The sequence below is a fragment of the Ovis aries genome, chromosome 1 (assembly GCF_016772045.2).
Source record: "Ovis aries strain OAR_USU_Benz2616 breed Rambouillet chromosome 1, ARS-UI_Ramb_v3.0, whole genome shotgun sequence".
Taxonomy (NCBI): domain Eukaryota; kingdom Metazoa; phylum Chordata; class Mammalia; order Artiodactyla; family Bovidae; genus Ovis; species Ovis aries.
In genome coordinates, this window is record NC_056054.1 from 133261208 (window position 1) to 133405386 (window position 144179).

Sequence of the window (144179 nt, forward strand, 5' to 3'; positions counted from 1 at the left end):
AGTTTAGTTGCTCAGTTGTGTCTGACTCTTTGCAACCCCATGGACTGCAACATGCCAGGTCTCCCTGTCCATCATCAACTCCCAGAATTGATTCAAACTCTTGTCCATTGAGTCAGTGATGCCATTCAACCATCTTGAACTCACCATGCTATTTATCCTGAATATTCATTGGAAGGACTGATGCTGAAGCTGAAACTCTAATACTTGGCAACCTGATGTGAAGAATTGACTCATTGGAAAAGACCCTGATGCTGGGAAAGATTGAAGGTGGGAGGAGAAGGGGACGACAGAGGATGAGACAGTTGGATGATATCACCGACTCAATAGACATGAGTTTGAGTAAGTGCCAGACGTTGGTGATGGACAGGGAAGGCTGGTGTGCGGCAGTCCATGGAGTCGCCAAGAGCTGGTGAACTGAACTGATACAGATCTACCAAATAATAAATAAATAAATTGCTCTCTTTTCAGCTTTCCCCCTCATTTACCCACGTCTCTCTATTAGTAACAAAATTTTCATTCAACTCCGACATTCCAATTATTTTGTTTCTCTGCACTGTTTTGACATGGACCCACATTATGAAAACACTTTCCTTCATTGGCTTCAAGATGTTGCTTTTCTACTTAAGTAAATAAATTGTAAATACTTCTTAATTAAATATATATTTTTAAAACCTCATTTAAAGAGGTAAAATTTGACTTCAGTAAATTTTCCTAATCTCTGCCTTCAGTGTTTTCCTGATTTCTACCAGTAAACATTCATTAAACCATGTAGGATGGCCCTAATCAGTTCTTACAATGGGCTGATATTAAAGTAGGCACATCATTATTTATTTCTGCTACAATGATAACTGCTTTAGTAGGTATTATATGCTGTTCAAATTGTTTCAAGTCTGCAGTTTCAGTTTTCTTTAAATGCTTAATTTTATCTGTTTCATAAGTCTTTAAAATTAAGCATTTAAAGAAGCACTGAGAGATTTCTTTTTAAAGAACTCTTAGTCATTTAACTCTCTCTTAGTCGTTTTGTTTTAAAAGTCTAATATTTAGGTTTAAAATATTAGGTTCAATTTTCTTCTTAAAGTTTAAATTTTGTTTGATGTTCTCAGAGTTTTCTCCGGAGGCAATGTTCTCCTTCATAAAAGACGTTGACTCGCTGAACTTTTCCTCCTTCAGGTAGCAGGAAAAAAAAAAAAAAAAAAACTAATTCAGAAGATAGGAATGAGTCTTGCCGTTTCTCTCTCAATTCTCTGACTGCAAAATTTATTTTTCCCTCTCTTTGCAAGGGAGGATTTAAAAAGACCCTACTACTTGGAAGTATAAAGTCTTAAAATCCAAGTTTCTTTCCATTATCAAAGTTTCACCTGCATCATATTATCTTTGTATCTTTGCTCAATTTTTCCTTTTCAAGAAGCCACGTTTTTGTATCTAGAGTATTTGATTGGAAATTGCTTCCCATTTTAAAATGATCTCTTAGCCAACTTTGCATGCCCTTGGCAACATCCAGGGCAACATCAGATAAAAACTGCCTGGCCCGTTCTTCAGAATCTTACAAACCTCATTCAAAAGCACAAAATACAGAAGTGAAACAATTTAAACAGCAAGCAATACCTATTTAACCAGTTATCATTGTAGCAGAAATAAATACTGATGTGCTGACTTTAATATCAGTCCAGTGTAAGAACTGATTAGGGCCATCTTGCATGGTTGCACGCACATTTACTGGTAGAAATTAGGAAAATACAATGCATAAGTTCTATATTCAAACTTGAAATATGTATATAGGGAGGTAGTAAGCTACTTGCAAGTCAGTTCAAACAGGCTTAAATATGGAAGGAGGAGATATAGCTGACACGCAGTGGTGTTGAGGACAAATGTTCCGTTTAACATGTCGTGTTTTAACAAAGCCACAGAGTTTAGAAAGGAATGAGCTATGATAAGAGTTTTTCATAGTATTGTTGACAATGAACAACAAGTGCCTAAGTTCTTACAGAAATCTAGAGTATGATAAATATACATAATGGTATAGACTTAATGGAAGCAGAAGATATTAAGAAGAGGTGGCAAGAATGCACAGAAGAACTGTACAAAAAAGATTTTCAAGACCAAGAAAATCACAATGGTGTGATCACTCACCTAGAGCCAGACATCCTGGAATGTGAAGTTAAGTGGGCCTTAGAAAGCATCACTATGAACAAAGCTAGTGGAGGTTATGGAATTCCATTTGAACTATTTCAAATCCTGGAAGATGATGCTGTGAAAGTGCTGCTCTCAATATGCCAGCAAATTTGGAAAACTAAGCAGTGGCCACAGGACTGGAAAAGGTCAGTTTTCATTCCAATCCCAAAGAAAGGCACTGCCAAAGAATTCTCAAACTACCGCACAATTGCACTCATTTCACATGCTAGTAAAGTAATGCTCAAAATTCTCCAAGCCTGGCTTCAGCAATACGTAAACCATGAACTTCCAGATGTTCAAGCTGGTTTTAGAAAAGACAGAGGAACCAAGGATAACATTACCAACATCTGCTGGATCATGGAAAAAGCAAGAAAGTTCCACAAAAAAAAAAACCCATCTATTTCTGCTTTATGGACTATGCCAAAGCCTTTGACTGTGTGGATCACAAGAAACTGTGGAAAATTCTGAAAGAGATGGGAATACAGACCACCTGACCTGCCTCGTGAGAAACCTATATGCAGGTCAGGAAGCAACAGTTAGAAGCGGACATGGAACAACAGACTGGTTCCAAATAGGAAAAGGAGTACATCAAGGCTGCATATTGTCACCCTTTTTATTTAACTTGTACGCAGAATACATCATGAGAAACGTTGGGCTGGAAGAAGGACAAATGGAATCAAAATTTCCAGGAGAAATATTAATAACCTCAGAGATGCAGATGATGCCACCCTTATGGCAGAAAGTGAAGAGGAACTAAAAGCCTCTTGATGAAAGTGAAAGAGGAAAGTGAAAAAGTTGGCTTCAAGCTCAACATTCAGAAAACGAAGATCATGGCATCTGGCCCTATCACTTCATGGGAAATAGATGGGGAAACAATGGAAACAGTGTCAGAATTTATTTTTGGGGGGCTCCCAAATCACTGCAGATGATGATTGCAGCCATGGAATTAAAAGACGCTTACTCCTTGGAAGAAAAGTTATGACCAACCTAGACAGCATATTGAAAAGCAGAGACATTACTTTGCCGACAAAGTTCCATCTACTCAAGGCTATGGTTTTTCCAGTGGTCATATATGGATGTGAGATTTGGACTGTGAAGAAAGCTGAACACTGAAGAATTGATGCTTTTTAACTGTGGTGTTGGAGAAGACTCTTGAGTGTCCCTTGGACTGCAAGGAGTTCCAACCAGTCCATCCTAAAGCAGATCAACCCTGGGTGTTCTTTGGAAGGAATGATGCTAAAGCTGAAATTCTAGTACTTTGGCCACTTCATGCAAAGAGTTGACTCACTGGAAAAGACTCTGATGTTGGGAGGGATTGGGGGCAGGAGGACAAGAGGACGACAGAGGATGAGATGGCTGAATGGCATCACCAACTCGATGGACGTGAGTTTGAGTGAACTCCAGGAGATGGTGATGGATGGGGAGGCCTGGCGTGCTGTGATTCATGGGGTCTCAAAGAGTCAGACACGACTGAGCAACCGAAATGAACTGAACTGAACTGAACTGAACTGATACATACATGTGTGTGTGTGTATGTGTGTGTGTGTGTGTGTGTGTGTATAGAGAGAAATATTTTATGTACATGATGGTTCCCAGGTGGCTCAGTGGAAAAGAACCTGTCAGTGCAGGAGATTCAAGAGACACAAGTTTGATCCCAGTCTGGAAGATCCTCAGGAGAAGGAAATGTTAACCCGCTCTAGTATTCTTGCCTGGAAAATCTCATGGATAGAGGAACCTGGCAGGCTACGGTTCATGAGGTTTCAAAGAGTCAGGCACAACTGAACAACTGAGTGCACACTCAAGCATTGCATTCACTGTGTGAGTGTATGTACTTACATAAAAGTGTATACTACTAATAATATTTCCATAGTTACACATGCATTTACACACGTATTATATGCACACATGAGAAACAGGCACTTTTAAGATCAAGGTTATTGCACTATATATGAATCATTCACAAATTACTGGTAAATACACTAAAATGCATCTTTGAGAAGGAACTAAAAATGCCAAAGTTTTGTGTTTTCTTCTGATGAGAAAAAGGAAACCAAATAGTGTGGACACACAGAAGCAGGGGAAATAAAGAATGATAAAATAGTTGTCACTAAAGAAATTACAAAATTTATGTTTGTATTCTTTTTATACAGTCATAAAAATGTAAAAAAAAAAAGTGCCACACTGGACACAGTAAATGTCTGATACATGATTAACCCTGCATATACGAAAATGAAAACCAAGTCTGGGACTGAAGGAGGAAGCCTTGGAAATTTTAATGTATTTAAACTGGAGTGTGTATATCATCAGCAAAGTTTCCAGTTCTGGAAATTACTTTTGGAGGCAGGAGCTTGTCAAAGCAGGCTTTAGAGGTCAAGTAATGCACTTCTTCCCCTCATACAAAGCCTTGCTCTAGGGTTTGATGAAAAAATATTCATCTTACATTCTGGACACCCAGCCCCAGTCAATGCATTACAGGACCCTAGTTAAAAAATATAGCACGGGTGATGGATTTGTAACAGATGGAAGCATTGCAAGACCCCTAAAGCTTTGCTCGTCTCTATGTTAACAGATGAGAGTGAAGGAACAGATGCCAGTAACAACCAAACAGTTTTCAGGGTAGGAAAATAAACACTGAAGGAAAACTGTAGCTTGCCAGAACAGATGATCAAGAAATTAAAACATCTGACAATGAAAGCTATGTCCAGATGGCATTTATCTCTGAGTTCTCAAGAAAAAAGAATAATGATTGGCGGAAAAAATATATGTATATATATAATTCCTAGAGATAATCTGATTCCCTATGAAGTCATGAGAAGTAGACATTACAGAAAAATAGAAACAAAAATGCTTAGATTAGGAAATCATATAAAAATCTTAGGAATGATAGAATATTGTAGCATAAATTGTGCACATATTTATTTTGGATTTCTAACAGATGGGGTAACAGCCAAAGTTTAATCATCTCCCAAAGTTACAGAACAAGTAAAACCTAGGGTTTAAATGCCTGTTTGATTCCAAAGCTTTGTTTTTCTTAGGCTACCATTGTTTTCATCACTGAGAACCACTGCAGTGGTTCCCAAACTGAAATGTGCATCAGAATCCCCTGAAAGCTGATGAAATAAAAATCTGGGGCCTGTGTCTCTAGGTTTCTTACTCAGAAGAACTGGTATGAAGCCTGAGTATTTTTAATTCTAACAGGTTTCTGGAAATATATTTGTCAGAGAGCTCTACTTTGAGATCTCCCATTCTAGTGAATGAAGATATAAACATCAGGACTTCCCAGGTGGCTCAATGGTAAGGAATCCACCTACCAATACAGAAGACGCCAGTTCTATCCGCAGGTTGGGAAGATCCCCTGGAGGAGGAAATGACAACCCACTCATTCTTGCCTGGGAAATCCTGTGGACAGAGGAGCCTGGCAGGCTACATGGGATAGCAAAGAGAATGAATAAACACACTGAAAAAACTCATTACACAAGTAATGCAAACTTACTCTTATTATAAGACATACTTAAGTATCAGAAAAAATAAACAAATAATAGATTTACTTCAGTATCTCAGACAGAATACAACATCCCAACAATTTATTTGAAGGAGTTGGGAGAAATTATGAGGAAAGTCAGAACAGGAACTTTTCTGTGGTGTCTATAGAGATTAGGAAAGGGAAAAAAAAAAAAAAGGAGAGAATGTCAAAAATGAGGAACTGAAAAACAAAGTTAAAAGATTAGCAGTTTAAACATGTACTACTTCTTGCTTATATTTGTCTTTCTTCCTAGCATTGTATATAATTTTCAGTGTCACATTTGAAAAGTATTAAAATTCAAATCAGTGAATAAATGTAGAAGCAAATAGTGCTCCTTTAAGTCTTTAAGTTTTAAAACATTTGTGCCCTTTATTTACTTAATTATTTATTTAATAAATATTTCTTGAGTGCCAACTGAGCACCAGATACTCTTTTCAATGATAGAAGAAAGGAGAAAACAGAGCATATAAATGTTCTTCACTCACATAGAAAGTTAGAGGAGTCTTTCATTTTCATCATGTTCTTTTTAAAAACTTCCTTTCACGTTAATTTTAGCCTCTTGTACTTCATGACTTCGTCACAATTTAACTAAACTAATTTTTTTTTCTCATCAAAGATCCAATTGCTACTTTCTGTTTCAGTCTAGGTTCTCCAGAGAAATAGAATCAATAAATAACATGATCTATCTATCTAGATAAATACCTAAACATCTAGTGATCTATCTATCTATCTAGAGAGAAAGACAGAGAGAGGGAGACATGTAGAAGAGGAGATTTGCTCTAGGAATTAGCTCGGATAGTTATGGAGGTTGAGAAATCCCATGATCTACTCTGTTCAAGCAGTGAATCATAAAGCCTATAGTATAATTCAGTCCAAGTCCAAAGAACCAATGGTAAAGACTGGGAATGCAAAGACACATGAGCCAGAAGCTCTGAAATCCAAGGCAGGAGAGACGGATGTCCCAGCTTAAGAAGAGAGAGCAAATAGTCACATTTCTTCTGCCATTTTTGTTCTATTTGGGTCCCTAGTGTATTGGATGATGCTTCCCTGATGGCTTCAGTCCAATTCAGTCGCTCAGTCATGTCCGACTCTTTGCGACCCCACGGACTGCAGCATGCTGGATTTCCCTGTCCGTCACCAACTCCCGGAGCCTACTGAAACTCATGTCGATTGATTTGGTGATGCCATCCAACCATCTCGTCCTCTGTTGTCTCCTTCTCCTCCCGCTTTCAATGTTTCCCAGCATCAGGGTCTTTTCCAAAGTGTCAATTATTTACATGAGGTGGTCAAACTATTGGAGTTTCAGCTTTAGCATCAGTCCTCCCGATGTATATTCAGGACTCATTTCCTTTATGATTGACAGGTTGGATCTCCTTACAGTCCAAGGGACTCTAAAGATTCTTCTCCAATGCCACTGTGAAAAAAGATCAATTCTTCAGTGCTTTGCTTTCTTTATAGTCCAATTCTCACAACCATACATGATTATTGGAAAAACCACAGCTTTGACTAGACCGGCTTTTGTCTGCAAAGTAGCGTCTCTGCTTTTTAATATGTTGTCTAGGTTTGTCACGGAGAAGGCAATGGCAACCCACTCCAGTACTCTTGCCTGGAAAATCCCATGGATGGAGGAGCCTATAGGCTGCAGTCCATGGGGTTGCAAAGAGTCGGACACGACTGAGCGACTTCACTTTCACTTTTCACTTTCATGCATTGGAGAAGGAAATGGCAACCCACTTCAGTGTTCTTGCCTGGAGAATCCCAGGAACAGAGGAGCCTAGTGGGCTGCCATCTATGGGGGTCACACAGAATTGGACACGACTGAAGTAACTTAGCAGCAGTAGCAGCTAGATTTGTCATAGCTTTTCTTGAAAGGAGAAAGTGTCTTTTAATTTCATGACTGCAGTCACCATCTGCAGTGATTTTGGAGCCCACGAAAATAAAGTCTGTCACTGTTTCCATTATTTCCCCATCTATTTGCCATGAACTGATGGGACTGATGCCATGATCTTCATTTTTTGAATGCTGAGTTTCAAGTCAGTTTTTCACTCTCCTCTTTCACTTTCATCAACAGACTCTTCAATTCTTCTTCACCTTCTGCCATAAGAATGGTGTCATCTGTGTATCTGAGGTTATTGATATTTCTCCCGGCAATCTTGATTTCAGCTTGTGCTTCATCCAGCCTGACATTTCACATGATGTACTCTGCATACAAGTTAAATAAGCAGGGTGACAATATACAGCCTTGACATATTCCTTCCCCAATTTGGAACCAGTCCATTTTTCTATATCTGGTTCTAATTGTTGCTTCTTGATCTGTATTCAGATTTCTCAGGAGGCGGTGAAGTGGTCTGGTATTCCCATCTCTTGAAGAATTTTCTACAGTTTGCTGTGATGCACACAGTCAAAGGCTTTGTGTAGTCAATATAGTAGAAGTAGATGTTTTTCTGGAACTCTCTTGCTTTTTTGATCATCCAATGGATGTTGGCAATTTGATCTCAGGTTCCTCTGCCTTTTCTAAATCCAGCTTAAACATCTGGAAGTTCTTATTTCATGTACTGCTGAAGCCTTGGTTGAAAATTTTGAGCATTACTTTACTAGCATGTGAGATGAGTGCAATTGTAGCTGGTGGCTTAGATGGTAAAGAATCTGCCTGTGGCATTCTCTGGTTCAGTTCCTGGGTTGGTAAGAGCCCCTGGAGAAGTGAATGACAACCCAGTCCATATTCTCACCTGGAAAATCCCATGGACAGAGGAGACGGGAGGGCTACAGTCCATGGGCTACAAAGAGTAGGACACAACCGAGTGACTAAGCACAGCACGTTACAACTTTACTGAGAGTAATCTTTGCTCAGTCTACTGATTCAAATGCCAAATTCTTCTGAAATCACCCTCACAGAAACACCCGGATATATTTTACAAATTATCTGGACATCCATTAGCCTAGCCAAACTAATACAGAGTAACAATGACAGTTTCCATCATTAACACGATTATTTCTGTCTTTGACCTTGTTTCTTTTTACACTGTTTTTCATCTAATTTTTATTTTTTAAGTGCTTAGTGCTTATCTCACCTTCCATTTATGTCTTCTACTTGTAATAGAAGTAACGCAATCTATCACTTACATTAAGTTGTAGCATGCACATATTGATGATATATAGTGATTTTGTTTTTATTATATATATATAATTTTATGTATAAATTTATTATATATATTTTATTATATTTATTATTTATTATATTTATTATTATAATAAGTGCTTAGTGCTTATCTCACCTTCCATTTATGTCTTCTTGTAATAGAAGTAATGCAATCAATTACTCACATTAAGTTGTAGCATGCACATATTGATGATATATAATGACTGTTTTTATTATATATAATAATTATATATATTTATTATATATAATAAATTTTATTATATTTATTATTTATTATTTTATTATATATATTTATAAATATATATATATAATAAAGACAAAATCACTATATATCATCAATGGGCTTCGCTGGTGGCTCAGAGGTTAAGGCGTTTGCCTGCAAGGCTGGAGATCCGGGTTCAATCCCTGGGTCAGGAAGATCCCCTGGAGAAGGAAATGGCAACCCACTCCAGTATTCTTGCCTGAAAAATCCCATGGATGGAGGAGCCTGGTAGGTTACAGTCCACGGGGTCGCAAAGAGTCGGACAAGACTGAGCAACTTCACTCACTCATATATATATATATACATATATATACATGTATATATATATATATATATACACATATACATGTATATATATATATATATATTTGTACAGGGAAGTTGTTCTCTCTACAAATATATTTATCTAAAAAGGGCAGTTGTACTTCTTCTTGAAAAATGTGAGAAGCCCATAGGAAATTTCCTTTCAGTTGCAGATAAATATGGAATAGTGGGTTTGGCTATTTACCTAGAGTACTTTGCATACATTATTCTAAATTTTGTTTTTCTAATGGGAAAACTTTCAAAACAAAATTCCTACAGGACAGGACTTTGTCACACTACTAACCTCACAGGCTAATACCCATTGTCTTATTCACTGAGTTTTGGCCCACATGACTACCCTATGGGACCTGGAACATTCATGTTTATTTTTCATAATCTTTTCTTTTTAAAAAAAAATAAATTTATTTATTTTAATTGGAGGTTAATTGCTTTACATTATTTTATTGGTTTTGCCATACATCAAACAGTATACTAACACATATATATGTAATTTTCAGAATCTTTTCACTGGCAGTTCCCATTTCTTGGAATGTTCTTGAACCTTAATTCCTTGCTTAAATGTTGCTATTCAATCAGGCCCACTATTCTTTAAATTTCAATCTCCCCTTGACAATCTCTGTCAGCCTCTCTATCTCGCATTATCATCATCCCTTTAACATATCATATCATTTTTTAAAAATATATTTTGTTAATTATACTATGCAAGTTCTTTAACTTCAGGAATTTTTTGTTGCCATTATTATTGCAGAATATAAGTCCTTTACTTGAAGACTTATTTTCTTTTTTTCTTTCTGTTGAGCTGGTAAGAATCCAGTTCTTGTTTTTAAGAATCATTAGCTCTTACTAAGCTTCAGAAAATGAAAAAAAGAAAAGAAAGAACAGATGTACACAGACAAAGGTCAAGGTATAGTGACACAATAAGGCTGCTCCATCAGCTACTCTCCCTCCTTTGCTCATGGAATTTGCCAAAGAATGGAAAACTTTCAAAAGGAAAATTATTTTTCTCAAAATAATTTTCTTTCCCCTTTCTTGGAAATCCCTGTGGGCAATAGCATCAAAACAGGACACCAAAGGAAGTTCTATGTGTCGCTGTAATAACTGACTTAGACTGCTGTTAAAGAATGATCTGTTTTTCATGCTTTTCTCTCTGCAGTGACACATAAGCCTGCTGAAATAATGTGAAGCTTTGTGAAAGTTTTATCTCCAAGGCCTTTCCTTATTATAGAAGACTTCATGACTTACATTGTGTGTCATCAGTAAACATCCTGTGCCTACTGCTGAGAGACTCAGTTTCTCAAAAACAGGTCAAATATTATATGGAGAGATGCTAGTATAATAATTCAAACTGAACTAGGGTAAATTCTTTCCTGTTTTTCCAGAAATCATATGAAGGTTTGGTTTTGTTCTTGAAGACAGTCTATAAAACTATAGAGATAGTAGATTAATTTGGGACAGTTGGATTAGGTGTTTTCTGAAAAGATGAAGGTATAGTAACCAAATTTTATTTTAAAAATTTCTGGAAAGTACTTCCTTAGAGTCCAAGTTAATTTTTCAGGTTATAAACTTGGCATTACAATGATATCATATTATGTTATTTCAAAACAATGATGTAGACTACTCTTATTTTTCTTTCTAATAACATAGAAAGATAATAATAATATTATTAATAACATCTGTGCTTCAAAGGTATTATTTCATAACATAATATTTATTTCAAAGACTTTGTAGCCCATATATTTATAAATGCATTGCCAAGGGACACATTTTTCAAATTATAATCTCAGGTAATGTGATATGACCTTAGATTTAAATTTTAATAAATTAATAATACTTATATTAATCAAAGATAGCTAAAAGGGCAAAATCTGTGATTCAGCATAGTCAGACTCCTTTTTGTTCATATCTTAGGAAAGTGTACACTTTCCTCAGGAAATAATTTTGAGTTAAAACTTTCACATGTGAAATGCATTTGCTTTTGTATTTTTAAGAATGTGAAACTTCAAATATATGAGATTGGTGATGCATAGATATATTGTTTTTAATAGAAACTAATGATGATATGTAAGGTAGTGGCCCCTTTGCAAAAACAGAAAAGCTAAACTAATGCACATGGTAAAGAATCCGCCTGCAAAGCAGGAAACCCAGGTTCCATCTCTGGGTCAAGAGAATCCCCTGGAATAGGAAATGGCAACCCACTCCTGGGAAATCCCTTGGACAGAGGAGCCTGGAGGGCTATAGTCCATGGGGTTGCAAAGAGTCATATACAACTGAGTGACTTTCAACTCATCTTATGCCTAGGTCAAAGACAAGAGAAATATGTGGCCTATTTTATCATTAATCGGTGGACTGATTAACTGCTCAATATTTATTGATAATTTTGGTTTTGGAGGATTTTAAAATGAACAAAGCAAAAAATCTAAGAGCTCAGGCAACATCTGTTTGAGTAGTAAAGGATGATAAATGCTTTTAAAATGTATGTGGTTTGCTCAGTTTATTATGCTCTTGTAAACATTGGTATCAAGTTCACTTTTCTGAAGACATGGAACAGGCATGACAAACTATCCTCAGAAAACCTTCTGTTTTGGTATAGTTGTATGTGTGTGTGTTAGTTGCTTATTCATGTCCGACTCTTTGCAACCCCATAGACTAGCCCACCAAGCCCCTCTGTCCATGGGATTGTCCAGGTAAGAACACTGGAGTGGGCTGCCATTTCCTTCTTCAACAGGAAGTATAGAAAGGAAAAAGGTGAAGTCTCTCATACATATCTGACTCTTTGCGAACCCGTGGACTGCAGCCTATCAGGCTCCTCCATTCACGGAATTTTCCAGGCAAGAGTACTGGAGTGGGTTGCCATTTCCTTCTCCCTTGGTATAGCTTATGACCCAAGAATAATTTTTACATTTGTAACTGATTCAATTTCAAATGTTTAAGTATCCACATACTAGATTTTACCTCTTGTCTCACAAAGCCTAAAATATTTATTATAATGCCCTGGAAGAACAAGTTTGCCAACCCTGATATAGAATATAAACCTGTATTTGATTCTCTTGATTCTTCCTCTATAGATGATGATATCTGGCTTTATACTTATACATAATTACACATACAAATATGCATATATGTATATTATATATATAATATATATATATATATTATATAAATGTACATGCATGTCTGTGTGTGTGTGTATAGCTACCTTTCTTTCTCTCTCTCTCTCTCTCTGAGAGAGAAATGTAGGAAATATTCTCTGCTGGCTCAGTGGTAAAGAACCTGCCTGCAATGCAGTAGCTGCAGGAGATGGAGTTCAATCCCTGAGTCAGGAAGATAGATTTCCTGGAGGAGAGTACAGCAAAACACTCCAGCAGTCTTGCCTGGAGAATCCCATGTATAAAGGAGCCTGGTGGGCTACAGTCCATAGGGTCTCAAAGAGTCTACACCACTGAAGCAATTTAGCACACAAAGGAGATTACCCTAGATTACATTGAGAAGCCTGAGTTAATCAGTAGATGGCTTTAATAGCAGAATTAAGGCTTCAGTGAAGAAATTCTGCTGTGGATTGCTGATCTCTGAGGACAGGGCACCACCTGAGTCATGCAGATGACTGAGAGATACCTGACAGATTCCCATGAGTCTGTGACTCCGTCTTCTCAGGAGGATAGGGCCAGCTGGGGCATTCCTTCTCAAGAGGTGAATATGGGTCTGGAGTAGAAAAAATATCAGCAAAACTGCTGTTTTGGGAACCAATAGCTCTTGCCCCAGCAAGGAACTCTTGATGGAATAATGTGGTCAGGAGAATGAGACAACAGGAAACTCCATCTCTAGTTATCTTGCCTACTGACAAAGCTCCACAAGGACTGGCTGGAAAAAGAAATGAACTTTGCAGAGTCCTAGCTTGGGAATCATGGTTCATTTCAGTTCAGTCCCTCAGTCATGTCTAACTCTTTGTGACCTCATGGAATACAGCACGCCAGGTCTCCCTGTCCATCACCAACTCCCAGAGCTTGCTCAAACTCATGTTCAAGGAGTCAGTGAAGCCATCCAGGTGTCTCATCCTCTATTGTACCCTTCCCCTCCAGCCTTTAATCTTTCCTAACATCAGGGTCTTTTTTAATGAGGCAACTCTTTGCATCAGGTGGCCAAAGTATTGGAGTTTCAGTTTCAGCATCAGTCCTTCCAATGAGTATTCAGGACTGACTTCAATTAGGATTGACTGGTTTGATCTCCTCTCTGTCCAAGGGACTCTCAAAAGTCTTCTCTAATATCACAGTTCAAAAGCATTGATTCTTCAGTGGTCAGCTTTCTTTATGGTCCAACTCTCACATCAACACATGACTACTGGTCCATTGGAAGCTGAGATTCAGTATCTAATTACAAACACACTGGTCATTGTTTCACAGTGAGTGTACAAAAGGGGGTATAAATTGGACTCATGAAAAATAAAGCTGCCTTCAGAAAATATTTATATTTATCTCCCAAGTTTGGCTGTTCCAAATACTATTTATTTATTAACATGTATCTCATCATAGATAACTTGTAACTTCAGTTCAACTTACCAAATATGTATTTATCATAACTGTGAAGCAGGTTAGATATATTGATATGACCTTGTTAGTAGAGGGACTGTCATTTTAGGGCCCTTCATCCAGCTTTATTTTCCACTTGCTAAAAAGAAAATCCTAATGCTTGAGACTATGTCATGTATGGTTTTCCAACTACTAGTTTCCTGTGGATGAGAATAGAAATTTATGCTTCTCCTATAAAATCTGTATAGTATCAAATATAGCTGAAAATTTGAGGAGAAAAGACAAATTTTATGATTTCTATGTGAGAATAAATTAAAAATTATACTAAATCCTTGACCATTTAATATTATTTGGAAGCTGAAATAGTGTAAAGGTTTTGCAAAAATCACTTTGAATCAACATGAAAGACTATGGATGTAACTTCGTGAGAATATAATGAGTGTTCAATGTTGGTTAATTTTAAGAAACTCCATATTTGATTTAAGAGATAGAAAAGAAATTATAACTTCAAAAGTATAAACCAAAGGGCATGTGTCTTGAGACATGTTTCAGGTGAATCTGAAAGTTCTTCAGCAGATTCAGTGGAAACAAAAACAGAGAGAAACGGTTTCTGAGATATATTTATATCAGATGTAATACTCAAGTCTCACTTATAGAAGAGAAAGCTGGTTATAATGATATGTAATAAATATTTCATTTTGAAATAACAATATGGAAGTCTCACAACATCAGAGTTCTGTTCAGGAAATACATGGCCAGAGAGACATTGTCAAACATAAAGCAGCTCTATGGAACATTCCTTGTCATTACTACTGTCCAGGTGATAGTTGGAAGCTAAAGAGGAGAACAAACTGATGACTGTCCGTTTCTCTTGCAGGAACTTTTGCTTTATGAGAGTATTTACCTACTAATTGTGCTGAGTTCCAAATACTCTTCTTTCCCAAAATATGGTTTTGTCATTTGCCCTATCAGACAGGAAACACTTCTAATCCAAATTTTTTGATTGAATATGCATATTTAATGATGCATTTAGGATAATGGCATATAACTCTATAACATGGAAATAAATATCTTGAGTTTAAAATATTCTTTTAATCAGGAAAAGTTTCTTGTATCTACCCAATTAGCTTTTATCATGGTCTTTGTAGAAGCATTATATCTAGATGTAACAAGAAATTGATTAATAACCTACATATCGAGTAAATCAATTAACACATCGACTTCAATTTTTAAATAATGCTCAGAAACTGTAAAAGATGGGAAAATCATTGTCCTTCTTCCACTATTTTTGTTACTTGGACTTCCCAGGTGGTGATAAGTGGTAAAGAACCCACATGCCAATTCAGAAGATTTAAGAGATGCATCTTCAATACCTGGGTCAGAATGATCTCATGGAGAAGGAAGTTGCAACCCACTCCAGTATTCTTGGGTTTCCCCAAGAATGGGTGGGGAATGGTGGCTTAGTTGGTAAGGAATTTGCCTGCAATGCAGGAGACCTGAGTTTGATCCCTGGGTTGGGAAGATCTCCTGGAGAAGGGAAAGGCTACCCATTCTAGGATTCTGGCCTGGAGAATTCCATGGACTCTATAGTCCATGGGGTCTCAAAGAGGTGGACACAACTGAGTGACTTTAACCTCACCAGTATTCTAACCAGGAGAATCCCATGGACAGAGGAGCCTGGAGGGCTAAGGTCTATAGGGTCACAAAGAGTCAGGTGTGACATATGCATTTGTAATATCACTGTATCATTGCCAACATTGAGGGTATTGTATCTTCTAACCAGGAAAAAGTGAAACTGTTAAAAAGCTTGCAAATTAAGCCGTCATTTCTTCTTCTCCTTCTTTTTTTTTTTCTTGTAGAAAACATTGCTTCCCTTTAAATTCCACCTCTGAAGAAATTTGCAAGTGGGGGGGGCGGTCCTAAGATGGTGGGGGAATAGGACGGGGAGACCACTTTCTCCCTCACAAATTCCTCAAAAGAACATTTCAACATTGAGTAAATTCCACAAAACAACTTCTGAATGCTGGCAGAGGACATCAGGCACCCAGCAAAGCAGACCATTGGCTTAAAAAACAGGTAGGAAAAAAATATAAAAGATGAAAAAAGGGACAAAGGAGGTAGGGAGGGAGTGAGTCCCATCCAGGGAAGAGACTCTTAAAAAGAGAGGTTTCCAAACACCAGGAAACATTCTTGCAGCTGAGTCTGTGGCGAGCCTTGAAAGCACAGAGGGCAACATAACAGGAAGGAAAAATAAATAAATAATTAAAACCAACAGATTACGAGCCCAACAGTAACTCCCCCAGCGGAAATGTAGCACACACGCCTGCATCCACCACTAGCAAGTGGGGGCTGGGCAGGGAGGGGCAGGAGGCACAGGCAGCAGTGCTTTTTAAGAATCAGGCCGCAGGAGGCGCGGGCTGCAGTGCTTTTTTGAGAATGGGGCTGGAACGCCCTGCGCATGGCCAGAGCAAACTAACTTGGGCTCGCAAACCAGACTGTGGGATAGCTACCACATGAAATGTTCAAACATAAGACACCACCAGGACCACGCACAGAACAAAGGATGGAATGGAAATAGCCAGCTGCAGACCATCCCTCTCCAGTGACCACCCCTCTTAAGGGCTGGAAGGAGGCAATCGCAGCTCAAGAGAGACATTACCTACCAAAATGCAAGCAGGCTTCTTTGCTAACTAAGACTTCTTGGGGTTCTGGACAGTCATAATCCGCCTAAGAAGGAACGCCAGCGGTACTCACAGAAAACTGAGCAGCAGGGAAAGGCCATAAGTTGCAGCGATTGTGCTCACCAAACTCCTGAGTTACTCAGGCCTGGGAAGGGCACAAAATGCAGGCCCAACGAAATCTGCACTTCTGAGGGCTTCCTGAGCACCCAGCCTGAGCGGCTTAGACAGGGGAGGGGCATGAAGCCTAGGGCTGTCCTCAGATGGTTCCCCAGCAGAGCAACATAGAGCCTGAGCGGTGTGTGCTGCGAGCAGGGGCAAGCTCAGTGTGGATGAGATACTGCAAGCACACCCCAGTAATATTAGCTTGCAGCATCCCTCCCCCACAAGCGTGACTGAACAGCGAGCCTAAAAAAAAAAAAAAATAGTCCACCATTGCCCTCCCTGTGTCAAGATGGAAATCAGACACTGAAGAGACCAGCAAACAGAGGAAGTTAAACAGAGGGAACTACCTTGGAAGTGACCCCACACAGCCCACAACACCAGAGAAAGGGCCAGATATACCTTTACTACTTTTACGATGTTTTTTTTTTTTTTGGTTGATGTGGTTGCGTGATTGTTTTTTCTTCTTTTCTTTTTCTTCTCCTTTTCTTTAACTTTCTTAAATTTTTAAGTCCTCTATTTCTCTAATTATTATTTTTATAACCTATTATTACTTTTCAAAAAAAAAGCATATCCTATTTTAAAGCAAATGCCATATGTAGTCTTTTTGTGATTGATGCTGTTGTTTTTTAATAATTCTTGCGGGTTTTTTTTTTTTTTTTTTTGCAGTTTTTTTTTTTTGTTTTTTTTTGTTGTTCTTCTTCTTTTCTTTAGTATTGTATTTTTGAAAATCCAGTCTCTACTCCAGATTTTTAATCTTTGCTTTTTGGTATTTGTTGTCAATTTTGTACATTTAAAAACCCAATCTTTAGTACCCAATTTTACCTGAGAGTGAGATTATTGGCTTGACCACTCTCTCCTCCTTTGGACTCTCCTTTTTCTCCCCCAGGTGGCCTGTCTCCTTCCTCCCCCTTCTCTTCTCTACCCAACTCTGTGAATCTGTGTGCTCCAGACGTGGAGAACACTCAGGGAACTGGTTACTGGCCAGATCTGTCTCTCTCCTTTTCATTTCCCTCTTTTATCCTCCTGGCCACCTCTGTCTACTTCCTCCCTCTCCTCTTCCCTGTATAACTCCGTGAACACCTCTGAGTGGTCCAGACTGTGGAGCACACAAAAGGAAGTGATTACTGGCTAGCTTGCTCTCTCCTCTTTTGATCCCACCTCATCTTATTCCAGTCACCTCTAACTACCCCCTCCCTCTTCTCTTCTCCATGTAACTCAGTGAACCTCTATGGGTGACCCTCAATGTGGAGAAACCTTTCATCTTTAACCTAGATGTTTTATCATCAGTGCTGTATAGATGGAGAAGTCTTGAGGCTATTGTAAAAATAAAACTGAAAACCAGAAACAGGAGGCTTTAATCCAAATGCTAAGAACATCAGAGAAATCCTGAATCCAGGGAACATTATTCAATAGAAGCCCATCAAACACCTCCATACCTACACTGAAACCAAACACCACCCAAGGGCCACCAAGTTTCAGAGCAAGACATACCATGCAAATTCTCCAGCAATGCAGGAACACATCCCTGAGCTTCAATATACAGGCAGCTCAAAACTACTCCAAAACCATTAACGTCTTGTAACCCATTACTGGTCACTTCATAGCACTCCAGAGAGAAGAAATCCAGCTCTACCCACCAGAGCTCCAACACAAGCCTCCCTAACCAAGAAAACTTGACAAGCCACTGATACAACCCCACCCAAAGTGAGGAAACTCCATAATAAAGAGAACTCCACAAATTCCCAGAATATAGAAAGGCCACCCCAAACCCAGGAATATAACCAAAATGAAGAGACAGAGGAATACCCAGCAGGTAAAGGAACAGGAGAAACGTCCACCAAACCAAACAAAAGAGTAAGAGGTAGGGAATCTACCTGAGAAAGAATTCCAAATATTGATAGTGAAAATGATGCAAGATCTTGAAATCAAAATGGAATCACAGATAAATAGCCTGGAGACAAGGACTGAGAAGATGCAAGAAAGGTTTAACAGGGACCTAGAAGAAATAAAAAAGAGTCAATATATAATGAATAATGCAATAAATGAGATCAGAAACACTCTGGAGGCAACAAATAGTAGAATAACGGAGGCAGAAGATAGGATTAGTGAAATAGAAGATAGAATGGTAGAAATAAATGAATCAGAGAGGAAAAAAGAAAAACGAATTAAAAGAAATGAGGACAACCTCAGAGACCTCCAGGACAATATGAAATGCTCCAACATTCGAATTATAAGAGTCCCAGAAGAAGAAGACAAAAAGAAAGACCATGAGAAAATCCTTGAGGAGATAATAGTTAAAAACTTCCCTAAAATGGAGAAGCAAATAATAATCCAAGTCCAAGAAACCCAGAGAGTTCCAAACAGGATAAACCCAAGGCAAAACACCCCAAGACATACATTAATCAAATTAACAAAGATCAAACACAAAGAACAAATATTAAAAGCAGCAAGGGAAAAACAACAAATAACACACAAAGGGGTTCCCATAAGGATAACAGCTGATCTTTCAATAGAAACTCTTCAGGCCAGGAGGGAATGGCAAGACATACTTAAAGTGATGAAAGAAAATAACCTACAGACAAGATTACTGTACCCAGCAAGGACCTCGTTCAAATATGAAGGAGAAATCAAAAGCTTTACAGACAAGTAAAAGCTGAGAGAATTCAGCACCACCAAACCAGCTCTACAACAAATGCTAAAGGATATTCTTTAGACAGGAAACACAAAAAGGGTGTATAAACCTGAATCCAAAACAATAAAGTAAATGGAAACGGGATCATACTTATCAATAATTACCTTAAACATAAATGGGTTGAATGCCCCAACCAAAAAGCAAAGACTGGCCGAATGGATACAAAAACAAGATCCCTATATATGCTGCCTACAAGAGACGGACCTCAAAACAAGGGACACATACAGACTGAAAGTGAAGGGCTGGAAAAAAGATATTCCACACAAATAGAGACCAAAAGAAAGCAGGAGTAGCAATACTCTTATCCAATAAAATAGAGTTTAAAACAAAGGCTGTGAAAAGAGACAAAGAAGGCCACTACATAATGATCAAAGGATAAACCCAAGAAGAAGATATAACAATTATAAATATATATGCACCCAACATAGGAGCACTGCAATATGTAAGACAAATGCTAACAAGTATGAAAGGGGAAATTAACAGTAACACAGTAATAGTGGGAGACTTTAATACCCCACTCACACCTATGGACAGATCGACTAAACAGAAAATTAACAAAGAAATGCAAACTTTAAATGATACAATAGACCAGTTAGACCTAATTGATATCTATAGGACATTTCACCCCAAAACAATGAATTTCACCTTTTTCTCAAGTGCTTATGGAACCTTCTCCAGGATAGATCACATCCTGGGCCATAAATCTAACCTTGATAAATTCAAAAAATTGAAATCATTCCAATCATCTTTTCTGACCATAATGCATTAAGATTAGATCTCAATTACAGGAGAAAAACTATTAAAAATTCCAACATATGCAGGCTAAACAACATGCTTCTGAATAACCAACAAATCACAGAAGAAATTAAAAAGGAAATCAAAATATGCATAGGAACAAATGAAAATGAAAACACAACAACCCAAAATCTGTGGAACACTATAAAAGCAGTGCTAAGAGGAAAGTTCATAGCAATACAGGCATACCTCAAGAAACCAGAAAAAAAAAAAAAAAAACCAAATAAAAAACCTAACTCTATACCTAAAGCAACTGAAAAGGAAGAAATGGAGAACCCCAAAATTAGTAGAAGGAAAGAAATCTTGAAAATTAGGGCAGAAATAAATGCAAAAGAAACAAAAGAGACCATAGCAAAAATCAACAAAGCCAAAAGCTGGTTCTTTGAAAGGATAAATAAAATTGACAAACCATTAGCCAGACTTATCAAGAAACAAAGAGAGAAAAATCAAATCAATAAAATTACAAATGAAAATAGAGAGATCACAACAGAAAACATAGAAATACAAAGGATCATAAGAGACTACTATTAGCAATTATATGCCAATAAAATGGACAACGTGGAAGAAATGGACAAATTCTTAGAAAACTACAACTTTCCAAAACTGAACCAGGAAGAAATAGAAAATCTTAACAGACCCATCACAAGCACAGAAATTGAAACGGTAATCAGAAGTCTTCCAGCAAACAAAAGCCCAAGTCCAGACGGCTTCACAGCTGAATTCTACCAAAAATTTCGAGAAGAGCTAACACCTATCCTCCTCAAACTCTTCCAGAAAATTGCAGAGGAAGATAAACTTCCAAACTCCTTCTATGAGGCCACCATCACCCTAAGACCAAAACCTGACAAAGATACCACAAAAAAGAAAACTACAGGCCAATATCACTGATGAACATAGATGCAAAAATCCTCAACTAAATTCTAGCAATCAGAATCCAACAACACATTAAAAAGATCATACGCCATGACCAAGTGGGCTTTATCCCAGGGATGCAAGGATTCTTCAATATCTGCAAATCTATCATTGTAATTCACCACATTAACAAATTGAAAAATAAAAGCCATATGATTATCTCAACAGATGCAGAGAAGGCCTTTGACAAAATTCAACATCCATTTATGATAAAAACTCTGCAGAAAGCAGGAATAGAAGGAACATACCTCAACATAATAAAAGCTATCTATGACAAACCCACAGCAAACATCCTCAATAGTGAAAAATTGAAAGCATTTCCCCTAAAGTCAGGAACAAGACAAGGGTGTCCACTTTCACCACTACTCTTCAACATAGTTCTGGAAGTTTTGGCCACAGCAATCAGAGCAGAAAAAGAAATAAAAGGAATCCAAATTGGAAAAGAAGAAGTAAAACTCTCTCTGTTTGCAGATGACATGATCCTCTACATAGAAAACCCTAAAGACTCCACCAGAAAATTACTAGAGCTAATCAATGAATATAGTAAAGTTGCAGGATATAAAATCAACACACAGAAATCCCTTGCATTCCTATACACTAATAATGAGAAAGTAGAAAAAGAAATTAAGGAAACAATTCCATTCACCATTGCAACGAAAAGAATGAAATACTTAGGAACATACCTACCTAAAGAAACTAAAGACCTATATATAGAAAACTATAAAACACTGATGAAAGAAATCAAAGAGGACACTAATAGATGGAGAAATATACCATGTTCATGGATCAGAAGAATCAATATAGTGAACATCAGTATACTACCCAAAGCAATCTACAGATTCAATGCAATCCCTATCAAGCTACCAGCCATATTTTTCACAGAACTAGAACAAATAATTTCAAGATTTGTATGGAAAAAACAAAAAAATCTCAAATAGCCAAAGCAATCTTGAGAAAGAAGAATGGAACTGGAGGAATCAACCTGCCTGACTTCAGGCTCTACTACAAAGCCACAGTCATCAAGACAGTATGGTACTGGCACAAAGACAGAAATATAGATCAATGGAACAAAATAGAAAGCCCAGAGATAAATTCAAACACCTATGGACACCTTATCTTTGACAAAAGAGGCAAGAATATACAATAGAATAAAGACAATCTCTTTAATAAGTGGTGCTAGGGAAACTGGTCAACTACTTGTAAAAGAATGAAACTTGATCACTTTATAATACCACACACAAAAATAAACTCAAAATGGATTAAAGATCTAAATGTAAGACCAGAAACTATAAAACTCCTAGAGGAGAACACATGCAAAACACTCTCTGACATAAATCACAGCAGTATCCTCTATGATCCACCTCCCAGAATACTGGAAATAAAAGCAAAAATAAACAAATGGGATCTAATTAAAATTTAAAGCTTCTGCACAACAAAGGAAACTATAAGTAAGGTGAAAACACCGCCTTCTGAGTGGGAGAAAGCAATAACCAATGAAGCAACTGACCAACAACTAATCTCAAAAATATACAAGCAACTTATGCAGCTCAATTCCAGAAAAATAAATGACCCAATGAAAAAATGGGCCAAAGAACTAAATAGGCATTTCTCCAAAGAAGACATATGGATGGCTAATAAACACATGAAAAGATGCTCAACATCACTCATTATCAGAGAAATGCAAATCAAGACCACAATGAGGTACCATTTCACACCAGTCAGAATGACTGTGATCCAAAAGTCTACAAGCAATGAGTGCTGGAGAAGGTGTGGAGAAAAGGGAACCCTCTTACTCTGTTGGTGGGAATGCAAACTAGTACAGCCACTATGGAAAACAGTGTGGAGATTCCTTAAAAAATTGCAAATAGAACTGCCTTATGACCCAGCAATACCACTGCTGGGCATACACACCGAGGAAACCAGAATTGAAAGAGACACATGTACCCCAATGTTCATCGCAGCACTGTTTCAAATAGCCAGGACATGGAAACAACCTAGATGTCCATCAGCAGATGAATGGATAAGAAAACAGTGGTACATATACACAATGGAGTATTACTTAGCCATTGAAAAGAATACATTTGAATCAGCTCTAATGAGATGGATGAAACTGGAGCTGATTATACAGAGTGAAGTAAGCCAGAAAGAAAAACACCAATACAGTATACTAACACATATATATGGAATTTAGAAAGATGGTAATGATGACCCTGTATGCGAGACAGCAAAAGAGACACAGATGTATAGAATGGATTTTTAGACTGTGAGGGAGAGGGAGAGGGTGGGATGATTTGGGAGACTGGCATTGAAACATGTATATTATCATGTAAGAAACAAAGTGCCAGTCTATGTTCGACACAAGATACAGGATGCTTGGGGCTGGTGCATGGAGATGATCCAGAGAGATGATATGGGGTGGGAGGTGGGAAGGGCATTCAGGATTGGGAACTCATGTACTCCCATGGCGGATTCATGTCAATATATGGCAAAACCAATACAGTATTGTAAAGTAAAATAAAGTAAAAATAAAATTAATAAAAGAAGATATTTGCAAGTGAGTAGTAGGAAAGGCTGAAACACAAATTAAAAAATTTGGTTCAGTTCTATCATAAACAGTATTTTTTTTTGAGAGTAAGTGGAATTTATATCAAAAAGAAGTTCGGGATTAATAGGAAGGTGATAAAGGCTCTGGAAGAATAATAAAAAATAAAGGCAGCAAATTCAAATTAACCTGTTAAAAAGAAACTATCCTTTCTTTTTCTCCCAAAGCATTTAGCTTCTGATAACACTACCTTTTTGAATTGTGGTGTTGGAGAAGCCTCTTGAGAGTCCCTTGAACTTCAAGATCAAATCAGTCAATCCAAAAGGAAATCAAGATTTCTGAGAGAAATATCAATAACCTCAGATATGCAGATGACACCACCCTTATGGCAGAAAGTGAAGAACTAAAGAGCTTCTTGATGAAAGTCAAAGAAGAGAGTGAAAAATTTCACTTACACCTCAACATTCAGAAAACTAAGATCATGGCATCTGGTCCCATCACTTCATGGCAAATAAATGGGGAAACAATGAAAACAGTGACTGACTTTATTTTTCTGGACTCCAAAATCACTGCAGATGGTGACTGAAGTCAAGAAATTAAAAGACGCTTACTCCTTGGAAGGAAAGTTATGACCAACCTAGATAGCATATTCAAAAGCAGAGACATTACTTTGTCAACAAAGTTCCATCTAGTCAAGGCTATGGTGTTTCCAGTGGTCATGTATGGATGTGACAGTTGGACTGTGAAGAAAGCTGAGATCCAAGGAATTGATGCTTTTGAACTGTGGTGTTGGAGAAGACTCTTGAGGGTCCCTTGGACTGCAAGGAGATCCAACCAGTCCATTCTGAAGGAGATCAGCCCTGGGATTTCTTTGGAAGGAATGATGCTAAAGCTGAAACTCCAGTACTTTGGCCACCTCATGCGAAGAGTTGACTCATTGGAAAAGACTCTGATGCTGGGAGGGAATGGGGGCAGGAGGAGAAGGGGACGACAGAGAATAAGATGGCAGGATGGCATCACTGACTCGATGGACATGAGTTTGGATGGACTCCCGGAGTTGGTGATGGACAGGGAGTCCTGGTATGCTGCTCTTCATGGGGTCTCAAACAGTTGAACACGACTGAGCATCTGAACTGAACTGAATGGAAATCAATCCTGAATATTCATTGGAAGGACTGATGCTGAAGCTGAAGCTCCAATACTTTGGCCAACTGATATGAAGAACCAACACACTGGAAATGACCCTGATGCTGGGAAAGTTTGAAGACAAAGAAGAAGGGGGTCGCAGAGGATTAGATAGGTAGCATCACTGAATCAATGGACATGAATTTGTGCAAACTCTGGGAGATAGTGGACGACAGGGAAGCTTGGCATGCTACATCCCATGAGGTTGCAAACAGTTGAACAAGACTTAGGAACTGCACAACAACAAACACTAGCCTAAACAAAATCTCAGAGCTTCTCTTTTCTTATCTGTAAGAAATAGGGATAATAACAAATCAAATACAGTCATTTTGAGAATTAAGTGAGCTAGCACATGTGAGCTTCCCTATTATAATATGTCAAAAATTAAACGTTCTAAATTTCAAAAACTTCAACTGGATAAATATATTCTGAACGTACTGCTCTCAACTTGTTTACCTTCACTTAAGAAATAAAAATAAAGAGATAAAGAAATAGAACAAGGGATTTCCCTGGGAGACCAGTGTCTAAATCTTTGCCTTCCAATGCAGGAAGTGAAGATTCAATCCCTGGTCAGAGAGCTAAAATCCAACATGCCTTGTGCCCAAAAAATTAAAACATAAAACAGAAGCAATATGGTAACAAATTAAATAATGACTCTAAAATTGGTTCCCATTAAAAAATCTTAAAAAAAAAAAAGAAAACGAAGAAGAAGAAATGGAGGGAAGGAAGGAATGAGAGATGGATAAAAGGAGGGAAGCAGGTTGGTGGACCACAGGAATCTTTCACCCCTTTATCTCTATACTCTGAACAATCATATTTGGCCATACCCATACCCTCTATCAGAAAGTCAAGTCAGGAGTTGGGTTTATTTTTAATTATTCATCTCCCTCATTTGAGCTTATTATGATCTATTTTATCTTTAAAAACTCTGAAAAAGGTCAAGTTTATTTCATAAAATATAGAAGCTAATGATGTTCAGTTTCTTCTCAACCAGCTAATTTTTTTTTTCTTCATTTTCAAAGCTCGTAAAAGAGCATCAAAATAAAGCAGTGGAGTGAACACAGAGACTTGCAGGCATATCCTGTCATGAGTGCTCCTAATTGATCTCATTTCATCCTATACTTTCTGATTTGTGTCCTTTGGGCAAGTTGGGTCTGTGCTACTGGAGAAAGATTAAATTATCCTTTGCATTCTACAAAGAATATAACACTCAAGATAATACCCGTTTATCACCACCCCCCACAAGGTATAGGCAAGCAGCAGTTTCTCTCTACCTATTATTTAATTCAGGTATGTAAATGGGGGAAAAGTAGTTCAGTAAAGAAAAGACATAGGATTGATTAGTTTTCTGTCTGAGAAGCATCACATAAAAATATATGAATATCTGAATTAGAAATTGGCTTAAGCTGAAGTCATTGCTCTCAGCATCCAAGAAGCCAGGTAGTTAAAGAGCTTGATGTACTTAACTGTAGCCATGCCTAGGCATTCAGGTTTGCCAATTTCCAAACCACACAAGCGACTCTTGTACTATAATGAAAAAAATGCAGGTGTGTCTTTGCATGTGCCTAAATTCAATCCCAGTTTGAGCTTTAGATGCCCAAAAAAGCATCTGTGAAAAACTGATTTTATTTTTCTATTTTCATTCACCATACTTAGAAACAGAACACTGGCATCCATGTATTTTATATAGAGATTTTGAAAAAGGAAGCATCAAAATTTGTTATAATTCCATGCCATCTAATAAGTTGCTCATGCAGGTACAAATAATAAAATATGATTAAATATTTTATTTATGTTAAACTAAAATCTCCTTTTAAAGTTTATTTTGAAAGCTATTGAAAACTGAAATGAAATATTCCATGGTTCACTGAAATAAAAATATTAGAGTGCTGGTGCTGCCACCGCTAAGTCACTTCAGTCCTGTCCGACTCTGTGCAACCCCATAGACGGCAGCCCACCAGGCTCCCCCGTCCCTTTGATTCTCCAGGCAAGAACATTGGAGTGGGTTGTCATTTCCTTCTCCAATGCATGAAAGTGAAAAGTGAAAGTGAAGTCGTGTCTGACATAAGTTTATTTAAAATATTGGTTCTGTTTAGACTGAATATTTTGCCTTTCCCTTAAAAGTCAATTTAAAAAGTATAAGATAACGTGGCTGTATTTCATTTTGATTACCCAAAGATGTTATTTACCCTACATAGAGCAATGATTCAGAAACTGACTCAGGAATTAGATACCCACCCTCCTGACACATGAGACATGAGTTCAATCCCTGGGTCAGGAAGATCCCCTGGAGAAGGGCATGGCAACCCACACCAGTACTCTTGCTTATAAAATCCTATGGACAGAGGAACCTGGCACGTGACAGTCCATAGGGTTGCAAAGAGTTGGACACGACTCAAGAGACTTAGCATAGCACACGCACAATCCACTGTCAGTCCCTATAGCCTGGATGGGGCTCCATCCCAATCTCCAGGGCACTGCCAATGAAAATTCAAGCCAAAGTCATTTTGGATATGGGCTGAGCACATAAATGAACTAAGCATGGATCACACATCATATGTGGAAGCTACCAGAAAATAAGAATCTTGCTTATGTTCTTGCACATAAATTGGGGAGAATCTATCTTGTAGCCATGAAGAAAGGATCTGTTTGACAGTGCAGAGCAGACATAAGCTGTTGAGCAAACCAATCATCAGCAAATCAGTTAATAATACATTTTGGTCATTATTTTATAAACTATACTGTTGATCTTTAACGTTGGAGAACCACATTATCTCTGAAGTATTTTAGACACAGAAATTTTCAGTTTTGAAACATCTGTCTACTTATGCCTATCCTCTATTTCTCTCATTTTATCAATTAGAATGAGTTATCGTGTTCAAAATAGTATATGAAGGTACAACTTTCATTAATCTGATATATCTAAAGATCTACAAAGAGCAAGGATGGTGGTACTGGGATAAATATTTCTTAAAAATAGGGCTGTGCTGAGTGATGATTTAGGGCAATCTGAGAGAGATGAAGGCAAAGACATATTTGTAAAAAAATAGGAGTTCAGTTGTGCAATATGATAAAAATTTCTGTTCTGTACCTATAATTATTGAGCTATTGGGAGGAATTGCATCTGAATCTATCTCTATACTTATGTTTATTTACCATTACATGCGTCTATCCATGTGCATCTCTACCTAAAAACTCAAGGTAACATTAAAATGTCTTCCTTCTTCCTTCCTTCCTTTATATTTTCTTTTAATGTATCCATGGAACAATGCTCCTTCTATTCTACTTTTTCATCTGAATATGCTAATTTTTATTATTGTAACTCATTTAAATTTCCTTAGAAAAATTTTGAGTTTAAAGTCTAAGAAATTATTGAAAACATGAAGGGAATTTAAGATTAATTGCTTTAAGGCAATTAATGAAAATTTTTCAAACTGATAAATTAATGAGATAATTCACATTGAAACTTATAAACCAATTTAAGGAAAGAATAGGTTTAGAATAAGATTTAGTTTAAAGATCTTAAATCTTTAGATAATTTCAACTTTCTTGGATAATTTCAACTTCTTAGATAATTTTGTTTCTATTATTTTTTAATTTATATCATTGGCATATAATATTGTGAAAGTTTAAGGTATTCAGTGTGTTGATTTGATAAATATATACATTGCAATACGATTACCACTATAGTGTTAACTAATACCTTTGTTAGGTCACATAGCAATCATTTCTTTTTCATGATGAGAACATGTAAGATCTAGTCTCAGCAACTTTGAAGCATATAATACAATATTGTTGACTAATCACAATGCTGTGCATTAGATCTGCAGAACTTATTCATCTTCTAATTGCAAATTTGCCCTTTAACCCACTTTTCTCAATTCAACTTTAATAAATGGAAACTGATTTATTCTATTTGACATAGCCAGAATTTCAAAAGATAAATAGAACCCATTGCAAGATAAGAAAATTGTGTTCGTTAATTATGGTAAGAAAACTATCCTCATCTGTTTGCTCAATGACCTTACAGTCCTTTAATGGGAACAATAATTAAAGCATTTAAAATTTGAATTTTAATCAAAATTAACAATTTCTTGCTCACCACCAAGCATATGATCATTTTTAAAAGGACCAATTCTGCATGACATGACAAGAAATAGTTGTTCTTATAGAATAGTGAATTTGCTTTTACCCTACCTTTAGGTTGGTAAAGTAAGTGAAAAAAAAATCAGCATTTATTTCTTGTATTAATGCACAAGTGAGGCAAAAGTTCACTAGAGCTGTTGACTTATCTGCATATAAAATGTTGAGTGCTATCCAGGAGAGAGTGCTAAATGTTTCACAGTCTTGCAAATTTGCATAATGAAGAAGAGAGTGCACTTAATTTACCATTAACTTGTTAAACCTCTCTGTAATACTTTCTCTCAGTAATTTATTTTTATATGCATTACAAGGTAATTGAAACCAAAACTGCAATAGGTTAATGTAGTAAAAGGAAACAAAAAAGGAAACTATGAACTAGATTTGCCCTTAGAATATTATATTAAAGAGCCAGGATATTAGAATCTATAAGTGTGGAAGGCTATTCATTGAAGTTTGATATTGCACTTCCAGATGGTAAGTAAAGCACTTTTAATCAATTTTTATTTACACCTTCTGTAGAGATTGTGCATTAGCAAGCAAAAAGTATAATGCACTATGGAGTACTAACTTACATTTTTTGTGATGCCTATAATAACTGAAAATTCTGAAAAGAAAGATAGGTGAACTAGACAAATTGGAAATAAGCTTGTGGGCAATTGTTTTCCATCCTCAGTACTCCTTCTAGGTTGATTTAAAAATATTAAGAAAGCATGTGTTTGGTAAGTATGGAGATGACTCAGAAATACCAGAGTGATAATAAAAAGCATAAGTGATATGTTTTAACATAATCTTCATTATAAACATCAGTCAGTCAGTTCAGTCACTGTCGTGACTGACTCTTTGCGACCCCATGAATTGCAGCACACCAGGCCTCCCTGTCCATCAACAACTCCCAGAGGTCACTCAAACTCATGTCCATCGAGTTGGTGATGCCATCCAGCCATCTCATCCTCTGTTGTCCCCTTCTCCTCCTGCCCCCAATCAAAGTTCTCGTCAAATCCATTCCTGTAAATGAGAATAGATATAATACATTTTTTTTACACTCTGTCTATGACATAAAACATCATCTTTAAAGATAGACTTTTCAGAAAATGCCTTTGAACAATAGCTCAACAGAGATCAGACATACACTCATTCCTTTACATTTAAAGGACGATACTTTTAGTATTTCCAAATGTTATCTGAAAACATACATATTTTAATGTATTATTACATAAATATATTTTTTACTGGTAATTAAGCCAACCTGAACTAACAAGGTAAACACTGTAGTGCAGGTTCCTTAAATCCAGGAGCATCCCTTTTGCCAAATACTCCCAAGTATAATTTATCCTGTGCCTAAAACAGCATTTATTAACTAAAACTACCTTGTAAGCTTATTAGAATGTCATAATTTTAGGAGACATGTCTTTTCCATTTCATCCAATTGTCCCTCAGCCTCTTCTTCATCTGATTAGTCCTTCATTTATCTCTCAGCAACATTTTATTTTTTAAATTGGAATATAATTGCTTTACTTGGTGGCTCAAATGGTAAAGAATCACCTGCAATGTGGGAGATCTGGGTTCCATCCCTGGGTTGGGAAGATCGCCTAGAGAAGGGCGTAGCAATCCACTCCAGTATACTTGCCTGGAGAATCCCCATGGACAGAGGGGCCTGGAGGGCTACAGTCCATGGGGTCACAAGAGTTGGACATGACTGAGCAGCTAAGCACAGCACATAATTACTTTACAATGTTGTTTCAGTTTCTGCTGTACAATGAAGTGAATCAGCTATATGTATCCATATATCCTCTCTTGAACCTTCCTCTCACCCCACCCCCACCTGTAAAGATATGGATGGACCTAAAGTCTGTCATACAGAGTGAAGTAAATAAGAAAGAGGAAAACTAATATTGTATATTAAAACATACATGTGGAATTTCCCATTGATATTTATCCAGTGAATTTCAGCCCCCCAAAGCAAATTAGATATTCATGTATGAAAAGGCTTCCTAAATTCTGGAAACATTTTTATATAATTTGTTTGAAAAATGGCATGTTAATTTAAAGAACTCACTTATGCACAAAACCTCCTTTAGTCCAAAGCATGTCTTTGTACAAATTATCAACAGCTGCTCCCATTCACCTCCCCAGGTAAAGTACAGAAAACCTGTGATTGCACAGATGGATACTGACTGGCTAATGTGGCAAAGTGAACAATGTGTAGAGCTTCGTTCTATTTGGTAATATACAGCACATTTTAAAAATAACATTTATGTTTTTAAATATAGTAAACACAATGTCATCTTCTTTAACATAGTAAACCATAAAATCATCATAGAACTGAAAAACAGAAAAAAAGGATGAAGAAAAGAAGGGACCTGTCTATTCCTAGAGTTAGCAATTGTTGAAATGTTATTTTGTGCTCTTTCTTTTTTCACTTAAGTTTAAATAATGAACATTTATTATGCCATTCAAAATTTAATAAATTATAATTATTATTTTAATGATCACCTTAATTTGCTAATCATTATCCTATGTTTAAAGTAAAATAAAACATTTTTTCAATATTTAAATAATTAATTATATGTTTGTACTGAAATAATTTTTCCCAACACCAAAAAGATAATAATATGAGGGAACTAACTTTCAGATGTTCAAGCTGGGTTTAGAATAGACAGAGGGACCAGAGATCACATTGCCAACATCTGTTGGACTATCAAAAAAAGTGAGAGAGTTCCAGAAAAAAAGTGAGAGAGATCCAGCCTTTGACTGTGTGGATCACAACAAACTGTGGAAAGTCGTAAAGAGTTGGGAATACCAGTCCACCTGACCTGCCTCTTGAGAAATCTGTATGCAGGTCAGGAAGCAACAATTATAACTGGCCATGTGACAGTAGACTGGTTCCAAATCAGGAACGGAGTATGTCAAGGCTGTATATTTTCACCCTGCTGATTTAACATATAAGCAGAGTACATCATGAGAAATGCTGGGCTGGATGAAGCACAAGCTGGAATCAAGATTGCCAGGAGAACTATTAATAACCTCAGATAATGCAGAAGATACCACTCTTATGGCAGAAAGAAAATAATAACTAAAAAGCCTCTGATGAAAGTGAAAGAGGAAAGTGAAAATGTTGGCTTAAATTTCATTCAGAAAACTAAGATCATGGCATCTGGTCCCATCTTTTCATGGAAAATTGATGGGAAAACAGTGACAGACTTTATTTTGGGGGGCTCCAAAATCACTGCAGGTATTGACTGCAGCCACAAAATTAAAAGATGTTTGCTCCTTGAAAGAAAAGCTATGACAACCTAGACAGCATATTAAAAAGCAGAGACATTACTTAGCCAAGAAAAAGTCTGACTAGTCAAAGCTACTGGTTTTTCCAGTAGTCATGTATGTATAAGAGATGGACTATAAAGAAAGCTGAATGCCAAAGAATTGATGTTTTTGAACTGTGGTGTTGGAAAAGACTCTTGAGAGTCCCTTGGACTGCGAGGAGATCCAACCAGTCAATCCTAAAGGAAATCAGTCTTGGGTATTCATTGGAAGGACTGATGCTCAAGCTGAAACTCCAATACTTTGGCCACCTGATGTGAAGAACTGACTCATTTGAAAAAAAAAAAAAAATCCTGATGCTGGGAAAGATTGAAGGCAGGAGGAGAAGGGAAAGACAGAGGGTGAGATAGTTGGATGGCATCACTGACTCAATGGACATGAATTTGAGTAAACTCCAGGAGTTGGTGATGGACAAGTAGGCCTGGCATACTGCAGTTCATGGGGTCAAAGAGTTGGACATGACTAAGCAACTGAATTGACTGACTTCGTTAGGTAAGTGATGCTTTATTGTTATCATCTTTAATATGCCACATTGCTACGGGGGACTGACATTTTATTATGAAACTTAGTGTCTAATCTCAAGCAAGGATTTTTCTATGTTCCCATAGCAAAACCAAATGCTAAAATATATCAAGGTTGTGCTTACTATTCTAAGAAATCAAACATATATAAACAAAGATTTTATAATTGAAACAAAGAACTATAAACAAAGATTTTATAATTGAAAATAACTAGAAGATATACTATATTATCTAATCTCAAAAGAATTTACTTTAATGACTGTTAAAACGAGGTCATAAAAACATTTTGTGTGTGTGTGTGTGTGTGTGTGTAGGGGTGCTCAGTCACTCAGTCGTGCCAGACACTTTGCAACTTTGTGGACTGTAGCCCTCCAAGCTCCTCTTTCCTGGGAATTTTCCAGGCAATTATACTGGAACAAGTTGCCATTTCCTACTCGAGGGTATCTTCCTTACCCAGCAATCCAACCCGTGCCTTTTGTTTCCTGCCGTAGCAAGCAGATTCTTTACCACTGCACCACCTGGGAAGTCCTCGTAGAAATATTACTTGATCGAAAATATTCCTATGCAGAAATTTGTAAAAGCAAAACATTATTGCCAATACTATTTTAATTATAGCATCTCCTTGTTTGTAAAGGACTCCTTTCTAAAAGAGTTATTTGTAACATTGATTTTGTATTCACAGCATATGCAAAAACCATGAGCCATTTCATCAAAGAAAAATAAATCAAATCCATTTCCTGCTTACTAGTCAATACTGTGTTTGCAAGAACAATGTAAAACCTTTAGAGATAGTTGTTTGTTTGTTTGTTTGTTTGTTTGTTTTAACAAGAGGTCCTATCTGTTGACTTTCTAAAGTCCTTCTGGGTTTCGCAGGTGTCGCTAGTGGTAAAGAACCCACCAGCCAATACCAGTAAAAATAACAGATGTGGGTTCAATCCCTGGGTTGGGAAGATTCCCTAGAGAAGGGCAACCCATTCCAGTATTCTTGAATAGAGAATCCCATGGGCAGAGAAACCTAGTTGCTACAGTCCATAGGCTCACAAAGAGTTAGATATGACTGAAGCGACCACACTCAAGTTTCTTCTACCCAAATTCAAGTTCAGCCACTATTTTCAAGGAAAATTATCCAGAGAGCATTACAATTATCCAACAGAAAGTCTCTAATTGATAACCACAAGTGAGTTGACATGTTTCCACAAAATTAGGAACAGAGTGACAGAGGGAGCTCAATTTTCTCACAATCCTCAAAAGCTGCTGCTGTTGCTGCTCCTGCTAAGTTGCTGCAGTCATGCCTGATTCTGTGCAACCACATAGACAGTAGCCCACCAGTCTCCTCTGTCCATGGGATTTTCCAGGCAAGAGTACTGGAGTGGGGTGCCATCGCCTTCAGACCAATACATGCCATTGACAATTTTACTGGTTACTTTTGTTGTAGCCATGTGTTCTGGGAAGCAAACTCACTCAGAAGAACAATGCGGATAGTGGAGATCAGTTTATTACACTGGTGGGCCCAAGGCAGAGTCTCCTCTTAGCCAAGGACCCAGGCAAGTTTTTGTGAAAACCTTATATACCCTAAGTGTATGTGCCCAAACCCATCTCCCCAAATTCCCTGAAAATAGCCTGAAGAAAGGAAAAGAAAGATATAATCAAAGTTAACCAGTGATTCATATGCCTTAAGCCTAGATAGTTAACAGTGGGCCATTATCAATAGGCCTGTGGTCATACCCCAATGAGCATAATAGAACTTATGATTCCATTTGGTTATACAGATAATTAAGGTATTCTTTTAGGCTACAGAGAGTCTTGATACAAGCCCTGGGGCTTTTCCATCCAGGGGGTCTGGTTTTCCAGTTGGTATGTCCTTTTCATAGATACTGGGCATATAGCTCAAGATGGAGTCCTGCTTTCAAATGTAGCCTGTTCTGTCTGTTTCCTCCTTCATTTTGACCAATGTTATGGTGACTAATTCCACCAAGAGTATAGTGTCATTAAATAAAGTGCTTTAAACCCTGAGTTATTATATCTCTCACTGCAAATAATGTACACTGTGAAATTGACTCATTATTTTCTGTACTGTAATGGCAGGAACAGTCAGATAAATACTATATTCATCTTACTGCTTTCCTTAGCTAAGTAATCATTGTATCACTGCTTACTTCTCTTCAACTATCTTTTATTTTATGGGTTTGATTCAACTTCAACTCTTTGAGCCCTACTCTTTGAGTTCCCATGGACTGCAGCACATCAGGCTCTCCTTCACTGTCTCATGGAGTGTGTTCAAACTCATGTCCATTGAGTCAGTGATGCCATCCAACTATCTCATCCTCTGTTGTCCTCTTCTCTTCCTGCCTTCAATCTTTCCCAGCATCAGGCTCTTTTCCAATGAGTCAGTTCTTCCCATCAGGTGTCAAAATATTGGAGTTTCAGCTTCCACATGAGTCCTTCCTATGAATATTCAGGGTTGATTACCTTTAGATTTGTGAGTATAGATGTTGTTTATCTGTGTTTTCATTGTAGGCTAATCAAAGTCTATTTGCAAAGTATGTGTTTCCTTCTACAATCCTTCCTCTATCTTTGTATTTACAATTAAAAGTGGTGCAAAGAGTAAACACATGGGCTTCCCAGGTGCTCAGTGGTAAAAAGTATGCCCTCCAATGCAGGAAACACAGGAGACCTGTGTTTAGTCACTGGGTGGGGAAGATTCCCTGAGGGAGGAAATGGTGACCCACTCCACTATTCTTGCCTGGAGAATCCCATGGACTGAGGAACCTAGTAGGCTATAGTCCTTAGAGTTGACAAGAGTCAGACAGGACTAAGTGACTGAATATACACACACAAAGAATAAACACATATATTAACTGTTTTCCCTTTGACACAATAAAATATCAATATTATCTTTATATGGAAGAAATGTATTATATGAAACACAGTGAAATACTTTAAAATTGCTGTAATACTCAATTTCAGAAAACTCCTTTTTGTTTTATTGTAGCAATACTGCCTGAGTCAGCTAGAATATCCACTAAGAGTAAGACCTTTGGAAATTTCTGTCTTCTCTGGGATAAAATGATGACATTAGACTTCATGATTTGTCATTAGCATTATGAGAAGATTTTTTTTTTTTTATTTCTGTAAGAAAACTGTCTTTGCCAATGGACAACATGCAGTGTGGGAGCTTTCAGCATTCTGGGACTTGTCTCCCATAGTGCTCTCAGACCACATCATGTAAAACAAGGGGATTCACTATCCAAATGTAGTTAATCCAGAACTTCAGTATCAGAAGAGAAAAAAGAGAACAATGATGTGCAAACAAAATATATTTAAGAATGAATGGCCATATCAAAACTCTTCAATTATTAGAATCAAAACATACGGATGAATAAAATCAATAATTAGCATTGACTAAAAAAATTTAATGGAGGTTTCAAAATAAGAGCAAATCATGAAAGCAAACTAACAAGCAGGTTTATAATTATTCATTTTGGAGCAAATGCACACAGGAATGTACACACACAGTTTTTTCCTTACAGGTTTGAAAAACTGTCTAAGACTTAATTGAAACAAAATTCATATTTCAAGGTATTGCATAATCTGAAGATGAAAACAGGCAAATCAGCTATACTCTTGAAAAAATATGATGGTAAAATATTAGCTGGAGTGAAAGCAACTTGAGGAAATGTTATTGGGATAAATGGACTTGAGAATGTTTGTGATCTGATTGTTACTGAAATGGCGGATACTAAGATCACTAACGAGAATGTATATGTAGAAGAAATGTCAAACGGGGGAAGTATGGCCAAGGAATATATAAGGAAAATGTAGAATAAATGTTAATTTATTTTTATTCTTGTGAGGAGATACTAAAGAGTATAGTGAAAGAAGCAATCAAACCAAATGACATGAGAAACTATGGAATATGTTGTTTGTGGGTAGAGTAGAGATATGGAGTACTTTGAAAGTGGGATAATAGGGTTCCAGAAGTGGTACTTAGTATGCCTGGGGTAGGTATAGGAGACAGGACTCTGGATGATGATATGACCTGGCAACCAGATGACAGTACTGATTAGATTGAAATATGTGGTCAAAATGTCATCTCTCATCAAATGTGTTCATATGTGCATATTCAGTCATGTCTGACTCTTTGGGACCACATGGACTGTAGCCCACCAAGTTTCTCTGTCCATGGGTTTCCCAGGCAAGAATACTAGAGTGTGTTGCCATTTCCTTCTCCAGGAAATCTTACCAACATAGGTATTGAACCTGTGTCCCCTGCATTGGCAGGTGGTTTTCTTATCACTATGCCACTGGAAAGCCCCTCGTCGAATGGCTTGGGTTTTATTAGAAAATTGGTATAACATGATGAAGTCTGAATACCTTTGTCACGTATTGCCACTAGTAGGGTGGATAGGCTATATAATGGCTGTTCCACACACATTGTGGATTTTTAGAAAACTTGGAGCATTTTTTAATCTGGATTGGGGCTTCGTGTGAGGACTGACATATGAATATGTTTGGTAAACAATCTTGAAAAGGATTATTTGTCACATACAGATGCTAGTGAGGGAAGGGAGACCTTAGGGACAAAAAGAAACCCACAGAGTCAATCCAGAAGTGACCCATTTACTTTAGCTTCGGTGTGATTTTAACTCTACCTTGAGACATGTTCTCTGAGCATCCAGAAAAAAATAAAAAAGAAAGAGGCTGCATGCTAAAACAAACAAAAAAAAAAAAGTGGGGCAATATATTCCAGAGAGGGAAAAGATAAAGTAAGAAGACTTAGAAAGGAAACAGAGCAAGTATTTTAATATTGCTTCTGCTACAAACTCAGTGGGCTGCTTTGTTCAACATCTCTGGACCTCTATTTTTTATCTTCCCAAATAAAAGGTTGAGAATCATAATATATTGAGCCTCTTTCAAATCAAATTTTAAGGTTTCAAAAGGAATTTAACAATATTTTAATTTAATAATATCTGAATTTGGAGATTATTTTGCATGTGCAAGGCATTTCCATTTCCATATCTGGAAATGATACTTTTGAGAAACAAGAAGTTTCATAAAGGGTCAAATGTCCCCATCTAGCTCTGATTTCGGGCAAGCTGTTGTTGAGTCACTCATTCATCTCAAACTCTTTGTGACCCCATGAACTGCAGCATGCCAGGCTTCACCTGTCTTTCACTATCACCCAGAATTTGCTCAAAGTCATGTCCATTGAGTCAGTGATGCCATCTAATCATCTCATCCTTCGTTGCCCCCTTCTCCTCCTACCCTCAATCTTGCCTAGCATGAGGGCCTTTTCCAATGAGTCAGCTCCTTGCATCTGGTGGCAAGTAGTGACTCAACCTATTTAAATCTCTTTTTCACTTGATGAGTAATGATAATAGTGTGCACCTCAAAATCTTTTAGAATATCAACTGTGAAATTAAATGCTTATATATTTTCCATACATTTTGCTCTATCCAAGGTTCAGAGGCAAAAAAGAGGCGATCTCAACTAGTCAGAGGTTCCAGAGAAGCAATCGTCTGTAAAATAAGCAATTACAAAATATAAGGTTATGATAGCTCAGGACAGTCTGTGTCTTTATTGAAGAGCCAGAGAGGTTTGGACTTGCCAGCTGGGGAGCTAGTTGCCAAGGGGTATTCAAAAGTCAGTGCCTCTCAACAGGCCAAGTGAAGATCCAGATGGATCATTTTCTCATTTGTTAGGATGCAAAATCCAGATTTTGGCAGCCAGAGAGTTTTTCATAATCAATATAGAACATGTGCCATCTCAAAAATCTAAAATCATTGGGTGCAAGGCCAAACTGTGAATTTAGGTTGGATCTGAGGCAAGGGCCATGCCATGACCTTTGTGGATAAGTATAACTGGATTCTTTTTTTAGTGTTAACCTTTGGCTCTTTTACATCAGACATCACTCTCCAGCACTAGCCCTTCACTAGCCTGCTTTCAGAATGGTGACAGAGAACAAAGAGGCTTGCAGGTTTAAGAGGAAGTAGCTCAGATTTTGAAACCATTCCTGTAGTTTGGGATGGATAAAAAGCAGATTCTCAAATTTTCAGTTACAAAGTAAATGAGCCACATAAATGAAAATATACAGATGGGAATAGAGTCAATAATAATGTAATAACTGTGTATGGTGACAGAGGTGGCCAAAAGTTACAGACTTCTAGTTATAAGATAAATGCATTGTTGTTGCTATTCAGTAGCTAAGCCTTGTCCCACTCTTTGCATCCCCCAAGGACTACAGCATGCCAGGTTCCTCTTTTCTACACTATCTTACAGTTTGCTCAAATTCATGTCCACTGAGTCAGTGATGCTAACCAACTCATCCTCTGTTGCCTTCTTCTTCTTTTGCCTTCAATCTTTCCCAGCCTCAAGGTCTTTTCCAATGAGTCAGCTCTTCACATCAGGTGGCCAGAGTATTGGAGCTATGTCAGGGTATGTTCAACTTTAAGGGATCCAATATGTTCTTCTTTTGTGTGCTGTTTTTCAAGGACACTCTATTCCTTATCAATTCCTGGAAAACAGGAGTGGGCAGAGCTGCATGCAGTTCTCAGGACTGAGATCATGGGAAGGGGCACCTGCTTGAATTCCTTTCAGTGACTCCCTTCAGAGACCTTTTACTTAAAGGTAATCTATTTAGATATGCCCCCTCTTACTCAAGATATGGAATGCTTTCTGGCCCTTTAAAAATTGTTATTTGCTTGGCTTTGTTTTTGCTCAATTTTTTTACTGTCTAAAGCTTCCTTGTATGAAGATAAATAATTGTGCATTTCTGCAAATAAAGCACGCTTGTTTCACTTGAGATTTGGGTCCCCTACTTCCTTCTTCTCATCGACTCTAGTCCCCAGGTCCCGGTCTACGAAGACCATGACAGAGCTTCAACTTCAGCATCAGTAATTCCAAAGAATATTTAGGGTTGATTTCCTTTAGGATTGACTAGTCTGATCTCCTTACAGTCTAAGGGACTCTCAAGAGTCTTTTTCCAGAACTGCAATTCGAAGGTATCAACTCTTCAGTACTCAGTCTTCTTTACAGTCGAACTCTCAAATCCAAACATGACTACTGGAAAAACCATAGTTTTCACTACACATAGATAAGTACTAAGGAGAATGTATAATATGATTAATTTGATGAAAACTACTGCATGCTATATACTATATGAAAGCTGTTGAGAGTAAATCTTGAGAGTTCTCATTACAATTAAAAGGTATTTTCTTCTGTTGTTTTTATTTTGCATCTATCTGAGATGATGGATGCTCACTAAATTTATTGTGATGATGATTTCATGAGCTATATAAGTCAAATCTTTATGCTGTATACCTTAAATTTGTACAATGCTGTTATAAGAAAAAAATGCAGTTCTAAGAAAAAAATAGAACAAAAGGAAGTTCTATAATGGGAAATATACAGAGGGAAATTTACCAAAATATTAAGTGGAAGAGGTACGCTTAGAATGGTGTATTTAATTTTTTGATTGTACAGGATCTTTTCTAACAGAGCCAGTGTTTCTAGTTGACCAACTAATGGTGTAAGAAGATCAACATCAATGCCATGAAGACACTTGTGTGTTCAGAGAGAACCTGGAACAATCTCTGAAATATCAGGAGCAGTTCAAAGCCCAATAGAAATGACTTCAGGCTGAAGAAAGGCCTTCTTTTTTTTTCTTTATTTTTCCAAATTGATGTGTTATTGATGTATAGCATTACATTAGTTTTAGGTATACAGCATAATGATTCATATTTTTATATATTATGAAATAACCATCATGATACCTCTAGCTGACATTTATCACCACATAAAATTTTCTAAATTTTAATTTTAATTGTTTTTCCTGTGATAACTTTTAGATCTAATTTCTTAACCACTTTAAAAAATATAATAAAGTATTTCTAACTATAGCCACCATGCTGTACATTACACCTCTGGGCTTACTCATTTTATAACTGAAAGTTTGTATCTATTAGCAACAGACACACCAAGCATTCAGATTTAGGTTTCTAATATTGTTTTCTAGTAAAAGGAAACTGGGCTTCTTGAGGAAAAACTAGTCCTAGGACTGGACCATAACATGCCCAACATTACTCTGGAGTATTTGCAGTTTGAACAAATAAGAAAGTGCTAAAATAACACACATACAAAATGAAAAACTCACACATATTGATAGGAGTATGTGAGAGGAACGCAGGGACCATTGCTTAACTCTTTTGAGACGTCATGTCTATAAACTAAAAAATATTTTGGAAATTAGCCATAGCAATCCCTGGGTGCTAGGCATTGGAAAGGATCAGAATAAATGACAATTATTATTTTGCTCACTTGAATTAGCATCAAAATATTCTACCAACAGGGGATGACAAAGATTTTCTTTCTTTCTTTTTTTTTTTTTTTTTTTCCTTTCTTTAATGTTATCTTCCTGCAGAAGTGATGCTGGGACTTCCATTCTGGGCTAGATGCTCTTTTACTTGTTTCTCCTCATCTGGAAGGGCTTCCCAGGTGGCGCTGTTGGTAAAGAATTTGCCTGCCAATGCAGGATACACAAGAGACATGGATTTAACCCCTGTGTTGGGAAGATGCCCTGGAGAAGGAAATGGCAGCCCATGCCAGTTTTCTTGCCTGGGAAATCCCATGCCCATAGAAGCCTGGCAAGCTGCGGTCCATGTGGTCCCAAAAGAGTAAGACACTAAGAGTAGGACTTAGTATCTCAACAACAAAACAACCCCATCAGGAACGTAAGCTCCTTCAAGAAGTAAATAAATAATCACTTAGTCCAGTGATTCTCAAACTTAAGTGTTTCTCAGATTCCATTTTAGGGACAGTTGAAACACACACACTTCTAATTCCACCTTCAGTAGGTCTAGGCTGGGGTCAGAAAGTCAGCATCTCTCGTTAAGTTCCCAGATGACACTGAGGATATGGGTTGTTAGATAATAATAAAGTCATTTTTGTGGATAACAGAAGATCTCTAATGAGTATCAACCCTTACTGTTACAGGCTGAAGTAATAAATGTAATTTAAATAATTTTACTAACTACCACATATTTTATCTTTTCTTGAAAAAGGACTTATGTGATAATTGTTACATAAATACTCTTTTTGTGATGAATCTAGTTTTTTGGTATAATATCAGAATTTTTAGATCCAAGGAAAACTTGTTGAGGGACAGTGTTTCTTTAAGTATATTAATTATTTTTTGCAGATTTGGCCCTTTGATATTATGTAATCCTCTGTCCTGGCAATGGACAGGCTATTTAGAAAGATGGCTGTCCACTTCTTATAAACATTTGTAATTTACAAATAACTAATAATTAGGTGGCTTTATAATAGCGACAAGCTTCCCCGGTGGCTCAGATGGTAAAGAGTCTGCCTACAATCTGGGAGACCCAGGTTCGATCCCTGGGTTGGGAAGATCTCCTGGATAAGGAAATGGCAACCCATTCCAGTATTCTTGCTTGGAGAATCCCACAGGACAGAGGAGCATGGTAGGCTACAGCCCATGGGGTCGCAAAGAGTTGGACATGACTGAGTGACTTCACTTATAATAGCAACAGACACAGCAAGCCCTTTGTTGATTGCAATTAGTCTTTTAAAAGATCTTGGGGATTGAAATAATTATCATTAACAGTTAACAAAGGGGGAGAAGTTGAATAAGTCAGCATGCTTCCTCCACAAAATTCAATCCAAGTCACAGTTTGAAATAAATTTCATTTTTCTATATGGAGCTACAAAATATAGAGATGCAACATTTTTAATTTAAGGGACCAGAAATGCTTCATCACTTACTTTACTACCTTTTGATTATTTACAACAGCAAGACATTTGCTACCTGTTAGGAGTGATAATGATTGTCAAGATCATTTGAGGTCATAGGCTAATAGGCATGCAAACAGTAGAAAGGGCTTTGCATATGCGTTGGTTTCTCTGCTTTTCCTTGAATGACTATGCTATTCTTTGCTGTTTAAATCAAAGTAAAATTAAAAAAAAAAAAAACTTATTGGATACATTATAGGCTTCCCTCCTAGCTCAGTCGGTAAAGAGTCTGCCTGCAATACAGGAGATCTGGATTCAATTTCTGGATCAGGAAGATCCCCTGGAGATGGAAATGGCGACCCACTCTAGTATTCTTGCCTGGAGAATTCCATGGTCAGGAGACCAGGAAAGTACAGTCCATGGACTCGCAAGAGTTGGACACGGCTTAGAGACCAAACCACCAGATATATTATAAGAACGTGTAGAATGTGCATTCACACAGTAGATTTAAATTCCTTTCAATATTTTGTGTATTATAGCATTTAATTAATACAAAGGTAATATCTGGGGTAACATTAGATAACTGTCATAGACAGGAATGAATGAGCTGTGTGCACATGTATGACTCTGTGCCCTTAAGTGACATCTCTTAGACACATGCTTTACCCTCTGCAATTTCTTTCTAAATTGTGATTTGGAAACAAAATGCCTTGGTAATCAGAGATTTATTAATATTCAACCAGTTAATCAAAGTTCCCTAAATAATGACATTAATTGTTGTCCTATTTTATTTCCCATTGAAACTCCTGTTTGTTCATGCAGGCTATTTTATTAAATTATTGCCTTTGTCATGTAATAGCTACAAAAACAATACACTGGCACAGTATCAGAACTTATAGTTTACTAAGCACTCAGATTCAAAATCAGTGTGTAAAACATCACATTATCCGAACATAAAATCATAACTAACTACATTTTCATAGAAGGAAAATCCTATCTATAGAAAAATCCATAAAGGTTTTAGGAAATGTAATATTAACTATATGCATTTCATATTAAGAGATTGGAAAAAAAATAGTGAAAGACAACAATAGAGTGAGTTTTGGGGGTGAAAGATGTTATGGTTAATTTTATGTGTCAACTTGACTGGGTTAAAGGGTGCCCAGATAGCTGGTAAAACATTATTCTTGGGTGTGTCTTTGAAAGTGTTTTGGGAAGAAATTAGTAGGTTGATTCAGTTTGCTGACTGAGGAAAAATCATTCCTTACCAATGTGAACAAGCATCAGCCAATCAGTGGAGCGAATGAATGCAACAGAAAGGTAGAGGCAGGGCAGATTCCCTCTCTCTCTTCTGGACCTGGAGTGCTCATTTTATGGGCTCTGGGAGAAGAGAACTCCTGATTTTTTCACCTTAGGACTCTGGGTCTTCAAGCAGGGGCTCCCTGGTTTTCAGGTCTTTAATCCTAGATTGAATTATACCACTTTCCTGCATCTCAAGCTTGCAGGTGGCAGACTGGGACTTCTTGGCCTTTATAACTGTGTGAGCCAAATCCTACAATTAACACACATACACACAGAGAGAGATAGAGAGATAGAGAAATAGAAATAGATATTAATATATGTAGACACCTGTGTGTGTGTGTGTGTGTGTGTGTGTGTGTGTATATATATATATATATATATACATATATATATATAATTCATTGTTTCTCTCAAAAATCAGGAATAATACAAGAGATATGTCATGTACATGGACAAGGCAATGACACCCCACTCCAGTACTCTTGCCTGGAAAATCCCATGGACGGAGGAGCTTGGTAGGCTGCAGTTCACGGGTCGCTAAGAGTCGGACACAACTCAGCGACTTCACTTTCACTTTTCACTTTCATGTATTGGAGAAGGAAATGGCAACCCACTCCAGTGTTCTTGCCTGGAGAATCCCAGGGATGGGGGAACCTGGTGGGCTGCCATCTATGGGGTCGCATAGTCAGACATGACTGAAGAGACTTAGCAGCAGCAGCAGCCATGAACATGGCTAGAAGTACTTTAAATTGTGAGCAAATCAATCTTCTTCCTATTAAACTAAATGTTCAAATAAATCATACCCAAAATCCCAACTGAAATCTAATAGATCTTGTTACAATACTGTAAGGAGAAGAAATACTGTAAGGAGAAGAAAACTGGCAAAAATTATCAAGATTACATTTTTATTGATATATAATTGACATATAAAATTGTTGATAGCTAAGGTGTGAGAATTCCTTTGAGAAAGAAATTACTGAGAATGTCCTTGTTCAGATAAGACAGCATAATACAAACCACAGTTACTAAACAAATTGATATGAATTAATCAATGTAGAAAATTAGTACTTTAGAGTTGTGAGCTATTCAGTGTATATATTATTGGTAATTGGCTATTCTTTCAAATACAAGCAGCATCTTTTCCATATAGTACACAAAAATAAACTTCAGATGGTTGATATATAATTGCATACATATACAAAAATTAGGACAAGTAAGATATTATATAAAAAAGCATATACTATCTGCATCTTCAAAAAGAGACAGGAGAGAATATAAAGAAAAATCACTTGAAGGAATGATATAGCAATTTAAGCTTGAGATGGATTTCTAAATAAAATATTGATTTAATAGACATAGAAAATGTTAATTATATAAAATTAAAAACATAACAGGATTCTGCAACAGGTTTAACTTAAAGAGGAAAGTTGCAACATGTTTACATTTAGAAGACTTGAAATTTGAAGATGGACACTGCTAGGGGAAAAAAGCATCACTTGCTAACTAGAAGTATAAGACAGGTTCAAAAGTGACTCAGTATTATAAGAATATCCTAGTTTATTGTTTTGATATCACATTTTTTGACAGTTATAGGATAAATATTTATGAACTTACTGACTAAAACTTGCTTTGTACTTCTGCCTTCATAGACTGTTTTGTGTCTAACTGCCCCTAAAAATGTAGCTTAATCAGAATCCAATCCTCATTCTCCATGACTACCATGGCCTTCTCCTTGATAAACTCCTATATAAGCAGCAAGGCTAGCTAAACATTCAGAACACAAAGATCTGAAGCATCTGGAACTTGGCTTTATTGAAAATTTATAGCAGGTTCCTGGCCAGTTCAGTTTAGTTCAGTCACTCAGTCGTGTCCGACTCTTTGCGACACCATGACTTACAGCACACCAGGCCTCCCTGTCCATCACCAACTCCCGGAGTTCACTCAAACTCATGTCCATCGATTCAGTGATGCCATCCAGCCATCTCATCCTCTGTCGTCCCCTTCTCCTCCTGCCCGCAATCCCTCCCAGCATCAGAGTCTTTTCCAATGAGTCAACTCTTCGCATGAGGTGGCCAAAGTACGGGAGTTTCAGCTTTAGCATCATTCCTTCCAAATACCCAGGGTTGATCTCTTTCAGAATGGACTGCTTGGATCTCCTTGCAGTCCAAGGGACTCTCAAGAGTGTTCTCCAACACCACAGTTCAAAAGCATTAATTCTTTGGTGCTCAACTTTCTTCAGTCCAACTCTCACATTCATATATGACCACTGGAAAAACCATAGTCTTGACCAAATGGACCTTTGTTGGCAAAGTAATGTCTCTGCTTTTCAGTATGCTATCAAGGTTGGTCATACTTTTTCTTCCAAGGAGTAAGCATCTTTTAATTTCACGGCTGCAATCACCATCTGCAGTGATTTTGGAGCACCAAAAAATAAAGTCTGACACTGTTTCCCCATCTGTTTCCCATGAAGTGATGGAACCAGATGCCATGATCTTAGTTTTCTGAATGTTGAGCTTTAAGCCAACCTTTTCACTCTCCTCTTTCACTTTCATCAAGAGGCTTTTTAGCTCCTCTTCACTTTCTGCCATAAGGGTGGTGTCATCTGCATATCTGAGGTTACTGATATTTCTCCCAGCAATCTTGATTCCAGCTTGTACTTCTTCCAGGCCAGCGTTTCTCATGATGTACTCTGCATATAAGTTAAATAAGCAGGGTGACAATATACAGCCTTGATGTACTCCTTTTCCTATTTGGAACCAGTCTGTTGTTCCATGTCCAGTTCTAACTGTTGCTTCCTGACCTGCATATAGGTTTCTCAGGAGGCAGGTCAGGTGGTCTGGTATTTCCATCTCTTTCAGAATTTTCCACAATTTCTTGTGATCCACACAGTCAAAGGCTTTGGCATAGTCAATTAAGTAGAAATAGATGTTTTTCTAGAACTCTTTTGCTTTTTTCATGATCCAACGGATGTTGGCAATGTGATTTCTGGTTCCTCTGCCTTTTCTAACACCAGCTTGAACATCTGGAAGTTCGCAGTTCATGTATTGCTGAAGCCTGGCTTGGAGAATTTTGAGCATTACTTTACTAGTGTGTGAGATGAGTTCCTGGCCAGAAAAAAAAAAAAAAATCTAATCAAGAGCAAGAAATATAAATATTTCATGACATTACAATCAGGTCGTTGGGCTTAGAAATTTTGTCTAAGTCCATAAAAGAAGAAAATGTTTGAAGATATAGCATCACCTGAATCAGGGGACAGATGTAATAGAGTTAGCCTCAGGACTCTCATTTTAGTACATCTTATTTTATCTCTATGTTTTGACATTTGAAGAGCAGAATGACAGTGAACTGTAATCAATGTGGTATTTTTGTTAATTGACAAAACTCTCAGAATACACAGAGTAATGCATTAGGAAGGTCTATGAGAAGGAGGGAAGGGAAATACACTATATGGGAGATGTACCCGAGAATGTGGTTTACAATAGAACTGCTAACTTTGCAAATGAATGCCTCTCCAACTTTCTGCACTTTGGGAAATTTGTCTTTCCTTTGATACCCTGGAGAAAGCTTTTAGAAGGCAATTACTTTAAACTCTGTTTAGTGAACCCTGAATAGTCATTGGAAGGACTAATGATGAAGCTAAAGCTGAAGCTGAAGCTCCATTACATTGGCCAGCATTAAGAGCCGACTCAATGGAAAAGACCCTGATGCTGGGAAAGTTGAGGGCAGTGGAGAAGGGAATGACAGAGGATGAGATGTTTGAATGGCATCATTGACTCAATTCATGTTAATTTGAGCAAACTTCAGGAGATGGTGAAGGACAGGGAAACCTGGCATCCTGTAGTCCATGGGGTGGTAAAGAGTCAGACACTACTTAGCTACTGAACAACAGTCTCAGATTTCCTTTCCAGTCTGATAACTGCCAGCTCAAGTGCATAGGACTCTGAAGATTATCTCTGACATTCTTTGCCTGATCTTTAAGCTTTACCTGCTGTTTAAAATTTGTTTTATTTTTAACTTTTATATGATGTTTATCTGGATTGTAATCTTTTTTAATATCATGAAATTATTTCTTTTACACAATTATGGGTAATGTGAACAGCAGAACATCATCTGACAGTTTTAAAGCATAGACTCCAAAATAGAGTAATAGACTCTAATATTACTATTATTATTGCTATTAACTATTATTATCATTGATATTATTAGTCATCTAAATCATTTAAAATAAATTCAGACAGCAAAATTTCTGTCATATTTCTTTTGTCTTCCTATTTCTTACTTCCACTTTACAATCAATAGTCTGTTTCAGCATGTGGTTTCACTCTACCTTGATCTAAGTAAGCCTATTGCTGGTGGTAATAATGATTTCCTTGATCAGTATTAGCTCTGATTTCACCCTTAGATCTAAACCTGTTAACCATAGTAGGCATGACCCCACATGCTCTGATCTGTGTTTATGCCTGTCTCTTCATCTCCTACCACTCTCTTGCTTGCTCATTTACTTTTATCAGTGCTAGCTTTATTGATGGTCCTTAAACACAAGAAATCTCTCCCTATTTGAGAACTTATCTGTTTCATCTCTCTATGAAACATTGGCATGGATTTTATCTTTGTATCATTCAGGACTCTGGACAAATAATACTGTACAGAGTTTCCTGACCACTTTATAAAAAATTACCTACTTCCACCTTCCTCTAACATTATGTGATTCAATTCTACTTCTAGATCTCATACCTTCTTGAAAATTATATATATATATATATATGTTTCAGTTCAGTTCACTTGCTTAGTTGTGTCCAATTCTTTGCAACCTCATGGGCTGCAGCATCCCAGTCCACTCTGCCCATCACCAACTTCCAGAGTTTATTCAGTCTCACATCCATTGAGTCTTTGATGGCATCCAACCATCTCATCCTCTGCCATCCCCTTCTCCTCCCACCCACATTATTTACCAGTATCAGGATCTTTTTCTATGAGTCAGTTCTTTGCATCAGGTGGCCAAAGTATTGCAGTTTCAGCTTCAGCATCAGCCCCTCCATTAGGACGGAATGATTGGATCTCCTTGCTATCCAAGGGACTCTCAAGAGTCTTCCCCAACACTACAGTTCAAAATAATCAATTCTTTGGTGCTTAGCTTTCTTTATAGTCCAATTCTTTTATCCATACATGAATACTGGAAAAATCATAGCTTTGACTAGACACACCTATGTTTGTAAAATCTCTGCTTTTTAATATGCTGTCCATGTTGGTCATAACTATACTTCCAAGGAGCAAACATATTTTAATTTCATGGCTGTAGTCACCATCTTCAGTGATTTTTGAATTCTTCAAAATAAAGTCTGTCACAGTTTCTATGTTTCCCCATCTATTTGCCATGAAGTGATGGGACCAGTTGTTGTGATTTTAGTTTTCTGAATGTTGAGTTTTAAGCCAACATTTTCACTCTCCTCTTTCACTTTCTTCAAGAGGTGCTTTAGTTCTTCTTCACTTTCTACCATAAGGGTGGTGTCATCTGTATATCTGAGGTTATTGATATTTATCTCAGCAATCTTGATTCTAACTTGTGCTTTATGCAGCCCAGCATTTCTCATGATGTACTCTGAATATAACTCAATGTGATCACTCACCTAGAGCTAGACATCCTGGAATGTGAAGTCAAGTGGGCCTTAGAAAGCATCACTATGAACAAAGTTAGTGGAGGTGATGGAATTCCAGTGGAACTATTTCAAATTCTGAAAGATGATGCTGTCAAAGTGCTGCACTCAATATGCTAACAAATTTAGAAAACTCAGCAGTGGCGACAGGACTGGAAAAGGTGAATTTTCATTCCAATCCCAAAGAAAGGCAATGCCAAAAAATGCTCAAACTACCACACAGTTGCCCTCATCTCACACACTAGTAAAGCAATGCTCAAAATTCTCCAAGCCAGGCTTTAACAATACATGAACTGCGAACTTCCAGATGTTCAAGCTGGTTTTAGAAAAGGCAGAGGAACCAAGGATCACATTGCTAACATCCACTGGATCATGGAAAAAGCAAGGGAGTTCCAAAAAAACATCTATTTCTGCTTAATTGACTATGCCAAAGCCTTCGACTGTGTGGAGCACAATAAACTGTGGAAAATTCTGAAAGAGATGGGAATACCAAACCACCTGACCAGCCTCTTGAGAAACCTATATGCAGGTCAGGAAGCAACAGTTAGAACTGGGCATGGAACAACAGACTGGTTCCAAATAGGAAAAGGAGTACGTCAAGGCTGTATATTGTCACCCTGCTTATTTCACTTATATGCAGAGTACATCATGAGAACCACTGGGCTGGGGGAAGTACAAGCAGGAATCAAGATTGCTGGGAGAAATATCAATAACCTCAGATATGCAGAGGACACCACTCTTACGGCAGAAAATGAAGAACTAAAGAGCCTCTTGATGAAAGTGAAAGAGGAGAGTGAAAAGGTTGGCTTAAAGCTCAACATTCAGAAAACGAAGATCATGGCATCTGGTCTCATCACTTCATGGGAAATAGATGGGGAAACAATGGAAACAGTGTCAGGCTTTATTTGGTGGGGGGGGGGCTCCAAAATCACTGCAGATGGTGATTGCTGCCATGAAATTAAAAGATGCTTACTCCTTGGAAGAACAGTTATGACCAACCTTGATAGCATATTGAAAAGCAGTGATATTACCTTGCCAACAAAGGTCTGTCTAGTTAAGGCTTCGGTTTTTCCAGTGGTCATGTATGGATGTGAGATTTGGACTGTGAAGAAAGCTGAGCTCCAAAGCATTGATGCTTTTGAACTGTGGTGTTGGAGAAGATTCTTGAGAGTCCCTTGGACTGCAAGGAGATCCAACCAGTCCATCCTAACAGAGATCAGACCTGGATGTTCATTGGAAGGACTGATGCTTAAGCTGAAACTACAATACTTTGGCCACCTCTTGCAAAGTGTTGACTCATTGGTAAAGACCCTGATGCTGGGATGGATTGAGGGCAGGAGGAGAACGGGACGACCGAGGATGAGATGGTTAGATGGCATCATCGCCTCAATGGACATGAGTTTGAGTGAACTCTGGGAGTTGGTGATGGACAGGGAGGCCTGGCATGCTGTGATTCATGGGGTCGCAAGGAATTGGATACACTGAGCAACTGAACTGAACTGAATTGAAATCTGCATATAAGTTAAACCAGCAAGGTGACAATATACAACCTTGACATACTCCTTTTCTGATTTGGAACCAGTCTGTTGTTCCATGCCCAGTTGTAACTTTTGACTCTTGACTTGTATACAATTCCTCAATAGGCAGGTTAGGTGGTCTGGTATTCCCATGTCTTGAAGAGGTTTCCACAGTTTATAGTGATCCACACGGTCAAAGCCTTTGGCATAGTCAAAAAGCAGAAGTAGATATTCCTCTGGAACTCTGTCGCTTTTTGATGATCTAGCAGATGTTGACAATTTGATCTCTGGTTCCTCTGCCTTTTCTTAAACTGGCTTGAACATCTGGGATTTCACGGTTCATGTACTGCTAAAGCCTGGTTTGGAGAATTTTGAGCATTACTTGCCTAGCGTGTGAGATGAGTTCAATTGTGCAGTAGCTTGAGCGTTCCTTGGCATTGCCTTTCTTTGGGATTGGAATGAAAGCTGTCTTTTTCCTGTTCTGAGGTGACTGTTGAATTTACCAAATTGGCTGGCATGTTGAGTGCAACAAGTTCACAGCATCATCTTTTAGGATTTGAATAGCTCAACTGGAATTCCATCACCTCAACTAGCTTTGTTTATAATGATCCTTCCTAAGGCCCACTTGCCTTCTCATTCCAGGATGTCTGGCTCAAGGGGAGTGATCACACATTTGTGATTATATGCGTTGTGAAGATCTTTTTTGTGTAGTTCTTCTGTGTATTCTTACCACCTTTTCTTAATATTTTCTGCTTCTGTTAGGTCCTTAGTATCCTTCTGTTAGAATACTACTTCTGTCCTTTATTGTGCCCATCTTTGCATGAAAATTTCCCTTGGTATCTCTAATTTTCTTGAAGAGATCTCTAGTCTATCCTATTCTATGGTTTTCCTCTATTTCTTTGCACGGATCACTGAGGAAGTCTTTCTTATCACTCCTTGCTATTCTTTGGAACTCTGCATCAAGTGGATATATCTTTCATTTTTTCTTCAGCCTTTTGTTTTTCTTCTTTCCATAGCTGTTTTGAAGGTCTCCTCAGGCAACCATTTTGCCTTATTGCATTCCTTTTTCTTGGGGATGGTCTTGATCACTGCCTCCTATACAATGTCACAAACATCAACCGATAGTTCTTCAGGCACTCTATTAGATCTAATCCCTTAAAACTATTCATCACTTCCACTGTATAGTAGTCTGGGATTTGATTTAGGTCATACCTGAATGGTCTAGTGGTTTTCCCTACTTTCTTCAATTTAAGTCTTAATTTGGCAATAAGGGGTTCATGTTCTGAGCCACAGTCAGCTCCTAGTTTTGTTTTTGCTAACTGTATAAAGCTTCTCCATCTTTGGCTGCAAAGAATATAGTCAATCTGATTTTTGTATTGACCATCTGGTGATGTCCATGTGTAGAGTCTTCTCTTGTGTTGTTGGAAGAGGGTATTTGCTATGACCAGTGCGTTCTCTTGGCAAAAATCTGTTAGCCTTTGCCCTGCTTCATTCTGTACTTCAAGACCAAGTTTGCCTGTTATGCCAGGTTTTTCTTGACATCCTCCTTTTGCATTCTAGTCCGTTATAATGAAAAGAACAGCTTTTTATATTATTATTATTTTTCAGTTCTAGAAGGTCTTGTAAGTCTTCATAGAAACGTTCAACTTTAGCTTCTTCAGGATTATTAGTTGTGGCATAGACTTTGATTACTGTACTATTGAACGGTTTGCCTTGGAAATGAACAGAGCTCATTCTGTTGTTTTTGAGATTGCATCCAAGTAGTATATCTCAGACTCTTTTGTTGACTGTGATGGTTACTCCATTTCTTCTAAGGGATTCTTGCCCACAGTAGTAGATATAATGGTCATCTGAGTTAAATTCACCCATTCCAGTCCATTTTAGTTCACTGATTCCTAAAATGCCGATGTTCACTCTTACCATCACCTGGTTGATCATTTTCAGTTTGCCTTAATTCATGGACCTAACGTTCCACATTCCTATGCAATATTGCTCTTACAGTGTCTGACTTTACTTCCATCACCAGTCACATCCACAAGTGGGTACTGCTTTTGCTTTGGCTCTGTCTCTTCATTCTTTCTGGAGTTAATTCTCCCCTGATTTCCAGTAGCATATTAGGCACCTACTGACCTGGGAAGTTCATCTTTCAGTGTCCTATCTTTTGCCTTTTCATACTGTTCATGGGTTCTTAAGGCAAGAATACTGAAGTAGTTTGTCATTCCCTTCTCTAGTGGACCATGTTTTGTCAGAACTCTCCACCATGACCCATCCATCTTAGGGCTCATATTTTCATCAAGTTAGTGTGGTAGACTTGGGTATGGAATAAGCTGTCTTGGAAGAAGTCGCCATTAACCCACCATAGAGCTTCCAGAACTTACAGAGGACTGGGCAAACAGACTCTCATTTCAGTTCAGTTCAGTTGCTTAGTCATGTCCAACTCTTTGCAAGTCCATGGACGGCAGCACTCGAGGCCTCCCTGTCCATCACCAACTCCTGGAGTACACCCAAACTCACGTGCATTGAGTTGGTGATGCCATCCAACCATCTCATCCTCTGTCATCCCCTTCTCCTCCTGCCCTCAATCTTTCCCAGCATCGGGACCTTTTCTAATTAATCAGTTCTTTGCATCAGGTGGCCAAAATATTGGAGTTTCAGATTCAACATCAGTCCTTCCAATGAACACCCAGGACTGATCTCCTTTAGAATGGACTGGTTGGATCTCCTTGTAGTCCAAGGGACTCTCAGGAGTCTTCTCCAACACCACAGTTCAAAAGCATCAGTTCTTTTTCTCTCATCTTTCTTTATAGTCCAACTCTCACATCCATACATGACCACTGGAAAAACCATAGATTTGACTAGATGGAACTTTGTTGGCAAAGTAATATCTCTGCTTTTTAGTATGCTGTCTATGTTGTCACACTCTGGGAGGGCACAAACAGAATCTTGTACACACCAGGACCCAGGAGAAAGGAGCAATCACCCCACAAGAGACTGATCCATACTTGCCCATGAGTGTCCAGGAGTCTCTGGCAGAGGTGTGTGTTAGTGGAGACCTGTTGTAGGGTTGGGGGCATTGAGTCTAGCAGTGTGTGCATGGGACCTTTTGAGGGAGGTCGCCATTATCTTCATTACCTCCACCATAGTTTGGCCTCAGGTCAAAAACAGGGAGAAAACACACCCTTGCCCTTCAAGAGAAAATTGGATTAAAGATTTACTGAGCATAGCCTAGCCATTCAGAACAAGACCCATTTTCCCCCTCAGTCTGTCTCTCCCATCAGGAAGATTCCATAGGCCTCTTATCCTTCTCCATCAGAGGGCAGACAGTCGGAAAACTACAATCACAGAAAATTTTTATGTTTGCCTGTTTATTATTTTATCTTTCTTACTAGAGTGTAAGCTCTAATGAGCAGGTAATCTGTTTTATTAATTAAGTTTCTTTCCATGTTCTGTTACACAGTCTGGTACAATGAAGATGCTTAATCAATATCCCCAGCATGTGTGTAACCATAGACATGGCTTATTGAATAGGTGCTTAGACTTTGTGCTGAAGTGGTCCTGGGCTTCATGCTATTTGTCAACTAAATAATTTTAGCTGGGTTTCCATTTTAAGCTTCAGTAATATTTATCAATAAACTGTTATAAAATTATATCAGATAATACAAGTAAATAGCCCAATGAACAGTATATATTGTTATAGTATTTCCATTAATGTTAACTTATCATCCACACAAAACTGTAAGTTTTATTTGGGCAAGGGCAATGGCTTTCTTGCCAATATGATTTTTCCACTATGTGGCCCATACTAACAGTTCAATAAGTATTTGTTGAATAATTAACAGTAAATAAATTAATTCTTGAAGCAAAAAGAATGCTTGTGTAAATATGTATACATACATATATATATACATATTTTATATATTGTACTACTGTGTTTATACAGCAACATACAATATCCATAGCAAATACTATGAAGTATATAATTTATATAATTGTAATGATGATTGATGTTTTGATATGCCCTGTTGGTATTACTCAAAGCAAATTCACCATATTTTATAAGATAATCATGTATGCATTTGTCTTAGAACTGTCCAACTCTTTGCGACCACATGATCTACAGTCCACAAGACTCCTCTGTTTGTGGGACCTTCTAGGCAAAAGTACTGGACTGGATTGCCATTTACTCCTCCAAGAGATCTTTCTGACTCAGGTATCAAACCTGTGTCTCCTGCATTGACAAGCAGGTTTGTGTTTGTTTTTTTTTTTTTTTTTTTTGTAATCACTGAGCCACCTGGGAATTTCAAGATAATCATAGGTATTTTATTTTAGACATTTCTTAAAATAGTATGTCTCTGATGTGCTAGGATTTCTTGACCTCATACAGTTATATGGAATTTCAGATGTTAAGATTTCAGTAGATAATGAGTTATAGCTTACAAAGCAAAAAACTTTTGGTACTTGCAAAATTAGCAGTTTCTTAGAATGTTAGGTTATAATCATTCTACTGAATGTGAGACTATGTCTGGCATATTTGATAAATAGGAAATTCTGGAGTTCTGTGAAGAGACTGTAAATTCTTTTCACTCAAAGGAAGTGTCTGACACAGTTCAGTCTTTGGCACTAACACTCCACGTATGCTACTTGGATGAGTTTTCATTTATAGGTGCAGTGACTTCTGGAATCAACTTTTAAAAGCAAAGCTCTAAGAAACCTATTTAGAAAACCCAAATCTCTCCATTCACTAACATAGACCAGATCACATAGTCTAAAATTACTCTTAACTTGCTTTTCATTTTCGATAGTCTGTCTGGTCTACAATCAGTGTAGTTTTAATGTGATGTGAAAAGATCAATAATAACTTTGAAGCTTTTATTTCAGTGCAAAAGAAACTCATTTTCTTCCTCTTGACTTTTGCCAAGGAAAATATTTTTTAAAGATAATGTAAGTATTTTTTAAAAGATAATGGTAAGTTATTATAACATATAATGTATGTATTTGACAACTTTGATTTAAAGGATTTCAAAATAACATTTTAAAGTATATCCTTATATACTTTATATATGCAGAATTTGATTTTTCCCTTACACTTGCATTTCAGCAGACAAAGGAATGGTCCTATACAATTTATCTCTGTATAATAAGATTACAGAAAATAATCTTATTATAAATTTTATAGATATTGCATGCTTGATCTTCCAGATTTGTCAAACACTTCGTTTAAAAAGTATTTTATGGAGATATTAATTTACAAATGCTTGATATTATTTGCAAACAAACTACTAAAACTCAAGATAAATCTTATTAACAGGTATTTTGGAATAAATTACAAAATAGAATTTAAATTTATCTGTGAAACTAAGTTTTAAATCTTTGCTTTAAAAAATGGTAAATTATACTCATAGCATTGTAAAATGAAGCAATGCAGTTTATGATGTCTTATTTGAAAGCATGGAAATTAAATCCTAGAGCTGTGTGTTTGAATGTATTTAGTACACTTGTATCAAATCTTTAGAATACATATGTGCATATATCTGTGCATATGTGCATATATGTGCATATGATACATATATGTTTATGAAACATCTGATGGTTTGGAGATTGAGAAAGGAGAACGACGGGACTGTGTGCTATCCTCCTGTTTGTTTAAGCTATACGCTGAGCACATCATGAGAAATGCTGGGCTGGATGAGTTACAAGCTGGAATCTAGACAGGGAGGAGAAACATTAACAACCTCAGATATGTGGATGATACCACTCTAATGGCAGAAAGGGAAGAGGAACTAAAGAGCTTCTTGATGAGGGTGAAGAAGGAGAGTGAAAAAGCCAGCTTAAAACTAAATATTAAAAGAAAAAAAAGAAAAAGCTAAGACTGTGGCATCAGGACCCATGACTTCATGGCAAATAGAAGGGGAAAAGGTGAAACTAGTGGCACCCTCTTCTTGGACTCTAACATCACTGTGGATGATGATTGTCGACATGAAATAAGATGACTGCTTCTTGACAGGAAAGCTATGACAGACCTAGGCAGTGTTGAAAAGCAGAGACATTACTCTGCCAACAAAGGTCCATATAGTCAAGGCTATGGTGAGAACTAGACCATAAAGAAGGCAGAAAGCAAAATAATCGATGCCTTTGAACTGTGGTGCTGGAGAAGACACTTGAAAGACCCTTGGATAACATGGAGACCAAACCAGTCAATCTTAAGGGAACTCGATCCTGAACACTTATTGGAAAGATTGATATTGAAGCTGAAGCTCCAGTATTTGGTCATTTGATGTGAACAGCCGGCTTATTGGAAAAGTCCCTGATGCTGGGAAAGAATGAAGGAAGAAAGAGAAGAGAGCTTCAGAGGATGAGATGGCTGGCCAGCATCACTGATGGAATGAACATGAACTTGGGCAAACTCCAGGAAATGGTGAGGGACAGGGAGGCCTTACATGCTGTAGTCTATGGGGTCACAAAGTCAGACATGACTGGGTGACTGACAGCAATGTGCATTATGTACATATGTATTTGTATTTGCTATGTATGTATCTTGTGTTTAATACATATATATTTTTATTTAGCAAATATATTTTTATATTTGGAATACACACCCATAAATACATATAAAGCAAACAAGTCTATATTTTTGTGCCTCAGAATAAGTTCCCTTATACTGAGTTTGTTGGCAAGCACTCTGGCAAACACACTCATAAAAAAGTGGGAAAGGCAGAAAAAGATGGGTAGAAAGAGAAGGTTAGTTTCAATGTAGTTGAAAACAAAGACTCATTTCACAGGGAGGTCTGGAGTTGTTATTACCCTTCAGTTTTGTCCCAAACTTATGCAAAGCAGCCTGGCCCCTGAAGTACCACATCAGCTGACATTTACTGAGGACCATCCTTAGAGGGGCTATAACTCTGGTTGAGTCAGCTTTTTTGGGCTTCTCAGGTGGCACAGCAGTAAAGAATCTACCTGCTAACACAGGAGACACAGGAGATATGGTTTTGATCCTTGGGTTGGGAAGTTCCTCTGAAAGAAAAAATGGTAACCCACCCAGTATTCTTGCCTGGATAAGTCCATGGACAGAGGGGTCTGGCAGACTACATAGAGTCCATGGGGTAACCAACAGTCAGACATAACTGAACACACACACACATGAGACGGTTTTTTGTGCAATTCCAGTTATCAGTGCAACTGATATTCTTAACAGCTAGAGAATGAACTACATTGGCCTTGAAAAGGATATCTGGGCAGAGAACCAGAGTATCCAGTAAAATCCATCCCTTGTACCATGTTAAAAAAAAAAAAAAAGTAAAACTTAGACCCATAACTTAGTGTAGCAAATAGAGTAGAAAATAGTCCAGCCTGCAGTAAAAATAGCTCTGGATCTTGAGCCATGCAACCCTATAGGCTTTATGTTACTAGAATGTCCTACAACTGGAAAAGATATGTGAAGCTAATGGTAAGGCCTAAATTAAAACATGTAAAAGTGTTAGTTGTTCAGTCTTGTTTAACTCTTTGCAACTCCACAGACTATAGCCCACCACGTTCCTCTGTCCATAGAATTCTCTAGGCAAGATTACTGGAGTGGGGAGATGTTCCTTTCTCTGGGGAATCTTCCCAACCCAGGAATTAAACCCAGGTCTCCTGCATTGCAGGTGGATTCTTTACTGTGTGACCCACCAGGATAGCACAAATTTAGATGTAGGTCCCTAAGAATTCTGGAGCAAGGCCATACTATCTACAGAAAAAAATTATGTAGCATGTGAAGATTAGCAGCTAGAATGTGAGCTCTGGTCAGATGGAGGACCTGACAATTATTAAAAGCTGTGCACCGAGAGAATGCCATTTGAGCTGAAGCCGAATAGACGCACTAAGGCATAGGTTGAGTGGGTGTTTGCTAGGATGTTAAATCCTATTTAAGGCTCAATTCCAATACATATTCCCCATGAAATATTTTCTAGGCATCTTGCCTCCTTTCTCATTTGGAATGAATTACTCTCTACTCAAAGGAGTATGCTCTCATATTAACAAGCTATTCTTTGTTAAGCTGTGTTAAGCTGTTAATATTTGTAGTTACTTAGAAAAGAATTTTACTTAGTTAAAATATCTGAGTCTTTTATATATTCTTTTAAATATACAGACCTTAAAGATAATTTCCTCTTTGTGGTGGTTTAACACACCTTGGAGGTAATAAATGGTTTGCCCAGAATCATACTTATTTATTGTCATGGCAATACATAAAAATTATGACTTTGGAAGGTGTTTTAATGTCAGATATAGTCCCAGGTTTCGATTATTCCCTCATTTTACACCCAGAGTTACTTGCCAATGACAAAGATCAATAGCCCACTGGGACTGACAAGCAAAAGGAATTAGAAACTTGAAACCAAGCTACTTGCCTGGAATATAGGGCAGAGCAGGGTATTTTTTTTTAAATTATTAAAACATATAAATGACAACACAGTTGTAAGAGTTCTGTCTAAAGCAAAGGAAATGGCTTTTCTATAGATAATGTATTTGGATTTACAGACTTTGATTTTTTTTTCTGCAAAATAATGTATGAAAAAGACAAAAGAGAATACTGTAGATGAAAACTGAAAGAAATTGCAATCTAAAGCTTTGAATTTGTAGTTTATGTTTTTCAAAATTCTCTCTTTACTTTATGATCCTAACCCATGTAAAGATGCAGTTTCTGATTTATGCCATAGTGGCCATATAAGGCAAGCTGGTGCATGAAAAGAGTGGATTTTGCTACTGCTATAAGAAATAATATCAGCAAAAACAGGGGTTTCCATATTGCTTATGTCTCTAGGAAATACTGGTAAACTGAAAGAGGTAGGTAGGTAGCTACCTGAATTTCTTCATTTTATTCTAACTTTAACATCTTCTGTAAAGCAAAACTTGAACGAAAACCTTCAGGGGTCATCCTTGTCTTTATAACCTGTATAATATGGATCATAGCTTGGGGTGTCTCTCTGTGTGATGGCTTTGAGACCATGATATATTTTTTGTGTATGTGTGTGGTTATGCTATACATCACCTTATTTATTTGTTTTAAAATATAAATGTATTTATTTTAATTGGAGATTGATTACTTTAAAATTTTGTGTTGGTTTTGCCATACATCAACATGAAAATGCCACAGGTATACACGTGTTCCCCATCCTGAACCCCCCTCCCTCCTCCCTCCCTGTACCATCCCTCTGGGTCATCCCAGTGCACCAGCCCCAAGCATCCTGTATCATGCATCAAACTTGGACTGGGGATTAATTTCATATATGATATTATACATGTTTCAATGCCATTCTCCCAAATCATCCCACCCTCTCCCTCTCCCACAGAGTCCAAAAAGACTGTTCTATACATCTGTGTCTCTTTTGCTGTCTTGCCTACAGGGTTATCGTTACCATCTTTCTAAATTCCATATATATGTGTTAGTATACTGTATTGGTGTTTTTCTTTCTGGCTTACTTCACTCTGTATAATCAGCTCCAGTTTCATCCACCTCATTAGAACTGATTCAAATGTATTCTTTTTAACGGCTGAGTAATACTACATTGTGTATATGTACCACAGCTTTCTTATCCATTCATTTGCTGATGGACATCTAGGTTACTTCCATGTCCTGGCTATTATAAACAGTGCTGCGATGAACATTGGGGTACATGTGTCTCTTTCGATTCTGGTCTCCTCGGTGTGTATGCCCAGCAGTGGGATTGCTGTGAGACCCTGATTTTTATAATGTCTTGTCCTTGGTAACTGTGTATAGTCTCAAGAATGATTATATCTGTAATACATTCATCCTCTGTAACTTTTTCTCATCTCTTGCTTGACACGCCTACATTTCTGAGCATTTCTGATGGTCACTTTTAACCATTTTAATACCGTCTCCCCAAGCAGAGGCCTTATGCACATCTCACTACATCACAATCATAACTTGAATCTTTATCCCCTAACACTCTTTTGTGAGGACACACACACACATACACACAAGAATAGCCAGGATAAGAATGTTGGATTTAAAAGCATAAATAAAAATAAATAGCATTTTGGAAAATTGGGGATATTAGAATGAAACTAAAATGTTTTTGAATTATGGTGCTGCAGAAGGCTCTAGAGAGTCCCTTGGACAGCAAGGAGGTCAAATCAGCAAAAACTAAAGGAAATCATCCATGAATATTCATTGGAAGGACTGATGCTGAGCTGAAGCTCCAATACTTTGGCCACCTGATACAAAGAGCTGACTTTTTGGAAAAGACCCTGATGCTGGGGAAAATAGAAGGCAAAACGAAAAGGGGGTGACAGGATGGGATGGTTAGATAGCATCATCGACTCAATGAGCATGACTCTAAACAAACTCCAGGTGATAGTGGAGGGTAGAAGCACCTGGTGGGAGAAGGAAATGGCAATCCACTCCAGTATTCTTGCCTAGAGAATTCCGTGGACAGAGGAGCCTGGTGGGCTGCTGTCTATGGGGTCACAGAGAGTCAGACACAACTAAAGTGACTTAGCAGCAGCAGCAGCAGAAGAACCTGGCATGCTGCAGTCCATGCTTTAGTCCAAGGTATGGAATACAGCTTAGCTACTGAACAATAATGTGCAAAAAAATAAAATACAAGCACCCCACACATGCACACAAACTGGTTACTAGCTTTTACTGTTCCTTCTCTGTCAGGATTCTTCTCAGGCTTTGCTCCACTGTTCCGTCACCTTCATCCACCCACCCACCATTTCTCAACGGTTGGCTTTCACTTTTCAGGAGCCCAGTTCAAATGTTTTTCCCTCTCTAGAGTACAGGCTCCATCCCTTGGACTCAGACGGAAATTAAGCCCTATTCTCAGATTAAAGTCAAGTGCCTTGTGTTGCCCTGAATGATTGATCTCTGATACACCACTTCCTTCAGGGGAAACCACTACTCTGATTCCTGAATGTTTTATGTGGCATGGGATCAGGATAAGTCATCACACTACAAGCTGTAAAGCTTCCAGGGGAATGTACTGTCAGCTCAAATAAGCTCACCAATTGGTCCATCCCTTTTAAAGCATCTGCCTGCACTGCGGGAGACCTGGGTTCAATTCTTGGGTCAAGAAGCATTCCTGGAGAAGGAAATGGCAACTCACTCCAGTATTCTTGCCTGGAGAATCCCATGGACAGAGGAGCCTGGAGGGCTACAGTCATGGGATCGCAAGAGTTGGACACGACTTAGGGCTATCTTTCTTTCTTGTCTTTCTTGCTTGACTGAGGGAGGATCTGTCTGGAGATAAACTTCAACTTCCACACAGGAAGGTAGAAGGTGCATTTTTACTGACCATTTATTTGTTCTTGTTGTTGTTGTTGCTACTATTGTTTATTTTTACAGCTGCAAATTGTGAAGTCAAGGATTTGTCCCTAACAACAGAAATAATCACTGATAACTTACAGCTTGCCCCTACTGCAGTGTGTGTGTGTGTGTGTGTGTGTGTGTGTGTGTGTGTGTGCGCACGCACATGCACTCAGTTGCTCAGTCCTGTCCAGCTCCACTTTGCAAGCCTATGGATCCATCTGTAGCCTGCCAGGCTCCTCTGACCATGAAATTTTCCAGGCAAGAATACTGGATTGGGTATTTCATCCTTCAAGAGATCTTCCTAACCCAAGGACTGAACCAGCGTCTCTTACCTTTCCTGCATTGGAAGATGAGTTCTTTACCACGACAAAGTGGGTTGAATGTTAATGCTGTCTTTTTGTTGTTGTTTGTTTTCAGTCGCTGTTTAATCAGTATGTAGTCAGTTTTAAAAATATTCTGCTTGAAAAATATCATATCAGTTATAAAGTGGGTTAAATCAGTGGAAATCGTGATTTTTCTTATGCATTTTTATGTTTGATTTTATTTTAATGTATATTTAGAGGAGATATTGTATTATAGTTGGCAGGTGATGTTGTGACAGAAATAATTAAGAATGGATAGAAATGAAAGGCAAACTGTATATATGTATATATACACACACACACACACAGAGATTATTTGAAGATGAAAATAAGTACTACTTACAGTTATTCTTTAGCGATGTCAAGCAAAGAATTAACTAGCAATTGTGCTGCAATTCATGGGGTTGCAAAGAGTTGGACTCGACTGGGCGACTGAACTGAACTGAACTGATTGCTAAGAAGAATTCACATTCTAGACCAAGCCCTAGGCCATGTGTTGTGGATTAAATACTATTTAAATTTTAGAGAAAACTTTTTGGTATTAAAAAGCTTCAGTCACCTTTTTTTGTGAGATGTATTCCTCATAAACTTGAAAGTACACTTTTGAAAATCCTAAATTTATAAGGTTTAAAAAAGAGGTAGATTAATTTCTTTGAAACTCTACTTCCTGAAAGTTACACACGCTGTAGCCATGTCTTGGTAAATAAGTTTATTTTACTTGCTTTCTGCAACGAAGAATGTAAATATGTCTGTTTGGTAAAATATTTTAAAAGTCTTCTTTTGTCAAATTAATCTTATTTATTTAATTCCACTGATCTCTGGTTGACAGCACACTTGTTTAGTGACTTTACTATATTTTAGTGGACTAAAACATCATGTTCAATTATTTATTTCATATTCTAATCAGATATAACCTGATCATTTCTACCAAATTCCAAACATTGTAAATTTCCTCCTCTCCCAGATCTACTACAGTTACAACTATCCTTAGGTGTGTTTTGCCTGGAAGAATAACTGTTCTCTGTCTTCACAACAGAGTCTATCAAAGTGGCTATGCATTATGGCCCATTCAGCAAAGGTTATCCAAGAAAAACTGCTGATTGAAAATAATGTGTGGAACCACTACCGATCGTTGCTCTGGTAAATCTTTCCTTTTAGCTGCAAAGGGCCACTTGGTAACTGTATAAAAATACTCATATCCACAGAACTGTAGTTTGTAATATAGCTTTTTCCAAATGGTTCCTTGGAGGTCTCATTCTGAGTTTTGAAAATATTTTTGAAGAGAACATGGACATCTGATGATAAATAAAATCATGATTGTATTGAAATAGTGAAAATTCAGGTTGCTATATAACATCTTACCAGAGCTTTTTAAACATTATTCATTTTCAAAATAACTTTTAGATGAACTTTGAGAAATGTGACTTGACTTTGACAATTCTAGATATCAAGGTCCCTCATTTATAATAGTATATCAATTGGTGATTTGAAGGAGGTTGTTTTTTATAGTTGTGACCTCTAAATTCTGAGAGTTCTCATCTTCTGAATAATACTTTGTTTTCTCTATTTCCATTAAAAGTTACAGTATCTTAATATTTTGGTATAAAGACTACTATATCAATCATAAGCTAGAAAAGTGTGACATGGGAATGTTTAGAAATTATGATATAGTTAAAATTTGTTTTAAATCAAATTGAAAGGATGGTAGACCAATTTAATACAAACCTGTAACTAGCAATTATATTTTACCAGAAAAATCACCCTTGTTTTTATGATTTTTACTAAGTGGTGGTCTTTTATGATATAATATTGTTTTCAACATGGTCATTAATATGAATATGTATGTGGAGATTATTGACTTATGTGACATGTATACTAACTCCTGGTATATTGAAGGAACACTTTTCCAGCTTTATTGAGATATAATTGACATATGATTCTTTGTAAGTTTAGTGATGATTTTATATATATATATATATATATATATATATATATATATATATACCGATTAGCATTTTCACAGTGATGTTTTATCTGTGGATAGTGGCTAATTGGTCTTGTGAGGAGCAGTGAAGTCAGGAATAACTTATGACATGATCTTAACAGCATCATTTATTTTGTTTTTAACTAAGATTTATATTGTCACCCTGCTTATTTAACTTATATGCAGAGTACATCATGAGAAACGCTGGGCTGGAAGAAGCACAAGCTGGAATCAAGACTGCCAGGAGATATGCAGATGACACCACCCTTATGGCAGAAAGTGAAGAGGAACTAAAAGCCTCTTGATGAAAGTGAAAGAGGAGAGTGAGAAAGTTGGTTTAAAGCTCAACATTCAGAACACGAAGATCATGGCATCTGGTCCCATCACTTCATGGCAAATAGATGGGGAAACAGTGCAAACAGTGTCAGACTTTATCTTTTTGTGCTCCAAAATCACTTCAGATGGTGATTGCAGCCATGAAATTAAAAGAAGCTTACTCTTTGAAAGGAAAGTTATGATCAACCTAGATAGCATACTGAAAAGCAGAGACATTACTTTGCCAACAAAGGTCCGTCTAGTCAAGGCTATGGTTTTTCCTGTGGTCGTGTATCGATGTGAGAGTTGGACTGTGAAGAAGGCTGAGTGCTGAAGAATTGATGCTTTTAAACTGTGGTGTTGGAGAAGACTCTTGAGAGTCCCTTGGACTGCAAGGAGACACAACCAGTCCGTTCTGAAGGAGATCAGCCCTGGGTGTTCACTGGAAGGACTGATGCTGCAACTCTAATTCTTTGGCCACTATGTGAAGAGTTGCCTCACTGGAAAAGACTGTGATGCTTGGAGGGATTGGGAGCAGGAGGAGAAGAAGACGGCAGAGGATGAGATGGCTGGATGGCATCACCGACTCGATGAACATGAGTTTGGGTAAACTCTGGGAGTTGGTGATGGATAGGGAGGCCTGGCATGCTGCAATTCATGGGGTCTCAAAAAGTTGGACATGACTGAGCGACTGGGTCGTATGTGTGTGTGAAAGAGAGAGAGAAAGGAGAGAGAGATGTTTATTTCCTTATCAAAAAAGAGAAATCACATTTATCAGTCCTAGTTAATTGAGACTGAGATTTTTTCCCACAAATCTGTTATCAAATTCTTTCTCACTTTATAAAACAAAATTCAGGTGGTGAAATGAGTGCATGCTGTCGCTTGGAAAAATGCTTATGTTGCTTTTCCGTACACATAAACATACAAAATTAAATTAGACAAAATCCTTTATTATGTAACATTTAACATCATAATTATTTTGGTTTATGTGTTTCTGCAATAACATTACTTTGAGGCAGTTTTTCTTAAGCTGCAGGTGTGCAGTCTATGAGTGCTTCAACCTATGTTTGCTTTTCTGCATTTTCCTTCAACTACATGGAGATTTCTATTACATATTTTTCTGTACTGACCACATACATAATGGTATTTAAAAAATTATTAAACAGCAAAGCCTGGAGCTGTGGAAGCTAGGGATAAAATTACTCAAGGCAGTAGAGGAAATCAGTATTGACTTTTCAAATAAATGGGGACATTGATGTTAATCTTTTCTGTCTCTATTCAATATAGTCATAACCATCTGTTCTTCTCACATTTCTACTTAGCCTTTACAAAAACCCCATCACCCGATCAGTGTGAAAGAAGAAGGCATTGTCTGGAATTTGGATGTGGTTCCAGTAGATACACGTTGAGGAGAGCAGACTTCCTTACATGCTTTCTCAAGTACACTAGAATACAAACTCCAGAAGGGCAAGGTATTTTTTCCACTTATGTCTCCCCAGTACCTTTTATACAGATGGCACATATAAGGTTCTCTATAAATATCCATTAATCAAATAAAGGAAAATTACAAGTAATATTAGTTAATAAAAAATTCTGCATTCAAAATTTTGAACCTTAGGGAATGTAAATCAAATGGCAGAATTTTCCATGGATGGATTTTTCTTCCTGATGCACATCAAGAGATCATACCAATAACAACTAAATTTCAGCTCAAAAATTCAAAGCAGGATAACATAAGACCAAGAGCATAACAGAATCAAGTTTAAGTGAGACGACCCGGAGGGATGGTACATGGAGGGAGGAGGGAGGCGGGGTTCAGTATGGGGAACACGTGTATACCTGTGGCAGATTCATGTTGATGGATGGCAAAACCAATACAATATTGTAAAGAAATTAACCTACAATTGAAATAAATAAATTCATATTTAAAAAAATAAGAAGCAGCTTATTCTCAGAGGAGGCTGCAAACACTGTCCTAAGCCTTAGGTGATATGCACGTGCACACACATACACTCTTTTTCATATTGCATTTAAGTAGTTAGCAAACAATTTGCTATATTATGGTTTCAATCATTCCCTTTATTAGTCTTCAGTGTTTAGTCGCTCAGTCGTGTCTGACTCTTTGCGACCCCATGGACTATAGCCTGCCACGCTCCTCTATCCATGGGATTTCCCAGGCAAGAACACTGGGGTGGCTTGCCATTTCCTCCTCCAGGGGACCTTCCTGACTCTGAGATCAAGCCCATGTCTCCTGCATCTCCTGCTTAGCAGGCAAATTCTTTATCACTGAAGCCCTAAAGAAGTTCTTTAAAACAGTAATTTTCAAACAAGGAATTTTTCTCCCTAGGAGATATTTGGAAATTTCTTGACATATTTTTGATTGTCACCAATGGAGGATTGCTATTACCATCTAGTAAGCAGAGGCCAAGGATGCTGCTAAACATCCCACAATACATAGACCAGGAATCCACAACAAAGAAAAATACAGTCTAGAAAAATAAATAACACTGAGATTGAGAAATTTGGCAATGAAAGAGCATTTATCATATTTTGCGGAGAACTTTTGATACTTAGAATGGAGACAATTGTTAAATAAGACTCTCATACTCAGGTTGGCTAATCCAGATAGGGAGAAGCTGCAAAGACATAGTTCTTTTTACATACTTCATGGTTATACCTAAATTAACTACATACACAAATACAAATTAAAAATAAATTTAAAATGATCCTGGGAATTTTCTTTCTTTACAGATATATTTGAAAGTGAGAGTGAAAGTGTTAGTCACTTGGTCATGTCTGACTCTTTTTGACTCCATGGATTATAGCCCACCAGGCTCCTCTGTCCATAAGATTTTCCAGGCAAGAATACTGGAATGGGTAGCCATTCCCTTCTCCAAAGGATATTCCCAATCCAGGGAACAAATTCGGGTCTCCTGCATTGTAGGCAGATTATTTAGCATCTGAGCCACGAGGGAAGCCCACAGATACATTTGACTATCATAAAAATCAAAGTTGAAAATTTCTATCAAGGCAATAATTCCCACTAGCAAACCCTATGATTTAGGCAAAGGACTTGTTTGAGAGATGATGTTTTGTTGACATCTAACATATAGCAAGACCATATAAGTTATCAAGTATACAATTATTTAAATAAATGTAGGAGAGTGTTTTCCTTATGTTCTCCTCTAGGAGTTTTATAGTTTCTGGTCTTACGTTTAGATCTTTCATCCATTTTGAGTTTATTTTTTTGTGTGGTGTTAGAAAGTGATCTAGTTTCATTCTTTTACTAGTGGCTGACCAGTTTTCCCAGCACCACTTGCTAAAGAGATTGTCTTTACTCCATTGTATATTATTGCCTTATTTGTCAAAGATAAGGTGTCCATATGTGTGTGGATTTATCTCTGGGCTTTCTATTTTGTTCCATTGATCTATATTTCTGTCTTTGTGCCAGTACCATACTGTCTTGATGGCCCATTTTTTGATTGGGTCATTTATTTTTCTGGAATTGAGCTTCGTAAGTTGCTTGTATATTTTTGAGATTAGTTTTTGTCAGTTGCTTCATTTACTATTATTTTCTCCCATTCAGAAGGCTGTCTTTTCAACTTGCTTAGAGTTTCCTTTGTCATGCAGAAGCTTTTAATTTTAATTAGATCCCATTTGTTTATTTTTGCTTTTATTTCCAGTATTCTGGGAGGTGGATCATAGAGGATCAAAAATATACAAGCAACTCCTGAAGCTCAATTCCAGAAAAATAAATGACCCAATCAAAAAATTGGCCAAAGAACTAAATGGACATTTCTCCAAAGAAAGACATACAGATGGGTGACAAACACATGAAAAGATGCTCAACATCACTCATTATTAGAGAAATGCAAATCAAAACCACAATGAGGTACCACTTCACACCAGTCAGAATGGCTGTGATCCAAAAGTCTACAAGCAATAAATGCTGGAGAGGGTGTGGAGAAAAGGGAACCCTCTTGTACTGTTGGTGGGAATGCAAACCAGTAGAGCCACTATGGAGAACAGTGTGGAGATTCCTTAAAAAATTGCAAATAGAACTGCCTTATGACCCAGCAATCCCACTTCTGGGCATACACACCGAGCAAACCAGAATAGAAAGAGACACATGTACCCTAATATTCATCACAGCACTGTTTATAATAGCCAGGACATGGAAACAACCTAGATGTCCATCAGCAGATGAATGGATAAGAAAGCAGTGGTAGAAAAAAAAAAGGCAGTGGTACATATACACAATGGAGTATTTCTCAGCCATTAAAAAGAATACATTTGAATCAGTTCTAATGAGGTGGATGAAACTGGAGCCGATTATACAAAGTGAAGTAAGCCAGAAAGAAAAACACCAATACAGTATACTAACACATATATATGGAATTTAGAAAGATGGTAACGATGACCCTGTATGTGAGACAGCAAAAGAGACACAGATGTGTAAAACAGACTTTTGGACTCTGAGGGAGAGGAAGAGGGTGGGATGATTTGGGAGAATGGCATTGAAACATGTATAATATCTTATGTGAAACGAATCACCAGTCTGTGTTCGATATAAGATACAGGATGCTTGGTGCTGGTGCACGGGGATGATCCAGAGAGATAATATGGGGTGGGAAGTGGGAGGGGGGTTCATGATTGGGAACTCATGTACACCCATGGCGGATTCATGTCAATGTATGGCAAAACCAATACAGTATTGTAAAGTAAAATAAAGTAAAAATAAAAATTTAGAAAAAAATTATGCTCAAATTCACGGAACTGATTAGAAAAATAAAATAACCCATACATTTGAAAAAAAATAAATAAATACATGAAATGCAGTGCTTGATCTTCTTTGAATCACATAAGATAATGTTAAGGCATAATCATTCATTGAAAATGACATGTTAGTTGAGTTCCTTCTAGAAGCCAAATCAGACGTTGAATTAGAAAAGCATGAGATTTATTGAGGAAAATGCCTGTTCAACTGGCTTCCCAGGTGGTGCTAGTGGTAAGGAACACATCTGCCAATGTAGGAGATGTAAGATATGCAAGTTCAATCTCTGGGTGGGGAAGATCCCCTGGAAGAGAGCATGGTAAAACACTCCAGTATTCTTTCTGAAAGAATCCCAGGGACAGAGGAGACTGATGGGCTACAATCTATAGGATCACAAAGAGTCAGACTGAAGTAACTTACCAAGCATGCATGCAGGTACATTCAATATGGTGAGAGAGAGTCATAGAAGAAGAAAAAAGCAGTGAGATGGAGCTGCTGTTCTGATACCTGTGAAGGAGAGAGGAACATGGAAGAGCCCTCTAGGAAGTGTCTTGGACCCCAGCAGAGTTCCAAGAATGGCTTGAACAGGCTAATGAGAAATCCTCAAGTCCCAAACTCCCATGTGAGGAGCTCCCAGTCTTTAAGGAACAGGGCTACATTAAGATCCTCATTGTGCAGAGTTATTAATTAGGGGAAATCCACAAATGCTTGACCTCATCATGAATGAAATGGCTGGGCTACAGAAGCATCACGGCACTATCTATAAGTCTGTTCCCTGTATTAAGAAATGTCAATAGTTCATTTTCATAGTGGCTACGTCATTGAAGACACAATTGTAGAATATTCTCCAGTCTGTTTCCACACACTAGACATCAGAAGCTCAGAGAATATTAAATAAAATCAGAAATTAAAATCTGTATCCCCCTTCCCATTTTTGTAATGTTTTATAACTATTAAATCTTAAACACAGAATTACACTGTGGTTTTCATATCAGTTACAGATAATGCATATTTGCAAAGTCATGAATTGATATGAGGAGCCAGTGTGCACTGATAAATACAGAGCTCTGACTGAAGTTTTAGAAAGAGTAATTGAAATTGTACTTGACAAGTGAAGGCTGATACAGAATAGATCTAATATTGCACCTGATATGTGAATATTTGCTTATACTATAGTTTCTGATTGAAGGGTTTATAAACTTCTTCAACATTTTTTTATAACTGGAGAAAATGTTAGAAATGGTTTTAATATAGCAATATAGAGACTTAAACCTTGACTCTGATGATAATCCTAAAACTTATAGAGTTAGATATAAAGGTACAAGTCTTATATGGTGGTTTGAAACAAATTGGTTTAGACTTGAACTTGACAGTAGAAACTGGTTCTCATACTTCATATGTTTCTATTATGTACCTCTTAGCTTCTTCCATGATTATCATTTATTATTCTTGCAACAGCATTACACAAATCTTCATGAATGTTGTCTTTGTGTTAATTGCTAATCTAAATCAAAATGTGCTATTAATTAGATTAACTAAGGTTTGATGTAGTGATTTAATCTCTCTTTGATATTCATCTTTAAATAACCCTAATTTAGCTTTATCTTTTGAACCAGTGCTTCTTATAATTAGAGTGGACAATGTCATTATTTCTACTGGGTAAGAGATTTATGCTGGAGAAAAATAAAGTGGACCACTACCTTAGGGCACACTGAAAAGAGCACCACTGTGACAGCCTTGTAAGATTAATTCCCATCCTTACCATTTATGGTTGATTTCTATTGTTTTTGCTCTTAAATTTATGCTGATTCATTCTAACTTATTTAGTAACTAATAGGCACATTTTAAAAGGAGACTGTAAAGATGCTCAGAAGTTTTGTGTGCACTATTTTAAGACTGTGGCTGCACTTATTACTTGAGTTCTCTAAAGTGTTCAGGTTATTTTTATCTAATTTTTCTAAGAAGGTGTTAGCCTTTGTGCTTTTATGCCTTATTTTATCCCCAACTGTCTATATCTACCAAAGCAAAGAAGAAAAAAGATAATCAAAGCACAGTTAAGAAAAAGAAGTTGGACTTATCCTAGTTTATTTCTATAATCCATAAGTTGCAATAATATAGTAAGCACTGTGCCATCTCTAGGGCTATAGATTCATTGTGACTTGCTGTACAAAACTCTTCAGCTTATTTCACATCTTCCTGTAGGACAGGTTCCTGAGAAACTTTCTGTTTCATTTTTGCCATATTTCCTTTGTACTGATCTTTTTCCATTATTTCCCATATACAATATTATATTTTTATTCTTTCCTTTTTGCACAAAAAGAATAGGAGGTTGTTGAGTATGTTAACCAAAAATAGAACATTTAAAATTCTGTCTTGTTGTTAGTGTCAGGCACTCTTCTAAATATCTCTATATAGTTACTAAAGCAAACTTGAATCTGCTTATGAATGCACAGTAAAGCCCATCTATTGACATCAGCTTGTGGTGAAGGAAAGGACAGCTTTTACTGAAGGGGACCAAACAAGAAGAGGGCTTCACTGGCAGTTCAGTGGTAAAGAATCCACCTGTCAATGCAGGAGACCCAGGTTTGATCCCTGGGTATGGAGGATCCACTGGAGAAGGGAATGGCTATCCACTCGAATATTTTTGCCTGAAGAATTCCATGGGCAAAGAAGCCTGGTGGGCTACAGTCCACGGGGTCACAAAGAGTAGAACATGACTTGGCAACTGAACGACAAAAACAAAGCAAGGAGAACAGGCAACGTGTGCTCCAAAGATCCAAATTCCGCGATGGCTTCAGGGGAGTTTTAAAGGCAGTGTGAGGGAGGGGTCTGCAGAATGCCTGATGAGCTTATGCACAGTTATCAGATTGGCTGGCATCAAGGTTAAGTTTCAAGCATGTCTAATCTTCTGGTTTCAATTGGTCTGAGATATGTGTTTCTAGTCAGTGGTTTTCATCTGCTTCCAATACGCCAACCTCTGAAAACAGCTTAGGAATGTGTGCCAGGCCTTTATCTCTATCTTTCAGGGAACAGAGAGTTTGATGATTCTGCTATGTGGTTGCTTTATAGTGTATATTGTTACTAGTTTCCTGGCCCACCAGTAATTCTTTTCCTTAATCATCAGCTAACCTTTCTGAGATCCAGGGGGGGCCTGGGAGACTAAAGCAAAAACCTTTTACCACAAAGGACAAAGACACAGGAGGCTTGTGCATGATTTCAGTGTCCCCTTCTCCTCGACATTCTTCAATCTTGAGAGTAACAGGTTCAGGACAAGAAACAGAATAAAGTTTTGAATGAAGAGGATAATCATAAACTTGGCAGAAGAACTTGGTTTTAGGTGGACTTGGGTAGTTTCAAAATTATCTCATTTAATCCTCCCAAGAACGTTTGCATAAAAAACATTGAAATTCTCGTTTTACAAATCAAAAATTTGATACCCACATAAATTTAGGGACCTTCCCAAGGTAACATGGCTAATAAGTGACAGTGTTAGGACTTGACACAAGTAAATCAGTCTTAACACCTCTGATTAAAACACTTATATAATGTTGTCTCCCTGAAGTAACAGTCAGCCAAAAGTGTGGACTAAGATAGTAAATGTATTTATTAATACAAAAAAAAAAATGGGCTTCCTTGATGGCTCAGATGATAAAGAATCTGCCTGTAATGCAGGAGACTTGGGTTCAATCCTTGGGTTGGGAAGATCCCCTGGAGAAGGAAATGACTACCCACTCCATTATTCTTGTCTGGAGAATCCCATGGACAGAGGACTACAGTCTGGGCTACAGAGCGGGCTACAGTCTGCATGGGATCACAAAGAGTCAGACAGAACTGAGTGACTAACACTTTCACTTTCTTCATGACATTACTTCAAGATAAAAGCAACTTTCATTGCTAATAAATTCTGTTATATATTAACATATAATGCTTTATCCCTGGAAACAAGATAATATTTAATAGCTAATACTTGAGAATTTTTCACATGGCTTTCCTGGTTCTTTATGACCTTGATTATCAGAACAAATATAGTACAAACTATTTTAATAAAGTAGTGGTTAGCTAACAACTGAAGATTTCATAGCTTAATTTAGATAAAGATTGAACTAGAAATCCCTCAAGGATGGGAAGACTAGTGTTCAACTATTTTCTAATGTAAAATATTGCACAACTATGTGCTAGCAAGTCCTTGAAATCAGTCATATTAAGTTAAATTATGAGGGGACATAGTAACTTGTTTGAGATTAACATAGTCTTTGGATTTCAAACCATCAGGAGTTAAGATTAATAGTCTTTCTTGCAATAGTCTCTCCTGAGTGAATTTACCTGTGATCTCACAATGATGGCAGAACACCCAATCTTTATAAATGAATCAGTAGGAAATTCTAAGAATTTCTTTGTATAGCACGTTTGCATTTCTCTTGAACCTTGACCAGTGCTTGCTTGAAACATTAATTCTGTGCTAGGAACAAGAAAGACATGAATGTGACTGGACATTTTAACATTCCCTTATCTTGGTCAAATCTTTGATTATGTAAGTCACAGAAAAACCTGATGCTGCTGTCTACACCATTCATGTAAAAATATTGTTTGGTTACAACAATTAATTGTCATTAAAGTAATGGAAGCTTATGTTCAGAAATATGGGAAATAACAACCAAGAAATAGCATCATACTTAACTAGCTTAGAATCCATAGTGTTTCATGGGAATTGAAAGGATAAAATTTGAGAGACAGTATAATTTTAATTATACTATCACCTCAATGGATAGAATTTGTTTATCTTCATTCTGCTCTTCAGTCATAATCATGACTTAACTCTTCCCTGTCTAGGAGTCTCTCTGCCTTTCATTTTCCAAATATGACTATCTCAGTTCTAGTTCACTCTGATCTCTTAGAGACAGTCCGAGTGATATAAGTTAGACATCATCATCTTTGATATGTTGAGGATTTAGGGCTATAGATTACTAGAGAGAAGAGAGAAGAGAGAAGTCGCTTAGTTGTGTCTGATTCTTTGCGATCCCATGGGCTGTAGCCTACCAGGCTCCTACATCCATGGGATTTTCCAGGCAAGAATACTGGAGTGGGTTGCCATTTAGGCAACACATAAATGTGATGTTGCTGGGTCTGGCATCCTTCTATATTCCAAACACCAGCCGTATAATGCAGGTGTAATTCACAGCGGTTCATAGTGACAGAAAATTTCAGACCCTTTGCCTCTGTACAGATACTGTGTGGACAGGAAACAGCTGCTGTAATCTTGGAAGGTATCACATTTTGCTTGCTGATCTCAATAACGATAACGAAGAAGCTTGAGGCACAGAATATAGAACAGAATCAGTTAGCTGCACATTGCATTTGCAGCTTTTGAATCAAATTTCCTCTTTAACCGATACAGATTGTTTACTATTGAGCATTTCAATCCAGAAATCCATGACTGCTGCTACTGCTAAGTCACTTCAGTCGTGTCCGACTCTGTGCAACCTCATAGATGGCAGCCCACCAGGCTCTGCTGTCCCTGGGATACTCCAGGCAAGAACACTGGAGTGGGTTGCCATTTCCTTCTCCAATGCATGAAAGTGAAAAGTGAAAGTGAAGTCTCTCAGTTGTGTCTGACTCTTCGTGACCTCATTGACTGAAGCCTACCAGGCTCCTCCTTCCGTGGGATTTTCCAGGCAAGAATACTGGAGTGGGTTGCCATTGCCTTCTCCAGAAATCCATGAAAGTTTGACCAAAACTAATAATGCTGTTTTCTTCAATTAGACTAATTAGAAAATGAGATTTGTGTCTTGAAGCCACTCTTCTTTCTGATAGCAAAGCTATACTATGGATTCAATAGAAGGTACATATTTTTTTGCTTTGACAAAAAGCTGGGCTTCTGTTCATTGAAAATATGCTTCAGTGTATTCAGGCAGAAGTTAAAAATGTAGTAAGGGCTCAGAAAAAGCCCTTATGCTACTTGACGTGAAATTGTGGTCTGACAGTGTTTGCTTCCTTACTTGTGTCAGGGAAATATCATCCTTTGAAAAGTCATTACTTCTATGCCTTCAAAGCCTTCAAAGCTGCCAGTTGCTCAGTAAGTGCTGCAACATATTCACCAGTCAAGAGAAGAGATATTTGGAAAGCAGAGGAACTTAAGGCATTTCTCCATATATATTTTGAATTCTATAAGAATATCTGTTCACTGTATTTACAAAGTTATTCACTTGTTGTGTTTCTCAGCAACTTGAACTGAATGAAGAACTGAAAATGCCATACTTTTCACCTACTTTAGTATGCAAGAGAAAAAGTCACCTAGAAATATTAAAGTCTTGCAATAAAAAAGAAACATCTTTTAAAAATCAAATTTGCCACTCCCTGCCTTGAGGATGTGTTACCCTTATTGACTGGATTGCATAGGTAGCAAAGGAAAAAAAAGTCACTTTTACAGTGGAGAAACCTGACCAAGATTTGAGGTTAACCTTGATGACTTGGCCAGTCAACAAGGTTAACATCATTCGTGAACAATCAGACTGACTGCAACTACAGCTGATATGATGTGACCAGGACATTTTATCTCTGGGATATTGGCCCTCCACACCCGTAACACCAGGCTGATCATTGAAGAAATGTCAGAAGAATCCGAATTGAAGGATCTTCTGCAAAAAACACTGAGTAGGAATCCTCAAAACTGAAAATCAAGAAAATTCTGAGAAGTGCAGACCAGGGGAGCATGAGGAGACATGACTACTGCATGTGACGTGGTACCTTGAATAGGATTCAAGAATAAAATCACCATTGTGTACTAGTCACTCAGTCATGTCCGACTCTTTGTGACCACATGAACTGGGGCCCACCAAGCTCCTCTGTCCATGGAGGTTTCCAGGCAAGAATGCTGAAGTGGGTTCCCATTCCCTTCTCCAAGGTATCTTCCCAACCCAGGGACTGAACCTGGGTCTCCTGCACTGCAGATAGATTCTTTACCATCTGAGCCACCAGGAAAGCTCATCATTAGGGGACAATTAGAGAAATGGTAGGAAAACAAATTAAGTGTAAACTTTAGTTAATAGTGTTTTTACTCAAGTTGGGTTCTTAGGTATAACAAATGCTCAGTTGTAATAAATGTTAAATGTCTTACCCATCTAATCTTACATTTCTGTCTTCAAAACCAAACCAACTCAAACAAGGTAGCTATTTTGATAGTCATGATGTTGGAGTATAGAAGAAGGGTGGAGTACAGGGATATGTTTTTACTTTTGAAACCCTACATTATAGTTGGCTTCTATTTAGCATAAAGTTTTGTCCTCCAGTTTTAAAAACAAAAAGATTTTAAAAAAAAAGTCAAGTACAGGTTCTCATGTCATCAGTTTAGGGCTATCATCAGCATTAAATTTAACCTCCCTCGAAATTCACATGTTGCAATATTAACTCTTAATACCTGAGATAGGGTTGTTACAGAGGTTCGGAAGTTGAGGTTAAATCATTAACGTGGGTTCATGTGCAATATGACTAGTCTCCTCATACAAAGGGAACTTTGGACACAGACAAAGGAATGTGAAATTACAGGGAAGAGATTGCCATTAACAAGCCAATGAATAAGACCTGGAGCAGATCCCTTCCCTCACAGTTGTTAAAATAAACTAATTCTGCTACCACCCCACCATCAGCCCCTAGTTTTGGATTTCTAGCCTCTGGAATGGTAAAGCAAGAAAATTCTTTTTTTGTAAGCAATCCAATCTGTGGCACTGGGTTAGAGCAGTCCTATTAAAGTTACAGAGTCAGTTACTAATGACTGAAAGGCACATATTTGGTGTCTCAGTGGAGATATTTAAGTGCTATGCAGAGTATCAGAGCACAGCCAAGGAAGTCACATTTTGGGAAGGGCTCCAGGATCCAGAATCTGTGGGGAGTTCTAAGCAGTGGGAAATGGTCTACATTGTTATAGGGGTAGAGTAATTAAATAGGATTCTTCTTACTAGGCTTATTTTACAGTAACCCAGAAATAAAATAGTCTGTGAAATGGAATATTTCCTGCCATATAAGTAAGGAAGGATGTCACAACCATCAGCTATTTTAGGCTTACAAATGTGAATTTCTGAGCCTCAATGCACCCAAAGTAGAAAACAATGCTTGCAATCCAGCAGCTGTCAGCTGCCTCCTAAGAAGCTAAGAAGGATTTTGGCCCCAGATAGCTGAGATGCACATGAAATAAATGATTTCCATGAGCCTGGACATTTGCATCTTCCCATGCATAGAGAAACATTACATTCCTTGAGATATCTGGTTTTTCTTAATTAACAATATATATTTTTTTAATGTTCAGACTACCTGCCCCTTGTTGCAAACTTCTATATAACCTGACTCCTACCCCCACCTCCTTGAAAAAGTTCTCTCAGTGTCATTTGAGATGCTGTCTCCCAGGCTTGAAGTCCTAAAAATTCCCACCAAATAAAATATAACTCTCAATTTCTATGTTGTGACTATTTTTTAAGCTAACAAGTTATAGAGAAAGAATCAAGACTCAGCCAAATGTTTGGTGTCCAAAACGTTAACAGGGAGCTGAACTATTACTGGCTGGGCACCAGCCTAGCGGACCATTGCTAAGATTTGTGCTTCAAGATAACTCACAATGACCTGGAACAAAATGAATGAAAATAGATTGCAAATAAAAATATTGACCTGAAGGAATAAGAACAGATTTCAAGTTTTAAATGAAACCAAGGGTCTTGATTCACCAAAAGAGGTGAAGAGAATCAGACTGAGGGTGGGAGGGCATGCTGACACTATATTCCACTTAAGAAGGGTTATTGATAAATAAACATCCTTAGGTCTAATCTGCTTGCATGACCATTCTTGCAAGCCTTGCTGTCAGTTCTCATGTAAATACATTCAAGGAACATCCATTATTATATTATTACTGTAATTACTGGGTTAATACATTATGTGGAGGGTAATAGCAAAAGAAATCACAGTCTCTTCAATTTTTTTTTCTACTTTATTCATCTTGGGGGGTGGTGGTAGGGAACTGTAGTTAAATTTCAACCAGGTATAATAAACTATTTTAAAAACTACACAGCACAAGGAATTCCCTGGTGGTCTAATAGTTAAGACTCAGTGCTTTTACTGCCATGGCTTGGTTTCATTCCCTGGTTGGAGAACTACAATCATGTAAGCCCAAAATAAATTAAGCAATTGATTAAAGTAAAAACTTGCACTGTGTAAAGTAACAAGATTCAAGGGATTCTTGAATATTGGTTGTAAATTAGCAGTGAAAGAAAATAACCTATAAAGATTTATAACAGACTATTCCATTCTGAAGGAGACCAGCCCTGGGATTTCTTTGGAAGGAAGAATGCTAAAGCTGAAACTCCAGTACTTTGGTCAGCTCATGCGAAGAGCTGGCTCATTGGAAAAGACTCTGATGCTGGGAGGGATTGGGGGCAGGAAGAGAAGGGGACAACAGAGGATGAGATGGCTGGATGGCACCACTGACTCAATGGACATGAGTCTGAGTGAACTCCAGGAGTTGGTGATGGACAGGGAGGCCTGGCGTGCTGCAATTCACGTGGTCACAAAGAATCGGACACGACTGAGAGACTGAACTGAACTGAACTGAACTGATTAATATTCATAAACTTATTTTAGTAACTTAGTAAATTGAACTAAATAAATAATTTAATTTTTATTTTTGGTGTGTGTGTGTGTTTTGAGCAAAAGGAACTTGATCGATTACACAGAAAACTTATGATGAGAACAATTTCCAACTCTAACAGGAATTAGCACACATTTAAACTAACATATTCTAAGTAATGCTTCAGAAATCACTTTAGATATATAGAATGACACAAATTACACTGTTTAAAAAATTAATTCAGTTCAGTTCAGTCACTCAGTCGTTTCCGACTCTTTGTGACCCCATGAATTGCAGCAGGCCAGGCCTCCCTGTCCATCACCAACTCCTGGAGTTCACTCAGACAGGCATTTAGATGCTGATTAAAAAAAAAAAAAAAAACTATCCAAAAATGGAATGAACTAAAAGTCAAAACCCAAACTGAAAGCACAAATGTTTCCAGTGTTACAGACACATAACATATTATAAAATACCCCAAATTTGGTGACCATTATTTATCAGTGCTCACAAGTCCACAGATCTGCTGGACAGTTCTCTGGACCTGGAATAGACTTACCTGATCTTGGCTGGGCTGGTGGTTAGTTGGTGGACAGAGAAAGAACTGATAAATCAATAGAGCTTAACTGGAGTACCTGCCAGTTGGTTGGTGATCTGCAAAGGTGAACAGGTTAACTGGGCCACCTGTCCCTTGACATTCAGCAGGTGGGTGGCTTTTGTTCAAGAAGAAGAGAAGTTTCAAGAGAGAGAAGAGGACACAAAATTTCAGGAGGCCTAGACTGAGAATTGGCACACAGTCATCTCTGGTATACACTATCAGCCAAGGCAAGGCAGGAGGCTTTACTGATTCAAGGGTAGGGAAATACAGCTTCTACCTGTTAATGGAAGAGGTATCAATGGGTGTAGACACAGGAAGGAATGAAGGATTGCATCTGTTTTTGCAGTTTCCCACAGCTGTTAACCAAAATGATATTCTGCATTGCCAGAACATTTAAACAAGTTGTCTGGAAATGTCTTCTTTACTTAAATCCTTAACTTTAACAAAGTTTTCTCAACATTTTTTTCATATATGCATTGACTATAAACACAAAATACATCAAAATCAGTACAGATATTTCATCTTTTTTTTAGATAAAAAAATGGATTTTCAGTCATTTCCAGAAATACTGTTTTCTGTAAAAGGTGAGAAAAAGACAAGACACATTTTGTGTATTAGTCTCCTAGCACATCCACACCAACTGCCACAGGCTGGGTGGCTTCTACAATACAAATTTACTTTCTCACAGTTCTGATGGCTTAAAATCTGAGATTAAGGTACTGGCAAGGTTGGTTTCATCCTGAGTCCTCCCTCTTAGGTGTGGCAGTGACCATCTTTTTGCTGTGACCTCACACTGTCACACCTAAATCTGTGTTTCTCTGTGCTCTAATCTGTAATTTTAAGAACAGGAGTCCTATGGGTTTAGAGCTCAGTCATAGATCTCAAATTATCGTAATTGCCTGTGTACAAGTTCACTCTTCAAATACTGTCACATTCTGAGGTACCAGGGTTTAGGACTTCAAGATAAGAATTTGGTGGAGGACATGATTCTGATATTGCACCTTCTATACAAATGAAGAGATTTTCCCAGGTGGTGTTAGTGGTAAAGGAACTGCCTGCCAATGCAGGAAACGTAAGAACTGCAGGTCCAATCACTGGGTTGGGAAGATCCCATGGAGAAGGGAATAGCAACCCACTCCAGTATTCTTGCCTGTAAAATCCTATGGATAGAGGAGCCTGCTGGGCTACATACAGTCCATGGGGTTGCAAAGAGTAGAATTCTACTGAGCAACCTTCACTTTTCTCTTTTCACTTTCTTATTTAACTCTTATGCCCATTAACATTTCTTTAATATCACTCTATAATATGCCTTCCTCCCTAAATGTGATATTTGGATGTGTTTTGTTTTGGTTCTTGTCTTTTTTTTTTTTTTTTTTAATTGGAGTGTAGAAGCGTTACACTGCTATGTCAGTTCTGTTATACAGAGAAGTGAATCAGCCATACTTATACATATATGCCCCTTTTTTAGATTTCCTTCCCATTTAGGTCACCACAGAGCATTGAGTGGAGTTCTCTGTTCTAGACATTATAGCGTTCTTGATGCAGAATCTGTACTGTTGTTAACATTGCTTCCACAATTCTGTTCACACACTCCTTTGCAGAGAACACTGGGAATGAATATTATTCTCTGCTTACTCTCTGGAGGATTATCTGTGCTTTACTTTAATACACAAGATTTCTTTTCATGCTTTTTGAATAAACTTTTATGGCTAATAAATACACACATTCATAGAATACCTCAGTGAGTAGAATTTGAAAATTTTGGAGAAACTCGAATTTTTGGAAGGATTTTGCCATCAATCTTTTACCTTCATTTCAGCACAGTCTCAGGTAAAGATATAAAAGCAGGTGAAGATCTTTTAAACATGATGGTTTTTTAATACATATTACATGTACTACATGTAATACATAAGACATGTTACATGTATGCATTTATTATGTGTTTATTATGTTCATCTTAGTCCCCTCGTAGGAAGTGGATATACCATAATTCCTGTTTTCTGTGTGTGTGTGTGTGTATGTGTGTGTTTATGTACAAATAGATTTTCAACAGTTCTGAAGACACAGTTAATACAGGGAGTGAAATTTAAAAAGCTAGAATCTCTAGTCTTTCTTTCACTTCTATTTCCATTCTGTAACTAATTAGGAAACTGCAGTTGCCTTGCTCTGAAGAAATCTATATTCATCAGAGAATAGAAGGCTATTTCAACAAAAAAAAATTTTTTTTCTATACCAAGGCATAGTCACAGACTTCACTATGTGGAAACAAATTAAATACTCCAGATGCAACCATTTAATCTCAATAGTTGTATTGCTTTCTTCTACAAAGTTAAGAGTATTCTTCAATTAATGGGTAATTGTACAACAGGCTTAACATATTTCCTAAAAGACAGCTACTTCTTAGTCTTGAGACATTGGATAAGTTTATGTGTACACTGACAACTAGACCTCTGGGATTTTACCAGAGTTACTCTAGAAGTAAATGAATCTCTGAATCTATTATTCACTCAAGAACATGTGACTTGTACACTAAAATATTTTTTTTTATAATTTCACAAAATAAAAAAGTATAAGAGGGACTTCTTTGGCAGTCCAGTGGCTAAACCCTACACTTCCAGTGCAAGGGGTGTGGATTCCTTCCCTGGTCAGGAAACTGAGATCCCACATGCTATGAGATATGCCCCCCCCCAAAAAATAAAATCTAAGAAAACAATGTGCAATTTATGTGATTATAAATGAGTCATAGAACATTTCCATATTTTAGTTTTGCATTTATTTATTTTTAAAAAACTTTTTGAAGTATATTTGATTTACAATGTGTTAGTTCATGGTGTAGACTGATTCAGTCATATATATATATATATATATATATATATATATATATACATACACATATACATATACATATACATAGATATACCTTTATCATATTCTTTCCCATTATAGGTTAGTGCAAGATATTGAATATAGTTCCCTGTGCTATATGGTAGAACCTCATTGTTTATATATTTTATATACAGTAGCTTGTATCTGTTAATCCCAAACTCCTAATTCATCCCTCCTCATTCTTTTCCCCTTTGGTGCATACACGCATGCTCAGTCACTCTGTCATATCCGACTCTTTGTGACCACACGGACTGCAGCCCATCAGGCTTCTCCATCCATGGGGTTCTCCAGACAAGAATACTGGAGTGGGTTGCCATGTCCTCCTCCAGGGGATCTTCCTGAACCAGGGATCAAACCCATACCTCCTGCGGCTCCTGCAAGGGTTGTTTACCACTGAGCTACCTGGAAAGTCCTCCACTTTGGTAACCTTAAGTTTGTTTTCTAAATCTGTGAGTCTGTTTCTGTTTTGTAAATAAATTCATTTTTATACCATATTTCACTCTATGTTTTCAAAAAGGGATCCTAAGTAGATTTTTTTTTTTTCCTTGAAAAAGTTCAGCACATTTGTTGGCAATTTTGGAACTAGAATTCACACCCAGATCTTTCTGGCACTTAAACATGTGCTCTTTTTACTATGCCATATTGCATAGTATAAGCTAAACTTGTTCATGTTACTTTTCTGCCTTTATTATCTTGGTTTAGAAATTCAACTTGAAGACAGATAACCATCTCCACTTAAACACGGAGAGCAGTTTCTAGTTATACAGATATGTGACTCCTGCAGCTCAATCAGGTGGACATTTGGAATGTTTTTCTCTAATTGCAAGACCCCTGATAGATTCCTGATATTTTTTTCAAAGCTTTCAACAAAAATTCTTCATATTACTCTGAGAATGTTTGTGTTACAAATAGGTGGAAACCCATGAACCTTGACCATTCTTGTTCTTGCTGTTGTTCAGTCACTCAGATACATATGACTCTTTGAGACCCCATGGACTGCAGCATGTCAGTCTTCCCTGTCCTTCACCATATCCCGGAGCTTGCTCAGACTCATGCCCATTGAGTTAGTGATGCCATCCAACTATCTTGTCCTCTGTTGTCTGCTTCACATCCTGCCTTCAACCTTCCCAAGCATCAGGGTCTTTTCTAATGAGTCGCCTCTTTGCATCAGGTGGCCAAAATATTGGCGCTTCAGCTTCAGGATCAGTTCTTTCAATGACCAGTCTTATCTCTTGACAAATTGGCATTGTGGATATTACCTTGCTTCATTTAAACTCTAGTTTGTTTGTTTGTTTTTTTTTTTTTCTCTAGATCATCTCTAAACTCTAATGACTTCAGCTGCATTTCTCACAGTCATCTGATCCACAGCCTCTCTCCTCAAATCTGCTGATTAGACATCTTCATCTTGTGCCTCCCTTTATTATTGTTTTGGTCCCCAGGACAATAACTATCTAATAGTAGGAAAACATGATCTTGATAAGCTGAAAATTGAGGTGTCGTGCTTTGTTGAAGTTATCCATATGCCAATATTAACAAGAAAGTTTGGAATATTGGACAAAATAATTAAGAAATGGTATTATGTAGGATATATATATATATATATATATATATATACATATATATATATATTTTTTAATTTTATTTTTCTCTGGCTATTTTCTCTCCAATGCTCTGAGGCATTCCCAATTGATAGAAATATACTGTATTATTTTTCTGAACTAGGTAGGATATAACATTTTGCTACATTACACACATGCCTGCTAAGTTGCTTTAGTCATGCCCAACTCTTCACAACCCTATAGACTGTAGCCCATCAGGTTCCTCTGCCCATGGGGCAGATTCTCCAGGCAACAATACTGGAGTAGGTTCCCATGCCCCTCCCAGGGGATCTTCCAGAGCCAGGGATCTAGCCTGAGTCACCTGCGTCTCTTATGTCTCCTGCATTTTCAGGCAGGTTCTTTACTACTAGCACCACCTGGGAAGACTTTGTACTTGTATATAAATTAATTGATAAATTACATTAAAAATAGCTGAAAAATTCTTAAATCCTCTTCTGAACCTTTCAGTACCCTTCTTTTCAGAAATGTTACTGTAGCAAGGCTGTTTTTTGAAACCTTGTTGTTACTTTGATTTTTAACTCTGGTTTTTGCTATCCTTTGGCTAGATGGCTAGCTTGTTTTGTGTCTTCTCTGTGGATCACCAGAGGCTGCCTTTTCTCTGACAGGGCCTCTTCCCTGAGTGGGAATTTGGAGCTGTTTATGTCTTTGTTTTTTTTTGTTTTGTTTTTTTTTTTGCAGTAAATCTGTAGATGTTTTGTTTACTCACATTCTTGATTAACTTGAAGATTTTTATCATTCATCTCACACCCTTTCAGTATACTTCTCTGCTGGCCTCCTTTTTCTGTCTGCAAAAGTACATTCTTCTATTGTCCTGGTCGAATTTCAATGTATTCCTTTACTGATTTTTTCTTTTCCTCTGAATTTTGTTTGTTTGCTTTCCTAATGTCTGTGCTCTGTTTTACTAGTAGAAGATTCTGGGCTGGTTTGTTGGAAGATAGTATTCTATGGGCATGAAAACATACAGCTAGAAAGGCTAGGATCTTTATCATTACCTATTTTGAATTGGGGAAAAGAGAAAAGTCAGTCTTGATCTCACAAGAATTCTGTTTAAAGCATCCTGGAAGAAGGCTTGAAAGTGCTATGCCTTTGCAGTGCACACACCATTGAAAAATGCAGGGGCCTACGTGTCCTGTCATTTATGGAGATTTCTATGAGATCCCTCCCCCATCTATATGCACACTTTTATATTCCTCTAAATAGATCTTAAACTACAGAAAATGTAAATAACTTCCCACTACATTGTGTTCTGCAGCCAGTAAAGTCATAGATTCTTCCTGGATTTGTTTTTTGGCTACATCTATAAAACAACCTTTAAAAGACTGTTTACATGAGAGACCTCCTGCATCAGTTTTCCTGTTCACATGCTGGTCTGCTCAGTGCATTTAAATTACTACATAACTCCTTCAGCTCAATTGCTTTTGGAAACAGGAAACCCACTGTGGTTTCTTGAAATCTGTATGTGAAACATTCATCAACTTTTTTTTTTTTTTTTCACTTATTCTGGAAATTCAATCTGCTAGGAGAAACCGGGTGTAAAGAGGTAAAAGCAAGATGTCAGAAGTCATCCATAACATTTTCTTTTTTAGTGATTCATTTAATGACATGGATCTGAAATGCTGGTCTAAAATCAGCAGCCAAGGTGTCATTTCACTTACATACACATACACCCTCACCTCTCTTTGCTCTCTCTTCCAATCTCATTGTCATTAGCTCTAGGAAGATTTCAAATAAATTTAAAGCAATTTATTCTTCTTAGGGAGATCTTGAAAAAACATGTTAAAGGCTGAGATGATAGATGTGGATTATTGTCCTGGACAGAGTAATATGGCAAGGCCAGTATCTTAGAAGTCTCAATTTCCATTAGCCTAAGTAAGCAATTCCATTAAGACTTGACCATGTTTTTGCTTATAAATAGTCTTTCTTTAGCCCCTGTCTTGTCCTTTAAAAGCCCAAGTTGCATGAAAATGCAGGGTTTTGAAGCTACCTTTATTAAATAGAAACTATAAAATTTTTTATATTGTTCTTTAGGCAGATATTATTAATGCTGTGATGACACTAAACAGTATTAAATGCAAATGTGCAAAGCTCTGAAGAGCTTTATTAAGCTAAGCAACATTTTATTGTGTCAATTCAGTAGCTATTTTAATGAAAATCTGGCTAAATAAATCTCAGTGGAAGCCACCACAGATGTTGTATCTTGTATTCTGGGGAATAAGCAACTAAATTTGGCAGAGAGGTGAAAGAAGCTGTAAGAGGAAGGAGAAGATTGGAAAGGGTGAAAGATAGGGCTAAAATCTAGATTTTAGAATGATTCTTTCCATTTCATTCATTGAAATTATAATTGGGTACCATACAAACCAATCATCTGTCTTTTGGTACTAGTTGGCATATCCTTTTCTAAATAAATGAATGGTATTTCTAACTTTTCTAAGTGAAGAAATGAGTGCGTAAACTTGAAAAAGAGGTAGGAAGAAAAAAGGAAGAAAGGAGAAATTTTGAAAAGAGAAAAAGTCAGGAAGGAAACAAAGATAGAAAGGAGGGAGGGAAAGAGGAAGGAAGGAAGGGAGGAAGGAAGGAAGGGAGGAAGAAAGGAAGGATGGAGGGACGGAAAGCAAGGGAGTATTTTTGAACGGGGGCACTGACTTGTTTCAATTTGATTAATTTTGATGGGCTTCTTCCTAACTATGCTAGCCTGATCTTCCTTTGCTTAGAGCATTTACTTTAGAAAACCTACAATTGTGATTTTTATCTCTGCTCCTTTGAGAAATAAATCTACCGCCTGGAAAGTATTTTGCAAGGACCTGAAGGTCATCCTTTGATATGTAATTTGAAAGTAAAGGTGTCTGTCTCATAGTTTCTGCCAGGGGTCGGGGTAAGGAGAACCTGACTTCTATAAACTAAGGTTATGAGTTGGCTTATCCCATCAGCCAACCTTCTTCCCAGTGTTTTCCAGTACTTTTTCATTAGCCCAAGCTGGAGTCTAAAATTCCTCTCACCATGGGTTTCAGCAGGTTTGAGTCAGTCTGTCGACCCTGGTGTAGGTCTTAACTCCTATTGCAATTACATTAAATAAAGTCTTCTTTTTACTGTTCTTAGTGTGTCTGATATAATATATCTTGAATCAATAATGTGCAAAACAAGAGCCCTATGTTCTGGTCTTGGAATGTGCAATTGAGTCAGCATGTAACGTTTTACAAGTCTTTTAACATTTCTGGCTATCACCTTTTTCATCTTTGAGAATATAAGTGTGTCTCAGCAGGTGTACTATTACTATTTTGAAGGAAACAATCTCAATTAAATGATTCTGAAACCATACATTGTACAAAGATCAGTACCCTTGGCACTTGTCCATCAAATACAGATAGTGCCCAGGAATTATGATAATAAAAACTCTATTACCTTGTTACTCAAAGTTAGAGTGCTAGTCATTGTCATATTTGACTCTTTAAGACCCCATGGACTGTAGCCCTCCAGGCTCCTCTGTCCATGGAATTCTCTAAGCAAGAATACTGAAGTAGGTTCCCATTCCCTTCACCAAGGGATTTTCCTGACCCAAAGATGGAACCTGGGTCTCCTGTACTGCAAGCAGATTCTTTACCATCTGAGCCACCAGGAAAGTGGACTCAAAGATGGACCTCAAACCAAAATCATAATTACCAGAAAACTGTTAGAAATGCAAAAATCTCAAGCCCCAAGTTAGACCTACTGAATCAGACCAGAAATAAGCTGATTTAGAAGGCTTATTTCATCTTTGATTTAGTTGTTTTCTAATACCTTTCAATAGTCTTGAAAAGTTTCATTAGATTTATTCATAGTTATTTTATATGTTATTGCATATAATTATGTGTGTATATTTAAATTTTTGTAACTCTTTACCCAGTTTACTAAAGTTTGTTTTCCATTTGAGTCATTTTTTTTAACCAAATCATTGTGTTCAGTTCAGAGTTTTAATAATGTGCTTGACTTATTTTAAAATCTTTCAATATTTTCTGAGAATGACATTTTTATTACTTTTCAATCCCTTCTATCTTTATTTTTTTTCTAAGTGTTTAAAAATGATCATAATAGACATGTTTCTTTCACTTCAGTTTTAAGAGTAAATTTTTGTCATTTTGCCATTGAAATTAATAAATTAAGGAAGATTCCTTAAATTTCTAGTTTGCTAGATATTTGTCATCATTGTGTTTGATAGATTCATGTATAGGTTTTCTGAATTCATTGAAATGAATTATAACATTTTTCCTTTCAGTTTGTGAATAAAATGATTCATTCTTAAGTGTTAAATATGCTCTACATTCCCATAATAAATCCAATATAGTTGTGATCTATTTTTCTTTATATATATTGATGAATTGCTTTGCAAATATTTTGCTTTGAATTTCTGGTAAATGTAATCCCTGATTTTTCTCTCTTGACAAGTCCTTACGTGTTTTATTTTCAGGAAGTCACTGATAAAACTAGTTGTGGAGTAGTTTTAGAGTCTATGGGAAAACTTTTGGAATATTAGACTTTCTAAATTTTTTTTTAATTTTCTAGAATAGAAATCATCTATAAAGATAACTGTAGCTAGTATTTTTTGGTGAGAGGTATTTCATTCTGTATTTAGTTTAATATCTATTAACTATCAAGCTTTTCTATTTATTCTTTCATTTTAGTAAATTTTGTTTTAATAAGACTTTGTCCATTTTTCTTATATTTCATATTTTGTCAAAAACTATATTATTGATATATAATAGTGTTTTATTATTAATGTGTTAAACTTTATTTTGCATTATCTTATGTATTTCATTTAATATTTTTTATTTTTATATTTACTGAGGCTGAGGAATTTGTCAAAATTTCCGATTTTTATTACTGAGAATGGTTATTTGTTACTGCTTTTTATCTTGTTGAGTTTCAGAATAATCTATTATTTGTATTAATCTTTTAAAAGCCTTCATATGTGGCTGTTTTGTTCCTTCTTTTATGAACTTAATTCCTACTTTATTAATCTCTACTTTATCTTTTCTCTTCAGTATAATCTCTTAAATTAATTTATTTTTTCCTGACTCTTTGAGATAGATATTAGCTCAAGCTTTCCAACTTATTTTTGTTTTTCATTTTTAAATGTTGTATGTTCCCTGTGTGCATGTTTGCTCAGTCACTCACTCATGACCAACTCTTTGTGACCCCATGGACCCGTGGACCGTAGCCCTCCAGGCTCTTCTGTCCATGGAATTCTGCAGGCAAGAATACTGGAGTGGTTTCCTGTTTCCTACTCCAATATTATCTATGTATTTTCTTCTAAATATAGTTTCAGTTGTATCCCACAATTTATGGTATGTATTATCACAGTGATCAAGCCAGTTTACATACTGTTAGCAATGTAAGGAAATTCTCCTTCCCTATCCCACTTCACATGCACCTCTCCCTGCAAAAACAAAATGCATTATCAAACGATTTCCAATGTTTGCTACGATAGAAATGAAGTAACAGCACCACAGTATAGATTTTGTTTGAAAAATAATTTGAGAAAATTTATGTATGTTTAAAAGCCATCCCATTTGTATTTTCTTTACTACTAACACTCAGTTCATTTATTTTTTTATTTTTTTATTTTTTTTAGTTTTTATTTTTTAAATTTTAAAATCTTTAATTCTTACATGCATTCCCAAGAAAGAACTGGCAACCCACTCCAGTATTCTTGCCTGGAGAATCCCCATGGACAGAGGAGCCTGGCAGGCTACAGTCCATGGGGTCAAAAGAGTCAGACATGACTTAGCGACTAAACCACCATATGCCATTAAGATTTTTGTTCTTATACTCTTTATCTGTTAGATAAACTGTAACTCTTTTTGTGATATTAGTTGCAAAGATTTGTACCAGTTTATTATAGACCTGGGTTTAATCCCTGGTTTGGGAAGATACCTTGGAGAAGAGAACAGCTACCACTCCAGTATTTGGGCCTGGAGAATTCCATGCACTGCACAGTCCATGAAGGCAGACTGTGACTCAGACGGTAAAGTATCTGCCTACAATGTGAGAGACCTGGGTTTGACCCCTGGGTTGGGAAGATCCTCTGGAGAAGGAAATGGCAACCCACTCCAGTACTCTTGCCTAGAAAATCTCATGGATGGAGAAGCCTGGTGCAGGCTATACTTTGGGTTGCAAAGATTTGGACACGACTGACTTCACTTTCACTTTTACCTTTATGATTTTTTTTCCAGAAATGATCAGTTTTTAATGTAGAGGGTTTTTTTTTTTTTCTTTTGCAGCTTTTTACTTTATTTTATATATTATAAGTGTTCGGTATTCTGATAAAATAATAATAATTTTCTCATTCTTTCCTCTTGTACTTCAAATATTTCTTGTTTTGCTGTGTTTAAATCTTTGTAAATCTAATTATTTTGGTTGTCATTTCCTTCTCCATGGGATCTTCCCAACCTAAGGATTGAGCCCAGGTGTCCAGAATTGCAGGCAAATTCTTTACCACTTGAGGCAACAGGAAAGCCTAATTATTTGGAGACAAAATTGAAATACAGTGTGATATTTTCCAAGCAACTTTTCAATTGTTCCAGTGCTCTTTAATAAGTAATTTATCTTCTCCTCATTTATTTGAAATAAGTGGATTACTATTTTTTTCAATGGTCTCTTCTCTTATGATCTGTCTGATCCATCTCTTAAAGCACCAGTGCATACCTGCCTTATTTCTCCTTGTAACCACTGAAATCTATGATTTAAAGACCAAAATATCCATTTAAATTTCACTTTGAATCCAATAATATGATTTCCCTTCTTATCAGAAAAATCTGGATTTTTGTTTCACTTTTGTTTTTTAACCATTTTTATTTAATACCTGCCTAACAACAAAGTTAAAGAAATTTTATACATTTATAACTCTAGCTTAAGACAAGGCTTGTTTGAGGTGGACTAACTCTTCATGTTTTGGCAAATCATAAGTATACATAACTATATATAACAAAAACTGGCCACAAATTGGAAACTTTAAGGGAATTTGACAAAGGAATATGTGTAATTCTTTTGGGTCAAGTGAAAGACTGTGGAAAACAGCTAAGTTTTTGACTGAGGTTAAAATTCTGGGTCTGCCACCACTAATTGTGTGAATTTGGGGAAGTTACTTAAACTGAGTTCTCATTTTTACAGTTATGAAATGAAAATGATAATATTAGGCATTTCATAGAATCCTCTGGGGATTAAAAATAATATTTTATACAGGATAGAAAATTTCTCATATCTTATTTAATGGAGTTTATATGTTCGTTGTGAAAAGACATTAACCATTTCTGAAATATATTATATTCTTCTGTACAGCAAATTGATTCAGTTATACATTTATATATTCTTTTTCATATCCTTTTCCATTATAGTTTATCATGGGATATTAAACATAGTTGTCTGTGCTATACAGTTGGATTCTCCTGCTTGACAACCACAAATCTGTTCTCTATGTTTGTGAGTCTGTTTTGTAGATAAGTTCATTTGCATCATACTTCAGACTCCATGGGCTTCCCTGGTGGCTCAGACAGTAAAGAATCTGCCTGCAATGCCAGAGACCCAGATTTGATCCCTGGGTCAGGACGATCCCCTGGAAAAGGAAATGACTACTCACTAGAGCATTCTTTTTTTTTTTTTTAGGGTTTTCTTTTCTTTCCTTTTATTTTTATTTATTTATTTTTTAAAATATAAATTTATTTAACTGGAGGGTAATTACTTTAAAATACTGTATTGATTTTGCCATACATCAACATGAATCCGCTAAAGCATTCTTGCCTGGAGAATTCCATGGACAGAGAGCATGGTAGCCTACAGTCCATGGGATCACAAAGAGTTGGACATGACTGAGCAACTTACACTTTAACACTTTAGATTCCATATTTAAGTGATATCATATGATATTTGTCTTTCTTTTTTTTGACTTACCTCACTTAAATGATAACCTCTAGTTTCATCCAAGTTGCTGCAAATGGCGTAATTTTGTTCTTTTTTTATAATTGAGTAATATTTTATTCTATATATGTACCACATTTTATTTATTAATCCCTCTGTTGATGGACATTTAGGGTACTTCTATGTTCTGGTTATTGTGAAGACTGTGGCTATGAAAACTGGGGAGCATGTGTTTTTTTGAATCACAGTTTGTCTGGATTTAAGCCCCAGACTGGGATTTCTGGATTATAAGGCAATGTTGGTTTTAGTTTACAGAGGAACCACATACTGTTCTCCATAGTGTCTGCACCCATTTACTTTCCCACCAACAGTTTAAGAGGGTTTTCTTTTCTCCACACCCTCTCCAGAATTTGTTATTTGCAGACTTTTAAATGATGGCCATTATGATTCATGTGAGGTGGTACCTAAATGTAATTCTGATTTGCATTTCTCTAATAATCACTGATGTTGAACATTATACAGCTACAAATACATGACATTTTTCTAAAAAAATTTAATTATTACCACATATTTATGTGCTTTACTAATTTTATTAAATAATACACACAATTTCTGCCTCCACATATAGTCATTTTTATATTATTGGTTGCAATATTATCTGATTTGTCCTTCATTCTGCTAGATGATGAAATATTACATGAAGGTATAGATTGAATGTAGAATTGAGTTCTATATCTTTCTAAAGCTTGTTGGTTTTTATGTAGTCCTCATAGAAATAAATCCTATCAGAGATATATTGAGACAGAAGTTTCCTAATTTCTCTCATTTAGGAAGTATCATGATGAAGAAAAAGCCTGAGATTTAGGGTCAGAGTTAGACCTAGATTTTTTAATGATGGGTATGACCTTAAGTGCATTTCCTCAACAGTAACAAGACCAATGATTACTTGAATCAAATGGTTTTAAGAATAAGTTTTATAACCACCCGTGTGTGTGTGTGTGTGTGTGTGTGTGTGTGTGTGTTCTCATACATGTCTGACTTTTTGCAACCATGGACTGTAGTCTAACAGGCTCCTCTGTCCATGGGATTTTCCAGGCCAGAATAGTGGAGTGGGTTTCCATTTCCTCTTCCAAGGGATCTTTTCCACCCAGTTATCAAACCCTTATCTCTTGTGTCTCCTTCATTGGCAGGCAGATTCCTCACAAGTGTGCCACCTGGGAAGCCCACACAGATGCTTATTAAATGCTAATTATGCATGCTTCTTATCTGGACCCATTACATCCAGAAAGTTTACATGTACTCTTAAAACTAAAAAAAATAAATGAATATTACTGGGCCATTCTTGGCTTATTGCAAATTGCTACTTAATTTCTACATAAGTGCTATTATAATTGAGAGCACATTGTTGCTTGAGATGTATTCAAGGTGATTTTTAAGGGAATAGTTGAAGCTAAATATTCCTTTTTATTTTGTGTTTTTAACCCAGGCAGGTTCTTTTGGAAGGGATGCTTTGTTGAGGTTATGGATGCATTTGTGGATGAAATTATATTCACTAGTTTCATACTAGGTCATGAACCCCAAGAGATGTGTTATAAAGTTTGAGGCTAAATCCAAAAGACTATATTTTTCCCCCATTGGTATTTGTCATGGTAGTGAAATAAGCACTGAAGATGGAAACATATTTTTTGCTGCAATTCAAGTAAATTCAGAGAAATCAGATTATAGCTGATGTAATTTAGATGTTTGGAGGTGGGGGATTTTCTGATAGCAAAATCTAATATATTTGGCTCCCAAAATGGAAAGCCTTTCTCAGAGGGATGACCTGCATCAGGGAATTTATTTTTCAATGTGGTGAGGCTGATATCAACTTTAAAACTGATTTTTTTTTTTTCCTGGTTGGATATGACTCAAATTTTGTACTCAGTCTTAGCCGAAATTACAACTTCAGGAAGAAGACACCATTTCTTTGTAGACCTCACTACTTCTGGTCTGGTTCAATACTTTTACATACTTTTTCTATTTGTTAATGATTAATATGTGATGGCACCAGGATAAACACATGGACATTTGTTTATTTTATTGGTATTCCACACGGTGAAGTGGGGGCTTCCCAGGTGGCACTAGTGGTAAAGAACAAGCCTGCCAATGCTGGAGACCTAAAAGATGTAGGTTCAATCCCGGGGTCGGGAAGATTCCCTGGTGGAGGGCTTAGCAACCCACTCCAGTATTAATGTCTGTGAAATTCCATGGACAGAGGAGCCTGGTGGGCTACAGTCCATGGGGTTTCAAGGAGTCAGACATGACAAAAGCAACTTAGAAGGCATGCACTCACATGTGGTGAAGTACATATTTTATGATTCATTTTCTAGAAAAGTGTCTGAAACTTACAAAGATAAATCATTTATCACAAGTTACATGGTTTAAAAAGGGTGATAGCAGCTATCAATAAAGCTATCTGACTCTAGAGTTCATGTTTGAATCATTATGTTTTAAGGCCAAATTGCAGCAGTCATTGTGTGTTATACATACTCCTCAGTCTCCAAAATGTGATGGCTAGCTTCTCTGTACTTTGTCTTCTCTCTTCACAGAATACAGCTAGTGTCTTAATGTTTTCTGAATTCAATTTGCAACAGCCAGAAATCTCTAAACTCTACTTTGGAAAGAGTGAGGGTTTACAACCTAGACAGCATATTAAACCTAGATAGCATATTAAAAAGCAGAGACATTACTTTGCCTACAAAGGTACATCTAGTAAAAGCTATGATTTTTCCATGTATGGATGTGAGAGTTGTACCATAAATAAGGCTGAGTGCTGAGGAATTGATGCTTTTGAACTGTGATGTTGGAGAAGACACTTGAGTCCTTGGACTGCAAGGAGATCAAACCAGTAAATCCTAAAGAAAATCAGTCCTGAATATTAATTGGAAAGACTGATGTTGAAGCTGAAATTCCAATACTTTGGCCACTTTATGCAAAGAACTGACTCATTTGAAAAACCCTGATGCTAGGAAAAATTAAAGGTGGGAGGAGAAAGGGATGACAGAGGGTGAGATGGTTGGATGTCATCACTGACTCAATGGACATGAGTTTGAGCAAGCTCTGGGAATTGGTGATGGACAGGGAAGCCTGGTGTACTGCAGTCCATGGGTTCGCAAAGAGTCTGACATGACTGAGCAACTGAACTGACTGAGGGCTTACATTTTAGTTATTGACTTCCTAAGGTGAAGTGACTGCTGATAGAGCAGCTATTTCCAATCACTGTGCACTCATGTGCACCTTTTCTTTACAGCACCAAACTCCCATTCCGTGCTTAAGTTCCACATCCGGGAAAGGAAAAACTTAGGAGAATGATAGTAACTGGTGCTTGTTAAATTTTATGTAAATTGTTAAGGCTTTGGCAAACAGAGCATAACCCTTTGATCAATTTTGGGTGAAAAATGCATTAAACTCATTAAACTTGACAATTGCTAATTTGGTTTGGATACATGTGTCCTGGACACAACCCATCACAACAGGTGCAACTGGATAAAAAACATCAACTCATATAATTGTAATCTCAAGTGTAGATATATCATGTGCAGTTTCAAAGAAGCTTCTCACTTCTACTGTTTGATATGAACAGTTATATACTTTGTCAGTTTTTAAGATTTATCTTGGGGAAAAGTCTTTCACCTCTATCCTAAAGTGTTCATTACCCCACCCCCTCCTGTGGAACTGTGTAATCTTTTCCACAAAGTTCTCATGAGAAACTCTTAGGCACTACCTCCTTTAGAAACATATGTTCTCAGTACACTTATTTTTATCATTTAAGAGGCAGAAAAAGCTTACAATAAAATTCTAAATGTATTCACTGCACATTTTAGACAATTCCGCACCTCATCCTTTTTAGGATTTGTTTCTCTAATTGGTTTTCTTCTCAATCTCCACACAGCTATTTCCAACTTTCTGAATTCTCCTTCAATTTCAGATCTATTTTTCCTCTCACCTTATTTTTATCAGTTGAGCTCATCTTCCTCTTAGGGGAGATAAAAAGTAAAAATAAAATAGAAATTATCAGAAGATAACTCCCTCAACCTCCTATCCCTGAAGGTATAAATTTATAGGAACCTTCACTTGATCTTTTCTCTCATTTCCTATTAGAAAGAATCATTTTCCCCTTGAGCTGCAGAAAGTTCATTTTTTTCTGTCAGTGCTCTTCATTCCTTGCTTCCCACATTTTCAGGGGCAAATCAATTATTTCCTTTATGTGTATTTAACCTCTCACTCTTCACATGTCTCTTCCTTCCCTTAAGCTCTTATATAGCTTATATCTTTGTCTTCTAAAAGTTAGATTTAAAATTTAATGAAAAAAAAAAAAAAACCTTTAAAAAACTGTTTTCCTGTACGTAACCAATCTTGCTCACAAAGCTAGAATTCCAAAGTTGACATAGCCTATGCTCACTATTTCTACTTCTGCATTTTGCAGTCTTCGAAAATCAGAATTACTTTTTGTGACTCTACTCATACTGATCTGATTGCATCAAAATCACCTGCCTGTTGCTAAAGTTAATACAACTCTATTAATCCATATTATTTCTGACTCTAAGCAACATCTACCAATGTTGCTCTCTCCCTCTTGAAAAAAATATCTCATCTTTGGCTTCCAAGAGACCAGCTCCTCTTGGATTTTCTCCTATGTTTCCTGTCCTTTTGTATAAAGTATGTCTTTTTATTCTGATGTTTTGATATCTAGGGCTTTACTGATCCTGGGGAGATTGCCCCTCTCTGGGCTAGCCAGCGCCTTGAGATAGATAGTAAAGGATTCTCCAGGAAGCATGAGTTTTATGTAAAACAACAAATTCAGAACAATATCCTCAAGCTCACCTCCTCCCTCAGGCTCCAACACTCTTCCCAAACCACCCCAGATCCAGCTACCAGACAATTGAAGACAGCCCTAACACCCCAGACCCCACTGAAGTGTTTCAAATTAGCCAATGCTAAACCTGCTTATTCTTCTTCACCATTTCTTCCCATGGAAACTGCAATAAAGGTTCTTACCCACATTTTCCTCCCATCCCTTCTGCCTTCTCATTGACGTTGGTTCTTTGCTGTAGGACCTTCTATCAGTCTGATGGCTGCTAGAATGCAGGTATTCTTTCCTTCCTGAGTTACCTCAGGACTCACCATCTGAACATCGTTGGTGACTGCAATTTCTGATGACTGTGAAAGATATCGGGAAGTATTACATTTCTCAAGGTAAGTTATATAAGGGACTTTCATTAGTTTTCTTGTCCTGCATGCCAGCTAAGTAGCTTCAGTGGTGTGCAACTCTGCAACGCTCTGGACCAGATCCCACAAGGCTCTTCTGTCCATGGGATTCTCCAGGCAAGAATATTGGAGTGGGTGGCCATGCCGTCCTCCAGGGGATCTTCCTGACCCAGGGATCAAACACATATCTCATGCCTCTCCTGCATTGGCAAGAAGGTTCTTTACCACTAGTGCCACCAGAGAAGCCCTTTCTTGCCTTCAGTACCCTTAAATATTAAAAGAAATCCTGTCTGCCACACATATTTTAACCCCATTCTGATCATTAATCCCTTGGCTCCTTTCTCTTTTCTTGTCTCTTAGCTGTTTTCCTTTTTTTTTTTTTTTTAATGTCTGATTCAGTTCAGTTCAGTTCAGTCACTCAGTCGTGTCTGACTCCTTGTGAACCCATGGACTGCAGCACGCCAGGCCTCCCTGTCCATCACCAACTTCCAGAGTTTACTCAAACTCATCTCCATTGAGTCAGTGATGCCATCCAATCATCTCATCCTCTGTCTTCCCCTTCTCCTCCGGCCTTCAATCTTTCCCATCATCACAGACTTTTCAAGTGTCTGATTACTTATTTACTTTTCCAAATTACTTTGACTTTCTGGTGTAGTTCCATAATCATCATTTGCATGTACCTTACTTCCTAAGCCTCTCTTTTTTTGTTTTCTGATTTCCTTGTTATATAAAACCCAACCATAAATTAACCTCACCAATTGCATTTTTGTTTCTATGGCCATCTTCTAAAGACTGAGAAAATTGTATAATTTTGTGGATTTTTGCCACTTCAAATTTATGATATTCAAGTTTAGTCTTGCTGCAAAAGTCCTACAATATCACTCTTGCAAAACGCACTTTCAGTTTATCTAGCTATTTCAAATGTTACCAGTCTTCTCAAGGGAATACTTCTTAGCCTCCTCATCTTTAAGAGATTGTTTTTATCCTTATTTCCCATAAAAAATAAAAATTCAAGACTTCATTGTGAAAATGCCTTGAGCGCTTATATATTTAATTATATATACACATAGAAATTCCCTTACTTCTATTTCTCCTTTTCCAAAGGATAGAATGTTCTTTGTAATACTTAAGGCAGACCCATCTTGATCCATATCATCACCTATATGATGGTCATATCTAATTCTGTTTTCTTTAACACCACACTCAACTGTGTACCTGCTTTCTTCCTTATTCTTTGACTCCTTTTCCTTCCTATCCTATCCCATCTCCTCAGGTCACCTCCATCTTCCTCTTTTCTTTTCTTAGCACTTTCCCTCTGTCTCTGTCTGTCTGTACCTCTCTGGATAAACACACAGACTTCTAATTTCTCTCTTCTTGCAACAGCAGGGAAAAAAATAACAACACAAATCACAAACATTTCTTCATTTACCATGCTGCTCTTCCAGATAAAAATATCTCTCCTACTAGATTCTTAGGAAACAGACTAGTCACTGTTTTCCTGCCACACCATGCACTTACACCTCAACTGACTGTAACCTAGAACCAACCTTTATTGTTCTATTAAAGCTATTGTAGATAAGGTTGTCAGTGTCTTCTTGGGTGCTAAATACAAAAGGTGCACTTCAGGCCTTTCTTCCCTAATTTCTCTGCATCTTCTGGTACCATTGATTAAGTTTTTCTATTTGACACCAAGCTTCATTTTAACTTTCCTGCTTATTTTGCATGACTCAAATTAGTGGAGTCATGCAATATTTGTCCTTTTGTGACTTATCTCATTTAGTATAATGTCTTTCAGGTTTATCTATGTTGTCACAAGTAATAGAATTTCCTTTCTTTATAAGGCTAAATAATATTTGATTGTGTGTGCATACTGTGTTTTCTTTATCCATTCTTTGTTGATGAACATGTGAGGTGTTTTCAAATCTTGGCTTGTGGTTAGCAGTGTAATAAATGTGGAGGTACAGACATCTCTTTGAGATATTAATTTCAATTATCTTGGATATGTATTATGGAGCAGAAATTATTATTTTAAAACTTACTGTCACTAGAAGTTTTAAACTAATAGAAGGAAAGATAGAACAGAATAAAATTATGACACATTTGTGAGGTTAAATATGATCATTATTGTATTCCTAATAAATAAAATGAGTAGGTTTGTTCATTAACATGAAGTGGTATAAATAAGAGATAGAGATATAATTTACATTGACCTCAGGAAAAGAAAAATAAGAAGTTGATAGCTAAATTAGTTAAAAGAGCAGTGTGCATGTGTGCTCAATCGTGTTTGACTCTTTGCCACTCTATAGATTTTAGTCTGTCAGGCTCACCTGTCTGTGGCATTCTCCAGGCAAGAATACTGGAGTGGATTTCCACACACTCTTCCAGGGGATCTTCCTGACCCAGGGACTGAACTCCACTCTCTTATGTCTCCTGCTTTGACAGGTGAGGTCTCTACCACAAACACTACTTGGGAAAACAGCAGCATTGTTCACTATAGACAAGACATGGCAACATCCTAAATGCCCATGGATAGACTAGTGGATTTAAAAATAGATGCAATAATTGCATATTCAAATGTTTGAACAATATTCAAACTTTCAATATGTACCAGCATGGATGAACTTTGAGAATATTATGCTAGGTGAGATGTCAGTCACAGAAAGATAAATACAGCATGAAGTGAAGTGGCTCAGTCATGTCCGACTCTTTGCGACCCCATGGACTATAGCCTACCGGGCTCCTCCGTCCATGGGATTTTCCAGGCAAGAATACTGGAGTGGATTGCCATTTCCTTCTCCAGAGGAACTTTCCTGTCCAGGGATCGAACCCGGGTCTCCCGCATTGTAGGCAGACGCTCTACCGTCCAAGCCACAAGGGAAGCAAATACAGCATCATTGCACTTAAAAGAAGTATCACTAATGGTAACATGTTTTTATAGACTCAAAGAGTAAAATGGTGGTTGCCAGGGAAAGAGGGAAGAAAGAAGTGGAAAGTTAATAGCAATAGGCATAAAGTTTTATTTAAATAAGAAGAATAAATTCTAGAGATCTGCAGCACAACATTGGATTCATACTCTATGATACTGTATTGCACATTTAAAAGTGTGTTAAGAAACTAGATTTCATGTTCAGTGTCTGTATCAGGATAAAAGTAATTTTTATAAAGGAAAATAATGAAAAGAAAAGAGTCTTAAAATTAGAAGGAATTCATGATATAGACTTGGTAGTTACAGGGAAACAATTTCCAATTTGTAAAAAAAAAAAAAAAAGAAAAAGAAAAAAAAAAAAAGAAAGTTAATCAGAGCAAGAAAATATAATGAAAAATGGGTTCAATTTCTCTAAAGGTCATGAAGAGAGACCTGACATCAAGAATCTTCAGTTTAAACCTATTATACGGAGTGAAGTAAGCAAAAAAAAAAAACCAAACAAACACCAATACACTATGCTAATGCATATATATGGAATTTAGAAAGATGGTATGATAACCCTGTATGCGAGACAGCAAAAGAGACACAGATGTATAGAAGAGTCTTTTGGACTCTGTGGGAGAGGGAGAGGGTGGGATGATTTGGGAGAATGGCATTGAAACATGTGTAATATCATATATGAAATGAGTTGCCAGTACAGGTTCAATGCATGATACTGGATGCTTGAGGCTGGTGCACTGAAATGACCTAGAGGGATGTTACGAGAAGGGAGGAGGGGGGGTTGTTCAGGATGGGGAACACGTGTATACCTGTGGCAGATACATGTTGATGTATGGCAAATCCAATACAATATTGTAAAGTAATTAACCTCCAATTAAAATAAATACATTAAAAAAACTGAAAAAAAAAGAATCTGCAGTTCATATGACGGAAGAATACATATTTTGCTTTGTGATATTCAGTCAGTTCACTTCAGTTCAGTTCGGTCACTCAGTCATGTCTGACTCTTTGCAACCCTATGGACCACGGCACGCCAGGACACCTTGTCCATCACCACTCCCGGAGTTTACTAAAACACATGTCCATTGAGTCAGTGATGCCATCCAACCATCTCCCCTTCTGTCTTCCCCTTTTCCTCCTTCCTTCAATCTTTGCTAGCAACAAGGTCTTTTCAAATGAGTCAGTTTCTTGCAGCAGGTGGCCAAATATTGGAGTTTCAGCTTCAGCATCAGTCCTTCCATTTAATATTCAGGACTGATTTCCTTTAGGATGGACCAGTTGGATCTCTTGCAGTCCAAGAGACTCTCAAGAGTCTTTTCCAACACCACAGTTCAAAAGCATCAATTCTTTGGCACTCAGCTTTCTTTATACTCCAACTCTCACATCCATACATGATTATTGGAAAAGCCATAGCCTTGACCAGACATACCTTTGTTGACAAAGTGATGTCTCTGCTTTTTAATATGCTGTCTAGGTTGGTCATAACTTTCCTTTCAAGGAGTAAGTGTCTTTTAATTTCATGGCTGCAGTCACCATTTGCAGTGATTTTGGAGCCCCCCAAAATAAAGTCTGACATTGTTTCCACTGTTTCCCCATCTATTTGCCATGAAGTGATGGGACAGAATGCCATAATCTTGGTTTTCTGAATGTTGAGTTTTAAGCCAAATTTTTCACTCTCCTCTTTTGCTTTCATCAAGAGGCTCTTTAGTCCTTCATTTTCTACCATAAGGGCGGTGTCATCTGCATATCTGAAGTTGCTGATATTTCTCCCAGCAATCTTGATACCAGCTTGTGTTTCATCCAACCCAGCATTTCTCATAATGTACTCGGCATATAAGTTAAATAAGCAGGGTGACAATATACAAGCTTGACGTACTCCTTTTCCTATTTGGAACCAGCCAGTTGTTCCATGTCCAGTTCTAACTGTTGCTTCCTGAACTGCATACAGACTTCTCAAGAGGCACGTCAGGTGGTCTGGTATTTCAATTTCTTTAAGAATTTTCCATAGTTTGTTGTGATCCACATAGCCAAAGGCTTTGGCATGGTCAATAAGTCAGAAGTAGATATTTTATGGAACTCTCTTGCTTTTTTGATGATCCAGTGGATGTTGGCAATTTGATCTCTGGCTCCTCTACCTTTTCTAAATCCAACTTGAACATCTGGAAGCTCATGGTTCACATACTGTTGAAGCCTGGCTTGGAGAATTTTGAGCATTTCTTTGCTAGCGTGTGAGATGAATTTAATTGTGCAGTAGTTTGAGCATTCTTTAGCATTGTCTTTCTTTGGGATTGGAATGAAAGCTGACCTTTTTCAGTCCTGTGGCCACTGCTGAGTTTTCCATATTTGCTGGCATATAGAGTGCGGCACTTTCATAGCATCACCTTTTAGGATTTAAAACAGCTCAACTGGAGTTTTATCACCTCCACTAGCTTTTTTTGTAGTGATACTTTCTAAGGCCCACTTGACTTCACATCCCAGGATGTCTGGCTCTAGGTTGCTGATCACAACATCATGATTATCTGGGTTGTGAAGATCTTTTTTGCATAGTTCATCTGTGTTATCTTGCCACCACTTCTTAATATCTTCTGCTTCTGTTCGGTCCATACAATTTCTGTCCTTTATTGAGCCCATCTTTGCATGAAATGTTCCCTTGATATCTCTAATTTTCTTGAAGATATCTCCATACTTTCCCATTCTATTGTTTTCCTCTTTTTCCTTTGCATTGATCACTGAGGAAGGCTTTCTTATCTCTCGTTGCTATTCTTTGGAACTCCTCATTCAAATGGGTATATCTTTCCTTTTCTCCTTTACCTTTTGCTTCTCTTCTATTCACAGCTATTTGTAAGCCCTCCTCAGACAACCATTTTGCCTTTCTGCATTTCTTTACCTTGTAGATTGTCTTGATCACTACCTCCTATAAAATGTCACAAACCTCCATCCATAGATTTCAGGCCCTGTGTCTATCAGATCTAATCCTTTGAATCGATTTCTCATTTCCACTGTATAATAAGCAAGGGATTTGATTTAGGTCATACCTGAATGGTCTAATGGTTTTCCCTAGTTTCTTCAATTTAAGTCTGAATTTGGCAATTAGGAGTTCATGTTCTATGCCACAGTCAGCTCCCAGTCTTGTTTTTGCTGGCTGTATAGAGCTTCTCCAGCTTTGCAGCAAAAAAATATAGTCAATCTGATTTTGATATTGACCATCTGGTGATGTTCATGTCTTCTCGTGTTGTTGGAAGAGTGTGTTTGCTATGACCAGTGAGTTCTCCTTTGGAAAACTTTATTAGCATTTGCGCTGATTCATTGTGTACTCCAAGGCAAAATTTGCCTGTTACTCTAGGTATTTCTTGACTCCCTACTTTTGCATTCCAATCACCTCTAATGAAAAGGATACCTTTTTTGGTTGTTACGTCTCAAACATCTTCTAGGTCTTCATGGAACCATCCAACTTCAGCTTCTTCAGCGTTACTGGTCAGGGTGTAGACTTGGATTACTGTGATATTGAATGGTTTTCCTTGGAAACAAACAGAGATCATACTGTTGTTTTTTGATATTGCATCCAAGTACTGCATTTCAGATTCTTGTGTTGACTATGATGGCTACTTCATTTTTTCTAAGGGATTCTTGCCCACATTAGTAAATATAATGGTTAAGTTCACCCATCTCAGTCCATTTTAGTTTGCCAATTCCTAAAATGTTGATGTCACTCTTGCCATCTCCTGTTTGACAACCTCTAATTTGCCTTGATTTATGGGCCTAACATTTCATGTTCCTATGCAATATTTCTCTTTACAGCATTGGACCTTAGTTCCATCACCAGTCACATCCACAACTGTGTGTTGTTTTTGCTTTGGCTCATCTCTTCATTGTTTCTGGAGTTATTTCTCCACTGATCTCCAGTATTATACTGGTCACCTACTGACTTGGGGAGTTCATCTTTCAGTGTTCTATCTTTTTGCCTTTTTATACTATTCAAGGGGTTCTCAAGGCAAGAATACTGAAGTGATTTGTCATATTACTTGTTCTGAAATAAGAACAATAAAATGGATTTATGGAAAATGAAATGCATTAATGGAGAGAAGACAAGAGTAGATCATCTTAACACTACTATAAAGACTTCTCCCATGGCTCATTGGGTAAATAATCCACCTGTAATACAGGAAACATGGGAGATGGGGATTGGATCCCTGAATAGGAAGGATACTCTGGAGGAAGAAATGGCAGCCACTCAAATATGAATGCCTGGATAAGCCCATGAACAGAGAAGCCTGGCAGGCTACAGTACTTAAGATTGCAAAGAGCTGTTCAGAACAAAGTATGAATGCGCACAAATTTTGGGGTATAGCAGAAAGGTCTCATAAGGGAGAATTAGGGTGTTAAGTAGACATAGGATATATATATAATATAACTGTGAAGTTTTTTTTCTGAATTATATTGTTTAAATTTTGGTTTTAAATTATGGCTTTATTGATTTAATAAATGTTTATTTCTTACTTGACTTCTGGGGAAATAAGAAAATACATAAGTTGAACCATAACTCTTAACAGCTTTGGAAATCCATCAATATAAAATTACTGACTTTGGAATTATAATAATTAAATGCATGTTTCTTAAAATCTTGTGAAATAACTGAAAAGGAAAAGACCTTGTGAAATTTTTATAAATAAATCTAAGGAGAGCAGTAGTTGGTAAACAAACTAGAACTTGTATGATGGTGTGGAACAAAAGAGATCCAGTACTGCAGTGAAAGAAATGAAAATAAAGCCAAACCAGAACAGGAAACAAAAGGCAAATCGCTCTGGGTTTACACAAATCAGAAACAGATTATGTGCTTATTCATTATCCTCTTACTAATCAAATTTTTAAAAATCATTAAATGTGCTTTCAGGCTTAAGTGTGTTTGGAATACTGAAAGTTTGCATGCTATTTCAGTAGCTGACAGTAGGATGAAGAAAAAAGCACAGATGATGTGCAAATGAGGAAATATTAGATTAGGAAACATTTTAGAAGCCAGAGATGATGTGAAAGTTGCAAAACAACAGATCATGGGAGGATAATGCTGCTTTACTGTTTAATCTGTGGATGCAATTTCATTTTATTTACCAAAAAGTAATATTTAGCTTAATTCTTTTTAGAATTCTAAATATTTAAACTTTAAGCAACTTTCCAACAGGTGCTCAGAAATCACTCTGTGCCTCTAAAGTTCTAAATTTTGGCATTCAGCCTAAGCCATATTGAAGGTGTTGATTCAGTTTTCCGCTAATATTTACAGAGTGTCTCTGTGTGCTAGATGAGAAGTATATTGGTGAAAAGAAAAAGATACGGTCCCTCCTTCATGGAACTTTGAGACTAGTTTCAGAACCATATATTACTCCGGAACAGGCAATGGCAGCCCACTCCGGTACTCTTGCCTGGATGAAGGAGCCTGGTAGGCTGCAGTCCATGGGGTAGCGAAGAGTAGGGTATGACTGAGCGACTTCACTTTCACTTTTCACTTTTATGCATTGGAGAAGGAAATGGCAACCCACTCCAGTGTTCTTGCCTGGAGAATCTCAGGGACAGCGGAGCCAAACACGACTGCAGCGACTTAGCAGCAGCATCAGCAGCATATATTACTCATGTATTATAGAAAAAAATATAGAAAAGATTGAAGGCAGGAGAAGAAGGGTGTGATAGAGGGCGAGATGGTTGGATGGCATCACCAACACGATGGACATGAGTTTGAGTAAGCTCTAGGAGTTGGTGATGCAGAGGGAAGCCTAGTGTGCTGCAGTCCCTGGGATCATGAAGAGTCAGACATGACTGAGCAACTGAACTGACATAAATACTGGAGAGGAGCAGTATTGGTTAAAAAAGAAAAAAAGACGGTTTTATTGAGAGTAAATTCAGTGTCAGACAATGGAGAGTCATTGTGATAATGTGAATCATCATATGTCATCCTGCTGAGAGGTCTTTTTGATCTTGGTGACACTGACAAGCATATAAAATGAGAAATGTGATATGAGCACAGAAGATGGAAAATGATAGTACTCTGCCTGCAGTTGGTTGAATCTGTTTGTCCAGCCCAAAAACCCAGATTCTAAGAAAGATATTGACAAAGTAGAAGACATTCAGAGCTAAGGAGATGGGAATTTTGAAGGGAATTGACAGTATAACAGATGAAGCCTTCTTAAAGCATTTGTGGATATTGAATCTGTAGAAGAGAAGACTCAAGGGGAACTTGAGAGCCCCTTTTAAATAGACCCAGGGCTTTCCTGTGAAAGAGGCATTTGATTTGTTCCCTGTGTCCCTGCAGTTTCAAACTGGAATGAAAAACTGGAAACTCCAGGGAGTATAATTTTTGCTAAATGTAAAAAAGAATTTTTTACCAGTCACAGCTGTCCAAAGACACCTCAGACATCCTCTAGAGAGGCAAGACCTCGGGCGGTAATATTTTCTGCATCACTGAAAGCACTCAGACACAGGCTGGACCAGCACACGTCTGGAAGGCTGTTGGATGGGGAATTCATCATCAAATGCAAACTGAAATAGAGGCCCCCTAAAGATCTGTTATCCCTTACCACTCTGAGAGTCTAGTCAATGTACATTTATATTCTTCTGGCTAGTGAGCATTGGCATTCATCCACTTAGCTTCTTTACCCCCATAGAGAAGTTTTTTACTTTTTTTCTCTTTATACATTTAATTTAAAACATTAAAATATTTTGGAGTGACTTCCTTGGCAGTCCAGTGGTTAAGACTTCACCTATTAATGCAAGGGTGAGGGTCCAGTCCCTGGTTGGGGAGCTAAGATTCCACATGCCTTGTGCCCAAACTCCAAACAAAACAAAACATAAAACAGAGGCAATATTGTAACAAATTCAATAGATATTTTAAAATATCTTTTGGAGGTAAGAGGAGTGACTTTGGACATCTACTCCCACTCAGCTCAGAGGTGTCTAGACAGAGGCCTTGAACTTTGTCTTCTTTCCATCTAGACTCAAGACCTCTGTCACTACCATGCTCTGCCAGATCATCAGCCTGTTCAAGAATTCTAGCTTGCTCTCCTTTTTCCTATTTATTGGAGCAGGAGGTGCTGGAGTAGCACTGTATGTCTTATGATTGGCATCATTCAGTCTAGTCACCTTAAGACAGAAAGGATAATCCAGAAGCCTGGAATAAACTGGGTCCCAATGATCAGCACAAGCTTTTTTAGTGACTGTAGCTTATAGCAAACTGAAGAAAGAAGGTTCAGACTTCTAAAAGAAATGGTTCACTCTAAAGCTCCTTAAAATAAAGATCTTCCAGAAGATATCCATACAATTTTCCACTTAACCAGGAAATATTTCCCCTCTAAATGCATGGATCAGTCCATCCTAAAGGAAATCAGTCCTGAATATTCATTTGAATGACTGACACTGAAGCTGAAACTCCAACATTTTGGCCACCTTATGTGAAGAACTGACTCATTGAAAATGATCCTGATGCTGGGAAAGACTGAAGGCAGGAAGAGAAGCGGCCAACAGAGGATGAGATGGTTGGATGGCATCAACTACTCAGTGGATATGAGTTTGAGTAAACTCCAGGAGTTGTTGATGGACAGACAAGCCTGGTGTGCTGCAGTCCATGGGGTCACAAAGAGTCGGACATGACTGAACGACTGAACTGAAACACACAAAATCATGTTGGTACATTGTGTTGGGGTTTACACTCATTAATGAATAGTCTTAAACTTGAAATAAATAGTCTTTTGGTTTAGCAAAGTTACCTAAGGAAAACTCTGATATCTGTCTCTATTTCACTCTAGCTAGCTAAACAAATCTATATATCTATATATATCTACGTGTGTGTGTGTGTGTGTGTGTGTGTGTGTAAGCATTTGTGCTAAGTTGCTTCAGTCATGTCTGAGTCTTTGTGACCCCATGTACCATAGACCTACAGATACGTCTGTCCACAGGATTGCCTAGGCAAGAATACTAGAGTGGGTTTCTATGCTCTCCTCCAGTGGATCTTCCCAACTCAGTTATTAAACCTGAATCTCTTACATTTCCTATATTGGCAGGCAGGCTTCTTATTTTTAGTACTGGCTGGGAAACCCTACGTGTGTGTGTGTGTGTGTGTGTGTGTGTGTGTGTGTGTGTGTGTATCCTTTTAAAACATAACTTAGCCATAACTTAGTTCATAAAAAGTTAATGAGTTTTAAATATGGCTAACTGCATCTCAAATATTTTGGTTTTAGCAATATTAGCAAAAAAAGGAAACATCAAACAATGAACATTTCATTTACACAATGAAAACATTTTATCTCCCCAAATATTTTATCCCCATTTATAGAGTTATGTATAATCATCAAAAAAGCAAGAGAGTTCCAGAAAAACATCTACTTCTGCTTTATTGACTCTGCTAAAGCCTTTCACTGTGTGGATCACAGTAAACTGTGGAAAATTCTGAAAGAGATGGGAATACCAGACCACCTGACCTGCCTCTTGAGAAACCTATATGCAGTTCAGGAAGCAAAAGTTAGAACTGGACATGGAACAAGAGACTGGTTCCAAATAGGAAAAGGAGTATATCAAGGGTGTATATTGTCACCCTGCTTATTTAACTTCTATGCAGATTATATCATGAGAAACGCTGGGCTGTAAGAAGCACAAGCTGGAATCAAGATTGCTGGGAGAAATATCAATAACCTCAGATATGCAGATGACACCACCCTAATGGCAGAAAGTGAAGAGGAACTAAAAGCCTCTTGATGAAAGTGAAAGAGGAGAGTGAAAAAGTTGGCTTAAAGCTCAACATTCAGAAAAAGAAGATCATGGCATCTGGTCCGATCACTTCATGGGAAATAGATGGAGAAACAGTGGAAACAGTGTCAGACTTTATTTTTTGGGGCTCTAAAATCACTGCAGATGGTGACTGCAGCCATGAAATTAAAAGACGCTTACTTCTTGAAAGGAAAGTTATGACCAACCTAGATAGCATATTGAAAAGTAGAGACATTACTTTGCCAACAAAGGTCTGTCTAGTCAAGGCTACGGTTTTCCAGTGGTCATGTATGGATGTGAGTTGGACTGTGAAGAAAGCTGAGCACTGAAGAATTGATGCTGTGGAATTGATGCTGTTTGAAGTGTGGTGTTGGAGAAAACTCTTGAGGGTCCCGTGGACTGCAAGGAGATCCAACCAGTCCACTCTAAAGGAGATCAAATAGAACTACCTTATGACCCAGCAATCCCACTGCTGGGCATACACACCGAGGAAACCAGAATTGAAAGAGACACATGTACCCCAATGTTCATCGCAGCACTGTTTATAATAGCCAGGACATGGAAACAACCTAGATGTCCATCAGCAGATGAATGGATAAGAAAGCTGTGGTACATATACACAATGGAGTATTACTCAGCCATTAAAAAGAATTCATTTGAATCAGTTCTGATGAGATGGATAAAACTGGAGCCAATTATACAGAGTGAAGTAAGCCAGAAAGAAAAACACCAATACAGTATACTAACACATATATATGGAATTTAGGAAGATGACAATGACGACCCTGTATGCAAGCCAGGAAAAAAGACACAGATGTGTATAACGAACTTTTGGACTCAGAGGGAGAGGGAGAGGGTGGGATGATCTGGGGGAATGGGAATTCTAACATGTATACTATCATGTAAGAATTGAATCGCCAGTCCATGTCTGACGTAGGGTGCAGCATGCTTGGGGCTGGGGCATGGGGATGACCCAGAGAGATGTTGTGGGGAGGGAGGTGGGGGGGGTCATTTTTGGGAACGCATGTAAGAATTAAAGATTTTAAAATTAAAAAAAAAAAATAAAGGAGATCAGTCCTGGGTGTACATTGGAAGGACTGATGCTAAAGCTGAAACTCCAATACTTGGCCACCTCATGCAAAGAGTTGACTCACTGGAAAAGACTCTGATGCTGGGAGGGATTGAGGACAGGAAGAGAAGGGAATGACAGAGGATGAGACGGCTGCATGGCATCATCGACTCAATGGACATGAGTTTGGGTGAACTCCGGGAGTTGGCGATGGACAGGGAGGCCTGGCGTGCTGCAATTCATGGGGTCGCAGAGAGTCTGACATGACTGAGCAACTGAACTGAACTGAACTGTTAGAGCTAGATGAACTTCCCTCATAGCAGAGTAGGTAAAAAATCCACCTGCAATGCAAGAGACCTGGGTTAGATTCCCGGGTTGTGAAGATCCCTGGAGAAGGAAATGTCAAACCACTCCAGTATTCTTGCCTGGAGAATCCCATAGACAGAGGAACCTAGCAAGGTACAGTCCATGGGGTCACAAGAGTCGGACACGACTTTAGTGACTAACCCATCACCAACACCAACATAGAGCTAGGTGAACTTGTAGCAAAGTTGAATCCTAATGGTTGTCTCCGATTTTTAGACCTCAAAAGGGTGGCTCAGGCACCACGGAGACAGAAAGACTCATGCAGGAGCCCACAACAGCCAGAAAGGATGTCATCATTGGGGTTTCTTGTTTCATTACTGCTCAGTGCTGCTGTGTGGGCTCCTTCTGTGTCTTTTGGCAATGTGACCCAGCGCCCTCAGGACAGGTCCCACTACTAGCAGCTTTACATGGACCCAAGATCAAGACATGCCTCCATGAATCCTGACGACTTTTCTCAAGACTGTGGTGTGTTTATTCTTCTTTTCACAGCAACTTTCCTACATGTAGGCAGGGCTTAGATCTCCACCTTTCCCAGAAAACTCACATCTCCAGCTGGTCCATCTGAAGAATCCCCATTTTTACTGTTGGCATCAAACTCTCCCATTTGCCTCAAACCCTTCTACTTACCAACCCAGCCAGCTTAATATTCATCAGTGGACCTAAAAATTAATTGATGTCTATTACCCCTTTGCAAGTAAAGATGGGGATTAATGGTTAATGCCTATATACTGGTTTTAGAAGAACAATGGCTGAATTCCATCCTTTCATTTTCCTTTCTTTAAGTTGAGGGATATTTGTTTTACAATATTTTGTTGCTTTCCACTTTGCAACATTGAGAATCATACATAAGTTTTACTGTACATATATTCCCTCCCCCTGGAGCCTCTCTCCTATCCCCTCCCCCTCCCACCCATCCTGGGTCATCACAGAGCAATGAACTGAGCTTTCTGTATCTCAGGCAACACCAAAGGACTCGTAAGCAGGTGCCAAGGTATCCAGACTCACTGGCTGAAAATAGACATATGGCTGGTCATCCTCTGATTCTTCGTGTGCTGAAGAGATTCTCTCTTTGACCTAACTCTAGTCAACCACTACTGAAGCCTCTTCTGGACTCGGCCTCAACTTTGGCCTATAAACATTTGAACAGCTTAAAACTTCATCCTTGAGGTGGTCTTAATCCTTCTTACAGTGTTTGCCTGTGAAAACTCAAGTCTGCTGAAATCATTTACTATTTGTTCCAGGCAACATCTGCAGAAGGTGCCCTTCTCTCCCAGTCTCTGGGATGTCAGGAGCCTAATTTTGATAACAGTCAGTTAGCAAACCCAGATGGATTTCACAGGAACCAACTTCTTCTCAAACTTCCTGCTTTCTGTAATTTTCACTTCCTCATCTGCGCTAAAGTTTTAAACATTCCCATGCTTTCTATACTCACATTTTCTCTTGAAACAACAGTTTAACTTAGCTCAAATAGAAGCTGAGTTCAATTCACACCGTACGCTCTTCCTAATTGTGAAAATAAATTATCAGTTAATATCTGCCCTTATCATTTTACCTAGTATTTGAGTTTACTTATCTTTGATAGTGTCTAAGGAATACATGTGATGATAATCTTTTTTAAGTCATCCCCTTAACCATCAATCTCATCATCTCTTGCCACAGTCATGTTTGACTCTTCATGACCATAGGGACTATAGCCCACCAGGCTCCCCTGTCCATAGGGTTTCCCAGGCAAAAATACTGTAGTGGGTTGTCATTTCCTACTCCAGAAGCTCTTCCCAACCTAGGGATCGAACCCATGTCTCTTATGTCTCTTCCATTGGCTAGCGGATTCTTTACCAATAGTGCCACCATATATGTGTGTAATTATATAAATAATTAAATAGAAAACTTTTGCAGTAATAGAATAATGCTCTCAATATTGTAGATAAACTGTGACCCCTACTAGATCATACAGCTAATGCTATATTTCTATATAAATTTGATTAAAATTCTTTAGCAATTTTTCCTAAGATTTAATTAACATATTTTTTCTCATTACTTGATAGGCCTCATGTTTTGCACTGAAAAAGGCTATCCTTTTAGAGTCTATATTAATCCTCTTCAGTTCAGTTCCGTCACTCAGTCGTGTCCAACTCTTTGCAAACCCATGAATCGCAGCACGCCAGGCCTCCCTGTCCATCACCATCTCCCAGAGTTCACTCAAACTCACTTCCATCGAGTTGGTGATTCCATGCAGCCATCTCATCTGTTGCTGTCCCCTTTTCCTCCTGCCCCTAATCCCTCCCAGCATCAGAGTATTTTTCAATGAGTCAACTCTTTACATGAGGTGGCCAAAGTACTGGAGTTTCAGCTTCAGCATCATTCCTTCCAAAGAACACCTAGGGCTGATCTCCTTTAGAATGGACAGGTTGGATCTCCCTGCAGACCAAGGGACTCTCAAGAGTCTTCTCCAACACCACAGTTCAAAAACATCAATTCTTCGGTGCTCAGCTTTCTTCACAGTCCAACTCTCACATTCATACATGACCACAGGAAAAACCATAGCCTTGACTAGATGGACCTTTGTTGGCAAAATAATGTCTCTGCTTTTCAATATGCTATCTAGGTTGGTCATAACTTTTCTTCCAAGGAGTGAGTGTCTTTTAGGTTCATGGCTGCAATCACCATCTGCAGTGATTTTGGAGCCCCCCAAAATAAAATCTGACATTTTTTCCACTGTTTCCCCATCTATTTCCCATGAAGTGATGAGACCAGATGCCATGATCTTCGTTTTCTGAATCCTCTTCAGCATGCTACTATGATAAGAAAAAGATAATCAACTAGGTGCAATGCTTTTACAAGGCTCAAACACACAGAATTTTCCATGAAAATCTAAATAAACTATCCAAAAGGATATGAATTTGATTTTGTTTCCAAGTTAACTTCCTGAAATGATTTGGTATATAGTTCAATTTTTAGTTCATGAAACATGACCATAATAAATTTTGCTAAATTCTCATTTCTATAGTTACATTTCACTTATATTTTCCAACACTGAAAAAGCTTTATATGATTTTTTGATTTGAAAATCCTGTTTGTACGTACTGAATCTTCTTTAGTATAAATCTCTCAGTACTTTTCAGTACCACCTCTAAAATTATATACTCATGCCTCACAGAAATATCTCACTACCATTTTTTGGTAAAATAAATCCTCTCCATCTGGCTGATTAGTTAGTGTAAGACTTTTCAAATATGCACCTGACTTGACTTCAGGTTATTTTAAATTAATACTTCTTCAACATAGCTTGACCATGGATGTGAAAACTGAAAGCATAAGTAGAAAGTAACAGGTTTTTGCCAAATGGCTTTGCCAGAAAAACTTTGATGGAATGTGTGTGTGTGTGTGTGTGTGTGTGTGTGTATTTTGACTCTCAACAACAATTTTACTACTTATCAAGATGTTTTAAATTTTATGATGAAGCAACTGAAAAAAAAACAAATAGTTTAATGACCTATTTAAATGACCTAGTTAAAGCAAAAATGATCATTTTATTCTACTGTTAAATAGGAAACATGTTAAAAAGACAATTCTCTTTTTTGAACTCAATATATATATGCATTTTATACAAAACAAAAAAAGTAGAAATTGGAAATGTCTTGTCAGTATTCATATAGATAAGGTTTTAAATTATCAAGTGCATTTTCAAATATTCTAAAATGTTGCTGAGAAGATAACAGTGAAACTTCATCTGAAGATACAAAATTTCAAATGTGAGCCAACTATGAAAACAAGCCTGATCATGGTCTGCCAATTAACAGATATAAAAGGTCCAGAAATAAGGGACTAGAAGGGAAGGAAGGAGTTCAACTTCAAAGCTTAATTAAATCATACATGTGATTCTTATGTTCCATTTCCGTTGAACAACCAGTGTATTCAGTGGCCGTGTACATGGACATGTTATGTTTAAGTGAAGCAGAGCTAAATGATCATGACTTATGAAGAAAGAAAACAGCTTTGCTATTTATAAGAGCAAAAAGGAAACAGAACATTTAGCTTTCTTAAAATACCATGAGCTTCCCAGGTGGCCCTAGTGGTAAAGAAGTGGCCTGCCAATGCAGGAGACAGATGCAAGTTCAGTCCCTGGTTTGGGAAGATGCCCTGGAAGAGGGCATGGAAGCCCATTCCAATTATTTTCCCCTGGAGAATCCCATGGACAGAGGAGCCTGGTGGGCTAAGTCCACAGGGTCACATAGAGTTGGACTCGACTGAAGAAAATTAGCACACATGCACATATACCATCCCTGGAAACTAAAAATCAGAAGGGAAAAAGATAAGTCACGTTAGAAGGTTTAGAGGAAATCAGCTCTTAGTGGAAATCTAAGTTTCCACTTGGACTAGGGTGGAAGATTCCATGAAGTCTAAAACTGGCATGTTCCCTTAAAGTTATTTTTTTGATGAAGTTTTAAGAGGCATCCATTCTGTCAGATGAGCTGTGATTATGTTACTACTTGTAGGCTGTTCCTGACTACATCACAGTTTCCTAACAAGTCATTTTTTACTTATTACCATGGCTTTTACTCATCCTTTTTCTAATGTATCAGGAACACTGGTAGGTTGTCAGGTTTTAGAATTTACACTTTGAAGGAATTAGAAAAGAAATAATTTATGAAATAATTTTGAGTTTCATTTAGTCACGTGTTAGAATAGATGAATCTGTTTCCTTCTAGTACTGAACTCATATTTCAAAATACCTAAACTGCAGCTTCCTACTTTTGTATTCTAGTCCCCTATGATAAAAAAGACATCTTTTTTGGAAGTTAGTTCTAAAAGGTCTTTTAGGCCATCATGCTGTTGCTGCTGCTGCTAAGTCACTTCAGTCGTGTCTGACTCTGTGTGACCTCATAGATGGCAGCGCACCAGGCTCCCCCGTCCCTGGGATTCTCCAGGCAAGAATACTGCAGTGGGTTGACTTTTCCTCCCCCAGTGCATGAAAGTGAAAAGAGAAAATGAAGTCACTCAGTCGTGTTCAACTCGTAGCGCCCCCTAAGACCGCACCCTACCAGACTCCTCCGTCCATGGGATTTTCCAGGCAAGAGTACTGGAGTGGGGTGCCATTGCCTTCTCCCTTAGGTTATCATAGAACCATTCAAATTCAGCTTCTTCAACATTACTGTTTGGGGAAAAGACTTGGCTTATTGTCATATTGAATGATTTACCTTGAAAAAGAAGAGAGATTATTCTGTCTTTTTTGAGACTGCACCCAAATATCGAATTTCAGACTCTTGTTGACTGTGAGTACTACTCCATTTCTTCTAAGGGTTCTTCCCCACAGTAGAAGATATAATGGTTATCTGAATTAAATTTGCCCATTGTGGTCCATATTAGTTCACTGATTCCTAAAATATTGATGTTCACTCTTGCCATCTCCTGTTTAACCACTTTTACCTTGATTCATGGACCTAACATTCCATGTTCCTAACATTCCATGTTCCTATGCAATATTGCTCTTTACAACATTGGACTTTACTTCCATGATCAATCACATCCACAACTGGGCGTTGTTTTCACTTTTACTTCTGTGCTTTTCATCATAGGGTACTGGAATGCAAAAGTAGGAAGTCAAGAGACACCTGGAGTAATAGCCAAATATTTGGCCTTGGAGTACAAAAATGAAGCAGGGCAAAGGCTAACAGAGTTTTGCCAATGGAATGCACTAGCAAAACCCTCTTCTAACAATACAAGGGAAGACTCAACACTTGGATATCACCAGATGGTCAAAACTGAAATCAGATTGATTATATTTTTTGCAGCCAAAGATGAAGAAATTTTATACAGTCAGCAAAAACAAGACCAAGAACTGACTGTGGCTCAGATCATGACTCATTATCACCAAATTCAGACTTAAATTGGAGAAAGTAGGGAAAACCACTAGACCATTCAGATATGATCTAAATCAAACCCTCATGATTATACAGCAGAAGTGAAAAATAGATTCAAGGTACTAGATCTGATAGACAGAGGGCCTGAAAAACTATGGAGGGAGGTTTGTGACATTGGACAGGAAGCAGTGATCAAGACCATTCCTAAGAAAAAGAAGTGCAAAAAAGCAAAATGGTTATCTGAAGAAAACTTACAATTAGCTCAGAAAAGAAGAGAAGTGAAACAGAAAGGGGGAAAGGAAAGATATACCCATCTGAATGTGGAGTTCCAAAGAATAACAAGGAGAGACAAGAAAGCCTTCCTCAGTGATCTATGCAAAGAAATAGAAAAAAAAAGAAAAAAAGAAAAAACAATACAGTGGGGTAGACTAGAGACCTTTTCAAGAAAATTAGAGATACCAAGGAAACCTTTCATGCAAAGATGTACACAATAAAGGACAGAAATAGTATGGACCTAAGAGAACCAGAAGATATTAAGAAGAGGTGGAAAGAATACACAGAATTATACAAAATATATCTTCATGGCCAAAATAACCACGATGGTGTGATCACTCAGCTAGAGCCAGACATCCTGGAATGCAAAGTCAAGTGGGCCTTAGGTAACATCACTATGAACAAAGCTAGTGGAGGTGATGGAATTCCAGTTGAGCTATTTCTAATCCTAAAAGAGGCTGCTGTGAAAGTGCTGCACTCAATATACCAGAAAAATTGGAAAACTCAGCAGTGGTCACAGAACTGGAAAAGGTCAGTGTTCCTTCCAGTCCCAAACAAGGATGAAGTCAAAGAATATTCAAATTATCATACAATTTCACTTATGTTACACACTACCAAAGTAATGCTCAAAATTCTCCAAGCCAGGCTTCAAAACTACATGAACCACAAACTTCCATATGTTCAAGTTGGATGTAGAAAAGGCAGATAAACCAGAGATCAAATTGCCATCATCTGTTTGATAATAGAAAAAGCAAGATAATTTTTAAAAAAATCTACTTCTGTTTTATTGATTACACGAATGCCTTTGACTGTGTAAATCATAGAAACTATGGAAAATCCTTCAAGAAATGGGAATTCCAGACCATTTTACCTGCCTCATGATAAATCTGCATGCCGATCAAAAGCAACAGTTAGAACCAGACATGGAATAACAGACTGGTTCCAAATTGGGAAAGGAATATGTCAAGGTTTTTTTTTTTGTTTTTTTTTGTTTGTTTGTTTTTTTTTTGTCATTCTGCTTATTTAACTTATATTCACAGTACATCATGCTAAATGCTGGGCTGGATGAAGTGCAGGCTGGAATCAAGATTGTCAAGAGAAATATCAATAACTTCAGATATGCGAATGACACCATTCTTATGGCAGAAAACGAAGAGCTAAAGAGCCTCTTGATGAAAGCTAAAGAGGAGAGTGAAAATGTTGACTTAAAACTCAACATTCAAAAAACTAAGATCATGGCATCTGATCCCATCACTTTATGGCAAATAGATGGGGAAACGATGGAAACAGAGACAGACTTTAATTTGAGGGGCTCCAAAATCACTGCATATCATGACTGCAGCCATGAAATTAAAAGAAACTTGCTCCTTAGAAGAAAAGTTATGACCAACGTAGACAGCATATTAAAAAGTAAAGACATTACTTTGCTGAGAAGGGTCCATCTAGTCAAAACTATGGTTTTTCCAGTAGTTATGTACAAATGTGTGATTTCGACTATAAAGAAAGCTGAGTACCAAAGAATCAATGCTTTTGAGCTGTGGTGTTGGAGAGGACTCTTGAGAGTCCCTTTGAGTGCAAGAAAGTCCAACCAGTCAGTCCTAAAGGAAATCAGTCCTGAATATTCATTGGAAGAACTGATACCAAAGCTGAAACTCCAATACTTTGACCACCTGATGCAAAGAACTGACTCACTGGGAAAGACCCTAATGCTGGGAAAAAGATTGAAGGTAGAAGGGGATGACAGAGGATGAAATAGTTGGATGGCATCACTGACTTGATGGATATGAGTTTGAGCAAGCTCCAGGAATTTGTGATGGACAGGGAAGCCTGGCATGCTGCAGCCCATGAGTTTGCAAACAGTCAGACATGACTGAGCCACTGAACTGAACTGAAACTACAGCTATCAAAATCTCTCATCCATCTGTGTTTTTTCAGACTCTAACTATAGGGTTTCCATACAAAAGCAAACAATCAAACAAAGCAAACAAACATGGATAGTTATGTAGCACTTCAAAGAGAAAATTTGGGGAATAAAATGCGAAGACCTTTTAAAATAAAATATTTAACAAAAGAGCTGGCAATAAAATTCTGGGCAAATAAGCTAAATGTGTACAACAAAATTAATATTGTTGTAGCAGCCATGCTGCCTGAAAGATATACAGAAAGTCAGTTTTAGGGAATTTTCCTGATTGAGTATAGATCCTATTATTGGTACAAATCTTTATAAATATAGCTGCATTGCACCCTTATTACCATCTGAGCATGTAAATGATCATTATTATGTTATAAAAATTTGAAATGGCTAAAACAATTGTAGTATCTTTAAAGGAAATCAATATCCACAGGGCTGCATTTATCCAGTAGAAAAAGTCTTTAATACTTAATTCTGTACAGAGCAGAAATTTGGCAGGGAATAAAACAAGAAGCTTGAATTATTTAAGCCTGTTTTTCTAATAGGGAAAATCAAAAACAGAAACAATAAAATGAATTCTACTGTAAGACTTTCATCTGTCTGTGTGGTAACCAAGAACAACCTGACTTCTGTGTAAGCTTATTGCTGCCATTGTAAGTGTCATGATTTCCATTTCAAAACTCCTTTTCAGCTGTCTCTTTCTCTAGCCTCAAAATGATATGTTACATGCTATCCTAGTCAAAACAAATTCCCTATCTGTGTGATGATAATTGGAGAAACTCACCAAGATGCAATCGTGGCAGATTGGTTATTCTACTGCATTGTTTTGGAGGATGTTCTACACAGAATTAGTAACATTTATTTTTATTCACATCTGAGGTATCATGTTACCTATTCTGCTACTGCAGCAGCATTTCAACTTCCATAGTTGCTACAGCAATACTGATTGAACTGTAAGATTGCTGGATCTTTGGTTTTACTCCTAGGTTTGTTCATTATCAATGTGTGAAGAAAAACAACTTAATCAACAAGGAATTATTTTTGCTTTCCAAATATAAATTGGGTACAAAAATATCTGTCTTTTTCAGTTCATAAAATTAGTCTGGAAGTCCAATGAAACAATGAGGAGTTAAGATTTGGATACAATTTAGTCATATCTATTCAATTTGGTGGAACTTGATACATATTTGTATGTGCTATTGTTCAGTCACTAAGTCGTGTCCAACCCTTGGCAACTCCATGGACTACAGCATGCCAGGCTTTCCTGCCTGGAAAGTTTTCCCTTCAGTATCTCCCGGAATTTGCTCAAATGCATGTCTACAAATTTGGTGATACCGTCCAACCATCTCATCCTCTGTTGCTCCCATCTCCTCTTGCCCTCAATCATTCCTAGCTTCAGGGTCTTTTCCGAGTCAGCTCACATCCTGTGGATAGGTCTGATATTATTTTGAAATGTCTGTAGAATATCCTCCCAAGCCTAAATAGAATTGGTCACCTGACCTTCATTTGTAGCATATCTCATTCCGTATGATGTACTATGTTTATCAAAAAAAAAAAAAAAATTAAAGGCCCCTGATTCAGTCAAGGTACAAGAATATAATTTATTTAGAATATTTCCAGTTCTTCCCATTAGAAAAGAAGTAGAAACAGAAAAAGAAAATTATTCCTTATTTGCTGTTAAATGAAGGTTTTCCCCATTATACCAATTTTTTTTCTCTAGTTAATCCTTTGTCCACACTTTTGATACTCTTCCTGAATTCCATAGAATAGTGACCAAGAATTTAAAAAGCATATACATAGGTACTTTTTTTTTAAGATGGACATTATTTTTAGAACAATTTTAGTTTTAGAGAAGGACTGAGAAGATAATATAGAATTACCATATGCACTCCCTACTCCTTTCTGTACTCGGTTTCCCTGTAGTATTACATGTTTACATTAGTACAGTATATTTGTTAAAATTAATGATCAGTCACTGATAATTTATTATTTAACAAAGTCCAGTTTATTCAGATTTGTCTGGTTTTAAAATAATGCCAATTTCCTATTCCAAGATCCCATCTAAGTTATTACATTACATTTACTTGTCATGTTTCCTTAGGCTCATCTTGGCTGTGACAGTCTCTTAACCTTTCCTGTTTTTCATGTCCTTGAGAGTTCTGGTCAGTAATGGCTAGGTATATTATACGATTTTCTCCCTTGAAATTTGTCTAATGTTCTTCTCATGATTAGACTGATTGTGAGGAATGGGGAGGAAGATCATAGAAATAACTTTCCACTTTGTTTTTGTCAGTATGACTTAATGTTGACCTTGAACACCTAACTGAAATAGTGGTTGTCAGTTTTCTCCACTGTTATATTTTTATAAAGTTACTCTTCTGTTTTTTCATCTCCTTTCATCCTGTAATCATTGGGTGGAAGTCACAGACCACACCCCACACTTAAGAAGTGACAGTTTTGCTTGCCTCCTTGATGGCAGAGGATCTGTAATTCTACTACATGGGAGATCTAGTATTTTCTCTTCTCTCTCATTGACTTGTTTATTCAATCATTTATAGCAACTTAAATGGATGTTTATTTTATACTATGCATTGTAATCTAACATCACTTTAGTTATTTTATTCCTCAAGTTGTTCTACCTCTGACCAATGGAAACCCTTGCACCTGGCTCTGTCCCTTCCATCCCTTTACATCAATGTGAATCTTACCTTCTTTTGGTTTTGTTTTAAGAACTTCTTTACTTAAAGACAATACAATATATTTCAGACTCACCCTGTATATTTTCTGGCCTAGTTCTATATTTAGCCATTTCTTCAAGGAGTACTGGTTCTTTTTATTGAATAATGATATTAAAAAAAAATTGTGACGTAGAAAATAAGTTTCTGGTTATGAAAGGGGAAAGAGTAGGGGGGATAAATTAGCAGGTTCTGACTAATATATACATACTGGTATACATAAAATAGATAACTGATAAGGACCTGTTGCATACTGCAGGGAACTATACTCAAAATTTTGCAATAAGTATAAGGGGAAAGAACCTGAAAAAGAATATATATATATATACATACACACACACACACATCCATATATATATATATACATATATATATATATATATATATATCACTATGCAGTACACCTGAAAATAACTCAGTATTATACATTAATTATATTTCAATTTAAAAATGTTAAATTAAAAAAATTGCAATCCAAAGGCAGATATTGACAGAATGAATAAAAAATAAATAAACATAGTATCACGATGTTTGCACAAGTCTGAGCTCATTGAATTGTACACATTAAATACTTGCATGACTTTGTATACTAGTTATAGTTCAATAAAGCTGCTAAATATGCTTTTAAAATAATGTAATGGACTTTATTACCTAGAAAAAAAAACATGCTATGGATACTATTAATAGTTGCATCGAGTGTTAATAAGGTATCATATTTTTAGACACTTTCAGAGAAATTAAATATATGTATGTACACCAACCCTTGTATGTTCACATATTTGGAAATGTTTCTATGTGTAACCATGTTTATTTATATTAAGTTGAACATGAGTTCTTACTAATATCTCCAACTTGAATCCATTGCCTATAGATCATTCTAACCTTTCATTGCTTTTCTGTAAAATCACACTTCATTCTGTGAAAAACGTGGCTCCTACAAACTGCTATTCATTGTCTTAAGTGTTCAATCCCTATAACATGTACAACTGTATCTCTTGGGGAGCTGTAGAGGTTCCCCTTAAAGTCAGTTAATCGTAGAAGGGAATTATTATTCAGCTAATAATGTTCAGTTAATTTTGCTTTTGATCTTACAGACTCCACTAATTTCCAAAGTTATTTTACTTAGGTCAGCACCTCGTACACCTTCACCATTTGTGAAGTTTTTTCGTATATTTTGAATAAAACTATATTCTCTTGTCATGGTCTATAATTCCTGAAATCTTTCCATATCATAAAAAATTAATTTTTGGCATATATTAAGGCTCAGTGTGCTATAAAATTCTATGGATGTGAAAAATGCATAGCACCTATAATTATCATTACAATGCTTTATAGAATAGTTTTGACATCCTAAAAGAGCCCCCTATCTTTCACCTATTCAACCTTTTATCCTTTCCACTGAACTCCTGATAGCAACTGATCCTTTAATTGTCTCTATACTTTTGTGTTTTCCTGAATGACATATAACTGGATTCATATAATACAGTGTCTTTTCAGACTAGCATCATTCATTAGCAATAACATTTATTTTTTTGCATACAGTAACAACTCATTTCTTTATGATGCTAAAAATGTCCCTTCGCATATGTACACCAGTTTCTTTATCCATTCCACTATGCAAAGATATCTTAGTTCATTCTAGTTTTTGGAGATTATAAACTGTTAGACACATTCGTATGCATATATTTATGCAATCATGTTCTCAGATAAACTAGATCAACCTAGGGCCAAGACCTATGGTTCATAGGTTTGGACTATGTTCAGTTTTGTAAGAAAATTATTAAAACCCTATCTCACAGAGTGGATGCATCATTTTACATTTCAGTCAGCAATGAATAAGAGTTCCTGTTACTTCACATCCTTACCAGCATTCTGTATTGATATTTTTACAGTCTTTATCCATCATGATGGGTATATACTGCCATCTCATTTGCTTGAATTAGCAATTTTTAATGACAAATAATGATAAGCATTCAGTTCAGTTCAGTTCAGTCACTCAGTCATGTCTGACTCTTTGTGACCCCATGAACTGCAGCACACCAGGCTTCTCTGTCCATCACCACCTCCTGAAATTTCCTCAAACTCATGTCTGTCAAGTTTGTGATGCCATCCAACCATCTGATTTTCTGTTGCCCCTTCTCCTCCTGCCTTCAATCTTACCCACAGTTAGGGTCTTTTCCAATGAGTCAGTTCTTCACATCAGGTGGCCAAAGGATTGGAGTTTCAGCTTTAACATTAGTCCTTTCAATGAATATTCAGGACTGATTTTGTTTAGGATTGACTAATTTTATCTCCTTGCATCCAAGGGACTCTCAAGTGTCTTCTCCAACACCACAATTCAGAAACATTAATTCTTTGGTGTTCAGTTTTCTTTTTAGTCCAGCTCTCACATCTGTACACATCTATTGGAAAATCATAACTCTGACTAGATGGACCTCTCTCAGCAAAGTAATGTCTTTGCTTTTTAATATGCTGTCTAGGTTGGTAAATAGCTTTTTTTTTGAAGGAGCAAGCATAGTTTAATTTCATGGCTGCCGTCACTATCTGCAGTGATTTTGGAGCCCATGAAAATAAAGTCTGTCACTGTTTCCATTGCTTCCCCATCTATTTGCCATGAAGTGATGGGACCAGATGCCATGATCTTAGTTTTCTGAATGTTGAGTTTTAACGCAATATTTTTACTCTCCTCTTTCACTTTCATCAAGAGACTGTTTAGTTCTTCGTTTTCTGCCATAAGGGTGGTGTCGTCTGCATATCTGAGGTTATTGATATTTCTCCCGGCAACCTTGATTCCAGCTTGTGCTTCATCCAGCCCAGCATTTCATATGATGTACTCTTCACATAAGCTAAATCAGCAGGGCGACAATATACAGCCTTGATGTACTCCTTTAGCAATTTGGAACCAGTCCATTGTTCTATGTGCAGTTCTAACTGTTGCTTCTTGACCTCCATACAGATTTCTCAGGAGAAATGTTAAATAGAATTTCATGCTTATTTGATATCCATGTGTCTTATATAGTGAGTTGTCTGTTATATCTTTTGCTGATATAAATATTTTTCTGTTTTGTTTTCTTATTGCTTTCATCCTATGTGTCCCTCATTCTCACACTTGCCCCCTGACAATTTACCCTTGGAAGAAGTTGGAGGTCTCTGTGGGCCATTTCTGCTTGGCCTCAATGGGATCTTTCTTCTCTGATATATCACACAAGGGCCAGAGCAAGGAAGGAATGTGGATAAGGGCCCTTCTTACTGTCTTCCCTCCCTAGAAACTGCACACAAAGGATAAGCTTGTATCTAACCTTCCTTTGAGGAAAGATGAGAAAGGTGTCTCATTGATGCCCAAGAACCACTGCAGGAAAAGGCTTCTATGTATGTCCCCTGTACCTCTAGCCAGACAGATGCCAAAGCTGGCTCACCCGATCTCCCTGCCACCCTAGCCATTCTATTCCATCTATTTCTGCAGCTGGACTCTAAAAAATCTGCTTGTCCCTCAGAGTTACACATCCTCCTTCACTGGGAAGGCGTGTAAGTCTCAACTGATGTGTTTGCCACTCTGTTACTGCCTGAGGAGTTAAATGATCCAATGATAGCAAATCATAACTTGGAGTAGTCCCAGCATCACCCATTCCATTGTTGATGGGGGACACATTTTGTCACAAGTTTTCATTCTTCTTTCATTCTCATCCAAAGCCTTCTCTTAAGGAGTCCCCTTTGGAGCCAAAATGTCACTATAAATGCACATTTCTGATCTAGGTAGTTGGTCTATTAGATTCCTTATATATCATCATTTGGGAAATTCATGGGATAAGGACATATGGTGGTATCTCCCAAAATAGCCCATCTCCCACTTCCACCTCTGTTTCTTTAAGAAAGGTAGATGCTGCTAATGTTCTTTGCATAAGGTAGAATTTATTAGCCTTATTTTCTCACACCATTCCTCTCTGATCCAGTAAACTAGTACATGTCTATGTGTAAATCTCTAGGAAGAATATATTTGTAAATATTTTCTACATCTCAAGGCCTGTATTTTTCATACTTCCTTCTCCTTCACTCCTCTCCCTTCTTTATTCTGTGTCTCATCTACATATGTATACATTTGGTAAAAATCCAGAGTAGTATATTTCTTCTCCATCAGTCAATCAATTCAGTTGCTCAGTCATGTCCAACTCTTTGTGACCCCATGAACCGCAGCACACCAGGCCTCCCTGTCCATCACCAACTCCAGGAGTGCACCCAAACCCATGTCCATTGAGTCGGTGATGCCATCCAACCATCTCATCCTCTGTCGTCCCCTTTTTCTTCTGCCCTCAATCTTTCCCAGCATCAGGGTCTTTTCTAATGAGTCAGCTTTTAACATCAGGTGGCCAAAGTATTGAAGTTTCAGCTTCAACATCAGTCCTTCCAATGAACACACAGGACTGATCTCCTTTAGAATGGACTGGTTGGATCTCCTTGCAGTCCAAGGGACTCTCAAGAGTCTTCTGCAACACCACAGTCCAAAAGCATCAATTCTTCTGCACTCAGCTTTCTTTATACTCCAACTCTCACATCCATACTTGACTACTGGAAAACCATAGCCTTGACTAGATGGACCTTTGTTGACAAAGTAATGTCTCTGCTTTTTAATATGCTGTCTAGGTTGGTCATAACTTTCCTTCCAAGGAGTAAGCATCTTTTAATTTCATGGCTGCAGTCACCATCTGCAGTGATTTTGGAGCCCCAAAAAATAAAGTCTGACACTGTTTACACTGTTTACCCATCTATCTGCCATGAAGTGATGGGACTGGATGCCATGATCTTAGTTTTCTGAATGTTGAGCTTTAAGCCAACTTTCTCACTCTCCTCTTTCACTTTCATCAAGAGGCTTTTAGTTCCTCTTCACTTTCTGCCATAAGGGTGGTGTCATCTGCATATCTGAGGTTACTGATTTTTCTCCCAGCAATCTTGATACCAGCTTGTGCTTCTTTCAGCCCAGTGTTTCTCATGATGTGCTCTGCATGTAAGTTAAATAAGCAGGGTGACAATACACAGCCTTGGCATATTCCTTTCCTGATTTGAAAGTCTGTTGTTCCATATCCAATTCTAACTGTTGCTTCCTTACCTGCATACAGGTTTCTCAAGAGGCAGGTCAGGTGGTCTGGCATTCCCATCTCTTTCAGAATTTTCCACAGTTTATTGTGATCCACACAGTCAAAGGTTTTGGCATAGTCAATAAAGCAGGCATAGATATTTTTCTGGAACTCTCTTGCTTTTTCGATGATGCAGTGGATGTTGGCAATTTGATCTCTGGTTCCTCTGTCTTTTCTAAAACCAGCTTGAACATCTGGAAGTTCACGGTTCACATATTGCTGAAGCCTGGCTTGGAGAATTTTAAGCATCACTTTACTAGCGTGTGAGATGAGTGCAAATATGAGGTAGTTTGAGCATTCTTTGGCATTGCCTTTTTGTGGGATTGGAATGAAAACTGACCTTTTCCTGTCCTGTGGCCACTGCTGAGTTTTCCAAATTTGCTAGCATATTGAGTGCAGCACTTTCACAGCATTATCTTTTAGGATTCTTCTCCACAAACAATGCAAATGTATATTAATATTGACTGATATTGATATATATCTTTTTAGAATAAAAACTTAAACACTGAAAATAACATATACAATTTAATAAGACTGAGGAAAATAAAGGCTCCATCAGTTATTATGCAATAAACTTTAACTACAACTAGAGAGACTAAGTGTTGGCCCAGTAGTAAAGAATCCACCTACCAATGTAGGAGACACAGGTTTGATCCTTGGTCCAGGACAATCCCCAGAGAAGGAAATGGCAACCCATTCCAGTATTCTTGCTTGGGAAGTTCCATGAACAGAGGAACCAGGCGTGCTACCATCCGTGGGGTTGTAAAAAGTGGTACATGAATTAATGACTGATCAACAACAAATATTATAGAAGGGAGGAAGAAAGTTTATTTTTAAGGAGATAATTTTCTAATAAGTAAATCTAATATTTACTATTTATTTGAGCTCTTCTTTAAAAACTACTTTTTTATTGGAGTATAGTTGATTTACAATATTGCATTTGCTTCTGCTATACAGCAAAGTGAATCAGTTATCCATAAGAGTAAGTGAGTGACAGTTGCTTAGCAGTGAGCAACTCTTTGCAAACACATAGTCTGTAGCCTGCCAGGCTTCTCTGTCCATAGAATTCTCCAGGCAAGAACACTGGAGTCGGTTGTTATTTTCTTCTCCAAGTTATCCACATAACCACGCTTTTTAAGATTCTTTTCCCATATAGGCCATTACAGAGTACTGAGTAGAGTTCCCTGCACTTGAGTTCTTTTCTTAACGGAATAGTTCATTGGAGGCTAAAGATTTTGTACTTTACATTTCCTCTTCATTATTCAATGAAGAGAGAGAATTTCAGTTTTCAAATCACAAAAAAGCAGATGTGATACAAAACGTATAAAATGGCCCTTTTTATCTCCAGAAAATGTATTTAGGGAAAATGCATTTGTTTTTCTTGAAATGATACTGAGGACTCAGAAAGCTCATCAACTCTAGGAGTACTGTTGTAATGCCAGTTATCAATCTACCTATGAGTAGGTGGGCTCTTCTGAGAACACTTGAAAAATTTGATAGCATAATGTGCTTTGGTGAAACAAAATCTATTAAAAAAAATGGATAAATGAATAAGTGAAGGCAAATCATTATAATAGATTTATAAAACTAGAAATTGAAAGGAAGGGAATAAAAAATAGTGATAACAGATGACTTTTAAAACAAAATCCATTACTGTAGTGAATTTTTGAATATTTTATATGCATTATATTAGAAGTTAATATTTTAAAAATTCAATTTGTTATGTATAATTAATAAAGAATTTTGGAGGAAAATGGATAAATTTCTATTTAAAGAGAATCATTTATGTGAGGTATATAGTAATTTTTTAGTTTATTTATCTTTATATTCTATGTCTTACTAGACTTTATTATCAAAAAATGACATACCCATGGTTCACAGCAGCTGCAATCCATTAGACTAATGGATTAGAATTACAGATTGCCTTAGGAATTGTCTATTATATAGCAAAATCAAATGTAAACCCTAGAGTGAAAATTCTTGACATTATTAAATGTAAGAAACACATTGTTTTCAGGAAGATGTTATTAAAAAGGATTTAGAACATTTGACTATTATGCCAGAAAGTAATATGATGTTTAGGCCAAAATAGAAGATACTTTTGTGTTCTTGTTGTGTTCTAGTAGAGCAATTTACATGTCCAGTTTTTGCCTAACAATGTTCAATATAATATCTATTTTTCCTATCAAACAGTATGCACAGGTTGTGTGCACATATATTTTATTATTACCCAAAATAATACCTTGTGCGATTGTTTTTATTCATCCATTTGGAAATAACAACTGACAAAATATTGAGTGCCTTGTCTATATCCAATATTGGAAACATGCATTGCTTAGTGACATGAGCAGATAGAAAAGTAACTTTCAAATAAATTATCTTATGCTTCCACTGTCATAAGTACAACAGAAATATTCTTACCTTTTGTTCACATTCTCACATTCCTTTAGGTGTCTATGACTCACTTTTATCACATCACATCAACATTTCTGATCAAGATCAGATTCTCAAGCAGCAGCTTTAAAAGACTTCACTTTGACACTCTCAAGTTCAGTTTTGAAACAAAGAGAATGGTAAGAGAAGATTTTGTTGTTCTTCAAGCTCCCCCCACACCCTAGGATGGGAACACCAACAAGGAACAACAGGAAACACCTGTCCAGTGAGCTGAAAGCCGCCTGCTACCCAGTAAAATTAGTGTAGCATCAGATTTTTAGAAAAGGGCTTTTATTCAATCAAACTCTTAGGAGGAAAGAAAGATTCATTATTGCTGTTGTTGCAGAGGAGTGTTGAGGTACTTTGACTCACCTCTTTAAACTTACAGAAATGTTAGAGCTCCAGAAGCTCATTGGTGCCTGAGCTGCTGCTGTGCCTGAGATAACAGTGATATTAACTATTAGAATTATATCTTACCCTTTAAACATTCAACTTTCCTTTATATATTTAGTTATTCTTCCACATGGAGAAGGAAATGGCAACCCACTTCAGCATTCTTACCTGGAGAATTCCATGAATGGAGGAGCCTGGTGGGCTATGGTCCATGCGGTCACAAAGAGTCAGACATGACTGAGTGACTAACACAACAACAACAATTCTACCACAAGGTAGTTTTTTCCCTGTAAATTGATCTAAATCATTGTTAAGAACTGGATGATCCTGTACTCCCAAAATTCATATCCTGAATCTTTACTCCCAATGTAATGTTATTAAAAAGTAAAACTTTTCAAAGTTTATTGGATTTAAATGAGGTCATTGGGTTGGTGATAGGATTAGTGTCCTTATATAAGAATAAACCAGGACTGCAATGAGAAGTTCAATCAGAAAAGGGGTGATACAATCAGAAAATGAATATACTGGCATCTTGATCTTGGACTTCCCAGCCTCCAGACCTGAGAGAAACAAATGTCTGGTTTGAAAGCACCCAGTGAATGGAATTTTATTACAGCAGCCCAAGCTGATTTAAATAATCATTTATATTTAGAAATAAAAATGAATATTGACATATACTTAGATATTTAAAGTTTAATTTTCAGGCTTAATATTAACATTATCAAATTTCAGAGATGAGAAAGAAATTATTGATTCTGAAATATAAATCCTTTAAAGATGCAGGGACACAAGAAAAAAGTTCTAATAAATTAGACATAAAGGTCACCAGAAAATTACGAACAACATTGAACCAGGAGGTAACATTTAAAATAATACTAATCTAATCTGGTCCCATCACTTCATGGGAAATAGATGGGCAAACAGTAGAAACAGTATCTGACTTTATTTTTTTGGGCTCCAAAATCACTGCAGATGGTGACTGCAGCCATGAAATTAAAAGACGCTTACTCCTTGGAAGAAAAGTTATGACCAACCTAGATAGTATATTCAAAAGCAGAGACATTACATTGCCGAATAAGGTCAGTCTAGTCAAGGCTATGGTTTTTTCTGTGGTCATGTATGGATGTGAGAGTTGGACTGTGAAGAAGGCCGAGCGCCAAAGAATTGATGCTTTTGAACTGTGGTGTTGAGAAGACTCTTGAGAGTCCTTTGGATGGCAGGGAGATCCAACCAGTCCATTCTGAAGGAGATCAGCCCTGGGATTTCTTTGGAAGGAATGATGCTAAAGCTGAAGCTCCAATACTTTGGCCACCTCATGCGAAGAGCTAACTCATTGGAAAAGACTCTGATGCTGGGAGGGATTGGGGGCAGGAGGAGAAGGGGATGACCGAGGATGAGATGGCTGGATGGCATCACGTACTCGATGGACGTGAGTCTGAGTGAACTCCAGGAGATGGTGATGGACAGGGAGGCCTGACATGCTGCGATTCATGGGGTCACAAAGAGCCGGACATGACTGAGCGACTGAACTGAACTGAAGAATAAATATGAAACAGTTTTATGAGCTGTTTCTTCATCTAAGTAACTTGAAAATGATTTATACTATGGTAAGATTAGATGCCGGAGAAGGCAACAGCAATGCACTCCAGTACTCTTGCCTGGAAAATCCCATGGGCAGAGGAGCTTGGTAGGCTGCAGTCCATGGGGTCGCTTAGAGTCAGACATGACTGAGCTACTTCATTTTCACTTTCACCTTCATGCATTGGAGAAGGAAATGGCAACCCACTCCAGTGTTCTTGCATGGAGAATCCCAGGGACTGGAGAGCTTGGTGGGCTTCCGTCTCTGGGGTTGTATGGAGTCGGACACGACTGAAGTGACGCAGCAGCAGCAGCAGCAGCAGCAGCAGCAGCAGCAGCAGCAGCAGGGTTTGATGCTCTTTCTAGGAGAAAGCTGTCATTTAAAAATTTAAAGTACTGTTAACAAGACACAAGAATACTGATCTTTCTGAATTTGTATGCCCTCTCCCCACCACCACTGTCATATACTCAATCCATTCACTTATTATTATTATACTTTTTATTCTAACAATATTTATTTTTCTCTGACCATACGCTTATCATTTAGTTTGGAAGACAAACTCATTCATTCAACAGGCATTTATCTAATGTCTTTGATGTACCAATTGTATATGCACATACTACGTAAATAAGAAAAATAACTGAAACACTAAAGTATGGCATATAATCCCAAGTAAAATAGGGGACTTACAGATTCAGTAACTTGAGTAAGCATTACTGGGATTGATTTAAATATAAAAGGAATTTAGGAGAATTAGGTTTAAATAAGGATAGCAAAGTGGAAATCCTGTTCAAATAACATACTAGGGTGAAAAGTAGGTACTGGTCTAGAAAGGAAAATGAACATTGACATTAAAGGGCAGAAAAGAGTCTAGAAAAATATGGGTGTAGTGTAAATAGGAACTTAGTTACATATTAACTCAACACATTTATTAAAAGTATATTTCTATGGATTTATATCCAAGGAAAATGCATATATGCATTCAGTTCAGTTCAGTTCAGTTGCTCAGACATTTCCGACTCTTTGCGACCCCATGGACAGCAGCATGCCAGGCCTCCCTGTCCATCACCAACTCCCAGAGTTTCAGTTCAGTTCAGTTGCTCAGTCGTGTTCGACTCTTTGCGATCCCATGAATCGCAGCATGCCAGGCCTCCCTGTCTATCACCAACTCCCGGAGTTCACTCAGACTCACGCCCATCAAGTTGGTGATGCCATGCAGCCATCTCATCCTCTGTCATTCCCTTCTCCTCCTGCCCACAATCCCTCTCAGCTTCAGGGTTTTTTGCAATGAGTCAACTCTTCGCATGAGGTAGCCAAAGTACTGGAGCTTCAGCTTTAGCATCATTCCCTCCAAAGAAATCCCAGGGCTGATCTCCTTCAGAATGGACTGGTTGGGTCTTCTTGCAGTCCAAGGGACTCTCAAGAGTCTTCTCAACACCACAGTTCAAAAGCATCAATTCTTCAGCGCTCAGCCTTCTTCACAGTCCAACACTTACATTCGTACATGACCACAGAAAAAACCATAGCCTTGACTAGACGAACCTTAGTAGGCAAAGTAATGTCTCTGCTTTTGAATATGCTCTCTAGGTTGGTCATAACTTTTCTTCCAAGGAGTAAGCGTCTTTTAATTTCATGGCTGCAGTCACCATCTGCAGTGATTTTGGAGCCCCCCCCCCAAAAAAGTCTGACACTGTTTCCACTGTTTCCCCAAGTGTTTCCCATGAAGTGATGGGACCAGATGCCATGAACTTAATTTTCTGAATGTTGAGCTTTAAGCCAACTTTTTAACTCTCCACTTTCACTTTCATCAAGAGGCTTTTTAGTTCCTCTTCACTTTCTGCCATAAGGGTGGTATCATCTGCATATCTGAGGTTACTGATTTTTCTCCCGGCAATCTTGATTCTAGCTTGTGCCTCTTCCAGCCCAGTGTTTCTCATGATGTACTCTGCATATAAGTTAAATAAGCAAGGTGACAATATACAGCCTTAATGTGCTCTTTTTCCTATTTAAAACCAGTCTGTTATTCCATGTCCAGTTCTAACTGTTGCTTCCTGGCCTGCATATTGATTTGTCAAGAGGCAGGTCAGGTCGTCTGGTATTCCATCTCAGAATTTTCCAGTTTCTTGTGATCCACACAGTCAAAGGCTTTGGCATAGTCAATAAAGCAGAAATAGATGTTTTTCTCGAACTCTTGTTTTTCCCATAATCCAGCAGATGTTGGCAATTTGATCTCTGGCTCCTCTGCCTTTTCTAAAACCAGCTGGAATATCAGGAAGTTCACAGTTCATGTATTACTGAAGCCTGGCTTGGAGAATTTTGAGCATTACTTTACTAGCATGCGACAAGAGTGGAATTGTGCAGTAGTTTGAGCATTCTTTGGCATTGCCTTTCTTTGGGATTGGAATGAAAACTGACCTTTTCCAGTCCTGTGGCCACTGCTGAGTTTTCCAAATTTGCTGGCATATTGAGTGCAGCACTTTCACAGCATCATCTTTCAGGATTTGAAATAGCTCAAGTGGAATTCCATCACCTCCACTAGCTTTGTTTGTAGTGATACTTTCTAAGGCCCACTTGACTTCACATTCCAGGATATCTGGCTCTAGATGAGTGATAACACCATCTTGATTATCTGGGTCTTGAAGATTCTTTTTTGTACAGTTCTGTGTATTCTTGCCACCTCTTTTTAATATGTTCTGCTTCTGTTAGGTCCATAACTTTTCTGTCCTTTATCGAGCCCATCTTTGCATTAAAAGTTCCCTTGGTATCTCTAATTTTCTTGAAGAGATCTCTAGTCTTTCCCATTCTGTTCTTTTCCTCTATTTCTTTTCATTGATGGCTGAATAAGTCTTTCCTATCTCTTCTTTCTATTCTCTGGAACTCTGCATTCATATGCTTATATCTTTCTTTTTCTCCTTTGTTTTTTTCCTCTCTTCTTTTCACAGCTATTTATGTACTATGTGTTTGAATTAAAATGACAGAAGTGGTATAAAATAAGAAGACTATGGGCTCCCAAACTTCTGTTGATAGAATAGGAGAAAACACCCTAGCTGCAAACACAGGCTATTTCTCATATAAACACAAAAGGATTCAGAGAGAAGATCTAGACCACAGATCATCATTTGCAAGGAGCATAGCTGGAACAAGCATTACATTTTTGTCTTAAATTGGAAATGCTATAAACCTGTGAATTCTTTGGGCTTCCCATCTTTACACTTCAATAGGTGTTTCTTCTTTAGTTACCTTACACCTGTAATGTTGTTGTAAGTTGGGAATGTGGTTTAATGAATAACTTTGTTTCTGTATGTCATGGGTCTTTTGATTATGAAACACTTGGCATACGTGTACATCAGAAAAATAATCAAAGAGTTTCACCCATATTTAAATTTGATTAGATGATGAGTGCATAATGGGAAGAAGTTTATAATGCCTTGAGACAGGGAATTTTTCAGGCATTTTTCATATGGGTTACTAAAAATAATTTGTGGTCAATAGGTACACTGTGTTTTAAGTCCTTCCTTGTGTGGTGATTTGCTAGTCAGAATTAAATAAACAGAATGTAAAATCAGCTAAAATTAAGGATGAGAGTAATTTTCAAGGTTTGGGAAAGAGCAAAAAGTATAAAATTGTCATCTAGACAAAATGGGCTATAAAATTTGGTATGATTGCCAGTCAGCACTAAAGTTCTGATTATGAATAACAATTATGAATCATGATTTTACTTAATGCATCATGAATCATAATTTAACACCAAAGGATGCTATTTTAAGTCACTAAGATTGTGTAAATCTGCTGCATAGCAATAGGAACATTTTGCCTTTATATTTTGATCTTTAATGTAAGCCTTTAATGATGATTTGGTATGATTTTTTTCTTTGCATAATAGGGTATGATATAAAATAGAAATTCATTTTTATTTTTCCACATAGATGACTAGTTGTTATAAAATTACTTACTATCCATACTTAACCTAGCAAATTAAGCAAGTGTTAGTCATTCAGTCATGTCTGACTCTGCAACTGCAAGATATGTAGTCCACCCAGCTCCTTTGTTCATGGAGTTCTCCAGGCAAGAATACTTGAGTTGGTAGCCATTCCCTCTTCAAGGGGAGTTTCACAAACAAGGAACTGAACCTGTTACCGGCAGATTCTGTACCATTTGAGCCATCAGGACGGCCCTGGCAAATTCCATATTTAATCAACATTAAAATTCCCTCCAATAATAAAGGACCTTATCATCCTTTTATTCTCATCATCCTTGCTTTGATATGCTATTATCTCCAGTATTTTTATTTTAGTTAAAAAGATTAACTATTGGTATTATTATGAAGATGCTGTTATCATGATGCTGCTGCTGATGGTAACAGTATTTTTAATATTAAACCAACAGGTCTTTATATCTCTATAAGCTTGCATTTTTCCTCACATCATTCCTATTCATCCCTTTCATTACATCTTGAGCCTCCTTTCTGAGATTTTTTATATTATTCCTGAAGTCACTATAGCAAAGTCATATTGGTTGGATACATTAGGGGTTTCCAGTATTTAATATTAAGGTAGCAACATTCAAAGACCAGCTCTGACGGTGTCATTTTACAAATGAGAAAAGGAGGCTGTAATTTTCCTAAGCCCACAAGGAAACTCGGCAGGGAAAAGAATAATATTTCTAAGCTTCAGCTTTACATAGTCTAGCATTCTCTCCACCGTTCACTCCATAATCATCCCTCTCCTGTTCATTTACACTGCATCTTCCTATAATAACATCTTGTTTGATGAAGATGGCTGAGGGAATATAGCATTGAAAATGCTCTTTTTGAATGTCTCAGCTAGATAACAACAGTGAATCTTTCTAATAATATCTAGCTGTGGTTCCAAAATTTAAGCCAGTGTTATGGTAATTTGAATGATAAAGTAATGATTCCTACTCTAGTATACTGTTGTTAATATCTATGAAATAAAATTATTCGTTATTATTCATTTATAGATGAAACCAATTTCTAATTATTTTCTTGAGCAACAAGAATATTTCAGTTTGTTTAATTGATTGACACATATATGAAAGGTAAAATCATTAAAAGGATATTTCATAACAATCACACATTTTACTTGAATCTAATATATTTAAAGTGAATTGAATCGCCAGTCTATGTCTGACGCAGGATGCAGCATGCTTGGGGCTGGTGCATGGGGATGACCCAGAAAGATGTTATGGGGAGGGAGGTGGGAGGGGGTTCATGTTTGGGAATGCATGTAAGAATTAAAGATTTTAAAATGTAAAAAATAAAAAAAATAAAAAATAAATAAATAAATGCAAAAAAATAATAATATATTTAAAGTACATTGTTTAAAAAATAATATAAATGATGCTTTCATAAAAATTGGAAAGAAGAAAGTTTATTTTCCTAGACAATTTATAATTCATCAGTTTTAAAATAGAATATGGCTCATTATTTTACTTTTTGCTGTTAACTGTATGTCCATTGTTTGTGCAACAAACTCAATCAATGAGTTTGTGAAAATCCTAATATATGTACTATTATTTATTCTGCATTTTGCATCATCAAAGCAACCTTATAAATTGTTAGAGAATCAAGTAAAACTAATTGATTAAATGTGCACTCAAATTTATGAGTCTGATTTAGCAATGAGTTTTTTGCGTACAAGTCATTTTGTGCTGCTTGGATCCATTTAAAGAATCACTGTGAATTTTATAAATGGGTATTGACATTTCAATATTGCAGCATTTTGCTAGCACATTATCTGATAACAACAGAAATAAACAAAGTAGTTTAAAAAAAGGAAGGCCATTTAATTTTGCAAATAAAACAGTTCAGTCTCTGTCCACAATGTAAGACTGAAGAGTTGAATCTTTGGTGCAAGCCTCATGGAGAGCACCAAGATGGAAGTGGAGAAACTGTGGGAAAATCATCTGCCTTTTTATAGCCAACAGCAAGCTTTTTATTCTTCTACTGAGACAGCATTTATGGTGGCTGAATTCTGAAGTCATACCTTCTTGTGAGAAAATAGAAGACATGAAAGTGAAAGAAGAAAGTGAAAAGGCTAGCTTAAAACTCATTCAAAAAACTAAGATCATGGCATCCTGTCCCATCACTTAATGGCAAATAGATGGGGAAAAAAGTGGAAATTGATGGATTTTATTTTCTTGGGCTCCCAAATCACAGAGGACAGTGACTGCAGCCATTAAATCAAAAGATGCTTACTCCTTGTAAGAAAATCTGACAAACCTAGACAACATATTAAAAATTAGAGACATAATTTTGTGAACAAAGGTCTATATAGTCAAAGCTATGGCTTTTCTAGGAGTCATGTATGGATGTGAGAATTGGACCATAAATAAGGCTGAGGGCCAAAGAATTGATGTCTTCAAATTGGGGTGCTGGAGAAGACTCCTGAGAGGCCCTTAGACAGCAACGAAATCAAAACCAATCAATCTTAAAGGAAGTCAGCCCTGAATATTCTTTGGAAGGACTGATGCTGAAGCTCCAATACTTTGGCCATCAGATGCAAACAGCTGGCTCGTTGGAAAAAGACTGTGATGCTGGGAAAGACTGAGAGCAGGAGGAGAAGGGGGAGGCAGAGGATGAGATGGTTGAATGGCATCACAGACTCAATGGACATGAGTTTGAACAAACTCTGGGAGATAGTGAAGGACAGGGAAGCCTGGTGTACTGTAGTCCATGGGGTTGCAAGGAGTTGGACATGACTTAGCAACTGAACAACAATGAGAAAATAATAAAACACAGTTGCTTCTTTATCAAGTACTGAATCAGTGAGTAAAAAAGGAGGAACAGTCTTGCCCATAAAGTGATAATTTTTCTTATGTGAGAATTTTCTTATAATGGGATAATTTATCTTAAATACATTACAGAGTTGCTAGTATTATGACTACTTCCACCATGGCCCCTTTCTTTCTTCCCTCAGCTCTTCCTTGGACAGTATTTGCTTTTTATAAATTGATCTCTGTAACTCTGGGACTCATATCCAACTGACACGATGTTTATCCTATGGCCACTTCTTTCAAGGGAATAGTGATGCAGGAACATTCAAACATCCTTTTATAACTTTATTGATTAATTACACATTGTAGACAAAAAATTACAAGTGCCTATTCTGAATAATTAAGAATAACTGAAGAGAATTTTGAGATAGATACAGCTTGAAAGCCAGAGATAAACATGCTATTCCAGTAGTTCAAGGGAAAACCACACACACACACACACACACACACACACACACACACACACACATACACAGGAACTATAAAACTTCATCAAGAGGTTCTTTAGCCTTAACCCTATTTTGTGATTTTCTGTTGTCCCTCTAATTTCTGAGAGTCTCATTCTTCAATCATTTCAAAGTATATTTCTGAATTTCTCTTGTAAACGTATGCACTGCCACAGGAATTGTTCTCACTTGAAGATTCACTTTTTACTACTACCAAAAATCCAACAATGAAAAAGCTCATATCAGTAAATATTAAAAGTAAGGACTACAGTCAACAATAAAACCATGTAGGACTGTACAGGTGTTCTATTCTTTCTAAAGTAAACGTTTGGACACAATGTACATACACACACACACACACACACATACAGAAAAGTGCACACAAACTTATACTAAAAACTATTAATATGATTTGCCATTATAGAAGTACTCTAATTTAATATTACATAAAATTCCCAGATCTCCTTAGCCTGAAGATTCTCTCTCTCTCTCTCTCTCTCTCTCTCTCTCTCTCTCTCTCTCTATATATATATATATATATATATATAACCATTTCCCTTCTGGTTTCTAGCAATATCAAAAGTCACTCATTAGTTATAAAAAATGCAGTTCCTCTTAAAACATCTTACCAGATTATAACAGTTCTGATGGGCCATACTTAATTTTGCAAAGACTTGCATAAGATTTGAATTATTGTACACTATTTTATTTTACTGTTTGATAAGTCAAATTCTTGTGTAGACCAGCTCTCCTCACTGATCTCTAAAACTGAAAAAGCTATGCAATGTGTTTTTTAAAAACTTTTTGCCCCAGGGTGAGGGCATTCATGTTTCAGGCACTCAGGGAGTGATGGTAATACTTTTTATGTAATTAGATAGCCATGGAACTACAGTATTCTTGCCTCTGAAATCCCATGGACAGAGGAGTCTGTCATGCTGCAGTCCATAGGGTTGCAAAGAGTCAGACATTACTTGGTGACTAAACAGTAACAACATAGCAGTAGAAAGAAAATCAGCAAAAGCAATCTCACACTGAAAATGTTGTTGAGTTGATGGGATAAATCCTCAACACTTGACAAGCTACTAGATACTGCAGAGGTTAGAATGAGAGTTCTTCATGTGAAGACCTTGGATTTAGTACTTGCCACGCCTCTCTCCTGTAACCAGCTAGATACTCTAATGTTTGGATTGCTGGCTACCATGAGTCTTGATTCTGAACAAATAGAATCTCTTATTACATCAGCTAAAGCAAATTAAGTTTCATGCTCAAAGGTTAGTGTGAATTGGAACTGCTCATTCAAATGGGATACACCAACTAATTTCCAATTAGAATAAAAATATTTTAACTAATAGTTAATATACATATCCTTTCCCTATGAGCTAATTGTCAGTAATCCACAGCTGGACTCTGTTTGAAAGATTTGTTTATACAAAGCTGAAATGTATTTTTAAAATAAAGAACATCTCATTCTTTCAAAATCATATTTTGGGCATTGGTGTAGTTGTGGTTATGATTGCTTAATTAAATTTCTTTCCAGCCATCAAAAATTCAGCTCTGGTCAATGTAACATAAAATGTAGCAGAAGTATTCAGTTCAGTTGCTCAGTCATGTCTGACTCTTTGTGACTCCATGGACTGCAGCACGTCATGCCTTCCTGTCCATCACCAACTCCCGGAGTCCACCCAAACCCATGTCCATTGAGTCGGTGATGCCATCCAACCATCTTATCCTCTATTGTCCCCTTCTCCACCTGCCCTCAATCTTTCCCAGCAGCAGGGTCTTTTCAAACGAGTCAGATCTTCACATCAGGTGGCCAAAGTATTGGAATTTCAGCTTCAACATCAGTCCTCCCAATGAACACCCAGGACTGATCTCCTTTAGGATGGTAGAGTTCTCAAATTGACTGAAGTGATCTTCTTACCTAGGAGAATTTAACTATAATTTTAAAAAATAATCTGGATAATTAAACATTAATTGTTGATTTTGATCTAAGGAATAATTAGTAAATTGATTATTTAATTGATAATATCAATTAATACAGTAAAAAGAGAATGAAGATTTGCATGGCTGATGGACTTCCTTTAGCTGTCCACCTTGGTCAAACTTACATAGTCAGTGCATTCTCCTTAGAATTATTCCAGTAAATGGGCAGCCCAGAAGGAAGCCAGTGAATATTGCAGAATCAGAGAGTATAAAATGTCATTTTTTTCAACATATCTCAACACACTGCTGTGTTTATCTTCCCACTAAAACAAACTGACATCAAGAACATTTTGAAAGAAGGCGGAACTTGAAATACATGTTTACATTAGTAGGTCAATTATATTTTTATTAAAGAAAATCAAATTTATGGAAATGGACATACTATTTTCAAAAATACATGTAATTGAAATTATATATACATTTTCCAGTTATTAATGGAGCTTAACTTAGAAACAAATTCAAGGCCCATTATAGTTTACACCCTATCTCTGTTGTTTGCCAAAACAATAAAACACTGTTTTTTATAATCAATAAAAAATAACAAGCATTTACATGGTTGGCCAACCTGGAAGACGGTTCATTGCAATCTTGTTCATATTTACAACTAAGGTATAGTGAAAGATTGGTGAGATGAATTTCTCATGAAAGCTGATTATGTAATGAAGTTTACCAGTACACATAACAGTCCATTACAAAATCAGAAATTTATTACATGAGGTGGAGATAAAGCACAGAGTCTAAGTAAATAACAGTGTAAAGTAAAGTTTAAGTGTAAATATAAAAAACTCTTATTTTTAAGCACTGGACTTTGGATTTGATATGACTGAATGCAGTTTTAAGATAAAAATCACATCCAACAAAATTTCTTGGAACTTGGTATATGAAGACATGTAATATGAATCTCATAAGTTATATTTTTAAGTTTATAATTATCATTGGGCAAAAAAAAGGAAAATCTTTATAAAACACCATTTTCAGTACCAAAAGAGAGATACAGACAAACTATTAAAAAAGTTTTAAAAACATTGTAGAATTTTATGAACATATAATTAAGAATAATACATTAACTTCATAAACTAACTAAAGCCTTTCATGGCGTGGATACAACAAACTCGAACATTCTTAAGAGGTGGGAATGCCAGACCATCTTACCTGTCTCCTGAGAAATCTGTATGCAGGGCAAGAAGTAACAGTTAGAACCAGACATGGAACAAATGAATGGTTCAAAATTGGTAAAGGAGTGTGTCAAAGCTATATATTGTCACTCTGCTTATTTAACTTATATGCAGAATACATCATGAGAAATGCTGAGCTTGATGACCCACAAACTGGAATCAAGATTTCTGGGAGAAATATCCAATAATTTCAGATATGAAGATGATACCACCCTAATGGCAGAAAGTAAAGAGGAACTACAGAGACTCTTGATGAGGGAGAAAGAAGAGAATGAAAAAGTTGGCTTAAAACTCAACATTCAATTTCACAATTCATATGGAAACACAAAAGATCCTGACTAGCTAAATAAGTCTTGAGAAAGAAGAATGGAGCTGGAGAAATCAAGCTTCCTGACTTCAGGTTATCTTACAAAGCTACAGTCATCAAGATAGTATGGCACTGGCACAAATACAGAAATAAAGACTAATGGAACAAGATAGAAAGCCCAGAAATAAGTCCATGCATCTACGAGTACTTCATTTTTGACAGAAGAGGCAAGAATATACAATGGACCAAAGACAGTCTCTTCAATAAATGGTGCTGGGAAAAGTGGACAACTACATGTAAAAGAACGAAATTAGAACACTTGCTAACACCATACACAAAGATAAATGGATTAAAGACCTAAACTTAAGACTAGAAACTATAAAACTCTTAGAGGAAAACATAGGCAGAACACTTGATGACATAAATCAAAGCAAGATCCTCTATGACCCACTTCCTAGAGTAATGGAAATAAAAACAAAAGTAAATAAGTGGGACCTGATTAAACTTAAAAGCTTTTGCACAGCAAAGGAAACTATAAGCAAGGTGAAAAGACAACCCTCAGAATCGGAGAAAATAATAGCAAATGAAAGAACTGACAAAGGATTAATTTCCAAAATATACAAGCAGCTCCTACAATGTAATACCAGGAAAACAAACAACCCAATTAAAAGTGGGGAAAAGACCTAAATAAATATTTCTCCAAAGAAGACATACAGATGGCTAACAAACACATGAAAAGATGCTCAACATCACTTATTATTAGAGAAATGTAAATCAAAACTACAATGAGATATCACCTCACACTGGTCAGAATCAGTCCAGTTCAGTTCAGTCGCTCAATCATGGCTGACTGTTGCGACCCCATGAATCACAGCAGCCCAGCCCATCCTGTCCATCACCAACTCCCAGAGTTCACTCAAACTCATGTCATCATGTTTATCTCATCCCTTGTCATCCCCTTCTCGTCCTTCCCCCAATCCCTCCCAGCATCAGAGTCTTTTCCAATGAGTCAACACTTCTCATGAGGTGGCCAAAGTACTGGAGTTTCAGCTTTAGCATCAGTCCTTAACAATAAACACCTGGGGCTGATCTCCTTTAGAATGGAATGGTTCGATCTCCTTGCAGTCCAAGGGACTCTCAAGAGTCTTCTCCAACACCATAGTTCAAAAGCATCAATTCTTCAGCGTTCAGCTTTCTTCACAGTCCAACTTTCACATCCATACATGACCACCGGAAAAACGATAGCCTTAACTAGACTGACCTATGTTGGCAAAGGAATGTCTCTGCTTTTCAATATGCTATCTAGGTTGGTCATAACTTTTCCTCCAAGGAGTAAGCATTTTTTAATTTCATGGCTGCAATCACCATGTGCAGTGATTTAGGAGCCCCCAGAAAGAAAGTCTGACACTGTTTCCTCTGTTTCTTCATCTATTTCCCATTAAGTGATGGGACCAGATGCCATGATCTTCGTTTTCTGGATGTTGAGCTTTAAGTCAACTTTCTCACTCTCCTCTTTCACTTTCATCAAGAGGTTTTTTAGTTCCTCTTCACTTTCTGCCATAAGGGTGGTGTCATCTGCATATCTGAGCTTATTGATATTTCTCTTGGCAATCTTGATTCCAGCTTGTGCTTCTTCCAGCCCAGCGTCTCTCATGATGTCCTCTGCATAAAAGTTAAATAAGCTGGGGGACAATGCACAGCCTTGACGTCCTCCTTTTCTTATTTGGAACCAGTCTGTTGTTTCATGTCCAGTTATAACTGTTGCATCCTCACCTGCATATAGGTTTCTCAAGAGGCAGGTCAGGTGATCTGGAATTCTTATCTCTTTCAGAATTTTTCACAGTTTATTGTGATCCACACAGTCAAAGGCTTTGGCATAGTCAATAAAGCAGAAATAGATGTTTTTCTGGAATTCTCTTGCTTTTTGATGATCCAGCATATGTTGGCAATTTTATTCTGGTTCCTCTGCCTTTTCTAAAACCAGCTTGAACATCAGGAAGTTCACGGTTCACATATTGCTGAAGCCTGGCTTGGAGAATTTTGAGCATTACTTTACTAGCATGTGAAATGAGTGGAATTGTGCGGATGTGAGAGTTGGACTGTGAGAAGGCTGAGAGCCGAAGAATTGATGCTTTTGAACTGTGGTGTTGGAGAAGACTCTTGAGGGTCCCCTGGACTGCAGGGAGATCCAACCAGTCCACTCTGAAGGAGATCAACCCTGGGATTTCTTTGGAAGGAATGATGCTAAAGCTGAAGCTCCAGTACTTTGAACACCTCATGCGAAGGGTTGACTCATTGGAAAAGACTTTGATGCTGGGAGAGATTGGGGG